The 141,082-nt window shown below is 41.5% G+C and overlaps 3 protein-coding genes across 14 annotated transcripts; 1 reads left to right on the top strand and 2 right to left on the bottom strand.

The window, feature by feature from the left end:
* Positions 1–43,412: 43,412 nt before the first annotated feature.
* On the bottom strand, positions 43,413–56,882 carry Rgcc (regulator of cell cycle). Of its 2 annotated transcripts, none has more exons than XM_042685855.1 (5): positions 56,700–56,882; positions 55,643–55,828; positions 47,556–47,672; positions 45,442–45,507; positions 43,413–43,808 (listed from the first exon to the last, which is right to left on the bottom strand). In XM_042685855.1, exons 1-5 carry the CDS (start codon positions 56,746–56,748, stop codon positions 43,801–43,803), a joined length of 426 nt encoding a protein of 141 aa, XP_042541789.1. In that variant the 5' UTR covers positions 56,749–56,882; the 3' UTR covers positions 43,413–43,800. The 2 variants fall into 2 exon arrangements, with proteins under 2 accessions (XP_042541789.1, XP_042541790.1); XM_042685856.1 differs by having other exon boundaries at positions 45,442–45,504; positions 47,562–47,672.
* Positions 56,883–76,130: 19,248 nt separating this feature from the next.
* Naa16 (N-alpha-acetyltransferase 16, NatA auxiliary subunit) lies at positions 76,131–140,263 on the bottom strand. 11 transcript variants are annotated; one of them, XR_006148256.1, is made up of 21 exons: positions 140,008–140,263; positions 135,434–135,518; positions 124,330–124,434; positions 121,948–122,105; positions 119,620–119,754; positions 118,930–119,083; positions 115,265–115,384; positions 113,445–113,540; positions 106,890–106,996; positions 98,753–98,825; positions 95,252–95,421; positions 94,782–94,934; positions 92,874–93,002; positions 86,526–86,739; positions 85,173–85,366; positions 82,646–82,754; positions 81,613–81,711; positions 80,667–80,810; positions 79,410–79,507; positions 77,667–77,937; positions 76,131–76,779 (listed from the first exon to the last, which is right to left on the bottom strand). XR_006148256.1 is itself a non-coding variant. In XM_042685681.1 (20 exons), the coding sequence occupies exons 1-20, from the start codon at positions 140,059–140,061 to the stop codon at positions 77,737–77,739; spliced, it is 2,598 nt and encodes an 865-aa protein (XP_042541615.1). In that variant the 5' UTR covers positions 140,062–140,263; the 3' UTR covers positions 77,201–77,736. The 11 variants fall into 11 exon arrangements, 6 of the variants coding, with proteins under 6 accessions (XP_042541615.1, XP_042541617.1, XP_042541616.1 ...); XM_042685681.1 differs by lacking the exon at positions 76,131–76,779 and having other exon boundaries at positions 77,201–77,937; XM_042685683.1 differs by lacking the exons at positions 76,131–76,779; positions 115,265–115,384 and having other exon boundaries at positions 77,201–77,937.
* Positions 98,150–98,521, top strand: LOC122112763 (60S ribosomal protein L39-like). Its single transcript, XM_042685687.1, has one exon. The coding sequence runs from the start codon at positions 98,198–98,200 to the stop codon at positions 98,351–98,353; it is 156 nt and encodes a 51-aa protein (XP_042541621.1). The 5' UTR covers positions 98,150–98,197; the 3' UTR covers positions 98,354–98,521.
* Positions 140,264–141,082: the final 819 nt, after the last annotated feature.

The raw sequence follows: 141,082 nt of genomic DNA, 5'->3' as shown, positions 1-141,082 counted from the left end.
AATGGTTTCCATACTTTCCTTCCTAATTGTGGGTAGGGGAGGACAAACACAGGAGCCAAGTGTGTTCATTGACTTTGGCCTGACCCTGAAAAAGTGGTAGATACGTTTTTGATGAATGAATAGCTATAGGATAAAGAGACACTCTGGTCCCAGGGGGCGGAACTTGGTCTGGCTCTAAAAAACAGACAAAATTTGGATGAACCAAGAGGATTGAGGGAATCTCCAGGGAAGGCAGCTGAGAGGGCAGGTTAAGCAAAAGTGTGATTTCAGCATATTCCCAGGGATCACAGAGCTGGCAGGCCTGACAGGACTTTTCTCTCCCTCCTCAGCTGCCACTGCTCAGGCAAGAATTTCTAAGCAGCCTTCTTCCCAGAGCCTGCTGATGCCATTCATTACTGGCAGGGGAGGGATGGGAGGCCTCCTGGCAGCCCAGGCCTGCCCAGAGCCCAAAGTAATAACAGTTCAACAGAGCAAGCCTCGTTGCATGGAGCAACTTCGTGATGTGGCTGTTTTGTTTTGCTTGCATTTTTTTTCCTCCTTGAAAATGAGCTGAAAACCTTCTTTCCCCAAGATTACAACTTAGCTTGGTGATGAAAGATCTATGCCCCACACAGGAGCATTCAGGAAGGAGCTCACATGCTTACAAGATGCTTTGTTGGAAATAGCTTGCTCTGAAAGAAAGAAAGAAAGAAAGAAAGAAAGAAAGAAAGAAAGAAAGAAAGAAAGAAAGAAAGAAAGAAAGAAAGAAAGAAAGAAAGAAAGAAAGAAAGAAAGAGAAAGAAAGAAAGAAAAAGAAAGAAAGAAAGAAAGAAAGAAAGAAAGAAAGAGAAAGAAAGAAAGAAAGAGAAAGAAAGAAAGAAAGAAAGAAAGAAAGAAAGAAAGAAAGAAAGAAAGAAAGAAAGAAAGAAAGAAAGAAAGGAAGGAAGGAAGGAAGGAAGGAATTAGCAGAGGATCAGAGTCATTCCATCTTTGTGGGGCTGCCTGAGATTGCCTATCTGGCCATCATGCTTGTCACAAGTTTCCACGCTCTGTAACCCCCCAGTTCAAGAATCACTAGAGGAAGTTTTATGGGGGAAAAAATTACTTGGCCCATTTTCCCCAACACAGGAAAAACTGCTTTTAGTAAGTGGCTTGAGAGCTTGGTGCAACACAGATTAGTAAAATGGAATGAATGATCAGGTGTCGATTGGAGGAATGGATGAATGGATAGATGGATGGATGGATGGATGGATGAGTTGGTGGATGGATACGTGGGTGGATGGATGAGTGAATAGGGAAGTAGAATGATAGATAACTGAATTGTGACTTCTCAGGATAGAAGGATTGAGGAAGAGTCTACTCTGTTTAGCATTCCCTTCTCAAACAAGAATTTCTAAGCAGCCTTCTTCTCAGAGCCTACAGGGCAGCTACCTAATCTGTCACCAGCTCTGACTACACATGGAGATGGAGGGGACAAGATGGTGAATTAGAAACATCCCCTGGAAGCCGGGCGCTGGTGGCTCACGCCTGTCATCCTAGCTACTCAGGAGGCTGAGATCTGAGGATCGCAGTTCAAAGCCAGCCCGGGCAGGAAAGTCTGTGAGACTCTTATCTCCAATAAACCACTAGAAAACCGGAAGTGGTGCTGTGGCTCAAGCGGTAGAGTGCTCGCCGTGAGCTGAAGAGCTGAGGGACAGCACCCATGTGCTGTTCAAGCCCCATGACAGACAAAAAGGAAAAGAAAAGAAAAAGAAACATCCCCTGGAGTAGAACACTTACTGCTGGTGGAAAAATAAATTAGTGCAGCTAATATGGACATAAGTATAGAGGTTCCTCAAGTAGCCAAAATTAGAACTACCACATGATACAACTATACTACTCCTCAGCACATATCTAAAGGAATGAAAGTTGCATACAACAGAGATACCTGTACACTCATGTCTCTAGAAACACTATTCATAATTACTACAGAAACTACTCATAAACAAACTAATAAATGAATAATGAAAACGTGGTATATATTCACAATGAAATGTTGTTCAGCCATAAAGACAACTGAATTTTATCATTTTCAGAAAAATGTATGAAACAAGTATTATCATGTTAAGGGAAATAAACAAGACTGAGAAATGCAAATATCATATGTTCTAATATGCAAAACCTGTGTATGGGGGAGAGAGAGAGAGAGAGGTGAGAGAGAACTATTGGGAACTATTGAAGGGCAAAAGTATGAGTGGAAAGGGTAAAAGAAGGGGTAATAGAACCATAATTATGATTAAAGTATTTTATATGCAAATATAAAAATAAAATACTGAAACCATTAAAAAGTTAAAAGGGGAACAAGAAAAGGGGTGTTTACTTTTTTGAATATGGTCTCAAATGTATGCTCAGGCTGCTTTGGACCTATTTACCTATTTACACTTCCCATGTAGTTAGGGTGACATGTGCCACCATACTTAGCTATTGACATGGACTCTCACATGCAGTCCCAGGCAGGCCAGGACCTGCAATCCTCCAGACTTCTGCCTCCAAGTATCTAGGATTACAAGCCTGAGCCACCTTCACCCAGGTGGAATTTATAAAATTGTTTTCTTCTTAATTTTATTTTCAAATTGCTTAATGTTCATGTGTAAAGAATTCTTTTTTTTTATAATGATCTTGTATCTTTAACCTTATTAAACTTGTTATTGTAAGTAGGGAGAGTTAAAGCACCATAAAGCTGGGGCTTGCCTTGCATGCCTGGGGCCTTGGGTTCAGTTCCTCAGCACCACATAAGCAAAAAGAAAAGAGCCAGAAGTGGCGCTGTGGCTCAAGTGGTAGAGTGCTAGCCTTGAGCTGAAGAGCTGAGGGACAGTGCCCAGGTCCAGAGTTCAGGCCCCACAACCGGACCCAAAAAAAACCCAAAACACCATAAAGCTCATAATTTTGACTGAAATTTGTCCATTTTCCTTTAATAAATGCCTCACAGATTTCTGAAAGTCTTTAGTTCAAGAATTTTGAAAAAAATTGTATGTGCTCACTTTGTCCCCTGTAGTCATTGTTCTATAGAATGTGGCATTTTTCAAGGTCTTCTTCCACCATTTTCAGTGATGTCTCCTTGCTATAAGGAAGCTTTATTTTTTTTTATTTTTTATTTATTTATTTTTTTGGGTCCAGTTGTGGGGCCTGAACTCTGGGCCTGGGCGCTGTCCCTCAGCTCTTCAGCTCAAGGCTAGCGCTCTACCACTTGAGCTACAGCGCCACTTCCGGCTTTTTTCTTTTTGCTTATGTGGTGCTGAAGAATCGAACCCAGGGCCTCAGGCTTGCAAGGCAAGCACTCTACCACTGAGCCACTTTCCCAGCCCGGAAGCTTTATATTAAATATATTTTTATTGTAAAGATACTGTACAGAGGGATTACAGTTACATGAGTAAGGTAGTGAATATATTTGCTATTGAGCATTGTTACCCCTTCCTTTATTTTTTCCCCTACCATCCCTTCCCTCCCCACCACCGAAGTTGTAAAGTTTGTTTTCAACATAGTATCTTATACATCTCATTGCTACAATGGATCAACCTGTATCCTTATTTAAGCATTTTATTTCCCTTCCCCTCCCCAAATTAGAAAAATGTATATACAAGATGCAGGCATCGGAATCAAATACAGTGAAAACAGCCGTTGTACCATGGGGGAAGAACATAAAAAAGAAACAAAAAATCACATAGTAGATAAGTACATTAAAAAACAACAGCAAGAAATATAAAACCTCTTTTGTTCCAAGCTTGGGGTTAATTTCCCTTAGCATCACCTTATGTGTTCAGATGTGCATAGCTTTTGACCTTTTCTGTTTGTCCTAGACATATAGTAGTTATTGCAAATAAGGGAAATCATGGAACCGATGTGTCTTTAGGTCTGGTTTACTTAATATTATTTTTTCCAAGATTTTCCATTTCCTAACAAATAGGGCGGTATTATTCTTTCTGGTGGAGGCATAGAATTCACTCACATACACACACACATCACATCACATCACATTTTATTGATCCATTCATCTACCGAGGGGCATCTGAGTTGGTTCCATATGGTAAATAATGCTGCAATAAACATAGTTGTGCTGGTAGCTTTAGTGTGGTCTTGTTTGTGATCATTTGGGTAAATGCCCAAAAGTGGGATTGCTGGGTCATAGGGGAGCTCTATGTGGAGTCTTTTGAGGAACCTCCATACTGCTTTCCAAAGTGACTGAACAAGTTTACACTCCCACCAACAATGCAGTAGGGTTCCCTTTTGGCCACATCCCCTCCAGCATCTGTTGTTATTAGATTTCTTGATTGTAGCCATTCTAACTGGGGTGAGGTAGAATCTCAATGTTGTTTTGATTTGCATTTCTTTTATGGCCAGAGAAGTTGAGTATTTCTCATGCATCTATTGGCCATTCTTATTTCCTCTTCAGAGAAGTTTCTCTTTAAGTCTTTAGTCCACTTATTAATTGGGCAGTTGTTTCTTTGAGGATTTGTTGTTGGAGGATTTAATTTTTTTTATTGTGAAAATACCGTACAGAGGGGCTACAATTACATGGGCAAGTTCTAAGTATATTTTAGATATGAGACCTTGTCTGTTGTATGGTTAGTGAAGATCTTCTCCCAATCCGTGGGCTTTCTACTGATCTTGCTACCTATGTCCTTTGCCAGGCAGAAGCTCTGCAATTTCATGCAATCCCATTTGTCCAACCTTTCTTTGACTTGTTGTGTTTCTGGGTCTTTATTAAGAAAATTTCAGCCTGTGCCAAGGAGCCCTAGAGTTTCTCCTATTTCTTCCTGTAGTGTTTTCAGGGTGTCTGCTTTGACTTCGAGAGTCTTTGATCCATTTGGAGTTGATTCTGGTTTAGGATGATATATACGGATCTTGCTTTAGTTTTCTTCGGGTGTTTAACCAATTTTGCCAGCACTATTTGTTGAAGAGGCTGCCTTTCTTCGATCCAATTTTTTGGCTCCCTTATCAAAGATTAGGTGGGTATAGGTCTGTGGGTTCATTTCTTGGTCTTCAGTTCTATTCCATTGGTTGTAAGGAAGCTTTATCTACCTCCAGTTTTTCAATGTAAAACGAATATCTTCCCATAAACCTTTTATATACCATTGAGAGGAAAATGTACAAAGCCTTTGAGCTTACTGGTAAGCGCTAAGGAGAACTATCACCAGATAAAAAGGAAGGAAGTAGCAATGGCTATGCAGGGGCTGCCTAACTTCAGTCATGAACCCACAGCAGTGCAATCTTCCAGAGACACAGCCCAGGCCCAGAGATCCAGCCAGCCCTAGGCCTCTGCAGCCAGCCCACCCCTGCCGGGTCTCCCTGTCAGAACTTGCCTTTCCCATATGCCAGTCACTTATGCCAGTTTTTAGGTGGTAATGTCTTCATTACAAATAGGTTGCCTCTGCTGGTAATGCTCATAAGCCTGAGCCACCTCTGGCCACAGCAGCCTCAGGGGGAAGCAGAAGAACCATTTCTCTCCAACCGCACCAGCTCGGTCCACCTTCGCTGGAAACCAGCCTTGGCTAGAAGTGTCGGTGTGGCTTAGAAGTGGTTCTTTGAAGACGAACCCCAGAGGCTACTGGTCTGTGGTGTCACAGGAGAGAGTAACTGAATCATCACAGCCTGGAAGCTGTCCGGAGCCTGGTCCCAGTGCTCCACCCAAGCCCCAGAATTCTGACTGACCTGACATTTCCTGTCAGCTCAGTGGGAGATGCCCAACTTCTCCACCCACATCTGCTCAAGTCTTTCAAGGCCAAGTTCATCTGAACTCCAGACATTAAACTTTCCCATGAATTTTTCTTTGCTACCACATCACAGCATCAAATCTATTCAGCTGTCCAACAAATAATTTGCTGAGCCCCTGCTAGGTTTCTAGGCCCTCTCTAGGACTTTAGTAATACACCAATGAACTTCTTCTTAAAGAATACACATGCTAGTGGCAAGAGTCAGTAAGTAAACAGGTAAACAGAAAACATGTAGGTCATGATAAACTGTGCAAATGAATAAAATGGCACTAAGGTTGGGCCGAGGACATTATTTTAAGGAGCGTAAAAAGCCGTGAAGCCTCTCTAAAAAAACCAAGGAAGAATTAAAAATATTCTGAGCCTGAAAGAAGTGAGAGAATGATGAGATAGATAAATATCAAGAACATTCTATAAAGGAACATCATGTGCAAAGACCCTGAAGGAGTATTTTTTACAAGCTTAGAGATCAGGAAAGAGACCATTGTGAGTGATTGGGATAAACAACAGGAACAGTATCAGACAATGAACTCAGTGCGGAAGCTAACTCCAGACCAGGCAGAGAGGTATACTTCAATGAGTTTTATACCATAGAAGTTTACTCTAAATTCCATTTAAAAGGATCTTTCTGGCTACTGTTGGTAATAGATCATGAAGGGTTAAGGACAGAATCAGGCACAGTAGGTAGGAGGTGGTCAATAATTTAACATAATAAGATGGTTGTGAAGAGAGTGGACAGGAGCCAGCATCAGGATATATTTTGAAAGTGAGGCCAAAAGGATTTGCTAACCAATTACATTGGAATGCAAAAGAGAAATGTAAGTCAAAGATTCACTCCAAGGATTTGGCCTGCAAAATTGAAAGCCTCGAGTTGTCATTTATGGCGCTAGGAAGCCCAGCGGGTAGAGGGGAAATGTGTGGCTTCCATCCCTACCTTGTGCCTCCAAAGGCTTGCTCCTCCTCCACAGCACAAAACCCCTTCAGTGGTGGTTTCTGGAATCATTTGCAGACATGTGCAAGTTTATCCTTTGCTTTCATGGCTGTGGACGAGGCCTCTTGGACATCTCCAACTAAGTTCTTCTTTGTCACGAGGTTCAAATGGACTGAGAACTAGCAGAGCGTGTCCAGGTCCCAATGACTGCAGCAAGCAGCATTCTGGACACCTCATTAGCAGACAGAGCTGAGTATGACAAGCTCAAAGGAGCAGGACTGGTAGAGGTGGGAGAGAGAGGACATCCACTCACGAGGCCTTGACCTTGTCAAGGACATTAGAACCACATAGGGAGTTTCTATCCAGAATGCACAGGAGTAGGAATGAGGCATCATGGTTTACAAAGTGTCCCTTAAACCGTGTTTCTGCAGTGCCTTCTGACATGTACACCTGTGCTCATCAAAGGGCTGGGTGCTGCAGGAAGACAGCAACGCCTTAACACTGTGAAGTAAGCTGAACCAGACAGGGGGACAGAGCATTCTTCTGCTCTGAATGAAAATTCTTCCCCTCAAATCGAAATGACCAAGCAAACATCGAGTCCACGTGGCCCCACTTCTTGCCGATCCACCTCTATCTGGCTTTGAAGCATTTTCTTTTTTCTTTTTTTGGGGAGAAGGGGGTCTGGTCGTGGGGCCTGAACTCTGGGCCTGGGCGCTGTCCCTCAGCTCTTCAGCTCAAGGCTAGCGCTCTACCACTTGAGCCATACCACCACTTCCAGCTTTTTTTTCTGCTTATGTGGTGCTGAGGAATCGAACCCAGGGCCTCATGCATGCAAGGCAAGCACTCTACCACTGAGCCACCTTCTCAGCCCCTTGAAGCATTTTCAAATAGCGTTTTTTGTGTAGAACCTGGCCACTCTCTACATCTCCCATAATCCCACTGGTGTCTGGACTGGACAGCAAGCTGAGAGACCGTGGAGCCAAAGCCGGGTTGGGTGGGTGGGGGGTGGGGGAGCGCAGGGTTGCCTTCCCCAGCCTGGGCATCTTTAGACTCCAACAACCAGAAACCAGAAAAGAAAGAGGAAGGGAGAAAGGGAGAAGGAGAGGGAAGGAGAGAGAGAAGGAAAGGAAAGGGGAGGTGGGTCTCCCAAGACAGGTCTGATTTCAGTTTCAAAATAAGGAGGCCAAGATGTTGGGGTCCTGCTCCCCTCCTTCATGCCCATCGGGCAGCCAGTACATCCAGCAGACAGACAATCGCCCATTGTTCAGAATCCCCCCAATCTTTCCATGGTCGTGACCCTTCCTTGGTCATCCAACTCCCCAGACACCTTTATGAACAGCAAGCCACATAACGCGAGCAAGGCGAGAAGGAAAGGAGAAAGGAGAGGAGCATGCTTCTGGAGTATTGTTAGCATGTGACGTGGCGCAGACCAGGGTGCGGGCTTTGTGTGACTGCGGAAAGGGGAACCCTCAGCCCCTGTTCCCTGTGGTCTGGGGACTGTGGTGAGGATTGTGGCCAGGCACGGTGTTGCTGTCAGGCCCACAGCTCCTGACTCCTTCTAGCCCATCCTCATAGCAACACAGGGGAGGGTCCAGCCTGGTGGGTCTCAGCTCTGCCGCATCTATGACACGGCCTCTCCTTGGTCTCCCAGGGAACTTTGATGGGCACAGGGAGGAAGATTTTTGTTTTTGTTTTTTCTTGCAGGGTGCTATCTTGTGGATAGGGACCGCAGAAAGTTTCCAAGGAACAGAAGTGCAAGCTTTTTAAGCCACCTTCTGCTGCCTCATAAACCTCTGCAAAATCAATGTCTTAAACCAGTAAGCGTGTATTCACTGTGCCAATACTGGGGTTTGAACTCTGTCCTTGAGTTTCTTATGCTCAAGTCTGGCACTCTACCACTTGAAGTATATAGGTTCACTTTTGGCTTTTTGGTGGTTAATTAGAAATAAAAGTCTTATGGACTTTCCTGCCCAGGCTAGTTTTGAACCACAATCTTTAGATTTTAGCCTCCTAAATAGCTAGATTTACAGACATGAGCTATTGGTGCCTGGCCTATTTATAGGTCACTTTTTTGTTCATTGTTTTTTATTCCTATGAGAATCCAAACATTTCTCCAGGTGCCCACCTTGCACTGGGAGCTGTAATACCTGCAGAATGAGTTGCATCTGGCCAAGCACACGGAGACTAAAAGGGTTTTGCATATCTCGTTCTTGCTCATGTTGCAGTTGATCCTGATTTTGCTCAACTCTCCAGTGGGAAGGTAAGATGTCCTCCTTGAAGCCATGGATTCTGGGACCCTAGGAAAGGTGTTCAGGTTAATGGTTCCGGAGGAAAGTAGTCCAACCTGAGTTGCTGTTGGAAATGGGCACCATGATGTTCTGCTCTTGGAGGTCATAATGGGACTACTGAGGCTACAGGGCCTGCTGAGGGGCTGGCCTACCCCTCCCCAGCTCCAACACCAATACCTCTACAAAGAAACTGTTACCCTAGCAAGTGAGGTGCAGAGCATTGAGCTGAGAACAGGCCAGGCAAAAGAAGAACAGCTCTCTCCACAGTCTATATAAGCATCTCTGACTGACCCAGTCAGCAGCAGATCTCCTTAAGATGAAGATGAAGATCTTAACCTTTTCTGCATCCTGAGCAGCACCGTGAGAAAAAAGCCATTGTGAAGGATGAGACTCCGGGATCGCTCTGTGTTCAGGGGAGGAGGTCTGCCCTTGACCAGGGTGTCCCAGGCAGGGGGTGAGGCACTGACCCTCTGCACAGGGAGGGCATTCAGGGCCCGGGTTCCCACAGGGCTAGTCCCATCGGGTTCCCCCTCTCCCACGATGGTGAACAAGGGTGGCTTGAGCTGAGCCAATAGACCACATGTTCCCCACCCAGCTCATTCCAGCGCCATCAGGAGGCCCTGGGGATGGAACAGAAGCCCATGTCTGCGAACAGAGGGGACATTGTTCTCTGAATTGGGCTGTGCTGTTTTCTTCTGTCCCTTCTCAGAGGGACAGGGCAACAGCTAAGGGGAGTTTATATTATTGTTATTTTCAGCTTGGCAAAAATGTAAATGTGAGAGTTCACACAGACTGGAAATAAATGGTGCTTTCTCTGTGCCTGTCTGTGGCCATCACCCACTGCTTAGGCCCTGGAAGAAAGCATCCCTCAGCAAGGCACAGGGGCGCGAAGCTGGGTATATTCTTCTTTCCATCCTCTGAGGAAAGCCAAGAAGCCCCCCCCCCACACACACACACGTCAGAAGTGAGGACTGAATAGTGAAGCAGCTCCCTCTTGCTTCTAGACATTTCTACAGCAGCACCTGAGCCCTCCTTCTGGATCCCAGCCTCAGACCTGGGCCTCCCACCCATCCCTGCACCTGCCCAGCTCCAACTGCCCACAGCTCTCTTCACACAAAGTCACTTGGTCTCTGGCTTTCACAATGTCCATTCATCTACATAACAATAAACCCATCATCCAGCTATCCAACAAGATTCTGCATGGCCAATCCCTAGAGTCACAGCAAGTAGATTGCACAGATAGGGACCTGGGAAAGACAGACGTGCATATAATTATAGAGGAAGAAGTGGTAACCACAAAAACAATAACAACTACTAATTAGCAACAGACATCCCTTTGTTACCAAAAGGCGTCAGACATCAATTTTTTGTGTGTGAAATGAGGTGAAAGTGACCATACACCTCAAAAAACCCCAACTATTCCAAGGGCAGAACTAAAACCCCAAATCCAATATATCAACCAAAGTCAACAGCTCTAAAAACTTTGGAAGTAGGAGAGCTGATGCTAACGCCCCACTCATTGCCCACACACCTTGGAAAGCCATGAGGACCTGCTTGGGCCCAGTGGCATAGGGTACAGCCCTGTCCATATTAAGATGAGACTAGCGTGGGTGAAATCTCAGTAATCAGGAGAGTTGTGAGTTCATTGATGTAGCTCAATGGTAGAATGCTTACTTAGCAAGCTCAAGGCCTGGGTTCCATCCCAACATTAAAGAGAGAAGCCAGGAGGGAGAGAGGACAGGAGGAGGGACTCAGGAAAGGGACCCGAGCCTAATATGCAATGGAAATGTTGGTGGACATTTTCCTGTGTCCCGTCATTTCCTCATTTGTTGACAGATGATCTAGACAGTTGCAATAGCAATTGCTCATTATTGAGCAATTGAAAGATTCTGGTGGGAAAATATCCCCAGAATCCAAACTGCTGTTAAGCAACCACTCTGGAGCAAGTAGAGGAAAAGTGAGCAGTGACGAGCCACTGCATGTGCCTGTGATATCAAAAACATGGGCTGGTCCATGTAAGGTTGTCAGTGGCGCTTCCAGCTTTCAGCCCTGTCACCTGACAGCCAATTCTGCCCTTGCAGATTCCTACTTCTTGCATCCCCGCCAGGGCAGCTGTCCTCGGTGACCCTTTGGTTCCAGAATGCATACACCAATAAGGAAAAGTCCCTATGGGGAGGACTGAGCCAGGAAAAAGGCCCATGCAAGCCCTGAAAACAGGTTTGGGCCTGCTGAATAGATGGCATTTCAGGGCCTCTACACGGGGAATGCAGCCTGGAAGAGCAAGCACAGTTTCCAATGAGCATTCTACTCCATTAGGTTAGGTAGGATAGAGGACAGGTAGAATAGCTTTCTTAAAAACTGGAACCACTCCCCAGTCAGGTATGGTAGCACATGCCTGTAATCCTGGCATTTGGAAGGCAGAAACAATAGACCAAAGAGTTCAAGAACAACCTGAGTTATATACCAACAAGTATTGTCCACACACACACAAAAAAATGTTTAAGCACAAAGAAAAACAGGATCAAAGCAAGAATCCTTATTATCTAACTAAAATAACAATGTCATATATATAGATTAGAGAGAGAGTGGAGAAAGAATTGCACTCTCTCTCTCTCTCTGTCTCTGTCTCTGTCTCTGTCTCTGTCTCTCTCTCACACACACACACACACACACACACACAAATTTGCCTAGAGACAAACCCCAATTAAGAAGACCTTTGTTTAACAAAAGCTATACTGTTACAGAATGAGTTTTGTGTCATTATTCAGTGTTTTCCTCTTAAGTCTTCCCTTGATGAGGAGGGGACTTACTGTCATCATTATTATTGCTATATGACACCCAAATTTTGGGCAAAAGGGTTCATATTCACAACAGAATTCATAGCCTGTCATACATATAATCATATATATATATATATATATATATATATATATATGTATTATAATGATGTAACCACCATCATCCTCTCAGGATGGGATGGGATTCTGTTGGACTGGGAAGAGGGGATCATGAATGGGTCACACAACAACTTGGGGCTGGAGAGAGACAGGATGACTCCAAAAGAGAACAGGTGTGGGCCCTAGGCACACAGTGAGAAATGTATTCAAACTCCCTGCCCTGTGTTCTTTCAGATGCTGGGCAGTGAGGCACGGCCGCAGAAGGGAGCCGGGAAAACACAGTTCGTTGTATTTCCTGGCCCCAGAGAGCCACAAGGCAGAGCTAGGTCTTATGGGAGACAGAAAGCAGGCGTGTGGCAAGAGCACTCTTAGGCCTTGGCATTGAGTCTCTTCAAGAGAGGCAAGGCAGTTTAAGATTGGCTTGTTTAATAATTCTGCAGGCATCCAGGCGCTGGTGGCTCACACCTGTAATCCTACCTTCTCGGGAGGCTGAGATCTGAGGATTGTGGTTTAAAGCCAGCCTTGGCAGGAAAGTCTGTGAGACTCTGATCTCCAATAAACCACCAGAAAACTGGAAGCGATGCTGTGGCTCAAGTGGTAGAGTGCTAACCTTGAACTGAAGAGCTCAGAGATAGCACCCAGGCCCAGAGTTCAAGCCCCACAACCAAGACACACACACACACACACACACACACACACACACACACACATACACACACACAAATTTTGCAGGCTTGGGGCTGTAGGGGTAGTGTTTAGTTGCCTAGTAATCTGGGTCTAGGGTGACTGAGTTTGATGAATATTGTTTCCTGGGGTGTACAACACTGAGAGGAGAAATGGCTCAGAACTGGTTAGTTTGCATCTCAAGGCAGGTCTGAACCTGATCCCTTTGTTATCCTTACCAGTTGGCTGGCCCCAGAAGGGCAGCCAGAAAAAGTTAAGATGCTAAACATCTACAAAGCTTAAATAGTGTAGGGCCTTTGATCCAAGTATGTTGGGAATTAGCTCCATACAAAGAATGGATTCTTTCTGGGATAAAACAGCCAGGTGCTATGAAGCTTTGGCAGATACCATGACCCCGGGCTGACTCTTCTGTATCACTGGCAGAACTCAACACTGAGCCAGCGTTACACCAAGACACGTGACTTAATACTCTCCCTCATACTTGCTCTTCAAGTTCACGTGCTGATGCTGTGTGAGGCATGCACGTACTCTGGATGGCATCAAGATTCCATTTCAGTAGCGGATATGATGGCTTCTCTCTTCCCATTTTGTCCCAGGAAGTCCTCAGCAGGTAGCCAAGATATCAACAACAGGGTTACTGCACCTCATGCTTCTTCAAGATGAATGGCAGCTTGAGGATTCTCTTTCCTAGCAGGCCACTGTAGAGTCTTTACCTATACTGCTGGCCTGTGGGGCCTGGGAGGGGAGCCAGCCCAGCTTAGCCCACAGCACCAATAATAACAATTCCAAAAACAAAAATCAAATAGCAAGGAAGCTAGCCACTTCACAATGGCAGAGCACCATGAGGAGGACTGGGAAACAAGATGTCTGTGGCAGATCTATTGTATTAGAACACTGGTCTCTTCACCACATAGGGAAAATCATTGTCAATATTAATGAAATGCAATGGATGATTGTGAGCAGCAAAACACAGAGGGACAAACAGGGGAGAATAATGGAAGGGGTGACATTGATCAAGATGCATTGAACTTACAACCAGATTTACAGAATTGTAACATCTTTGTACAACTAATTAATAAAAATTTAAAAAATAATGAGCAAGATTGAACTTATAATATTTTACAGTTGAGGAATAAATATCTTCATAATATGAATCCATAATCATTTATATTACAAGAGTTTTCCCAATTTGTTCTTTCACAATTAATGTTGTGTATAGTATGCAGTCAGTCTGTGGGTTTAGAAAGACATAATCCAGGGGCTGGGAAGGTGGCTCAGTGGTAGAGCGCTTGCCTTGCATGCATGAGGCCCTGGGTTCGATTCCTCAGCACCACATAAGCAAAAAGAAAAAAGCCGGAAGTGGCGCTGTGGCTCAAGTGGTAGAGTGCTAGCCTTGAGCTGAAGAGCTGAGGGACAGTGCCCAGGCCCAGAGTTCAGGCCCCACAACCGGACCCAAAAAAAAAAAGAAAGACATAATCCAAAGAAAATCCATTTCCATCCCTGACGCAGAAGTAAAAGCATCTACAAACTACAACTTGAGCAGAGCTGAGTATATTTGTGTGGAATTGAAAATCTGGAGATATTTATAAATTGGTTATATTTCCTTTTCTATGGATTATCTATTCTTTTGTCATTTTTCTTTTTGATGGCTGGTCTTCTTTTTAACTGATTTAAGAGAACACATTTTTATATTCATTCCTTTAATTTCTATTCCAAATATTTTCCCCTGTTGTTTGTATTTGGACTTTGTTTACAGTGGGTTTTTGTCTGATTACTATGCAGAATTAATTTATTTGTATTTTGTTGGATTTATTCATGTTTTCCATAGCTTCTGACTTTTGCATAATCTTAAGCCTTCCTTACTACTATTTTTTTAAGTTCTCTGAAATCTTGTACGCTTAAATTTAATCTCTACCTAGTATTTGTTCATATAAAAGTGAAATGGTGGGTATGGCCAGAAGGGAACCCTACTGCATTGTTGGTGGGAGTGTAAACTTGTTCACCACTTTGGAAAGTAGTATGGAGGTTCCTCAAAAGACTCCATATAGAGCTCCCCTATGACCCGGCAATCCCACTTTTAGGCATTTACCCAAATGATCACAAACAAGACCATACTAAAGCTACCAGCACAACTATGTTTATTGCAGCATTATTTACCATAGCTAAGAACCAACTCAGATGCCCCTTGGTAGATTAATGGATCAAGAAAATGTGATATATATATATTACATATATGTGTACATATATATATATATATATGGGAATTCTATGCCTCCATCAGAAAGAATGACATCGCCACATTTCTTAGGAAATGGAAAGACTTGGAAAAAATTATGTTAAGTGAAGTAAGCCAGGCCCAAAGAAACATAGGTCCCATGGTTTCCCTTATTTGCAATAACTAGTATATGTCTGGGACAAACAGAAAACATCAAATAAGATGATGTTAAGTGAAATGAACCCCAAGATAGGAACACAAGTGGTTTTTTATTTTCTTGCTATTGCTTCTAACGTATTTATAAGGTACCATATAATTTTTTTGTTGTTGTTGCTTTGTATGTCCCTCCCCCACGGTATAACCCCTGTTTTCACTGTATTTGATGTTGGTATAATTTGGAGAGGGGAAGGGGAAAAAATGTTTATATAAGGATACAGGTTGACCCATTGCAACAGTGAGATGTACAAGACACTATGTTGAAAAACAAACTTTATAATTTAGGCGGGGTGGGAGGGAGTGTAGTTGAGGAGGTGGGAGGGAAGGGATGGTAGAGAAAAAACAAAGGAGGAGACAACAATGCTTGACAAGAAATGTATTCATTACCTTGCTCATGTAACTGTGAAAGGTTGAAGTTTGAGGCAGTGACCACGTGTTGCTTGTTTCTATCTAACAAAACAACACGTGGTGGTAATTAAAACACCTGGTTGGTTGTGTGCCTATATAAGACCTGCAAATCCTTAGCTCAGGGCTCTCCTTCTAGGCTCTGCTGTGTCTGAGTGTAGGATGAGGCCTGAGCTGCAGCCCGTTTAAATAAAACAGCTGTAGAGTCTGACTCTCGGTGGTCTTCTTGTGGGGAGGGAGGGTCTTGTAACCTTGGCATAACAACTGTAACCCCTCTGCACAGTATTTTCACAATAAAAAAAAATTTTTTTAATGAAATGGTTAAGGGTATGGTTCAAGTGGTAAGAGTGTCTGCCTAGCAACTTCTAGGTCCTGAGTTCAGATTCTCATATGACAAAGTCAGGAGGGTACCAGTTTTTTTTCTCTTACTTTACATTGTTATAACAGACTACCCAACAACTGATACACAATTCTCACAGTTCTAGAGGCTGGGTCTACTGCAGAGCTGGTGTTTGGTAAAGACGTGTTCCTTGGGCATATAAACAGTCATCTTCTTTCTCTCTATCCTCCTTGGGAGGAGAGGGCAGAAAGGAGAGGAAGCACACTTTCTCCCACCTCTTTTTTTTTTTTTTTTAAGCGGCACTTTTTTTTTAAATTTTCTTGTTGGTCATGGGGCCTGAACTCTGGGCCTGGGCGCTGTCCCTCAGTTCTTCAGCTCAAGGCTAGCGCTTTACCACTTGAGCCACAGTGCTACTTCCAGCTTTTTCTGCTTATGTGGTGCTGAGGGCCTCATGCATGCAAGGCCAGCACTCTACCATTGAGCCACCTTCCCAGCCTCCCTCTCTTTTCATAAGGACACTAATCCCATTCATGAGGATTCATTACCTAGTCACTTCCTAAGGCCTATATCCCAACAACATCACATTGGGAATTAGGATTTCAGCATGCAAATTTAGGTAACCAAAACATTTCGTCCATAGTCCCTTCCCACACGGATATCCAGTGTATCAAGCTTTTTTTTTTTTTTAGCTATGGCTTTCCTATGTAGCCCAGGCTGGCCTCAAACTCACAATGGAGCCACCATGCACACAAATTTCATCTTTAATAATCTATCTTCCCTCATTGATATGCAATATGATCTTATATACGTGTATTTGTTTGTGTCTACTTCTTGACTATTCTTTTCAGTTTATCTATTTCTTCATGCTCCATTTTAATTACTGCAGCTTCAAAAGTATTTCCAAATCTGGTTGAGCTGCTGGTGTGCCTCACCCTCTCCCTACCCTCATTGTATTTCTCTCCTCTTCCATAAGTCTTGGGTATTCTTGCAATCTACTTTTCCATAGAATTTTAGTTCTAGAATTTTCCTTGACATTTTTACTAGGGTTGTGTTACACATATGGATTCGTTTATGGAGCTTTGCCATCTATGATAATCCCATCTAGGTGTATTTACATCTCTTCCAAACCTTCTTTTGTTTCTTTAGGGTTTTTTTTCCTCAATCACTTCTTTTTGTTATTGTCAAGGTGGCATACAGAGGGATTTCAATTACAGTATCTCACAAGAGCATTTGAAAGATTTGTTCATTTAGTTTTTCTATGTTTCATTATTTTGTTCTTGAATATTTTCCTTTTTGTTGTTGAAAATGAAATCTTCCATTATAATTGATTGTCATTTATCTATAGGAAAGCAAGTTATTTTGAATATTAATTTATATTCATCAGTTTATTGATAACTTTTATTATTAGGAATTACACTTTAGCATATTTTCTTGGGTTTACCATGTGTCTAATAATCCTACAATAATCAAAATGTCTTTTCCTTTTATAATTTATTTCTTTTGTCTATGCCTTTCACTTGCTACTCCCAGAACTATGTCAAGCAAAGAAAGAGTAGCAGCATCCTTGTATTATTCCTGACAATACTGGAGATTGTCTCATTTTCTCCTATAGGTTATATGACATCTTTGAAATATGTACATTCCTTTTATTTATGATGTTAAAATTATTTATCTGTTTTTTGTTTAAAAAACTCTTGGCCAACGATGGATATTATATACATATATTTTTATTTATTTATATTTATATAATAATATATAATGTTACCTATTACATTTATGTGTACACATAGACACACACAAGGAGAGAGCAAAAGTGGCAAAATGTTAGTATTAGGTGAATCTGGGTAAATAAGAAACAGTTGTTCTTTGTGAAATATTTGTTTTTTCAACCTTTCTATAAGTCTGAAGTTGTCTCCGTAAGTATGTAAGTCTGGAACTGTAAGAAGAGAACTGGACTGGAGGGAGAAATGTAGGAGCCCTCAGGACGCAGGCAATGTTGAGGGTCATGAGAATGGATGAGCTGCCTGGGGATGTTGGAGAGAAAGAGAAGGGACCACAGGCAAGAATAGTGATATCCAGGGATTTGGCAGAGAAAGAAGAGCCAGCCAACAAGCCAACACAGATGCCACCCGTGAGGTGAAGAAAACCAGAGGGGCAAGATGCCATGGAAACCAAGAAAAGACTATTTCAAGAAGTGGCTAAGACAAGGTTGCTAAAATGTAATAGGAGACAGAGGCAGATTTAGCAAGATGGAAGGCATGAGACAGTTGAAGAAGAACGATTTCATTAGAATCACGGTGAAAGAAGCCAAACGAATAGTTCCCAGAGTAAAAACACAGGACATGTGGCTATAAGAAGAAGAAAAAAAGGGAAAACTGGAGTCCACATCCCATACCACTCCAATACTAGCTACTGTGTTCCAGTAATTTCCTTCAGTTTTGGTGGAATGATGGCTTCTTTTCTTCCAGCACAGTTATGGAGCTACTTTTTAACAACTTTTTTTGTAATTTCAATGGGATTCTGAATGGAAGGAAACATACACCAACCCTCAGTTCACCATCTTGAATAAGAAATCCATGTTAGTTGTATCCCCTACATCACTAAGTCCTCACCATAATCTCGCAGGTGCCAAACCACAGGGATGTTGTGACTAATCAGTGATACAGTTTGCTTCCAATGTCGCTTTCTGCTCCCACTGTCCTAGTCAGAATACAAAATGGGATTGGTAATGAAAGGTTGAAATTTTCAAAATGCCTGTCCCTCATCAGGTGTGATGGCTCAGGCCTGTGATCCTAGCTATTTAGGAGGCAAACCTTGGTTGGAATCCTGGGTAAAATGTTAGTGATATGACAGCCAATAAGCCACGTGAGGTGGTCCACACCTGAAGGCTACTCAAGACGAGTAGAGGATTATGGTCGAAGGCCCGCAGCAGGCAGAAACATAAAAACTTATCTGAAAAATGACTAAAGCAAAGAAGGGCAAAGGGGTATGACTCATGCTTGCAAAGCAAGTATGAGGTCTTAAGTTCAAACCCCAGTATAGCCAAAATAAAACATAACCTATGCCTCATATAGTTGGCTGAATTTTACAATTTGTTTAATCTATTACCCTTAGTTTAATAAAATTCCTCTTGAAACTTGGTCCTCTGTGATTACACCTGTAATCCTAGCTACCCAGGCTAAGATCTGAAGATGGTGACACGAAGCCATCCTGGGCGGGAAAGTCCATGAGACCCTTATCTCCAGTTAACCACCAAAGAGCTGGAAGTGGAGTTGTGACTCAAGTGGTACAGTGTTAACTTGGAACACAAAAGCTAAAAGACAGAGTCTTTGCCCTAAGTTCGAGTCCCAGGACCAGCACAAAAAAAAATGACTAAGTAAATAAATTCCTCTCTAATATTTCAACTTGGTTCAGTTATTCTAAGAGGGGAAAAACTTAAAAGCAGGATTGCACTGTGGAAAGACTATAAGACCTGGGTTTAGGCCCCAGCCCTTACTTTAGAATCCAGAAGTGTCTGGCACTGGCTTTTCCAGCCCCCTTGGCAGAGTTGAGGTAAGTGGCTATCCTGGTAATGAGCAATCACAATCAGGGCAGTAGGTCCAGCTTCTGGAAAGGCTCTGTTTCCAGCAAGCACTCAGTGCCCACTATTGGAGTGTCATAGGGACCCTGAGGCAGAGCAAATATGCTTTCACCACATGGGTTCTATGGCAGGAGTTGAGGTCCTCTTCCAAATTGTTCCAGATCCAAACATGCTCAGGGTTCCGGGGGCAATGGACACTGCCCAATGTCTTGTTCAAGTTTCCGCTGCAGCATCACTGTCTGTTGCTTTTGCTTGCAACTATGAATCCTGACAGATAAAAGGATCTTACATTTTCTTGGTTAAAACAGGGATTTCTTTAGGCCTTTATATCCCAAATTCTACCTCTTCCAAGTATATCAAGTATCCAATGTCCATGGCCAATAGCCAGTATTACAGCATGGCTTTCTAGGGGTCACATTCTGGGCCCTGATAACTGATACCTGATACCTAATATCAGCTCCTTTCGGGTCTGAGACCAGCTGCCTCTCCAGCTTCCATGACTGAAATGTCCCACTGTGGATGCAGGCACTCCTACTCCCCACTTAATCTTGGCTCAGTGACGAACCAGCTATCCCTTTGCACCACCTTCTTTCTCCAAGGACTCAGAGGAGCCCATGGTTTTCTAGTTGCAGCTTTACTGAGCGTGATAAAGGAGATAAACATAAGTGAGCATGGTGTTGAACATTTCTCAAGCATCCAGTAGACTTGCCTCTTGTTTATGTTAATTGCTTTTGTCTAAAATCAGACCCAATCTGTCGTCATCTTGGGCAGCTTACAGCTCGGTGGAATCCTCAGTGGTCTCCCAGGCTGCCCTTGGCACAGACACTCAACACAGCTGACGAGCCCAGGAAGGATAGCCAACTGTGACGCTGACAAATGCCAAGACTATGCCTGAACGTCAGTGTTGAGTATCTTTGGTTTCAATACATTGTGTCTGAAAATCCCAGGGCCTTGGAGAGGCCACCCACACTAATCACACATGTGGTCTGTTCAGGACCCTACCACTGAGTGTGGAGGCTGGAATCAGTGAGCACCAGACAGCAGGAGATTCTGTACCGAACACGATCCTGTGAGCTTAAGGTTCGCAAGACACAGTCTCACTTTTCCCTAATTACATGCCTTTCCCAGTCATGTGCCACAGTTCCCTTGGAGTGGGAAAAGGGGTAGATTTTTGTAACCTTATGTAAAAGAAGAGGCCCACTGTGATAGGGTAATTTCACAAGAAGCCGGAATGACATTGGGTCAGGAATGTTCATACCAGCTCTAGGTCATGAGTGGAAGATGTCATCATCCACTCAGCTTAAACTACAGGGAAGGGCAGTCATTGTCTCCGTCCAATTTGTAGGCAGAGCACTGTTTGGAAGGGTGCCATTCTGTTCGTTTTTGAATATTTTTTGGGGGGGGTGGAGGTCCGGTCGTGGGGCCTGAACTCTGGGCCTGGGCACTCTCCCTCAGCTCTTCAGCTCAAGGTTAGCGCACTACCACTTGAGCCACAACACCACTTCTGGCTTTTTTTCTTTTTGCTTATGTGGTGCTGGGGAATAGAACGCAGGGCCTCATGCATGCAAGGCAACCACTCTACCACTGAGCCACCTTCCCAGCCCCCGAAGGGTGCCATTCTGTAGGGACGTACCAAGACTGAGAATGAGACATTATAATCATGAGAATCTAGATGAACAAAAGGATGGCCAGTTTTGCCCTCCCAGACAAAGCTGGTGTTGCTGTGTTCCTCATTGCCTGGGTCACAGAGCTGCCTCTCCTGGTAAGGCTGGAGCATCTCCCAGTCATGGCTTCTATAAAGGCTAAGGTCAAGCAGAAATGCATTCTGGGTTGCAATGTGGAAAGTACACTTGGGATCCACATATGAAGTTACTCAGCCCAGCATTTAGCATAAAGGAGAAGGAAAATGGCTGATCCAGCAGTTCTGAATTCTCTGCAACACAAATCTAGCCAAGTATCCAGAATGGATGAGAAACAGATCAGTGGCCGATTGGTTTTGGAATGTAACTCCAGCGTTCAACCATGTTAAGTCACCCAGGCACATGTTAGGGCTCTGACATCGACAAGGATCCTCAGAAGCAATGAGTTCCTGAGGAAAATCTGAACCCCATTTAAATCATCTGGTAGGTCTCTGGCAACAACATCATTTTTCAGCTCTCCTGCTATTAAGGACACCCAAGGCCTCCATTTCTCTAGACTTTGAAGCAGCTTCAGTTCATTCTTCAGGCACAGTCTCCATCTTTCTCTGGCCCTTGGCTCCTCTCTTCTTTGAGGAACAGACACTAGGCCCAAGCAATATCCATAACTGGTTGGTGGGAAATGCAAATGAGCTATATCCAGCTGAGACCCATGCACGCAATACCCTGTCAGATGCCACAAAGAACAGCAGCCTCCATGGAACAGGAGGGGGCTGTGTGTGTCACTTCTGGTCCGGAAGATACTAGATTGAATGGACTGTTATGATTTTGAGAGATTACATTGGATTGTCTGGTTGGGCCTAATGCAATCAATCACAGGGGTCCCCATAAGAGGGCAAAGGGTAGAGGCTTCGAGAAGGCAAGTAGGGCAGATAAAATGACTAAACGCTTCTAGAAGGACTTGTTGATGGCCCCGCCAACAATTGGATTTGTAACTTCCAATCTCCAGACTAGCAAGAAAATGAATGTGTTTTCTGTTTAAGCCACTGAAGAGTTTGGAAAATTGTTGCAATACCAACAGTAAACTAATACCTTTTTCAGAGAGGATTCAACAGGACTAGGACAGAAAGTTGAGAATGGATCCATGAAACACTCTAGAACTGATGAAACCACCTGGGTCTCAAGGGACTGTGCTGGGTTCCACCACCCCACTCCTGTTACTTGCAGCTGAACTGGGGAAGGGTGGAAATCCTCTGTCCTCAGAAAGTGGCTGTAGGTGCTGCAGGCCCATCAGTCTTCCTGGATTTCCCCTGAGCTCATCCTGCATCAGGTAAGGGTGGTCTGCTCTCAGCCCACCAGCCCTGAAGCAGCCTCATCCTGCTCATAAAAGAACCAAGAGTGGAGGAATTGGTGCAATCTGAATAGAAATCTCTTGAGTTTGCTCTTGTCTGGGAATTAATTTTTTAGCTTTGACAAATGGCCCTGGTTATACAGATACTAACATAAGGTGAAAAATGCTCTGTATCTACACTACATCTAGTAGAATCTGGACCACAATCCTCTTACCTATTACCTAAGCCTCAAGTGTAGCTGAGGTTACAAGTGTGTGCCACCACTGCCATATGCAGCATCCCCTCTCTGATAAGGTCCCAATAACATTTTTACTGGATATTCGTACCATCACCTGATCCAACACCACCACCATCTTGCTAGCCAGGACTTGCAGGGACTTGATGGCTTTGGTGGCTGTCACTGATCCTTGTCTTTGCATTTCCTTTTCCCCCACCTGTGGTTAGACTTGTTCTACTCCAAGGGCCCTGACTCCACCTGTCTGGGTACCTCCCTCACTGTGATCACTGTCCCCAGTTCCCTGGTGATTTTGAGCAGGGATAGCTCAAGAAGAACGAGGGGAGGAAGATAAGAATGGACAACTAGAAAGATTCCTGCAATGGACCAGAGGAAAGTGAAAAAAAGCAGAAAACCTGGTAGCCATCTGGCACCCAGACCTCAGTGCACTGACTCAGTCACCAGGAATTGTCATAGACATACCTGCTAAGTCTTTCTTATTTCCTGTCCTTCAAGAGACCCAGATGTTAACAGTGAGATATAGCTCAAATGCTCAAGCTCCTAAGGCTCATGAGTAGCCCTGGGGTGACACTACCCCAACAGAATGGGCCAGGCTGGTCCCATGTGAAGGCACTGATATTTACTTTGAGTTGAATTGAACTTGTGACATTTTCCCTTTCAATTCACAGCCTATCCCAGGGAGATAAACAATTCAAGTAAAACAGTAGCTGTTGGACAATCAACAAAGGAAATGGTATAATTCAAACAGTATGGGTTTTTGTTCCTGGGGAATCTCTTTTTAAATATAAGTAGTAACACATTTAATATTAAAACAAATGCTGGGGCTGGGAAGGTGGCTCAGTGGTAGAGCACTTGCCTTGCATGCATGAGGCCCTGGGTTCGATTCCTCAGCACCACATAAGCAAAAAGAAAAAAGCCGGAAGTGGCGCTGTGGCTCAAGTGGTAGAGCGCTAGCCTTGAGCTGAAGAGCTGAGGGACAGCACCCAGGCCCAGAGTTCAGGCCCCACGACCGGACCAAAAAAAAAAAAAACAAATGCATAGTGAATAACCAAACTGAAAATATGACATAATTGGACAGATTTTTTTGTTGCTGTTGGTCATGGGACCTGGGTGCTGGCCCTCAGATCTTCAGCTCAAGGCTAGCGCTCTACCACTTGAACCACAGTACCACATACGGCTTTTTCTGCTTATGTGGTACTGAGAAATGAAACCCAGGGCCTCATGCATGCAAGGCAAGCACTCTACCACTGAGCTACCTTCCCAGGCCATGGACATATTTGTAAAGCAACACCTTGATTTAAAAAAAAAAAACACATTAAACTCTAGGACTGCCACAACTTTGTGAGGAACCCTTAATCTCTAAGAAGTTTTATTCACATGTATGAAATCACTTCCACATGGCTGACCTAATAGCACCTATGGAAACAAAGGAGTCCCCATGCCCACAATGAACAGGTTCTTGCCTTAGGTTCCTGTCTGCCTCCTCCCACATCTTTGTTCATTCACATCATCGGGCATTCACTGGGCTCCTTTGCTGATCATTCTTTGTTACATTGTTTTGGCTTCCCCCAATGGCACTTGCCTCTATACCATCAGAAATCTTAAGTTCAAATCCTAGTCCTACTGCTACTTGAGGGGAACAATTTGGTTCCTACAAGATGATTACTCCTGCTCCAGACTGATCAGTGAAAGGTAATTGTTCCTTAGGGGTTGTTTCAGACCTTTGTCATAAAGATGTTACAGCTCAGTCCTGTCTTTTCTTGAACCCAATATGATTGGTTGCAAAGGGACTGTAGATAATGGCTTAGAGAGAGGACAAATGCAAACTGCCAACATTCCTACTTTTAATTCATGGAAAGATGCTACATTTTCTACTAAAAGTTCTATAGCTTTGCGGTTTTACCTTTAGATTTGTTCATATTTATCTTTGTTTCCAGCTTTTGACTTACCTTAGAAGCCCAACTAAAACCAAAAAAATTAAAACTCACCTTGAATTGGATGGCTGAGGTTTTTTGAATTCTAATATGCTGGTATATTAGCTGATTATTTTAAATCAGATTGGAAACTCAACCCTTAGCAGAGACAAGAAAATAACCTGTGTGAATTGAATGAATACTGTATGCCTAATGCTTTGTTTATGAGTGAATGAGTGAAGATATTCACAGAATGAGTAAAGCTTCTTTAAAGCTCCTTTATAGTCATCTTATTGGGCTAGTTCTATCCTAGATGAAGACTCAGCCTGAGAATTTTTTAATCTAGTGCTGGCTAATAGAAAACCTTCAGTAGGATATTAAAATGTTTGCACTAACAAAGACCTAACTTCATTTAAAGGCATTGATAGCACTCTCTCTTCATCCCCCACTTCAGGCTCATTGCGGGCAGGAAGACTGTAGAATAGAAAGAGTTTTCTCAGCCGGGCGCTGGTGGCTCACGCCTGTAATCCTAGCTACTCAGGAGGCTGAGATCTGAGGATCGCAGTTCAAAGCCAGCCCAGGCAGGAGAGACCCTTTGACTCCTATCTCCAATAAACCACCAGAAAACCGGAAGTGGCGCTGTAGCTCAAGTGGTAGAGCGCTCGCCTTGAGCTGAAGAGCTGAGGGACAGCGCCCAGGCCCAGAGTTCAAGCCCCACGACTGACAAAAAAAAAAAAGAAAAGAAAAGAAAGAGTTTTCTCATTGCTTTGTGCATTTCCAGTTTCATTGCTCTTATTCCCCTTCCTCATCTTGCTATCATTTCTGACCTTCCTGGGACAACAGAGGGAGGGAAAATAAGCCATCCAAGGAAGGAAAGTTCTTCCTGGTTGGGTATGCCATAGGTGGCCCTAATCTCTGGGACAAGATGGTATACAAAGCTGAGTCCTTCTCTCCTGGGGCAAGCAGAAGACCTTGGTAGATAATTCTGGTAGATAATTGAGGCCCTCTTTGTAATAACCTTAACAAGATCCTGGGCATCTATCATCTTGTTGGTGTTTATTGCTCTCTTCTGAAGTTTCTCTAAGATGGCCCTCTCTAGGACAGACCCTTGCAGGACCTGAAGGAAGGGGGAAGCTGGAGTCAATGAGATAGCTGAGGAAAGACACCCAGCACAGGGAAAAGTAATCTCCAAGGAGGTGAAGTGACGGCAAAGGCGTCAAGTGGGAGCACACTGCTGAGCAACAACACAACAATGTGGCTGCAAATGGTAGAAGTCAGGTAAGCAAGGGGGCCAGAGACTAACAGGGTGTGGGAGTATGTGGGGCCTTAAAAGCCCAAACTTCACTCTGTGGGAAGCTACAGGAGAGGCTTCACAAGAAGACTTACATGATCTGACTGTAAACAGATATGGAAGAAGCAAGTTTGGATAAGGAAGAGCTAGGAAAAGCTGATCACTTGAAGATTAGTTCAGATTCAGGTGAGAAAATACAGTGCTAGAAGTAGTCAGAGTTGGACTCGGTATATTTTGAAGGTAGAGTCAATAAGAACCCTTATGATCTGGGTCACGAGTATGAAAGACAAAAAAAAAAGAATCCAAACTAATGCCAAGGATTTGGGCCTTCACAAGTGGAAGGGAGAGTTAGCCTGAGGAAGATTGCATGTTTGGGACAGAAATGGAACTGTGAGTTTGTCTGGACATGTTATCTCGAGATCCTGTGAGAGGCCAGTTGGTAAATCAAAGAGGCAGTTTGGCACATAAGTCTGAAATTCAGGGCAAAGATCAGGCAGGAGATAAAATATTAGTTATTGGCACACAGATGACATTTAAAGTCATGAGACAGTTTATCTAAAGGGAATTATTGCAGGTAAAGGGGAGTAGATATCAAAGGGTTAAGTCAAAGGCCCCCAATCTTGAGGAAAACAGAGACTGATAAGGAACAACCAACAAGCAGAATAAAAGCCAACAATGTCCCAGAAGCTAAAATGAAGTAAGTACCAACTGTGTCAAATACTGCCAGAGGTCAAGAAAATACATTGACCACTAGTACTGTCACCATCATCGGTGACCTTGACAATTGCTGTCTGGCTGCAAAGATGATTAATTCGAGTGTGGTCCAGAGAGAATGGAAGAATTTGGTGTGGTAGTACATACCTGTAGTCCCAGCACTCAGGAGGCTGAAGAGTTAAGGACCAGCCTCAGCTGATGAGACACTTAAAAAATTACAACAACAACACAAGTCAGGCACTGGTGGCTCACACCTTAATTTTAGTTACTCAGAGGTCTGAGATCTGAAGATTGAGGTGAAAGTCCGTGAGACTCTCCCAAAAAAGAAAAAAGCTGGAAGTTAAAAGTTGTGGCTCAAATAGTAGAGGGCTAGTCTTGAGCAAAATAAACTCAGAGACAGTGGCCAGACCCTGAGTTCAAGGCCTGGGACCAGCACTAAAGGAAAAAGAAAAGAAAAAGAGAAAAAAGACAGGAAGGAAGAAGACAAATCTTTTGAGAAACTTTGCTTTAAAGAAGAAAGTAGGCAGTAGTTAGAAGACGGAATCATTAGTGGAGGGTTTTGATTGCCTTTTGCTTGTTTTAAATGGTTATGTAGCAGTCAGGTGTTGAAAAACCTGTAGATAGATACTCAAGAGACTGTAGCAGGAGGATCACTTGAGCCCACATGTTGGAAACCAGACTAAGCCACATAGAAAGACCCCCATCTCCCCAAATAAGATAAAACAAAGCCAAGGAAAAAGATGTATTAGATCATGTTCCAGGTGGAGAGAAAAGACATACACAGGAATGTTGACCAGTTCCTGACCACCTGGTCATAGAGTTTGGAGAAGAAGGGATAAATGGATCCTAATTCAAACCATCAATTGTAGAAGATTTTCATTTTCTTCTTTATTATTATCTGTATTTCCCAGAATGGATGGATTTTATCAGATAAATCAGTCATAGAACAAAAATATTCTGTCTAAAAATGGGGTCCTTTCTGGAAGCAGAAGTGCTTGATGACATCTGTCTGGGCTCTTTTAGTTCTGTGGTTTGTGTGGATCCTCCATAGACTCACACTTCAGCTTGTACAAATTCCAAGCACATTCAAAAGTTCCTGCCCAAGCAGTCTCTGTTTACCCCAGCAGAGTTGAGCACTTTCAAGGTTTATCCCAAAGATAGAATGGAGTTGATTGTGTTTCAACAACCTATTTATTCAATAAGAGATTCTTACTCCATAGTGACTAGCATCTAACTCCTTTCTTCTTTCTATACTTGCTGCAGCAATCCCCAGGATTTGGAGGTGGCATTCTGCTATTAGAAACATCTAGAATCAAGTACAGATTCTAAGCAAGGTTTGGGAAACTCTTTTACTTACAAATTCAATATACAGCCAAGTGCCTGTGGCTCACACCTGTAATTCTAGATACTAAGGAGGCTGAGATCTGAGGATCAGAGTTTGAAACCAGCCTGGACAGAAAAGAAAGTCTGTGAAACTCTCATCTCCAATTAACTATCAAAAAGGCCAGAAGCGCTGTGGCTCAAGTGGCAGAGCACTAGCCCTGACAAAAAAGCTCAGGGACCGTGCTCAGACCCTGATTTCAAGCCCCAGTACCTGCACAAAGAAAAAAATTAACAGAGAGAACATACATCAAAAAGAAATTGTAATATTCAATGTACATATGTAAAAATAGGACCAGGTAAATTGAGGGGATAAATGTGGTTGGAGATGGGGGAGAATATGAAAGGGAAAACACTGATCAAGATGCATTTGAACTGATGGGTGGAATTGAAACCCCCTTTGTACAGCTACTTAAGATAGTAAAATAAAAATTATAGGGCTGGGAATGTAACAGTGGTAGAGTGCTTACCTAGCATGAATGAAGCCCTGGGTTCAATTCCTCAGTACCAACATAAACAGAAAAAGCCAGAAGTGGCACTGTGGCTCAAATGGTAGCATGCTAGCCTTAAGCAAAAGAAGCTCAGGGACAGTTCCCTGGTCCTGAGTTCAAACACCAAAGCTGGCACTCACAAAAAAAATGTACTATCAGTCAGCTCTTATCACAGAACAGCTACAGAATCTCCTTGGTTTTCCATAATAAGCATGTTCACGTTTATTGGCTGGAGGCCATGTGCTACAGACTGAGTGTAACTGAGCAGCTCTGGGCTACAAATTACAATCTGAGCTGCTTGTGTCTCTCATCCTCCTTACAACAGTGGGCTGGGCAGGCGTGCCCCTCCCACCATGATGGCAAAAGCATGAAAAAGAAAAAAAGCCCAACCACACAGATACATGTCAAACTCCTGCTTGCACTACTGTTATGGCCCGTTAGCTAAAACAATTACAGGATTATGTCCAAAATCAAGGAACAAGTAAGAGAATTCTGCCTGTAGTGAGAGAGGAACTCAAAGTTATATGGGGAGAAAATGTATGAAAACAGGGAGGCGTGAAGACCCAGAGGGACTAAACGAGTGCACTTAACTAATAAAAACAGAAAAACAAATTAAAGGCAGACATAGAAAATGAAAATTGAATTACAAGAAACTGACTACTTAAACAGAGGCTAACTGGGGGCAGCTTTTATTTTCAGTTGCTTTCATAACACCTCTGTTGAAAACCAACTCCAAAAGCTTCAATACTCAATCCTGGAGCATTTTTCCTCCTCATGTCTCTAAAAGGAGGGCCACGAGCCAGACTCCATCTAGATTAGTGGGCAAGAAATGGTCATTATCCAGGGAGATAGACTCCTTGACCCTTCTCTAATCTAGAGTACCAGAGCTGAAGCCTTTTCCAGCCTTCTAAGCCAATATGGAAAGGCCCCAAGGTCATCTGTCTACCCTGCATCTTCAAGTCCTATCGTTGTGAAGAGGAAACAGTTCTGGAGCAGCATCGTTTCCCCAGTCTTTTGTAAAGGCTATAGCTTACATTATAGGCTTTTAGAGTCTTTCTAACTGAGATTCAGGCATTCTGAGATCACTACAAAGACTAGCATTCATCTAAACACACACACACACACACACACACATTCATTCATTCATTCATTCAATCATTCATGGCATCAGAATGTACTAAATGCAAGTTAATAACAACTCATCCTCTCCTTTTCTTCTCCCTAAACCCACTTGAAAAGCAGACCTGACCCAACAAGGTCTTGAACCAGTCAGGTGCTAGCAGCTCACACAATCCTAGCTACTCAGGGGGCTGAGATCTAAGCATCACAGTTCAAAGCCAGCCTGAGCAGGAAAATCCATGAGATGCTTATCTCTAACTAACCACTAAAAAGCCTGAAGTGGAGCTATGGCTCAAGTGGTAGAGGACTTTAAGAAAAAAAATCTGAGGTACAGCACATAGGCCCTGAGCTCAAGCCCCAGTACCAGGATGAAAAAGGAAGACAGAGGAAGAGGAAGAGGAGGGGGAGGAGGAGGAGGAAGAGGAGAAGGAGCAGGAGCAGGAGAAGCAGGAGGAGGAGGAGGAGAAGCAGAAGGAGGAGGAGGAGGAGGAGGACCCCACAGATAATGCAGAGTAGTATTTGCTTGTTTGTTTTTCAACATTACAGTGTCATTTGTCAAAGTGAAACATGGTAGCCACAAGAGTTGGATTTGGGAGTCTGACTGACCTGGATGGACACCTGTCTCCCATCTATTCCTTACCATGTAGTCTTGGGCAAATTACTTAACCTGCAGGCTCCTCTTGGGTAGAATGGGAGTAATGCAGCAGCTACTTCATAGAGCTACTGTGTGGATCTGTAAGATGAAATACAAAAGAGCTCAACACAGTACCTACAAAACATAAATATTCCATAATATTTGATGAGGAAACTAGTCTCCCGTTGGAAGATACCCAATCCTTATGAACTCAGACAAGCAGGAACCCTGGGCCACGTCAATTCATGTCTCTAGCACCAGAAACACTTGAAAGACTGGCTGCATTGTGGATGCATCTGGAAAGTATTTATACCAGTTTGGCCTTAACCACTTCTGGAAAGTCAAACGTTCTGACGGAGAATGTTGTAATACATATAAGGGTATGCAAGAGTGCAGGTGTCTGTGGTCAGACATGAATATGAAACAATGCTTGGCCAGCCACAAGCCAGGAATACTCACTGGTGTTTGTTAGACTCACCTCCAGGGGAAAACAGCCCTTTCCTGGGCATCACCTGGCAAGTCAACATCAACTCCTTCATGTCCTGGTAAAGATGATAGTTACCATGGAAATTTCACTTTCAAAATAACCCGTGTCTCCTTTCTGTTATTGTGATGTGTTTCCAAACTCCTTTGATTTGATAAAGATGTGTCAAGTTTTTATACTGGAACAGATGTTTTGACAACTTAAAGGCAGAAAGGGGCAGGTGGCTCATGCCTATAATCGTAGCTATTCAGGATTACAATTCAAAGCCAGGCTGGGAAGGAAAGTCCATGAGATTCTTATCTCCAATTAACTGACAAAAATCCAGAGACAGAGATGTGGCTCAATGGCTAGAGTGCTGGCCTTGAAAACAACAACTTAGGAATAGTGCCCAGGCCTTGAGTTCAAAGCCCAGAACAAGCACAAAAGTTTAAAAAAAAAAAAAAACAGAAAGGGAGAATATAGGCATGGTTTGAGTTTCTGGTAGGATAAACAACCTTATTTGGTTTATAATTGAACTGTTCTCCTTTATTTGAGGAGGGTACATCCAGAGAAAGGTCATTTATGTCACAGAGATTATGGGTAAGATGGGAAATACTGATGTTGCATATAAGAAAAAATGAATAAGACCCAGGACTCCAGGACTGGGGAGGCCATAGGACTCCCTAAAATGAACAGGTTGTGCCAAAGAGAGAGGAGAATGCAAAGAAAATAGCCCTCTAGGAAGAAAGAGAGGAAAAAGAGAGGGAAAAGGAGGAAAGAAAGAGAGAGAGAGAGAGGGAGGGAGGGAGGGAAGGAGGGAGGGAGGGAGGGAGGGAAGAGGAAAGGAAAAGAAGAGAAAAGAAAAGAAAAAAGAAAGATAGATTTGGGCCAAGAACAGATCTAGTTAAAGTGAGTAGTGGGAGCTTTGCTCTTGCAAGTGAGATGTAATTGTTTTCTGTGTTGTCCCGTGGAATTTTCATCATGTTTCCATGCTTAGTAAATTGATTGTGTGTGTGTGTGTGTGTGTGTGTGTGTCTGTGTGTGTGTGTGTGTGTGTGTGTGTGTAGAGTTAGGTTTGAGAGGAGGACATGTGCCCAGGGTGGTTGGCTAAACACTCACTTACCTCTCCTCTAGACAGTGTTTGGAAAATGTGCTTTGCCTGGTAACAGTTAAACAAGAGTTGTATGAGTTTGTGTAGGGATACTTGCCAAGTGGTAAGAGAAGTTTATTGATATAAAAGACAGATATCCCATCCTGCCCCATTCCCCAACAATCCATGTTTTTTCTCTATCAGTCAGCTTTGTTGAGCATGCTTTGGGGAATACTTCAAATGTCTGGCAAATGTTTTAGGATTGGCTTAGAGGACCCTTGCGTAAAAGGCAGCACAAGCAGCAGGCATTTATCAGTGTGCATTCCATTTTCTTCTGGAAACAGTAGATTGACAGTCAGATTTTTATTTGACTATAACTGATGGAAAATTTTCATTTGAGAAACACTAACTTCTTTAAGAAGTAAAGCTAGTATTTCAGTGCCTCAGACAATAGAAGTTACCATCTTCCTCCTCCTCAGCGCCACTCTAGTGCTCCTGAGTGTGGCTTTTTTCCACAGGGTGTTTCAGGGCCACAGGCACCTTCCATTTTGTGGACCTGTATCCCATATGACCTCAAACCCCTTACACCCAAACTGCAGAGGAAAGAAAGAGTGAGGAAAACCCCACCCACTTCTTAAAAGCCCCCTCCCAGAAGTGACATTGCCCTACTCACCTCCCACTACTAAGAGTTTCATCATAGGTCCTTTATCTGTATAGAAAGAAGTCTGAAAAAATGTAATCTTCATTCTAGTGGGACAGAAATAATTCCACATAGTGGCAAAAGAAGTATAGTTTTAGGAAATATCTAGTTGCACTGTTGTAATAGGCATATGTCTGATTGATAGTTTTATTTCTTTCCATCCATTTCTTCCTACTCTAACACAGACCCCAGAAAAGCAAGAATTCTGTTTTGTTCACTGAAGAGTCACCAGTTGGTGATGATGCCTGAACTGAGGTTTGAAGGAGTTTTCTCCATTCAGAAGTTACAGGGAAGTAAGCCATGTCACACCATGACTGTGGTTCACAACAGGAACCCAGGTATAGGCCCTGACCTCAAGGTAATGCTGAACCTAATCCTTCTATTCCATATAACCCAGAAATTCCACTCCTTGGTAGTCACAAAAAAAAAAGGAAACATGTGTCCACACAAAAACCTGCATGCAACAGCTCATATCATCACTACTCACAATCCTCAAAAGAGTAGAAACCACAAACATCTCTATATTTGGCCTTCAAAAGGATGAAAATCTAATAATACATGCTATACCACGAATAAACCTTGAAAATACAATGCTAGTAAAAAAAAAACAGACAGAAAGGGCTAAATGCTATATGATTTCATTCATATGAAATGTGCAGAATAGGCAAATCCATACAGGAAGAAGTAGCTTTAGTGGTTGTTACAGATAAAGAAAGAAGTAAGTGATGATGTACATGGATTTCTTTCCAGGGGTGATAGAAATGTTCTGGAATTAGAAAGTAGTGTTGGCTGCACAACTGTGTGAATGGCCACATTCTCTGTAAGGGTGAACGCTGTGGCAGGTGAGTTATATGTGATGAGGGTGTCCTTTAAGTCAGTCCTTAAGCCACAGTGGGCAGACTCATGCAAACACTTTAAAGAGGCAATGATGATATGGTCAGATATTACTCTGGTGGAGAGGTTGACAATGACCAGAGACCAGAGAGGACACTGGGGACCCAGTGAAACATACCAGAGACTGAATCAAGGCAGTGGAAGCTGGAATGGAGGGAAGGGTAGACTTGAGAGTTGAAGGAAGGTAAGGCAGGGGACCTGGAAATGATTGGGTGATGGCCCTTCACTGTGCAAGTGGGGTTAAGCTGAATTGGAAAGAGGCTAAAGAGAGTTCACACGGGCTCAAAGGATGGAAAACACTGGAGAAGGCACAGCACCAGTTTGGCAGCATGGCCTGGAACCATGCATCTACTGAGCTGCACAGACAAAATGCCCTGCATAGGACTTAAGAAGTGGGGCTGGGAAGGTGGCTCAGTGGTAGAGCGTTTGCCTTGCATGCCTGAGGCCCTGGGTTCGATTCCTCAGCACCACATAAGCAAAAAGAAAAAAGCCGGAAGTGGCGCTGTGGCTCAAGTGGTAGAGCGCTAGCCTTGAGCTGAAGAGCTGAGGGACAGCGTTCAGGCCCGGAGTTCAGGCCCCACGACCGGACCCAAAAAAAAAAAAAAAGAAGAAGTGGTGTGAGGGCTTCCAACCCAATTTCATGTCATTGCGTTGCTGCAAGACTTGTCATGCTGCTGGCACAAATATTCACCTCAGGGGAGTTTGTCTTTTCAACACAGAAATATGGAGTGAGTTCCCAAGGATTTTGCCTCGCCCTCCACAACAACAATGGCACCCCTGCCAATTTGGGGTTTGCAACGCTGACTGCTGGCATTGGGCCTCCCTGACTTTTGGTTGTTTTCCTTCTTACAATATTAATAAATAAATGCACAAGTTATAAAGCTATTTTTATGTCTTTGGAGTGTCTCCCACTGAAACAGAAGGTGATGTTTGTGAGTTAGTGGATTACTGACTCTGGCAATGAATTTAACACTTGCCAGATTTGATATCCTGTCCTATACCACTCCACAACTCAGTTCGTTTTCACTGTCACTTGCAATGTGCCAGAGATCTAGAGACACAGAATGAGTACAGTGTGGTCCATATCGTTCGGAAGCTCCTGGGCTGGTGGGAGAGAAGACTGTAAGGCACATGCGGGTGAGGTTATAGAAGTGCAGTGACAGAAGCAGGCACCGTGCAGCCAGTCTGGACGTACTCAACAGCAAGGGTCTACGGAGCCTTACAGCTATGGTATATATATATATTTTTTTATCTTTTTTGGGGGGGGTCCGGTCGTGGGGCCTGAATTCTGGGCCTGGGTGCTGTCCCTCAGCTCTTCAGCTCAAGGCTAGCGCTCTACCACTTGAGCCACAGCGCCACTTCCGGCTTTTTTTTTCTGCTTATGTGGTGCTGAGGAATCGAACCCAGGGCCTCAAGCATGCAAGGCAAGCACTCTACCACTGAGCCAACTTCCCAGCCCAGCTATGGCATATTTTTTGATACCAGGTCTCCTTTGGGGAAGGAGACTCCAGTAGGCCCCACAGAACTGAAAGGCAAGGAAGAAGCTGGCAGATCAAAGAAAACCCAAAGTCTTATTTTTCAGCTAACATCACCAGTGTAGAGAATGGAAGAGTCCAATCTAAAAAGCATTAGCTGCAAAGAACATCCTCCCCCAAGAGCTTTTTAAATATTACTAATAATATTCAAAAATCAGAACAAAATCCTAGGCCTGTTATGATCATTTGTTTTATACATTATAATTTTCTCCATATTATAAAAAGATCTCCACCTTGTATTTATTTTTTTGGGGGGGTCCGGTCATGGGGCCTGAACACTGTCCCTCAGCTCTTCAGCTCAAGGCTAGTGCTCTACCACTTGAGCCACAGCACCACTTCCAGCTTTCTTTCTTTTTGCTTATGTGGTGCTAAGGAATTGAACCCAGGGCCTCATGCATGCAAGGCAAGCACTCTACCACTGAGCCACCTTCCCAGCTCCCACCTTGTATTTCTTTAAGAGCTTTTTATCTTTTTATCTTTTGTTATTCCTTAGATTATTTATTTATTAAGATAAATAAATAATAAAACAAAACCAAAAGAAAAAGGACGGCATTGCCCGGCCTCATACCTGTAATCCTAGCAACTCAGCAGGATAAGATCTAAGGATTGCAATTCAAAGCCAGCCCAGGCAAGAAAGTCTGTGAGACTCTTAATTCCAGTTAATCACCCAGAAGTCTAGAAGTGGAGTTTTTGCTTGAGCCTTGAGCACAAAAGCTCAGGGACAGCACCCAGGCCCTGAGTTCAAGCCCTAGGAATGGCACAAAAGAGAAAGAAAGAGAGAGAGACAGAGACAGAGATAGAGAGAAAGAGACAGAGAGAAGGAGAGAAAGAGGGAGGGAGGGAGGAAGGACAGACCGACAACAATAAAAACCCTCAGGTATAAAGGGATTAAATACTTTGTCCCAAATCTCACAATTAAAAAGCAATAGAACCAGGATTGAAATCAGTTCATGTGTCTCTGGTTCCAGTTTTATTCTTATTATTCCAAGCTAGCTTTTTAAAATGGAGTACAGGGCTGGGATGTAGCTCAGTGGCAAAGTGCTTGCCTAGCAAGTGCAACGTCCTGGGTTCGATCCTCAGTACCAAAAAAGAAAAGACAAAAAAAAATACAGTTAAAATGGAGTACATGGTTTGGGTGGGGGTGGGGGGAGCTGTTGTTGTTGTTGATTTTATTACCAGTAGGGCTTTGAGTGCTTATGGTATAAACTCCTTTCACGGACTGGGAAGGTGGCTCAGTGGTAGAGTGCTTGCCTTGCATGCATGAGGCCCTGGGTTCGATTCCTCAGCACCACATAAGCAGAAAAAGCCAGAAGTGGCGCTGTGGCTCAAGTGGTAGAGTGCTAGCCTTGAGCTGAAGAGCTGAGGGACAGCGCCCAGGCCCAAAGCTCAGGCCCCATGACTGGCAAAAAAAAAAAAAAAAAGCGGCACTGTAGCTCAAGTGGTAGAGCGCTCGCCTTGAGTTGAAGAGCTGAGGGACAAGCCCCAGGCCCAGAGTTCAAGCCCCACGACTGACAAAAAAAAAAAAAAAAACTAAACTCCTTTCACTCAGGTTAGCTGGGCCTCTACCTACTGTAGGTACCTTCCAACAGCTCATGGTCTAGTGGAAGAGACAGTATATGCAAACCTGATCATGGAAGCAGAGTATGAAACAAAAAGAAGATATAAAAAGAAGGCATGTGAGACAGCCAGGGCTTCTGCTAGAATGTCTCATTGCTGTCAATGTACTCGCTGTACTGAGGACCCAACTGAATGGCTGCCACATAGTGTCTCTCCTGACTTCTAAAGAAGCTGTTTTATGTTTTTGTCCAGGTGATTCCTTTCTCCTGTTCTCTATACTCCTAGCCCCCACCAGGAGCACAGCCTGGAAAGCCAAGCAGAGCCTAAGTCTTATGGTAACCATGGCAACACTAAACCCTGATTGCTCCTGGGACTGTCAGGCATTGGGTAAATGATGAGAAACAAAACAAAACAAAAACACTGGTTTCAATAACAGGGACAAAGTCTATGAGACTTCGACCTAATCAAACTCCCAAAGAAGCCAACTCTGAGCCTCGAGACGCAGGTCAACCAAGCACATTTTTTGTGGGAGCCATCTGGTATGTTAGAAAGCCTGAACTTAACACAGATAAGCCTTGATGTGGGCCGGCTCTGCCGCTCTGCCCTGCCTTGACTGAAGCCTTCACTTCTTCCTCTGAACATGAGGAGTGACCATGCCTGCCTGGTCACTTTGAACAACCAACTAACAGCACCTACGTAAAAGTGCATGCGCATTTGTTCACCTTTTTTGTGCCCCACTTTTGCTCCCCCCCCCCCCAAAAAAAACAAAAAACAGAAATAACTACCCAGGAAGTACTGCTAATAATTGAAATTGTCTTCCCAATCATCAGGAGCCATTTCAAAGCATATCTCCCAAAGCTCTGCAGTAGATTCCCTTGATATCACCTTCGCTCAAACACCTCTCTTTAAGCAGGCCTCTGCAAACAATTCACTTCTAGATTGGTCTATGTAAATCCCAGAACAGCATGTCTCTGACCTTGGAAATCCCGGTGTGATTTCTAAGGCTTCAGTGCTACCTGGAAAGAACACACGTCTCTTGACAGTCACCTCCAACTCCTATGTGTGACAACGTGTAGCTAAGGCAGTGACTTTAGGTGCTCTGGGCTACATTGTCATTTTTAGCCTGCCCTGAAGGAACTAGATGCAGTTCCATTGTGGAGTAACATTTAGTTCTACAAAGTTTCACCATCTCAAGAAGTCCACTGTGGTGAATAAGGGCTGGGAGCAACAGCCCCAGGGCAGAAATAACCTTCCATGCAGTGTTTCCTTCTATTGGGGCAAATAATAATCCATCTTCTTCCAAGTGAAACACTACAGAAGACAACAAGCCTCATCCTTCCACATACTCCTCCACCAGGTAAATGTGTCCAACCAAAGATGTCTGGTGCTCTCACTCAACCTTGGATCGCTTGCTCCATCCTTAATGACATGGAAAGTAGGTGACATGGAGTAGCATTAAACTGCCACTGTTTTTTGTTCTGCAGACTAGGAAAAACTAGTCCTTTGAAAAGGAAACTTTATTTCCCAACCTGTCTGTCTCTGCTCAGTGTTTCCAGTCTCTCCTGGATTTTACTTCCAAAAGGAGAAGCAAAAGACAAATATACAGGCTCTGAGGAGAAAAAGAAGCCAGGTTTCCATCCTCTTGAGAAAAAGTAGTCATCATCTAGCATACTCTCAATTATCAGCAATCAAGTGTTAATCTGACCATCAGGACAATGTTAATGCATCTGTCTCTTTTTTCTCCTTGGGGATAAGCAGTTTGCCTTTAAAACCCAGGATGTGTAGGTTGGGCACTGGTGGCTCACACCTATAATTCTAGCTACATAGTAAGCTAAGATCTGAGGATCATGGTTCAAAGCTAGCCCAAGTAAGAAAGTCCGTGAGACTCTTATCTCCAATTAACCACTCAAAAACTGGAAATTGGCACTGTGGCTCGAGTGGTAGAGTGGTAGAGTGGCAGCCTTGAGCGAAAAAGCTCAGGGACAGTACCCTGGCCCTAAGGTCAAGTCCTGCACCAGAAAGAAAGAGAGAAAGAGAGAGATAGAGACAGAGAGAGAGGGCAGGAGGGAGGGAGAAGAAAAGAAAAGAAAAAGGAAGAAAAAGAAAAAGGAAAACAGGATGTGATGTATCTGAAAATAAATTCTGGACTTCAGGACAAGGCAGACGGAAAAGGCAGAATTCACAAGCAGGAAAGATTACTACTTCACTATCTCAGGATCACACATTATACAGCCGGCACCATCTGAGCTTAAAAATCAGCCTGCCGAGGACAAGTGATCTTTTCTTGTTCTCAACCAACATTAAAACATTTAAAAAGATCCAGATTTCATTTTCCCTTGAGACTTGGGAGCCATGGGCTGTGGTTGTGAACTGTTTCATAACCTCCCAGATTCTTAACATAGAGGACTTCCTGGGATCAAGGTGACCTCCCTCTCTAAATGTTTTTCTTGTCTGTGTGCTGACTGAGACATAACAACTTTACCTCGTGCCTTAAGCAACCCTCTTATCTGTGCCCTTCTGGACACAGCTAGTCTCTTTGTTGGGCCTAAACCACCCAAGACTGCAACAGTTAATTACATTTTCTGTTTGGGGAGCTTTTCTCCATGGTACATGTATGCCTCAGATTTCATCTTCTAGAAATTTACTTGTCTAAGAGTCAAGTGTTGCTTATGGAAAGCAACCAGGGTCAGGGCCAGGCCTCTGTTCTCTTGTCTCTATAAGTGAGGCAGCTTGAAAACATATATGTGTAAATTATGTATACATACATTTTTTGAGGAAATATCACCAGCAGATCTCAACAACTCTTGTGTTTAGAAAAGGTGCTCCAACCTCTTTCAGAATGAACCTGAGCTCCATTTTGCTTTTTAAAATCTGAGTTACTAGAATAAAATGGAGCTGCTTCAGTCAACCCTACTAGGAAAAAATAAAAGTAAATAATGACAGAGTTAATAAAGGAAGAATTGTCACACATGATTGCCTGACAGTGACTATCTCCAAAGACACTGCCAGATGTTAAACTAACACCAAGACACCAATCTTACACATAGGGTGTTTCTACAAGGATCTCTGCCCAACTGACACCATGCTTGTTACTAATAGTTGTGGCCAAGGATGGTTGTCTTGAAATAGCTGACCGGATCCTTACTTTTTGTCTTTAAAAATGTCCATCGTTGACTACAGCACGCATAAGTCCCTTTGCAATGTTCCACCACTCCCCAATAAATACCAGTATTCTTTGAAGAATCTCTCTCTGATTGCTTTTTAAGTTTTAAGTTGACAATGTCCTTTCCTCCAAGCCTCCTCACCTCCCAGTAGTGACACTGTGGAACTCACCCTATTTCCCAAATTCCTCTCTAGCGGCCCATGTTAGCCCAGGAAATTTCTCCACACTCACACTGCCTTAAGCAAGGGCAGGCCCTCACTGGAATCCCCCTGGGAATGGCTGGTGCCTGCTACGCCCTTCCACCCAGGGCTTCCAGGGCCTCCTTCCAGTCTCACCCTCCAGACACCTGTGCCAAGTGAGGGGGTCACATGCTGGTCCTGCCCCTCCCAGACCTGTTCTTGGCTGGGTGGGGGCTTCCTTTGGCTCAGGCTCCATTGCCAAGCCCTGACTCTTCTGGTTCTAGAACAGTCTTTGGCACTGGGCCTAGGACAGCAGGGTCACACACCTCGGAGGAGCATGTGGGAATGGACCCTTCCCATGTGATGCACAAAACTCAACATGAACATAATCCAGTTCTGTAAGGTTGGCAGGCAAAGGCAGGCCTGCGGGAGAGAGAGCAAGCCCAGCCTCAGAGACCTATGCTGCCACACTGTCACCATTCTAGCAGGTTAGAGCCTCATGGCCCAACCTTCTCCTCCATGTCTTCCAGATTAGGGCCTATATTTTGTCTCCTGTTCCTTATACTTCATAGTTCTCTCTCTCTCTCTCTCTCTCTCTCTCTCTCTCTCTCACACACACACACACACACACACACACACACACACACACACACACACACAGAGTGTGTTAGCACAAGGTTCTGTTTCCAGTGGGGCTGAGATGTTGCTGACTTTGGAGTCTCTGAGTGCCAGGAAGAAGTAGCGATTCTGTGATTTAGAATCAAGGCTGCCTCTTTCTCCACCACCACCATGAGGGCCATTCCTTTTGTCCCCAAAAGTCTCACAATCTTCCAAGGCTCCCTGTTCTCCTCATAAACTCTAAATCGCTTGAGAAGGGACTGTTTTGCACCTCAGCACCCATGGAAGCTCTAGATGAGTTTCTCATATTCCGTAGTAGGATGGGAAGGAGGCCCTGGAGAAGATAAAACAGTAAAGTACTGTGTATGGAGGGTGACACAAAGGGGCAAGCCCAGCAAGCAGCCCACTGACACTGTGCATACCTAGCCTGCCCAGGCTGTGGAAGAGATGAGAAGTTTCACTCATTCATTCAAAGGATAAGGGCCATGTTTACCTGAACCTGACGCCATGGTGGTGACCTGGGTCACACGGCTATAACACCCCAGAAGGAAGGCTTCTGCTCCTGTACAAGAGGAACAATCTGAGATTCAGTTGCAGGAAGCTAGGGAGACATTATCCAAAAAGTCAAACTAGTGAACATCTCATTGCAAACCAAGATGAGTAGCACTAAGAAAGACTCTACAAGAACATAGCACCAATGAGCTAACTCAGCCTAGGGGGCTGGAGGGCTTTCTAAAGAAGTGATATTTTAGTTAATCCCAAAGAAGTAGAACTAACTAGAAAAACAAGGCAGAAAGGACAATCCAGGCAGAGAACAGCTTGAGCAAAGACCCTCCTAATACTACCATTGTAGATAGACGTCATCCTTAACCTTCAGTAAACCTTGAACTTGAAGGAAAATGTTCCCTTCTAAAAATGTACTTCCTTTTCCTTTCCCCTTCCATTTACTCTACATTTAATAACCAGCCACCAAAGAGAAGGTAAGCCATGCAGGAGAAAGCCTTAAAAAAACAACACTTACAGACAGCAGCTATGACAGCCATTTCCTGTTTGGTGTCTCTTACCACAAACCTTCTTAGCCAAATAAATTAACACAGGGAAACATTTTGGACATGGGTGTGGAAGAAACACATACCAAGAGTGCCAGAAAATTCCTGTGTGTGTGTGTGTGTGTGTGTGTGTTTCAAGTTTGAGGTAGGAGTCAGACCCAAGGACTAGACATCCTGTGCTTTTCCTGAATCTGAAGCCCAGAGGGGAAGAGACCCAGTCAGTGGTAGGGCTGGAGAGTGACATTTGTTGTCTGGCCCTTTGTCCACTGTTTACCCTGCTTTACTCTGTCTGGTCCCATCAGATTAGATCCTACCTTATTCCATCACCCACACAACAATAGCATCAGAGGGCCCTCTGCAACCACAATAGAGGAAGCTTAATTTTTGCTTTGTGTACAAGAGCCCAAAGTCTCCTTGTGAGGAAATAAGGGCGGCTTTTCATATTCTGTGTTTGATTTTTTGCTTTTCATATTCTGTATTTGATTTTTCTCTAAGTGGGTCATCTCCTACCTAGCCAGGGTACAGGCTCAGGCCACCATGACCAGGTATTGACTGAGATTGCACTAACTTCTCTGCTTTATAAATGAAGAGGCTAGGTGGTTGATGGGTAGACAAGCTTTCCCAGTCACACAGCAACTACCTCTCTTCCGTATGGCCTTCTCATACTTGAAAGCAGTATAGCCCTCCTCTGTCACGATCACCAGGGAAGAAGAAGGTATCCATTGGTCCCGCTGCCCCATAGAGAGACTGGCTGGTGTATGTATACCGGGGCTGGTACTAGAGATTCTTACACATGAGGAGTGTATGTGGTATTTCTGTTTTGTTTTGTTTGCTTTGGCTGTTCTTTCTAGAAGTTACTACAGAGAATTCCCATTCAAAAAACACCAAGTTTGCCTGCATAATATCCAGTCTTGTTCTAGGGTAGGAGTTTGAGACTTCTATGTACACTCCATCTATCAGAACCTGCTAGCTCTACTGAATCTGCCTGGACACAGGTATCAATGACAGCAGCACCACACTTTCCTTTGTGCCCAGATCTTCTAAAACACACCAGCGTGTTTGGTACCTTTTTAGTGGTTTTCATGATGACACCTTCATACACGTGTATAACGTACTTTGATCATATTTACTTCGCACTATCCTCTCGTGTCCCCTCTACTCCCTCCCACTTGTTCTTCCTCCTTTCACTTTCATGTTTGTCTAATCTCGATTCCACATGAGAGAAAACAGGCCACATATGTCTGAGTTTTAACATGATAATCTCCAGTTCCCACTCATTTTCCTGTAAATGATACAGGTGTCTTTTTTTTTTTTTTTTTTTTTTTTTGGTTGCAGGGCTTGAACTCAGGGCCTGGGCGCTGTCCCTGAGCCTCTTTGCGCTCAAGGCTAGTGCTCTACAGCTTGAGGCACAGCGCCACTTCTGGATTGTGAGTGGTTAATGGGAGATAAGAGTCTCACAGGGACTTTTCTGCCTGGGCTGGCTTCAAACTATGAGCCTCAAATCTTGTTGTCTTTCTTTATGGCTGAATAAAATTCCACTATGTATATAGATCTCATTTTCTTTATTCATTCATCAGTCTATGCACCTAGATTGATTCCATAGCTCAGCTGTTGAAAATAGTAAAACATCATCATTTTTAAGTTCACTTTCCTTGTTGTCTAAGTCCTGAATTTGGAACACAACTGCTATTTCCCTTAATTCAAAGAAAAGAGTCCATGGCTCCTGCAAAGATGCCATGGAAAAAAACAAAAACAAAAACAAAAACCTCACTTCCAGAAATGGAAGTGGCAGAGTGCCAGACTTGAGCAAAAATGCCAAGTGAGAGTTCAAGTCCTTGAGTTCAAGCCCCAGTAGCAGCATACAAAAAAAAAAAAAAAAAAAAAAAAACCTCACTTAGATTAAAATGAATCCTCAAGTTCAGATTTTCCATTGGCCATCTGTCAGCATTCCCCTCAAAATCATAGAGAAAGAAGCTCACAGGGGATGATCTTCCCACACCCAGTGCAAGAACCTCCTTGCTAGGAGCCCTGAGGCCTGTTACTCCACCTTGAATCTTACTCAACTGAAAGCCAATGGGAGAAATAACAAAACAGAAACATACAAACAAACAAGGAGTCTTACAAAGCACAGACACCAGTCCAAATTTTATTTGCATACAAAAATATATTATAATGAGGACAGCATATTACTATACATATTACTATGTATAATTAATTACAAATATTTCCATAGAAGCACTTTAAATTACAAGAGAGCTATTTTTTAAGAGAAAAATATAACATTAGCATAGATCATCTGCTCTAATATGCTGCAATCAGGTAAACAAAGTTTCACTGTCTAAGTTGCCAAGAGACAGGCCCAAGGGCTTGGTGGCAAGGTGAGCCTGAGAATGGCCTGGCAGCAGGGGAGACTCCTCTCCATCTCCTCTGGCAGCAGATTCTAGTAGGTGAAATTGCCAGGCCCTTGGAGCTTTCTGGAGCTTCATCTGAAGATGCTCCCTGTTTTACATACCTGCAAAGAGGAGAAAGGGGAGGTTAGCCACTCCCAGAAGTTCACAATCCCTGCCCTTAACCACATCACACAGCCTCAGCTGTACATCAAAGCTCCCTGCTCCCCCACGCACTGTGTGTCCACCTATTAACTCTAACAACTGGCCTGCAATTCCATGAAGTAGGCAGGCTTGTTACATGGCACTAATACAAATCACGCTGCAATTATAATTAACTCTGTCAAAACAGGCCTAGGTCTTCTGTTGTGACCTGGTGCAGCTTTGGAAAAGGAGCAATAAAATCTTCAAGCAAGTAGAAAGGACACAAAGGTGTTCTACCTTAAGAAGTCTCTCTCTGAGAGACTCTTCTTAAGAAGAGGTGGGTTTTTTTTCTTTTGATTTCACTATGTAGCCCTAGCTAGACTCAAACTTGGAATCTTTCTGCCCCAGCCTTCCAAGGGCTGGAACTACAGAGAGCCACCCACCACCATGACATGCAAGAACACAGTTATTTTTAAATAAACATATGTATATGAGCAGGCAAGTGCATGTGCTGGTACTGGGGCTTGAACTCAGGGTCTGGGTTTTGTCCCTTAGCTTTTTTGCTCAAGGTTGGCACTCTACCACTAGGGCCACAGCTCTCCTTCTGGCCTTTTTCTGGTTTATTGGAGATAAGACTCTAATAAACTTTCTTTCCTAACTTGCTTCAAGCCACATTTTTCAGATCTCAGCCTCTTGAGTAGCTAGGATTACAGGCATGAGACCTTATTTTTAAGGGATCTAACTTTTGATTTTTACCTAGCCACTTAGAAAGAGATAGCCTAGAATACATCATATAGAAAATTAACACTTCCACTAAAAAGTTGAGAGACAGGACAGAATTCTGCAAAGCCCACTCTGTGATTCAACAGGACCCACCATCAGTAGGGTTTCTGAAACCTCTATCTCAGGGGGTCTCAGTTGGTCTGCATGGCTCTTGCAATCATATTCTTTGGGAGTACAGTATACAGTTAGATTGTGTGCAGTCTTCCCTTTACACCTCTATTGCAATTATGCCAGTATTGAGGCTTGAACCCAGGGCTACTCACTCTCGCTTAGCTTTTTCCACTTATGACTGGTGATCTATCACTTGAACTATACCTCCTATTCCTTATTGCAACTATGACCTCATGTCTTCAGTTCCCAACATTTGGGACCACACAGAATGGATTATTAGTTCAATTCCCTAGTGGGAAGCAAGTATTGCCCATTTAATCTTGGTTTCTGGGTGATAAGCTTCTCTTTTTGGCATTCAATTCTAAACTGGACCCTGGGCTAGAGTCCTCTGGCCTGAAGGTCAGTTGGCTCACTTCAGCTCTGAGAAATCTGGCATCTCCACTGCAAAGCACCAATCCTGCTCATTCTGCATTTGCCACACAGAACACCATTGTTTTCTGGTGACCTGTTCTCACAGTTGGGAAAGGAGCAACGTGTACTTCAATGCAAGCTTATCCTCTGAACTTCTTTCTGAGCCACCAGGGTCCTGTTTCTAAATGCAAAGCAGCCTTATGATGTAACTTCCTGCCTCACACAAGCTAAGACACATTATAGCACTTTCTCAGTGGTGTTGCTCGGTTTTCTGTAGGATTTTTTTTTTAATACCAGGCATATACTCACTTGCTAATGCTCTGTCCAGGTCAGCAATAAAGTCCTCTAGCTCCTTTGTGTCTCCCAATTTGGCTGCAAAAGAGGAGAGTTCAGTTTCCATATTAAAGACTGTTGATGACCCACTGAGTTTTCTAGGATTATGTAATTTCCAGGGTTATGGGATGGATTGTTTCCATTTTATATCTGTCATCTTCAGAGACTTTATTGAACTGTGTTCTGTGCCAGACCCTCAGTGATTCTTTCCCACTTATCACTGCCCATCCATAACTCCCCAAACTTTCTTGACCTCATCCTAACATGAAAACACTGTCTGAAAAGTTGGAGAAGGGGAAGGAGAAGGAAGGAGATATTAAAAAGATTTTATTTTTTGATTGGGTAGGATGTGAGTTAAAACATTCAGTAAGTATGGCACTGTGTGGAATAGAATCTGAGTTCTACTTATTCTAGTGTGTGTGCAGTGTGTGTGTGTGTGTGTGTGTGTGTCTGTCTGTCTGTCTGTCTGCCTGCCTGCCTGCCTGCCTGCCTGCCTGCCTGCCTGCCTGCCTGTCTGTTGGTACAGGGACTTGAAGTCAGGGCCTAGGTACTTTTTCTTAGCTATTTTTCCTTCAAGCCTGGAGCTCTACCACTTGATCTACAGCTCCACTTCTGGCTTTTTGCTAGTTAATTGGACTTAAGAGTCTCATGGACTTTCCTGACTAGGCTGGCTTTGAACTCAGACCTCAACCTCCTAAGTAGCTAGGATTATAGGCATGAGTGACTGGCACCCAGCAAAATCTAGGTTCTAACTCCTGCCACCCTTGCCTTCTTGTGATGAGTTTTACTTGTGCCTTGGCCCAGGGCAAGGCTATGACCCTCAAGTCCCTCCATCATGAATGAATGAATTATTCCCGCTCCATATCAAAGTGGAACAGAGAAGGTGATGTAAGACTGTTGGTTCCCAGCCAGCCTTGTCCTATCTAGGTGTCAGCACAGGCCGTGCTAGGTTTTGTTCTCTCTATAGCCTCAGATATATTTTCCTGCATATTTTACTTTCTTTGGTAGAGTTCATCATACCTGCGTTCCTTGAAATGCATGGCTGAATATTTTTATTCTTCCCTCTTTCTTGCCTTGATTGCTACAAATGGTGCATTGTTCTTAGCCTTTCAAGTCAATTTGCCAACTGGGGGCTTTTTCTTTTAAACCTTCTTCTTTAATTCCTACCCTCCAGAGGATCAGGTAGCAAATGCGGGCACTACTAAAGCCACTTTGTAGACGACTATCCTGAATTGCACAGATCCATTACAGGCAGAGGGCTGGACCCAGGCCATATCCCTATGGCTGCCAATGGTGCTGTGCTGCGAAGGGAATTTAAAAATTTCTCTTTAAAAAAAGAAAGGAGTTCTGTCTTAAAGCCAGATGGAGAAAAGTGATGGAATCTTCGTGTTTCTTTTTAAGGTTATTTTGTTTCTATTGTATTTTGTAGTTTTGGCATATATAACTTTCAGGGTGGGGAGGGATCTTTTTGGTTTTGAAAGAATGCTTGTCAAATCTAATGAGACATTCAGCTCTCTAGCTGGTGACCCTCTTCTAGTTCCAAGAAAAGAAGGAACAGCTCCTGCATCTTTAAAAACTTCTTAAGCCATTAATATCACAGAGACTGGCTAGAGCTGCTATTTTGAATCATATTAGATCACTGCTGCTTTCATCAGGACGACCCCACTTAATTGCTACATTAGTCACATGGAAACATTAGTTAGTGCAATTTTAAAAACTCCTCCTTTCTTCAAAAGATAACTGCAGTTTAAAATTTTCAAGCCAACTAGTTTTAGGAGAGACTTTGAGAAGCACTATCACTTAGCAGTCTTGTTGTTACCACATGGGAGAAAAAAGTAAAGCAAGCATGTGCAAATTTGTCTTGAATTTCCCTCATGAATTCAGATTTTCAGACACCCCTCCCCGCAAATTATGTGACTTTTTTACCCACACTTAACAAAATCCTGAGAAATAACAAATTCCACTTCACACTCTACTGTCCTTCCCCACTTGCATATCTGGGAAAGCTTACTTCAGGAGAAGAGGAAGTGGGGAATGGAGAAAAGGAAGAGAATAAAGAAGCAGGAAAACTCAGTCCAACTAGCAAGCTAGCTTACCCTTTCGAGGAGGAGTGGTCATGGGGGAGCGTAGAGCTGGAGTGGAATCTGTTGGAGAATTCAGTTTTTCATCACTGAAGCTGAAACTGCTCCTATAAAGTGAATCTGCACCTTTCAGGAAGAAACATACTCATTAGAGACAGTGTCTAGTACACAGTAGATTCATCTCTCTTTGAACTAGTGATAACCAGCAGTTTATCACCAAAAGAAGCAAAAGTTGCAAATTGATAGTGAAGAAGATAGATGCATTTCTAGATTTTAGATTTATTTCCCCCAAAGGATCTGAGACAGACAGGTGTGCATGTATCCCTGTGAGCATGTGTCTCCAGTCATGAACTTCCTTAAAACAGTCACTTCCAAAAAAAAATGGCTGGAAATGTGGCTTGGTGGTAAAGTGCTTGCCTAGTGTGCATAAGGTCCTGGGTTCAATTCCTCAATACCACATAAAAATAATAATAAATTAGATTAAAACACACACACACACACACACACACACACACACACACACACAAAACCAGACCTCTGCAGGTATATAGAAGCCTCCACCAGGGGTCACACCAAATGGCCAACCCAATCCTTGGACGCTGGTGGAGGGTAGTTGGTTTGAGATGTTAGCTATACAAACTTGTCCCTCATAAAAAATGTTCCACTGCCCTCTGAACCCCCCCAAAATACAACATAAAGTTAGTCCCGCCACTTAATAATCCTCTGCTCATGAGAATCTTCCTCACAGAAATCCCCAAGTTCCTACATTATTGGGACAAGCTAGAACCAAAGACAAAGCTTTCTGCTCCTGGTGGTGCATAGTAGCACAGACATGCAGAGATTCTCTAGATCCTTCTAGTCTCATACCCCCAGAACACAAAGTAACAGCAAGGCAAGGTCACAGAAACAGTGCTAGGCTATAAAAGGCCCAGAAGCAGCTCAGCTTCTATTTTGATGTCCTCAAGTGCCCTTGAACAAGAGATTATCTCCAAGCCTCAGTTTACCCAGTAATAAACTAGAAAGGTGGGCCAAATGATTCTTAAATTGCTAACAGCTCTGAAGCTTAGAGACTTGCATGAGTGTGTGCCTGCATGCATGCTTGCACATGCATGTGTGGATGTGTTGGTACTGAAGCTTAAACCCAGGGCTTGAGTGCTGTCCTTTAGCTTTTCAAAGGCTGGCACTCAACCACTTGAGCCACACTCCACTTCTGGCCTTTTTTTGCTAGTTAATGGGAGTTAAGAATCTCATAAACTTTCTTGCCTAGGTTGGCTTCAAACCATGATCCTCATACTTGTTTCCTGAGTAATTAGGATTAAAGGCGTGAGCCACTCATTAATTTTTTGACTTACAGGCATGAGCTACCAGTGCTGAGGTGCTAAGATTTTGAGATTCTATTTCCCCCAGACTTACTGAGGAGGAGGAAGCCAACTCACACCTGGCTAGCTGGGGGCTGGTGACTAGAAAAGGCAGCACTCAAAGGGTTCAAAGGCAGAGCAGGCAGCGGAAGCAGGATGTGGCCACGGAGCTTGCCTTCCTGGTTAAAACAGAATACAAAGCCAGCCAGGCTGTGGCAGAGAGGGCTCTGGAAAAGATCTTAGATGAGCAATGTCACCTTGCCCAACCTCCTTTCCTCCGTGGGGTTCTTGAACTTGAACTTAATTCCCTCCTGCTCAAGGGGAGGCAAAAAACATCCTGCTTTTGTTCCCCTAGCTCAAAATTAACTTGCCTCAGTTATAAATACATATACCGGTATAAAAAGAAATCAAAGTTCTAGAAAGAGGTTTCTAGTCTTGAGAGAATTACCTCATAACTATAAGGCTATTCGAGGCACCTCACCGGACCCCCTTTCTCCCTGCCTCACCTGACCAAACGGCCAGAGCTACTTTATTGTCTTCCTTCTTCTTGGCCATCTACTTTTCCAAACATGCCTATCAGATCCTCATAACCAATCCTTACCACCTTTCTTCCCTCAAGAGACCCATCCTAAATCACCTAAAAGGACAATTAGTTTCAGGGTTTTTGGAGATGAACATCTGCTAATCTGACACCTATATATTTTTTTTCCAAATGCATTCCCCAGAGTGCTGGTGCTATGGAATAAGAGCTGCACCATCATCAAAGGGGTAGACACCTGCCTCACCCTTGATGATTCCCACATCTGACCTTCCCAAGAAGATTGTGAAAAGCAATGGGTCTGGCGCTGTCTCCCAAGCACACTTGACACGGGACACTTCTGTGTGTGTGTGTGTGTGAGAGAGAGAGAGACAGACAGACAGACAGACAGACAGATAGACAGACCCTTAGTACTTCTCAGGACACTGGCACTCTGAAACCTGACTTTGGTGTGGAGGCTGAGCCCACCTCTTAAGGGAGGAACATTGCTGTTCATCACTGAACAGTCACCAGGGGAAACAACGTGAATGTAGCCTATAACTATGGGGAGGAGATCAGTTAAATTTTAGGGGCAAGACAATTACAGAAGAGTCCCAGGGAGTCAGTTCACCGGACAGAAGGAAGAAACATGAGGCCCTGGGCAACCTATTGTCTGCTCTGAAAGGCATCCAAAAGCATCACCTCCATTCCCTGCCTAGAGCTGTAACTGGGAGGTTGCCTGGCTCAGAGCTCAGGGCCTCCTTTCTGGTCTCTATCACCCAGAACAGCTGGCACTTAGTAGCTACTTTCTTCATGACTCTTCAAGTAGCCACACCTCATTCTTCTCTGCATGCACCGCAGGCTTTTTCCATGATTTTAGAGTTTATTTCTGCAATTTTACATAACACTCATGCTTCAGGGTAGGGGAAAGAAAGTCTCCCAACTTGCTCACCTTCAAGGCAAGTAGACCAAACACTACGGAGTACTCAAAGAAGGAACAACCCAATATGGAAAAGGCTATTGCCAAAGAGAATGGCAGGAAGAAAGGTATCCGGTAAGGATACAGAAGCTCCAGGCAACTCAGATGGCTGAGGGAAATTGTGGAGAGGAGCTACAGTCTTAGAAAATGGCCCTGGCTTGTGTTGGTAGCCCTCAGAACCTGGTCCATCTTCTAAGTGCATTTTCCACAAACTCAGAAAACAGTGATACAATTTTATTTTCACTTGACTGATAAACTCAGTGGCAAGTCAAGCTATTAAAATGATTAGAAGCTGCCTGTTATTGCTAATGAACTCATGTTACTTACACAATGGGGAGGAAGAGAAAAAAACACTTGTTACACATCTATTTATACAAACCCACACAGATAGGCTCTATCAGCATAGTATGTGCTCACTCCTTTCTCCCCCTACATACTACGCACATGCATGCACACGCGCATGCACAACCACACACACACACACATGCACACACACATGCACACACATACTAGCTCACTGCTACACACCACCATTCCACTCTTTCCATGTCTTTATACAGCCTAGGCCAACTCCAGGTTCTGGACATTATGGGACAATGAGCTCCCTGTACCCCTGACCAAATCTGGCCTATTCACTTGCACCCTGTGTTAGTAGCCTACACAGGTAATTCACAAAGCAAAAAAAAAAAAAAAGAGAGAGAGAGAGAGAGTAACCCTCAAGCACCCCAAAACCAGACCACAGGGAGAGGCTAGGAGAAAGGCAATAATAACGTAGGAGCTGCATGTGTAACCATGCCTGTGGTTACAATCATTTGATTCTCAAAGGTCCCAACAAAATGAACATCAGAAAACTCAGGAGAGAAAGGTTATCATCAAGAATAGAAGCAAGATCCAAGCCCTGGCGTCCTGCTCTTTTTTTCAGATAGCAGCAAAATTCTTAAGTTTCTCTTCAAAGGAACCCACCCAAGAACAAGCCCCAAACACAAAGTACCACAAACTCTAAAATTCCTTTCTACGGACCCTTATTAAAAACTGATATCAGAGGCTGGGAAGGTGGTAGAGCGCTTGCCTTGCATGCATGAGGCCCTGGGTTTGATTCCTCAGCACCACATAAGCAAAAAGAAAAAAGCTGGAAGTGGCGCTGTGGCTCAAGTGGTAGAGCACTAGCCTTGAGCTGGAATGCTGAGGGACAGCGCCCAGGCCCAGAGTTCAGGCCCCACGACCGGACCCAAAAAAAAAATTTTTTTTTAAACTGATATCAAAGAGAATCTCATACTAGGTAGATTACAATGTAAGGCCTGATTTTCTGCTCTTTTCATTGCCCTAGACCTCTTTCCTTGACAAATGACATCCAGTAAGTCTAATCAAATGAAAGCAATGTGTTGCTGGCTGATAGTATACTCATGTATTAGTGCCCCACCTGTGTGTCAGGTGCTGCTATTAATAGAGGTACAAGGAACTGAAAGCAGACAATTTGGGGCTATGTCAAGCCTTAAAGCATCTACATCAGTCATCTCTGAAGCCTCATCTCGAAGCATCCTAAGTCCCTAAGTCAGGATACCGAGTGGACCTGGAGAGGATGTTTCCTGAAGCTAGAACCTCAAATCGTGGGGCCATTTTCTAAGACACCATCAAACAAAACAACAGTCTGTTAAATAGACAATCTTCTTCCTTTTGTTATACTGACAGAACTTGAAGAACTTCGGAGTGGGGGAAAAAGGCCCACTTGAAAGTTAGGTATGTTTTCTGAGTTTGAGGGTTGGGAGGAAGGTAATTTAGGGTTCATACTGACATGTATTACTCCAGAGGAAAGTAAAGCCACAGACTGAACCTTGCCCAGAGCTCCTGTAAATATAGAACAATCTAACCCTTTTCCAGCAAGCAAACTATAGTAATTAACTGGGAAAAAGAAAGCTCTGGATCTGTTTCCCTTTTCCCATGGGGAATGGCAGAGATGAGGGGAGATTTCTCCTTCCACAAATCTGAGTTCTAACCATCTCACTAAAGAAGGACCTGATAAAGAAAAGCTCCTTCTAGGACTGCCCTGTTCTTCTAGACACCGTGCCAGGCATCTGAGTAAGATCTGTCACTCACTTGCAATCCTAACACATACCAGGGCATCCTGAAAACTCCTCCTTCGCCTATCCTGTCAGTTCAAGTTTTAGTCTTAGTGGCTCCTAAGCCACCTCAGCCACCATATGCTCCCTATCATTCTAATCGCTAGAGTCCATGGGGCTCCCTCTCCCAGGACCACATCAGAAAAGTCTAGACAAAAATAACAAATGTTTTAAGACTTGCTCCATGTTAAAGAAGCAAGTTCCTCCATCCCTGAAGTATCTAGAATAGCCTCAGACGCACATTAGAGCTCACACTTTTACTATAAAGTAGTCAAGCACCTCCTCCCTCAAAGGAAGAATATATGTGAAACCCCCAAACATCAAAGGCATGAGTTCATTCTATCCTTTAAACCTTAAATGAATATTACAACCTTCTATAAAAGCCACAATAGATCAGGGTGCCAGTGGCTCATTCCTATAATCCTAGCTACTCAGGAAGCTGGGATCTGAGGATCAAGGTTCAAAACTAGCTCAGGAAGAAAAGTTCATGAGAGGCATATCTTCAATTAATCATCAAAAAGCCAGAAGTAGAGCTGTGGCTCAAGTGATAGAAAGCACTACCTTGAGTAAAAATGCTCAGGGACAGCATCCAGGCCAGAAAAAAAAAAAAAAGGGCAACAAGCATAGATTAACATACTGGCTGACATTTGGAAAAGAATGAGCAAAATTTCCATTAAATACTTTGGGAAATTATTCTGTATTCTCATAATTTTGAAAATTGTATGTGCAAGTCCATCCCAAATATCTCCCCTAAACTGTTTCTATGCTTCTAGTGCATTCTCTTTGAGACCCCCTGCAAACCTTCCAGATCTGAAATTCCTCCCAGTGGAACTTGCCATCAGCCATGCATGGGTGTGGTTGGGCCATACTCTAGCGGAATGAGGCTGTGGCTTAGAAAGGAGCTATTCTTTGCCTTTGAGCATCAGTGACAAAATGTTCCAGCCTGCTTTCCACGGGGGAGAGAATGTGTATTTGATGAATAACTTGCTCCATGCCCTAGCAGGAGGAGATATATTTTAAGTTTAGCCACAGTTATTGAGACAATTTTTAAGTGCCCCAATTTGGGCTTGAACTCAGGCCCTGGGCACTATTCCTCTGCTTTTTTGTGTAAGGTTGATGCTCTACCACTTGAACCACAGCTCTACTTTCAGCTTTTTATTGGAGTTGAATCTCATGGACTTTCCTGCCTAGGCTGGCTTCGAACTACAATCTTCACATCTCAACCTCAGCTAGAATTACAGGTATGAGCCACCAGTGCCCAGCAGATATTTCAAAAAAATTTTAAGACTTCTCTTCAACAACAAAAATGAGCAGCCAGGTCACTAGCAACAAACGCCAAAAGCTCTAAGTAGAAATTTTACTCTCATCCATTCCCTTTCCATTACCTCAAAAGTGACAGCCTGATCTAACCCTGGGGTGGAGCTGCCAAGGACACTCAAACTGGAACTCAAGTTTCTGACTCAAATCCTAACCAGGGTGGCGGGTAGCGGGTGGCGAGGCCCTATATCCTCTGTCAAGTTCACATCTCACACTGCATCTCTGCCCAGCAACTAGGAAATGCTCCAGATTGCAAAACAAGAGAATCACAGGAAAAGACACTGCTTTTACTCCCAGAATTAGAGCAGCAAAGGTTGTGATGTTCATGCTTATAAAGGCTCAAGAATAAGTAGGCAATCTTAAAATTCACTTTGAAAATAGTCACTAAAGCCAGACATAGTGGCATAGGCCTGGAATCCTAGCACTTTGGAGACTCAAGTTTGAAGCCAGGCTGGGCTGCATGAGTTCTAAGTTACGAGTCTGAGGTACATTGCAAGATCCTGTCTCAAAAACACAAAGCAAAACAAAAACCTCAGTAAAATTAAAAAGCCACCATATTTATTGTTAACACCTAAACTCATATCCAATAATCATCCAGGATATTTGAGATCATGAATAAAACATGAATGCTCCCTCTCTCTACAAGGTTGTTTGTTTAGGACAAAGTGGGGTAGGGGGAGTTGGTGAAAATTGTCTCCATTGTAAGAAGATCACCAGAGCCGGGTCCTCACTGAGGAGGCTCACACCTGTAATCCTAGGAGGCTGAGATCTGAGGATCAAAGTTCCAATCCAGACACAGCTTGAACCAGCAATAAGCTGGAAGTAGGTCTTTGTCTCAGCAATGTCCTTGCTGAGACTCTTTCAAAACTGTATCCAGTGGAGCAAGAAAGTGTGGATCTCTCAGCTGAACCAAAACATAAGAAGTTATTTCAAAAATTCCAAGAACAGCAACTTATGAAATCTTTTCTGGTTTCACAAATATTTCAGTACCACACTCCTTTGTCCCCACACTGCCACCTCTCCCCTCCAGCCCCATTCCTGTGCCACTTGCTCCACATACTCTTAAAAAGTTATAGCTGCACCAGTGGCTTGTTTACACTTGTAATCCTAGCTACTCGGAAGGTTGAGATCTGAGGATCATGGTTCAAAGCCAACCTGGACTGGCTTGCCTCCAAGTAACCAGCAAAAAGTTGAAAGTAAAGCTATGACTCAAGTGATAGAGCATCAGCCTTGAGTGAAAAAGTTCAGTGACAGTGTCCAAGTCCTGAATTCAAGCCCCAGTACAGGCATAAAAAGGAAGAGAAGAGAGAGGAGGAGAAGGAAGAGGAGGGAGGGGGAAGGGGGAAGGGGGAAGAGGAGAAGAGAGTGGGAGGGGAAGAAGGAGGAGGAGAGGAAGGAGGAGGAGGAGGAGGAGGAGGAGGAGGAGGAGGAGGAGGAGGAGGAGGAGGAGGAGGAGGAGGAGGAGGAGGAGGAGGAGGAGGAGGAGGAGGAGGAGGAGGAGGAGGAGGAGGAGGAGAAGATGATGAAGTTGTTACAGCTGAGAGAGGAGAGAAGAGAGAGGGTAGAGTGCAGAAAGACCTGCAGGTGACAGGTAAACCACCCATCCCATGACAGCCACCTAGATTCGGTCCTGGGCCCTGATCACTGCTGGCTTCAGTCCCGGAGACCCCATTCTCCCTGCGTCCTGGAGAGGACGTGAAGCTTTAGATCTGATCCCAGGACTGGATTTACAGAGGAAGTAAACTGAGGCCCTGTGCAATGAGGGGCGGGGGGGGGGGCAGGGGCCGTGCTAGGAGGCCCTCGCTTACTCTCGGAGTCGCTGAAGCCGCTGCTGTCGCTGACGCTGGCGCTGCTGCGCCGCTTCATGCGCTCCAGGTGCTCCTCGTAGTGGAAGTGGCGCTCGTGGAAGGGCGACGCGAAGTCGGCCAGCACCGCGTCGAACTCGCACAGGGCGTCGGTCAGGTCTGCGGCGGCCGCGGAGTCCAAGGCTGGGGCTGGGGGAAAGGACCGTGGCTCAGTCGCTGGGCGCGCGGGGGGGGGGGGGGGGGGGGAGGGAAGATGTCACCTCTACCTGACGCCAGGAGGGCCCGCCATCACCCCAGGGAGTAATTAGTGTCAGCCTCGCAGCTATTTCTTTAGTCCTCTTCAAGAGGACCGCCTCTTATCCAGCCCACTGCGCAGACAAGAAACTGAGGCCCGGGAGCTGAAGTCGAAAGACCTGAGGCCATCCAATTACCTGTGCGCAGCTGGGTACTTGCCCCTCTGCTGGGTACTGGTCCCCTCTGCTGGGTACTGGTCCCCTCTGCTGGGTACTTGCCCCTCTGCTGGGTACTGGTCCCCTTTGCTGGGTACTTTCCCCCTCTGCTGGGTACTTGCCCCTCTGCTGGGTACTGGTCCCCTTTGCTGGGTACTTTCCCCCTCTGCTGGGTACTGGTCCCCTCTGCTGGGTACTGGTCCCCTCTGCTGGGTACTGGTCCCCTTTGCTGGGTACTTTCCCCCTCTGCTGGGTACTCTCCCCCTCCTGGGTACTTGTGTCCTCCATTGGGTACTCGCTCACCGGGGCGCCCCGCAAGCTTGGCGGCAGTGGGGAGACTGAGTCAGAATGCACCCCGTTAAGGGCCGCGCGCTCAGATCCCTAACCCGGCGTGGGGAGCCAGGCTGCGCGCGCCCCTCCCGGGCAGACGTGCGGGGGGACGCGGCGTGTGTATGTGGGGAGGGTAAAGGGAGCGCCCCCCGCCCGACCCTCTTCTCGCGTCCGCCATCGGGGGACGCCGTGGCTGGGGACATGTGCCCTGACGTGTGCACAATAAATGCATAAAGGGAGAGGGGAGAGAAATACGCGGGGACCCTGAGTCCGGCGCTCACCTGCGGCCGCGGCGGCGGCCGGGCTGCCCTGCGTGGCTGGCGGCTTCATGGGGCTGCTTGGGGTGGGCGCGGCGCGCGTGGCCCGGTGCTGCGATCCTGCGCCCCAGGCGCTGGCCGGGTGCGTGTGGTGCCTCTACCTCCCTCGGAGGCCGGGGTTGCTGCCGGGTGCTCCCCGCCTGCTCCCTCTCCGCCCCGCCGCCCGCCAGTCCCGCCGTCTTATAGCCGTGGGCGGGCGGGGTGGGGCGGGGCGGGGCGGGCGGGCGCCCGGGTCTGTCCCCACCGACCTCGGGGCCGCCCCTGGCCCCGCCCTCCTCGCCACGCGCCCGCCCGCCCGTCCGGGGAACCGCAGTGACGAATCGTCTCCGGAGCCCAGGTTACGGCCCCAAATATTTACCCGCCGCTTCCCCACGCACCCTGACAACCCGACCCACGGAAGCGGCCCGTCACCGAAGTGCCCAACTTGACTCTGCGGCTGGAGCGCCTCCCCGCCCCGCGGCTTCCGGCCTTCTGCCCCAACCTCCAGGAGCCTCAGTTCCCTCGATTGGGAAGACGCACAGGCTTTATGCAGCGTGAACGCGGGGCCTCGCGGTGTCCGCACTAGGGAGCTCTAGGCAAGGGACCGGTCAAGACGGAGAACGACCCTCTGGTCACTGCTGGCTGGTAGGGAAGGCGCTAGCTATATGGCACAGGTGGCAATACTCAGTGCTTGCCTTGCATGCCTGAGGCCCTGGGTTCGATTCCTCAGCACCACATAAGCAGAGAAAGCCGGAAGTGGTGCTGTGGTAGAGCACTAGCCTTGAGCCTTGGGACAGCGCCCAGGCCCAGAGTTCAAGTCCCACGACCGACAATGAATAAATACATAAATGCATAACTAAACAAACAAATAAATAAAAGCGAGGCCAGCGGTGGCTCACAGAAAGCTGAGATCTGAGGATCATGATTCAAAGCCAGCTCAGGCCAGAAAGTCCCTGAGGCTCTTATCTCCAATGAAGCACCAATAAATAAGTAAATAAGTGTGAAACACGGGGCTATGAATACACTTTGTGGTGGAGGGCTTGCCTATCATGTAAGCATGGGGATGATGATGATGGTGGTGGTGTAAAACAATTAAAATTGAATTTGAAGTACAACTGAATTCAGTTCAAACTGAATTAAATTGAATTTTCAATTGCTTACTTGCACTAGACACATTTCAAGGCTTGATAGCCATCATTCCATCATCTGTACAACAGAGCTGGGAATGTCTGGCCCACAGACAGGCATAAAAGGAAGTCAGGGACAGAGACATGGAGATGCTGGGCCTTCAAGATATCAGACTGGTAAGCAACAAATGCTGCCCACACAGCCACCCGCAGGGGTAGAATCACTACTGTGGTTTGCAGGCGAGAAAACTGAGATTCATGGGCTGCGAATGTGGCTTAGTGGTAGAGTGCTTGCCTAACATTCATGAAGCCCTGAGTTTGATTCCACATAGACAAAAAAAGCTGGAAATCACGACTATGTTTATTGCAGCATTATTTACCATAGCTAAGATATGGAACCAACCCAGATGCCCCTCAGTAGATGAATGGATCAAGAAAATGTGGTATATATACACAATGGAATTCTATGCCTCTATCAGAAAGAATGACATTGCCCCATTTGTTAGGAAATGGAAAGACTTGGAAAAAATTATATTAAGTGAAGTAAGCCAGACCCAAAGAAACATAGGTCCCATGGTTTCCCTTATTTGCAATATCTAGTATATGTCTGAGTCAAGCAGAAAAGGTCAGATAATGTGATGTTAGGAAAATGAACCCTAAGATATGTATTCAAATGTTTTTTTTTCTTTCATGCGATTGTTTCTAACACATTTATAAGATTATTTTTTTGTTGCTTTGTATGTCCCTCCCCAACAGTATAACCCCTGCTTTCACTGTATTTGATGTTGGTATAATTTGTGGAGGGGAAGGGGAAAAACAATTCGTTTAAATAGGGATACAGGTGGACTCATTGCAACAATGAGAAGTACAAGTCGTTAAGTCGAAAACAAACTTTACAACTTTGGTGGGGGGGGAGGGCGGAGAGGATTGGGGGGTTGGGGGGGAGGATGGGCAGGGATGGGAAGGGGAAACAAGGAGGAGGCTACAATGCTTGATAAGAAATGTACTCATTATCTTGCCAATGTAATTGTAACCCCTCTGTACAGTATTTTCACAATAAAAAGAAAAAGCTGGAAATGGTAGAGTGTTATCCTTGAGCAAAAGAAGCTCAGGGACAGTGCCCAGGCCCTGAGTTCAAGCCCCAGGACTAGCAAAAACAAACAAAAAAACCCACAACAGCAAAGTAGCTTGCCTGCTACTTGATGGTAGAAGGCTGCCTTTGTGTGTGTGTGTGTGTGTGTGTGTGTGTGTGTGTGTGTGTGTGTGTGCCAGTACTGGGTGTGTGTGTGTGTGCCAGTACTGGGGCTTGAACTCAAGGCCTTGTGTTATTTGGCTTTCCTGCTCAAGGCTAGAGCTCCACTACTTGAGCCACACCTCCACTTCCAGCTTTTTGCTGGTTAATTGGAGATAAGAGTCTCGAGGACTTTTCTGTCCAGGCTAGCTTCAAACTGCTATCCTCAAATCTCAGCCTTTTGGGTAGCTAGGTTCACAGAGGTGAGCCACAAGGGCCACTTTTGGTCTCACCACACCTGCTGTGCGTGCACTAGGAGGAGCTCTGAAGTGGTGGAGAATGGGGTAGTACACAGAGGAAAGCAGTAACCCAGCCCAGATTTCTTTCACTTCTTTTTCTTCTTTTCCCTACCCTTCTACAAATATTCTCCTTCAATCTCTCCACTGCCCCCCACTTCTCCTTCCCACCCTCCCTACTCCTTATCTCTCTTATTCTCACCGCCTTTTCCCCAGCACCCTCTAGTCAAACTCTCAGCCTGCAGAGCAGCAGCCAACCTGAAAGCTGAGGCCAAGGAATTGCCAACAGCCACTTAGAAATCCACCAAGTGACTACAGTACAATTTGTCCCCTCTCCAGTTGATGGTACTGGGTTGTTGCCAACCTTTATTATCAGCAACACTAGAGTACAACATAGTGCACTTCTGTGATCCTTAATTCCTTCCCTGCAACTAGACAAAAGCAAAGGTTTGAACCCTTAATCCCCTGAGCCTCTGACTGGCTTCCACTTCCTGTCCCAAGATTGCAAGATCTTGTGGCCCCCAGCCACCAGACTACAGAGGATCCATGACCTCATTGTTCAGCTGTGACTTTGTCCCTCCTTCAGGAGGAGGCGGGGAAGGGGGCTGTTCACAACCTGCTTACCGTGAGCTTTACCTCCAGTCCAAGTTTCAAAGGACACACAGGTAGAGCTGCTTCCAGACAGAGATTTGAGGTCACTTTTGATTTGAAATAGAACAAGCACTTCTTGGTTTTTGTTTTGTTTTTGTGTGTTTTTGTTCTGGTTCTGGGGCTTGAACTTAGAGCCTGGGCTCTTTGAGCTTTATTGCTTAAGACTAGCACTCTACTACTTGAGCCACAGCTCCACTTCCAGCTTTTGGGGTGGTTAATTGGAGATAAGAGTCTCACAGGCTTTCCTCCAGTGCTGGCTTTAAACTCCAGTCCTTAGATCTCCACCTTCTGTTTAGCTAGGATTACAGGTACTAACCAGAGGCACCTCGTGACATCCTATTATACAAGTCAGCTCTTTCTCTTAATTGGTATCTGTTTTAATCTACTTGTGCTGCTAGAACAACATAGCACAGATAGGGTAATTTATAAACAACAGAAACTTATTTCTCACTATTTTAAAGCTGGAAGTCCAAACTCAAGACTCAGGCAGTCAGTATGAAGGAATGGCAGAGAAGAACCCCATGCCCCCCCTCAAGCTTTTGTATAAGATTCCTAACTCAACAACCGAGGGCTATGCCTTCATAACTTAATTTACTCCTAAAAGCTCTTGGCACTATCACATTTTCAATTCATTTTCAACATCACAAAGTTCAATGTAAGGCCTGACATATTCAACTCATAGCAGCATCTCTTCCCCTATGCACAGCTGGCCTTTCCTTCCCTGACGCTTGTTCTGTGCAGCTTCTCTCTGCTGGTCTCATTTTCCTCCAGTCTTTGCTGCCATCTCTTCCTCCCTCCCCCAATTTCCCACTTACTCTTTCTTCTTCCCTCCTCTCTTCCTCTTTGTTTCCTGGTGGCACCAGAATTTGAACTCAGAGCCCTGTCCTTGCTAGGCAATGACATGCCATAGCCCCTTACTTTCTCCAGCCCATCTCATCCCCTCTCAAAAGTATAATGCTCATTGGTTTCCAATTATTTATTTATTTTTCTTTGTCGGTTGTGGGGCTTGAACTCTGGGCCTGAGTAATGTCCCTCAGCTCTTCAGCTCAAGGAGAGCACACTACCACTTTGAGCCACAGCGCCACGTCCGGTTTTCTGGTGGTTTATTGGAGATAAAGAGTCTCATGGACTTTTCCTGCCCGGGCTGGCTTTAAACCATGATCCTCAGGTCTCAGCCTCCTGAGTAGCTAGGATTACAGGTATGGCACTGGCGCCCAGCTAATGCTTTTTTTTAAATTTTCTTTTTGTTGGTCATGGGGCCTGAACTCTGGGCCTGAGTGCTAGCTCAAGGCTAGCGCTCTACCACTTGAGCCTCAGCAGCATTTCCGGCTTTTTCTGCTTATGAGGTGCCGAGGAATTGAACCCAGGGCCTCATGCATGCAAGTCAAGCGCTCTACCACTAAGCCACCTTCCTAGCCTAGTTTCCATTTTTTCTATCTCCAGACTTGGAGTAAAATTATTTTCACTTAACTATCTTATATCCAATTACCTGTGGGACTTCTGCATATGATATTCTTACAGATATTCTGTGGCAGAAAGTTCTATTTGTTCCCTGATATTAGATCTCCCCTTCCTAGTTTTAATAGAATAGGTGGACTCATGGGTTCTTGAAATAATGTATCCCAGCCTGCATGTCTTGAGTGAGGAGTGATGATGAAACTAAGTTTTGGACAATTCACTATAAGCAAAGATATTCTTTTTTATGGGACTTGAACTCAAGCCCTAGGCATTGTCCTTGAGCTTTTCTGCTCTATCATTTTGAGCCATGGCTCCACTTCCAACAAAGACAGTCTTTAGAACTTCTAGATGTTTTCGTTTTAACTTCTAGATATTCTTTTAGATACTGTCTGCCCCAGAGGGAGGATATAGGTTCCCTCACCCCTGCTGTCTCCTGATAGATGAGAGACAGACATGAAGCTGGAGTTTTCACCACTGTTAGTACGTTCTCTAGCATTTTGGGCTTGACAGTCTCCATCCTAGGCTCTCAGCACCTATCTCTAGCCCCCAGCTACATCAGCAGAATGCCCTCCGCCAAGACCTGAACTCCACCCTGCCTATGCACTATCTTCAGCATCCAGCTGCACATGCAGAATACTTCCCACCCATGACTATATAAAAATGCCCCTGAACAAAGACAGGTACCATTTTCTCCCTCTCCTGTGAGAGGAGAACTAGTCTTGTCAGCTACTGCTGACAATAAACTCCTTTTGCTGTATCTGACTGTGTTTGTGTGATCTTCTGGGATGGTTGCTTTCAACCACTTACCAGGATAACAAAACATAAAAGAAACTTGGATCTCTTATACCATGGAGCTGCTGTACCAAACCAATCCTGGATTGCCAACAACTACTTAAGAGAAAAATAAAATGTTCGGGGATGGTCATGTAACTCCATGGAGGAGCATGTGTGAGGCCCATGTTGTGGGAACTAACCAGGTTCCTCAAAGCTACATTCACCTCTTCCTAGGTTAGTGCCTCCATCGACCTACTCCTTCCCACTAAGCACCTCCTCCCAACTTTTCACTAGAGTCAAAATTCTAACAAATGATTCTTTCGGGACAACCACATCCAAACTATCTCAGGGCCCAATCTAACCACATGAGTCATCTAAAGAGAAGAAACGGGGGCTTGGAAGGTGGCTCAGTGGTAGAGTGCTTGCCTTGCATGCATGAGGCCCTGAGTTCGATTCCTCAGCACCACATAAGCAAAAAGAAAAAAGCCTGAAGTGGCGCTGTGGCTCAAGTGGTAGAGTGCTAGCCTTGAGCTGAAGAGCTGAGGGACAGTGCCCAGGCCCAGAGTTCAAGCCCCACAACCGACCAAAAAAAAAAAAAGAGAGAGAGAGAGAGACATGTCTGATGCCTGGTGGCTCACAACTGTATCCTAGCTACTCAGGAGGCTAAGCTATCAGGATCATGGTTCAAAGCAAGCCGGAGCAGACAAAATCTCAAGATTCCTGTCTTGATTTAGGTAATGGGTACATGGAAGTACTGCCCACTTTACTGTGTTAAAATATGCATCTTCTTCTTCATCTTCATCATCACCATCATTTTTAAAGGCAAGAGCAAAAAAAGAAAGAATCAGGAGCAGCTATATAGTTTGCCTTCCCTTACTATCAGTCCTCAGTTAATGAACTTCACTGTTCCCCTTTTCAAGTACACACCCTTTCAAAAACTCCAGATCCCCAAAAATCTGCCTACTCTATTATCCACCCACTAAGTTGCACAAAATCCTGAGACCTTTGTGCCAAGTAGACGCCCCTGCACAGGCTGTAGGAGGGAAGAGAAACAACTCCACACACTTGAGATTCCTCTTCCTGTGTCCTTGTGATAACCACAAAGTTGGTATCAAGATTTCAGTTTTACAACTATGAAAAGTGAAGCCAGGCACCAATAGTTCATGCCTGGAATCCTAGCTCCTTAAAAGGCTGGAGGACCAAGGTTCAGAATCTAGCTGAGCAGCAAAGTCTATCGTATTCTGTCTCCAAAATAACCAACAAAAGGTCAGGCTAGAGGCATGGCTCAAGTCTTAGTGCACCAACCAAGCAAGAAAAGCCAAGCAAGCATAAGGACCTGAGTCCAAATCCCAATACTGACAAAAGAAATAAAAAAGAAAGCATATGACTTCTTGATATGACCCAGATACTCAGTCAGTACTTTGCTCCACATCTGGCTGACTCTGCAGCAGACCCCTTCCTGTGATCCCAGGAGCCTCCATCCTACTCTGATTGCCTGAATCCTGGCACTGCATCTGCCTCCTGGCAGGAACCATCAGTGACTTACAGTAAACAAGGGAAGGATGTATGAAGACTATTCCACACCTGCTGCCCCCCCCACCCTTGGCTAAGCATGCCAAAGAAAGCAAGAGACTTTCCAAAGATGGAAACATACCTCTATTGTGTGCATACATGGGAGTGTGTGTGTGTGTGTGTGTGTGTGTGTGTGTGTGTGTGTGTGTGTGTGTGTGTGTTTTACTGGTTTCTTTCAATGTAACAACAAACTGCAAAAATTTAGAATGTAAAAAAAATCTATTACATCTTAGGATATATATTCACAAGATGGTGAACATAGCCACCTCAAAGGAGACGTAACACCCTTCCTACTCCTTCTTGCCCCGTCGCTCTCCCAGACCACCAGTGGAGAGAGGACTGGAAAGGTGGACCAGGCAATACACTTTTGCCATTATTGATTAGTTGTGTTTTCTAGAATGTTATATTAGTGGGATTATGCATATATATCTTCCTTCTATAATTATTTTGAGGTTTATCCATGTTGCTATGCAGTTTATGATTTAATAGAACACTGGTTTTTATTGCTAATATTTCGCTGTATGGATATACCATAATTTGTTTATTCATTTGTTAATGGGCATTGGTTTTTTTCTAGTTTGGGTTATTATAAATCAATCTAAATATTAAAGTGTGGGCAAAGGATTCTGTTTCTCTTGAGCAATAGGGGTAAAAAGGCTGGATCATACACTAGGTAATCTTTTTCCCTCTTGGGTTAGATATATATGCACATATACATACACACATACATACATGTATACATATACATATGTGCATATAAGCTATATGTATATATACATGTATATTTTATTACATACATATAAGATATATAGATATATAGATATATGACTGTAAGATTATCTTCTAAGTAACCTTATATTGTAGAATCCCTGGGTAAGGAAAACATCAAGATGACCACAATACAATGAAATTAAACAATATGTTTTCAATAATAATAAAAAGCCAGACTAACTGCAGGGGGCTTCCAAGGCTGTGGAAGAAACACTCCTCATGACCCCTCTGACCTTCACATTCTGAGTGGGAGAGAATTTCCAATCTCCCTTCCTTTCCCTACATGATGCTTTCATCCACTTGACATGCTCTTCAGAAGGGTGACTTTTAGAGGAAATATAATAATTTAGTAACTTTTTAAACATGTTTAACAGTTTCCCTGGGGGGGGGGGGGGGGAAACAGTGAAACTAAGCTCTATGTGACTGGCATAGAAGATTTTAGTGTTCAACAAAACCTCCTATTAAAAAGAAAGTAGAGAAAACCCAGAAATGAACCTACAGACCTATAGCCATCTAATCTTCGATAAGGGAGCTAAAACAATAGAATGGAAGACAGACAGCCTCTTCAGTAAATGGTGCTGGCAAAACTGGTTAACTACATGTAGAAAACTAAAGCTAGATCCTTATATATCACCCTGCACCAGAATCAACTCCAAATGGATCAAAGACCTTGAAGTCAAAGCAGATACTCTGAAAACATTACAGGATGGAATAGGAGAAACCCTGGGTCTCCTTGGCTCAGGCCGAAATTTTCTGAATAGAGACCCGGAAACACAACAAATCAAAGAAAGGCTGGACAAATGGGATTGTATAAGGTTGCAGAGCTTCTGCAGGGCAAATGACATAGCTAGCAAGATCAATAGAAAGCCCACGGACTGGGAGAAGATCTTTACTAGCCATACAACGGACAAGGGTCTCATATCTAAAATATACTTGGAACTCAAAAAATTAAACCACCCAACAACAAATCCTCAAAGAAACAACTGCCCAATAAGTAAGTGGGCGAAAGACTTAAAGAGAAGCTTCTCTGAAGAAGAAAGAAGGATGGCCAATAGACACATGAAGAAATGTTCAACATCCCTAGCCATAAAAGAAATGCAAATCAAAACAACATTGAGATATCACCTCACTCCAGTTAGAACGGCAAAAATCAAGAACTCTAACAAGAACAGATGCTGGAGGGGATGTGCACAGAAAGGAACCTTACTTCATTGTTGGTGGGAATGTAAACTTGTTCAACCACTTTGGAAAGCAGTATGGAGGTTCCTCAAAAGACTCCACATAGAGCTCCCCAATGACCCAGCAATCCCACTTTTGGGCATTTACCCAAATGATCACAAACAAGGCCACACTAAAGCTACCAGCACAATTATGTTTATTGCAGCATTATTTACCATAGCTAAGACATGGAACCAACCCAGATGCCCCTCAGTAGATGAATGGATCAAGAAGTTGTGGTATATATACACAATGGAATTCTATGCCTCCATCAGAAAGAATGACATTTCCCCATTTGTTAGGAAATGGAAAGGCTTGGAAAAAATTATATTAAGTGAAGTAAGCCAGGCCCAAAGAAACATAGGTCCCATGGTTTCCCTTATTTGCAATATCTAGTATAGGTATGAGTCAAGCGGAAAAAGTCAGATAATGTGATGTTAGGAAAACGAACCCTCAAATATGTATTTTAATGTTTTTGTTTCTTTCATGCATGTGTTTCTAACGCATTTATAAGATTATTTCTTTGTTGCTTTGTATGTCCCTCCCCCACAGTGTAACCCCCGCTTTCACTATATTTGATGTCAGTATAACATGTGGAGGAGATGGGGACAAACAAGTCGTTTAAGGATTCAGGTGGACCTGTTGCAACAATGAGAAGTACAAAATGTCATGTCAAAACCAGCTTTACAATGTCGGGGGGGGGGGTGTATGATTGGGTGGGAGGGAGGGGGGAGGCTGGGAAGGGAGGTGAAGGGTAAACAAAGGAGGAGGCTGCAATGCTTGGTAAGAAATGTATGCATTATCCTGCCCATGTAATTGTAACCCCTCTGTACAGTATGTTCTCAAATAAAATAAAATTAAATTAAAAAAAAAAAAAAAGAAAAGAAAAAGAAAGTAGAAGGGAGGGAGGGAGGGGATGGTAGGGGAAAAACAATGGAGGGGGTAACAATGTTCAAGAGAAAGTATACTCATTACCTCACTCATGTAACTGTAACCCTCTGTATAGTAGCTTTACAATAAAAAAAAAAAAAAGAAAGTAGACAGAGTACAATAACTTACATCAAATGTATGTATAGAAACTTTACGCTCTCTAATTATCCATGGATCCCTTGTTGGGATCATCTCCCATCCATATGACCATCACTAACACTAAGGTTTCTAAGTTCAGAGTTCTCCTTGGAGAACTGCACTAACTGAAGGAAAAATATATCACTTTGAATCTGGAATACCTTAAATTTCCCAGAATAAGGGAAACACTGGAGTAGAACAACTCAAGGTGGGCTTCCACTGGCCTTGCAATAGCAATGTAATTACCAACATCTTCACGAACAGGGTAAATGAATAGAAAACCTGGAGCTTTTGAAAGATGCCTTACCAGGCCCATTTCCAGAGTTGCTGATTTAGCAGATCTGAATTGAGGCTCAAGCATCTGCATTTCTAGTACATTCCCAGGAGAAGGTACTGCTGGCTCAGAGACCACAGTTTGGGAAACATTGGCATAAATCATCTTAACTGAATGAGTCTGTGAGCAAATTAAAAAAAGATATTCAAAAAAGAAAAGTAAATATAAAGTGTGCAGAAAGGAAGTTTGAAAGATATATTTTTTTTTAATATGTGGAGGTTTAGAACCAGGGATTGGTGGCTCACACCTGGAATCCTAGCTTCTCAGGAAGCTAAGAGCTGAGAACAATTCAAAGTCAGCCTGAGTAAGAAAGTCAGTGAGACTCTTATTTCTAATTAAGCACTGAAAAGTCAGAAGCAGAGCTGTGGCTCAAATGGTAGAGCACTAGCCTTGATCAAAATAAGTTCAGGGAAGGAGCCTAGGCCCCCAAACTGGAGTGTGTACACACACACACACACACACACACACACACACACACACACACACACACACACACACACACACACACACACACACACACACACACACACACACACACAGAGGTTTACATTTTAAGTATAAGTTGGCTTACAAAGCATATACATGTAACTGATAAATGTACATACAAAAAATTGCACAAGTTGATGAAACAGGTTCAGAGAAGATAGGAACTGCCCCCAAAGTGGATAAAAGTAATTATCACCAGCTGTACAGTAAATAGCGCAGTAGGAAGGGGTTCAGGTGCCAAATACCAGTGTTGCACCATTACCAAAGCCTTTGTGCTTTGTGTTCCAAAATGATAAATTAGCCAAATGACCAAAAGGAAGGGGGAAAAAATGCAGTTCCTCATCCCCTAGAAAACCCCTAAAGGTTTCATTGTAAGAAAATAATCATAAAGCAGCAATATGTTTCCAATTAAAATATCAAGCCAGGTTAATATATATATTGGCAGGACAATGAGTTTGATCATACCAGCCAGGTGAAATACAAACTGACATAATTTCCAAGGAAGACATAAAATTTCAACAAAACTAAAATCTATGAGCAAGTCATAAACTTAAAATTCCTATTGATAAAACAAGATACAACTTAAGTATAAAAAGCACTTAGTCGGGGCTGAGAAGTTGGCTCAGTGGTAGAGCGCTTGCCTTCCATCCTGAGGCTCTGGGTTCGATTCCTCAGCACCACATAAGAAAAAAGCCGGAAGTAGTGCTGTAGCTCAAGTGGTAGAGTGAAGAGCTGAGGGACAGCGCCCAGGCCCAGAGTTCAGGCCCCACGACCGGACCCCCCGCCCAAAAAAAAAAAAGCACTTAGTGCCAGTGGCTCATGACTATAATTCTAGCTACTGAGGAGACTGAGACCTGAGGATCACAGTTCAAAGCCAGCCCAGGCAGGAAAGTCCATGAGACTACTATCTCCAATTAATCACCAGAAAACTGGAAGTGACACTGCTCAAGTGGTAGAACACTAGCCTTGAGCTGAAGAGCTCAAGGAAAACGCCCAGGCCCAGAGTTCAAACCCCATGACCCAGGGGAAAAAAGAAAAAAAAGGCACTCAATAATGTCTCAAGTTTGTACGACCATGATTATAAAATCAAATTGACCTTTTGATCAAGAGCCAGTCCGTTGACAACACAGGTCTTGAAACCACAAATCTGATTTGCTTTGTTTTGCTTTCCCTGGTGCTAATACTGGGGCTTGAACTCAGGGAGGGCCTAGCACTCTCCCTTAGCTTTTTCACTCAAGGCTAGTGCTCTCCTCTTGAGCCACAGATCCAGTTTTGCTGGTTAATTGGAGATAAGAGTCTCATAAACTTTCCTGCTTGGGCTGGCTTTGGACTGTGATCCTGAGACACCAGCCTCCTGAGTAATTAAGATTACAGGCATGATCTACCAGCACCTAGCTTAATTTTATTTTTAGAATTTGATAAGACTGCTGCAACTTTAAGGGAAAAATAAAAATTTAAGTCACACTTCTTTTTTATGGTGGGTCTTCTCTGTGACCAATGGTAAGATTTTATCTCCCTACCTCAAATCTAAAAACATTTGTCTAAAGTCTCCTCTGAAAATTGAAGTGTTGGGCTGGGAATGTGGCTTAGTGGTAGAGTGCTTGCCTAGCATGCATGAAGCCCTAGGTTTGATCCCTCAGTACCACATAAACAGAGATGGTGCTGTGGGCCAAGTGTAGAGTGCTATCCTTGAGCAAAAGAAGCTCAGGGACAGTGCCCAGGCCCTGAGTTCAAGCCCCAGGATCAGCAAAAAAAATAAATAAATAAATTGAAGTGTTGAGTCCTTAATCCATGTGGAATTGATTTGTATGTCTGCTATAAGATAAAAATCTGATTTACTATCCATATGGATAATTATTTCCAAATCCATGTACTGAATTCCTCATAAGTAATCCAGGAAATGCACATCAATATCCTAGAAAAGAATCAATTTATATCCATTTGCTTAAAAATTAAGTCTGAAACCAAGGGTTATAGGTGATGTACACCTTTAATCTCAGCACTAGGGAGGCTGAGGCAGGAGGATCAAGAATTCAATGTTAGCCTGAACTACACAGGGAGATCCTGTGTCAAAAATAAAGAACCGGCACTGGTGGTTCTACACCTGTAAACCTAGCTACTCAGGAAGCTGAGATCTGAGGATAACGGTTCAAAGCTGGCCTGGGCAGGAAAGTCCCAGAGACTCTTATCTCCAATAAAACCACCAGAAAACCCAAAGTGATGCTGTGGCTCAAGTAGTAAAACACTAGCCTTGAGCTTGAAGAGCTCAGGGACAGGGCCCAGGCCCAGGGTTCAAGCCCCATGACAGAGAAAAACTAATTAATTAATTAAGAAGTCTTGCAACAGCAAATGACAATAAGAGTAGATGAATACGACAACCTGTACAATGCTCAGAAGAATATAAATTGGTACTCCTGCTTTATGAAATCAGTCTGGCATTATTTACAGAACTGAAAATTCACACACCCTACAACAAACCCAACATTCCATTCCTGAGTAAAAACAAAAGTAAGACCTTGATAGGCAAGAACCAAGAAAGAGCCAGAAAAGAAAATGGCAACTTTAGCACCATTCACTACAACAAGACACATGCAAACTTAGTGTCCAGGAGACCATAGTAACAAATTATGGTGTATTAACACAACAAAATACTGTACAACAATGACAATGGATGCGTTACAAATACTTACACTATGACTCTCAGTAATAGAAAATCAAGTGGAGAAAACCCCTAGATAGACTGTGTTCCCCCAAACTCATATTCAAACCTTCATACTAAATTAGTGGTGTTCACTTTTGTGCAGTACAGGAGTGTGAACCTACATGTTAGGCAAGCAATTTACCACTTTTTCAATAGGGCCTCAGAGTTTTGCTCGAGACCATTCTCATACCTGTCTAACAGATGTGTGTGTGTATATACATATATATATTATATATATATGTATATATATATACATATATATATATACATATATATATATACATATACGTATATATATATATACATATACGTATATATATATATATACATATATATATATATAATATCCAGCCTATTGGTGATAAGGCTGAAATAGCTTTTTGTCAAGGCTGGCCTTGAACTTCAAGCCTTACAATCTTTGCCTTCCAAGTAGCTAGAATTATAGTTGTGAGCCACTACGCCAGCTTAATGACTGAATATGATCATTTGAAAAGATACATTTTTGAGAGTAGACTGTGACACAAAAAATAATATGCAGGCACTAACTCTCCAACTCATCTCTGAGGCTAACTGACCAATACTGAAAAAGCCAGCCACGTGCCTACTGCACTGCCTCTGGCTCTGGGCAGACAGGAAGCAGGTCAGCCCTTCGTTCACGATGAAAACACCCAGAGCACCAAGTGTCCTATAAACACTTATCATGACATCAGTTTCCTCTTTCATTCCAAGCAGTTGGTCCAATGCGTGTTTTAGATCTCTTTTTTTACATGCACCAGCATCTCTACCTCTTACTTCAGAAGCCAGCCTATATTCTGCATTTGTATTTTAATCAGATTGAGTAATGAAATGACTGGGTTAGACCAAAATTAGTTTGATTAGGTTGTGACCATGAGTAAAGTAGCAGAAAATATAAAGAAAGCATGTGCAGACAGTTTGTCTCCAGAGAGGTACATGAGGTTCCCTGAACGTCAGTCAAGTTCCAATTCAGTTACCTGGCATTTCAGATATTTCTGTAGGGTGCTTACTTAGCATGTACCAGAGTCTAGGTTTATTCCTGAGCAGAAAAGGGGTGGGGAATACTTTGAGAACTGCTTTTTTAAACACTTTATAGAGCCTGAGGGTTCCAATTCCTCCACAGCTGTGCCAAGGACACTTATCTGTCAACACTTATCAAAGCCATCTCCCTGGATGGGAAGGGCCATCTCACTATAGTTCTAATTCCCATTTTCCTCTCATAAGAAATATCTTTTCATGTGCTTTTTTGTTGCTGTTTTGGTAGTGAGGCTTGAACCCAGGGCCTGGGTGCTGTCCCTTAGCTTTTTCACTCAAGGCTGGTACTTTGCCATCTGAACCTCAACTTCACTTTCAGCTTTTTGGTGATTAAATTGAAGATAAGAGTCTCATGGATTTCTTCTGCTTTAACTGAGATCCATAGATCTCAGTTACCAGAGTAGGTAGGATTACAGAATCACCAGCACCTGGCTTAAGTGCTTCTCCTTGAAAAGCCTTTAGTATTTTCTTGAGATAAATGTCTATTTATATCCTTTGCCCATTATGTCTCTTCATTACAGAGCTGCGCTCTTTATGTATTTAAGATACATGTGCCATTTTAGATACACAATTTTCAAAATTTTTCTCCTACTTTGTCTTTTTTTCTTGGTAGTACTCAAGTTTAAACTCAAGGCCTCAAGTAGATGCTCTACCACTTGAGCCACACTCCCCCAACCTTTTTATATCTTAGAATTTTTGGTTGCTACTGCTTTAAGTTTTAATAAGAATTTATTTTAGGGGGGCTGGGAAGGTGGCTCAGTGGTAGTGTGCTTGCCTTGCATGCATGAGGCCCTGGGTTCGATTCCTCACCACCACATAAGCAAAAAGAAAAAAGCCTGAAGTGGCGCTGTGGCTCAAGCGGTAGAGTGCTAGCCTTGAGCTGAAGAGCTGAGGGACAGCGCCCAGGCCCAGAGTTCAGGCCCCACGACCGGACCCCCCCCCAAAAAAAAAGAATTTATTTTAGGGTAACAAGGTTAAAGTAAGAAGAAATAGGAAATATTTTCTTTCCCAAGAAGGAAATGGGAGTTAAAGACTCTCATCTTAGTTACTTTTCAGATAAGGTCTAGAGTTTTTGCCCTTGGCCTCAAGTAGGGATCCTCCTATCTCTGGCTCCCACCTAGCTGGCCTGGAGGCAGCCTGCCTCCCCCTCATCTTTCGTTCAGCAAATGATGCAAACAGAATGGGGAAGAGGGGGTGACTCCAATAAGGGCCTGGTCTTCAGGCTACTAACTGCAGATCCCTCCCTCTGGAAAACATCTCTTTATCACCTGTTAAAAAACAAAACAAAACAAAAAAAAACCTGGGGGCTGGGAAGGTGGCTTAGTGGTAGAGCGCTTGCCTTGCATGCATGAGGCTCTGGGTTCGATTCTTCAGCACCACATAAGCAGAAAAAGCCAGAAGTGGCGCTGTGGCTCACGTAGTAGAGCGCTAGCCTTGAGCTGAAGAGCTGAGGGACAGCGCCCAGGCCCAAAGTTCAGGCCCCACGACAAACAAAAAAATAAAACACACAACCATGGGAAAGACAGTACTTCAGCCCACTCCACCATCTAGAGCCATCTTTATTACAGAGCTTGGTCTAGGGTTAAAACAGTAGAATTGAATGATTTTCTGGTTAGTGTTTTCTGTAAGGTTGTAAAGCCAAAGATTTACTATCCTGATTCTTATTTCCTCATTCTTTTGTCCTTACTTCCTCATTCTTTTGTAGCCCCTTGCTCCTAAATCATTGTCAGGCACTTATCAGCTCACCCTGTCATCTGCAAGTTCTATATGCCATAATCTCCTGAACGGCTGTTTTTCCACTAATATGTATTTCCAAAACGAGGCTGGAGGACTTGGTACTTCAGTCTACCTGCAAGAAGAGATTCCCTAAATTAACTGAGTCCATTGCACAGTTTGAGAACTGCTTAGGGTAAGTATAGTGTGACTAGAGGAAAGAAAGGCTAGAAGAAGAAATGGCTGGGATTTCCTTTTCAATGCTCCATATAAGAGAAGGGGGATGGGAAAATAAGGAAACAGATGAACCAAAATGACCATCCTCAGTCCTGCCCCAATCCATTTCACAGACACACACACACACACACACACACACACACACACACACACACACACACACACACACACACACACACACACACACACACACCACAGAGTCCATAATGGAGAATGTTTTAATGCTTAATTCATTATTATATAGCTGGATGTACCAACCTATTTAAAATATATTTAAAGAGACATTTGATACTCCTAAAGTGAGTCTCAATTATTTTATCCAGTAGAAAACTTTTAAAACTTTGTATCTTTATCTTCTCTCAGCCAAAGAAATATTAATGTTTCCTAGCAAATTCCTTGTCTAAAGGCAGTTGAGGGATCTCATTTTGACAAACTCCTTGGAGCAGGGAACCACATTCCAGCTTTTTTGCTAATTAGAGATAAGAGTCTTAGAGACATTTTCTGCCCAAGCTGGCTTTGAACCTTGATCCTCAGATTTCTGAGTAGATAAGATTAGTCTTGAGCCACTGGCACCTGGCTACAGCCTAAAATATTTGACAGTAGGAGTAGTTTTAAGCATAATGGTAAGTTCATTAATAGAATTTTATCATCGTTAAAATTCCAGTTATGAAGCTTTAAAATCCTAATGTGATAACTTTTTTCTGCTTCTGGTAAACTTAATCTAAATGAGTCAAAAACCTAATGAGTCAGCCTGACTTCCCAAACTTTTTGCCCAAACTTTCTTAATCTATATCACCTCCACAAGCCTCCATGTGATTCCCTTCAGCTCAAATGACGAGAGATGACTTTGAACAAAAAAGCTAAGGGCCCAAGCTCTGAGTTCAAACCTCAGTACTAGCACACATGCACGCACGCTCGCAAGCACACATGCGCGTGCACACACACACACACAAATTGTCTTCAGGTTTGATTTTTTAATTTCTTTTGGGGGGGTCCGGTTGTGGGGCCTGAACTCTGGGCCTGGGCGCTGTCCCTCGGCTCTTCAGCTCAAGGCTAGCACTCTACCACTTGAGCCACAGCGTCACTTCCGGCTTTTTTCTTTTTGCTTATGTGGTGCTGAGGAATTGAACCCAGTGCCTCATGCATGCAAGGCAAGCGCTCTACCACTGAGCCACCTTCCCAACCCAGGTTTGATTTTTTTAGAGGCAGGCAATCAGATCAAATCTCACTGCAGTCCAAGCTGCAAAACCACCCAACCGGAAGAGCAGACCAACTGGTCCACACTGTTCTCAGATCATTTGCTAGGAGGATGTATCCTTAGGAACAGAGCAGTTTTCCTTAATCTTTGTGTTAAATTCCACACAACACTGACACACACACAGTCCCCAGCTCTGAACAAGTGGCACTTTCAAAAGTTGTCCAACAGTGTAGAGGGGAACAGCAACATTTAGCAACAGAAACATTTAAGGATATTCTAGCAACTGCCCTGATTAACTATGAAAGCTTGGAACTGGGCAACACGAATAGAGCAGGGAGGTGGGACAACCAGTCAGTGGTGGCAGGCATGAAAAGGGAAGCCAAAATGCCATGACTATCAGGTTTGTGGTGGGCTGGTGACATTGGCTGGCTTTCAGAATTTCAGTTTCATTCATGTGATATTTGATGATGTCATTAAGTTGAACCTATGATTATGAAATTCAGGAAGTAAGTCTTGCTAAAAATAGAGATCCTGATTTAAGAAACAATTCTCACCACAAAGGATAAGAATAGGTATGTCCAGGAAAGTGACAGGTAGGGAAAACCTATGTAGAAGTACTGAAAGAGATTAACAAGCATTGTTGTCTGCTTTTTTAAATGGTTGCCTGACTGGAGTGAACACCTATTGTTAACCTAGCTATGGTCCTTATGCACAGAGCCTGGGAATCTGAGGCAAGAAAGAGCTGGACATGTCCCACCTGACACTCACCCACACCCTGGTGCAGACTGAGGTACAAATGGGGACACACACGGGACTCTTGGCTGCAACTCCGCAGATCCAAAGATCCTGAGACCCAATGGGCACCAGCCTGCAAGCTTCCAAGACCAACAGCACCAACATGATCTCAAGAGGTATCTGGAACTTCCTAAGAAAGAAACTTTTGTTCTCATGTCTTAAGTCTATACCTTTAACTCCAATCATAATGCTGAGAATCTGTTGTAATTGAATTTTTTTTAAAGTGAAGGGCTTTCTTCTCACATCTCTTATTTAGAATCTCACATTTTGTATCTCTTTTTCTGTGTGCTAGTAATGGGGCTTGCTAACTCAGGGCCTCAAGCTCTCATTTGGCTTCTTCACTCAAGACTATCTCTCTACCACTTGAGCCACAGCTCCACTTCTAGCTTTTTGCTGGTGAATTGAAGACAAGAGTCTCACAGACTTTCCTACCCTGACTGAATTCAAACGACAATCCTCAGCTAAGTCACTTGTCTAGGCCACCAGGGCCACCTTTTTTTTTTTTTTTTGCTTTGAGCACAAAAGCTAAGGGAGAGTGCCCAGGCCCCAAGTTCAGGTCCTAGTACTGTCATAACAAACAAACAAACAACAAGCTGCTATTACACCAAAACATATTTGGTAGTTAGTAATTGAGAACTCCTTGTTCTATAAACTTGAAAAGATGAATAAGTTTGTCCTCAAAGAACATTTTACAAAACTATTTTGGCCATATAATAAAAGCACAAATACACAAAAGTAACTGTGTACAAAATAATTTATTATAGCATTATCTAAGCAGGTATTATTTTACAGTGAGTTTTAACTCCTCCTCCCCCTTAGTAATTATAAATCTGAAAGCTTTAGAGTCAAAGAACATTATTTTAATTAAATTATTTGTCTTAATCTCCCTTTTTGAGTTTACATTTGCTTGAAAGGAAGCAGTAATATTACAGTCATATTTACACAGCTCTGAGACATACTGAATGATTCCATTACTGTTTCCTGCACAAGACATGACAAAAAGCTCTCTCTCCAAAAAGGTATCTCCCCCAAAACACCACAATTCTGTTCTTCTAATGGGAGTAAATTCTCGTTTCACTTAGAGATTTAAAAATACATTTAATAGTCACTGTACAGCTAGAAGAAGTGGTTTATTTATTTCTATTCAGGCCCATTAAGCTCTTCCAAAACGCATTACTTCTTAGGGTAAATTACTTGTGAACTCCCTAAGCAACTCAGTTAAAACAGCACAACTCTAGCATGTGGGTCATTAAGACTAGCATAGATAGGCAATGAATTTACCAATAAATTTACATGATTAGAAGGCAAATCTATTTCACATTCAGAATATTTTACATAAAACTGGAGTACCTTTGTTCAACCAGAAAGTATCATTTCCTTAGATACTGCAAAAGAAAGGCAAATAATGAAAAATTGAGAAAAAAAAGGCAAATTAAAATAAATTTTAAAATAAACCTTAATATATGGCCTAAGTAATTCTCTATTCACATACGGTTAATACTTTAAAAGAAATAAAAGCAAGCAAATAAGCAAACCAATAAAACAGGGATCAAAATACAGATACTGAAAGATTCTGAAAGAATCTTCTGAAAGATCTAAGAAAAATAATTCAAAAGGACAATATATAATTTTACTTAATCAGAAATTATCTAATTATTATTATATTTTTATTTTTGTCAGTTCTGGGGCTTAAACTCAGGGCCCAGGCATTGAGCTTTTTTGCTCAATGCTAGCACTCAGTCACTTGAGCCACAGCACCACTTCTGGCTTTTCTGTTTATGTGGTACTGAGGAATCAAACTCAGGGCTTCATGGATGCTAGTCAAGCACTCTACCACTAAGCCACATTCCCAGCCCTCTTTTTTATTTTTGTGCTTGTAACTGGGGATTTGACTCAAGGCCGTATCACTGTACCTTAACTTTTTTCACTCAAGGCTAGCATGCTACACAGCTCTACTTTGAGCCTGTTGTTAGTTAGACTTTCCTGCCTGATCTGGCTTTGAAGAGGGATGCTCAGCTCTCAGCCTCCTGAGTGCCTACAATTAGAGCCACGAGTGCAGACAATCAGGAATTCTTAAGTTATGACAGGCCAGCAAGAGCAGCTACCACAGTGCTGCTGATAATGAGAAAAACTATGCAAGTATTTTTACTTTTACAAACTAAAGAAGTAATTTTAGCAGATGTTTGTGTAGTCAGGGAATAAAATAAGATTTCAAAATACTCCATTTAAAAACTATCTAAATATTTCATTTCACATCTATATTAAATTGCACCTTGGGGGAGAAAAAAACCCTTGATGTAAATTCAGCTGTGAGTCTGCAGGAGTCAGCTTCTTACAAGATTTCAGATTTCATTTGTTAAGACATCACAGTTATCAGCTGTACAGTTCAGTGCTTCACTGGTACTGTGGACTTCATTCAGAGTAGGCAGGAAAGCAGATGTATAAGGAAACAAGTTATGACAGGCCATTCTATATTCTTCATACTGGGAGCTACAGTTCCCAAAGCTGCCATCAAGCAGTGCCTCAGAAACCTTTATTAAAGTCTAATGAAACAAATGGGAAATACAAATTAGTTAAATAAAAAGCTTACTTACAACAACTTTAATCAAAAGAAGCAATTTGTTATTTAAGCCAAGATAAAGATGGCAAAGCCTCAGTATAAAATAATATTTTCCTATCTATAGTAATCATCTAAAATAAAATATTTAAAAAAAAAATTAATAACCAATTCTGTCAGCCCATAATCTTAGCTACTTGTGAAGTGGAGATGGTTGGAGAGTCTCAATGTTCAACCGTTCAGGCATAAAATTTCATGACTCTAGTACCCAATGGCCAGGCAAGAGGTACATTTCACTTATCCCACTACAGGGTAAAAGCAATGCCTAGGCACAGCAGTGCACACGTCATCCCCAGCCACATAGAGAACCACAAATAGAAAGATCAAAACCCAGGCCACCCAAGGCATAAAGCAAGCCCTACCTTGAAAATTACAAAAAGGTGCTGGAGGAAAAGGTCAAGTAGTAGAGCCTTAAACACCTGCCTTGCAAGTGTGAGGCCTTAGTTCAGTCACCCATACTTCCTGGGGGGATTAGGGGAGAAGGACCCAGCATCACCACAGAAACAAAACACTTCTGAAGCACACTTTGTGGTAGATGCCTAGAAACTAAACATTCAGGAGGCTGAAGCAAGAGTTCTAGGCCAGTGTGAGCTAACAGAACTCTTATCTCAAAAACAAAACAAAAAACAACTTTGCAAACCCTTTAAAAATAAATAAAATCCAATAGTTGAAAAAACTTTAAAATTGTGATCAGCAAGGAAAGTGTCTTTTATATAACAACATCTCCCACTTGAGTGAGTGCATGGTCATGCACAAAGCATTTTGTACTTAGTCTGTTCAGGTCACTAATGCACTTACTCCATGAGAGGCATGGTGCTTTCATCTTCCTCTTCAATAAGCAGAAAAAAGGTAACTTGCCTGAAGTCACTCAGCTAATAATTGGTAGAACTGTCATTTACACTCAGGAAGAAAACTCTAGACATTCACACAGTGAGGTCAAAGGAGGATGTTCTTAGGAGAGGATCACAAAGATGATCATATAAAATGATGTTTATTGAAATGGAAACAAGAGAATTTTTTTCTCTCCTTTGTTGCTCTTTTTGTTTTCTGTACCTTTTATCTTGTTTGTAAGTTTATCTGTTTGGGGAGGCTAAGAGAGGAGCACAGAAATGGTGGGACAAAGGGTGAACAAACGCAGCAGTGGTACTCACTAGACACTATGTTGAAAATTAGCTATACAACTTGCGGAAGGGGGGGGCAGATGGGAGGGGAAAACTGGGAGAGAAGAAAGAAAAGAGGTGACGCTGTTAAAAAAGAAAACTACTCATTACTGGACTTATGTAACCATAACCCCTCTGTATATCACCTTTACAATAAAAAAAAAAAGAATTATGTTTTAGAAGCACATGCTTTGCTAGCTTGCTCAGTATCCATAAATCAGTCTGTAAAAAACCTTACCTTTACATTTTTATCTTTTACAGTCTCATCCAACCTAGTGGCTATAGTAATTGCTTTCTCTTGCCTTGATTTGTCCAGAAAATACATCATTTTAGCACCTGAAATTAAACAAAATTTTAACACAGTGGAAAATATATGTTCAATATATTCCACATGTGCTATAAAATTATTTGCTACTGTTATTACAAATGCTGTATCACTTTAAATACTAGTATCTTATTCCATCAATTTAACAGTGCTCTCCTATTATTGACTATGTATATATTTGTTCCTATTCTTTACTCAATATTTACACAAAGTATCTAAGTAGTTATTCTACACTTAAAGATGTTTACTTTGAATTAATTTTTTTGTTTGCTTTGTTTTTGTGGGGATAGAATCTAAATATGTAGCCCAAGGTAGCTTCAAATTCTTTTTTATTTTTTTTTTTTGGTCAGTCATGGGGCCTGAACTCTAGGCCTAGGCATTGTTCCTCAGGTCTTCAGCTCAAGGCTAGCGCTCTACCACTTGAGCCACAGCACCACTTCTTGCTTTTTCCTGCTTAAGTGGTGCCGAGGAATTGAATCCAGGGCTTCATGCATGCATAGCAAGCACTCAACCACTGAGCCAACTTCCCAGCCCATGGCTTCAAATTCTTGAACCTCCTATTTCAGCCTCCAAATGCTGGGATCACAAATATACATCATGTTTGGTGCTAGATTAATGCTTAAAATTATTTATAAAACTTTGACTACAGAACCAAAAAACACAAGTTATTTTCTGCTCTTGAGAAAAGTGACAAGTTGCTTTCGTAAGAGGCTGGGCCAATTTACACTGAAACCAATGAAGTATACTTGCTTGTCACATCCCTAACACTACTCTTCTTTAAAGCAAGAACAAAACCTCTGCTCATTTGAAAGAAATAAATGGTATTGTGTTCATTTTTTCTCTCATAACTAGTGAAGTTCTTTTTTTTTGAGGGGGGGGAGGAGGGATCCGGTCATGGGGCCTGAACTCTGGGCCTGAGCGCTGTCCCTCAGCTCTTCAGCTCAAGGCTAGTGTTCTACCACTTGAGCCACAGCGCCACTTCCGGCTTTTTTCTTTTTTGCTTATGTGGTGCTGAGGAATCGAACCCAGGGCCTCATGCATGCAAGGCAAGCGCTCTACCAGTGAGCCACCTTCCCAGCCCTAGTGAAGCATTTTTGAATGTTTGTTTCTCACCATATTCTAACATAAATGTTTACATAAACATTTTAACCATCATAGCTAAACACAAACCTGAAAGCAGATGTTGAAGAGAGGTAGTGTTATACTTGAGAAAATCCTCATTAAAACTTTCCAAATCTTTGTTGACAAATATTTTCTGCATTTCTTGAGATAGTACCTGACCCACAACATCAGGAAGATTACTCTGACTGGATACTACAAAACCAAAAACATTTGGATATTTTCGTTTTTCATGCCTTTTGAAAAAAACATCAACTGACAACCTTTGTATTTAGTATAAGCTTTCTGTATGCACAGTACAAATACTAGTACTCCTTTGGAATATAAGTATATTCTAGCTTAAAGAATGCACTAATTCCTACTTAACTAACATGTTTAGTTTACTTTGGTATTTTCAGTTAAATATTATAAGCATTACCTTGTATTATGTTTCTTTAATGTCTATCAAAAAAAAAAAAAAAAAGCAAAGCAGCTCCTATTTGCTTCTATACTTGCTTTTTCATAAACATTGCCTTTTTTTGAGGGGGAGGGAGGAGTTCTGGGGCTTGAACTCTTAGCCTGGGCACTGTCCCTGAGCTCTTCAGCTCAAGGCAAGCACTCTACCACTTAAGCCACAGCACCACTTCTGGTTTTCTGGTGGTTAATTGGAGGTAAGAGTCTCACGGGGAATTTCCTGCCCGGGCTGGCCTTTAACCGTGATCCTCAGCTCTCTGCCTCTGGTGTAGCTAGTATTACAGGAGTGAGCCACCAGCGCCTGTTAACATTGTCTTTTTTTTGGGGGTCCAGTCGTGGGGCCTGAACTCTGGGCCTGGGCGCTGTCCCTCAGCTCTTCAGCTCAAGGTTAGCGTTCTACCACTTGAGCCACAGCGCCACTTCAGGCTTTTTTCTTTTTGCTTATGTGGTGCTGAGGAATCAAACCCAGGGCCTCAGGCATGCAAGGCAAATGCTCTACCACTAAGCCACCTTCCCAGCCCAACATTGTCTTTTTTATACTTACCAGATTTAGAAAACTTAACTAAGCATTCATGTAACCATGGGTTATTACTGTTGATGGCAAAAGCTCGTTTGACAGATTGTAGCATTAATAGAAACTTCCCTATGTGAAAAAAAAATGCAAGAATCATAGCATTATTATTTGTACCTTATTTGCTTCATCTTTAGCATCACTTAAAAAAAATAACAAAATGTTGTTTTTACTATAACATTCATAAGCAAAATGTAAAACTGACTTACATTATCAAAGCCAATTTTGCTTTCCAAAAAAAGCTTGCAAATTCATGAAAAACTGCTTTGGTAAACAGTCTGACTGGTCAAACTGTTCTTAAACTAGATTTGCATGTAATATTTTAATGGGATTAGTAGCCTTTTGTGGACTGCTGAAATAAAGTTCTTAGATAAAAAGAGCTCTCACAGAGATTAAACTGAACAGTCATCAACATAATTAAAGATTAAAAAGTAAACTCAAGGGTGAACAAATGCAGCAATATTACTCACTGGACACTATGTTTTAAATGAACTACAACCAAAAAAACTGAACTATACAACTTGTGGGTGGGAATGGGAGGGAAAGAAACTTGTTAGCAAGCGAAGAAGTGATATTGTCTAGAAAGAAATGTACTCTTGGGAGTTGGGAATGTGGCTTAGTGGTAGAGTGCTTGCCTAACATGTATGAAGCCCTGGGTTTGGTTCCTCAGCATCACATAAAAAAACAGAAGAGCCAGAAGTGATGCTGTGGCTCAAGTGGTTGAGTGCTAGCATGAGCAAAATAAAGCTCAGGACAGTGCCCAGGCCTTGAATTCAAGCCCCAGGACTCCCCGCCCCCCCCACAAAAGTACTCTTTACCTACTTTATATAACCATAACCACCCCCCCCCCCACTTTGTACATCGGCTTTAAAATAACAACGAAAAGTTTAAAAAACAAACTCAAGGCTAGGGATGTAGCTCAGTTGTAAAGTATTTGCCCTAGCACATGTTTAACTCCCTCATACTGCAAAACTATTTTTTTAAACTAATTCAAACTTTTTATTACCTTTTCTAAAATATATTTCAAATGCCAGGAGATGAGTTTCAATGTTATCAGCAACAAGGTTTTTAAGAGGAATAAGGAACTTGATAGCTTCTTCTAATGGATTCTCTACCTATTTGAAGCAGGAAGGAAAAAAAATTTATATTTAAAAATCAGCTATATAAACACAATCTCCTAAAAATCTTAACGTATCTATGTAGTTTGGGTAGTTTCTCTTTTTTCATGCTGGTATTCGGGCTTAAATGCTTAAATTCAGGGAATTGTCCCTTAGCATTTTTTACTCAAGCCTAATGCTCTTCGGCTGAGCTACATCTCTACTTGTTGCTTGCTAATTAGAGAGAAGAGTCTCATTCTTGGGCTGGGAAGGTGGCTCAGTGGTAGAGTGCTTGCCTTGCATGCATGAGGCCCTGGGTTCGATTCCTCAGCACCACATAAGCAAAAAGCAAAAAGCCGGAAGTGGCGCTGTGGCTCAAGTGGTAGAGCGCTAGCCTTGAGCTGAAGAACTGAGGGACAGCGCCCAGGCCCAGATTTTAGGCCCCACGCCAGACCAAAAAAAAAAGGTTAAATTGTTCTACAGACTATAAAAAGACCATGTACTTTATGAAAAAATATATCGTGTTCCTTAGATATTACCAACACCTAAATCTAGTGACAAATGAATATAACAGCGTTCTATAATTTGAAAAAAAATGATAAATTTTAAGTACACTCAATTTAATAAACCAGAAAGCTACATATTTTCCTCTATCTGCTTCAAAATAATTTTATTAAGCCTTTAAGGAAATCCTAGAGACAAAGTGTAGCATCTGTGCAGCTAAATCATTATCTCTAGTTAAACATATAAAGTCATTAATTCCATATTTTGCCAGGCACTAGTGATTCATGCCTGCAATCTTAGCTACTCAGGAGGCTGAGAACTAAGGATTACAGTTCAAAGCTAGCCCTCGCAGAAAGTCTATGAAACTCTTATCTCCAATTAACCAGCTCAAAATGGAGCTGTGCCTTGCCTCAATAGCAGGGCTCTAGCCTTAACTGAAAAAGCAAAGGGAGAGGGCTCTGGCCCTGAGTTCAAGCCCCAATATCAGCACAAAATAAAGAAAAAAGAAAGTTCCATTACTTCATAAGACATCTGTATAACAAATTTCTTATCTTGCAGTGCCGTAGATTTTAAGTGCCCACCTGTCTGCTTTACTGGGCTCAAAATCCAGGGGTCAACAGGACTGCATTTCCTTTGGGGGCTCTAAGAGAAAATTCATTTCCATTATTTTTTCTGTTTCTGAAGGCGACTACATTCCTTGGATTATGGCCCTCTCCCATTTCTTTAAACGTACCAACAGGCTAAGTCAATCCTTCAGTCACATTGTAAAACGGAATTCGGAAATCCTTACCCAAAAGACCATCAGAGACCGTCACCAATGTAAAAGCAAGGAGTCTATTGCAAGCTCGAGCTTGGTCCTCCGCGTACCAGGTAACTGGTGACGCTAAGAGGCCCCGAGCCCAGGGTTATAGTACTTTTTATACACTCTTTAGGGAAGGCAGGGACTTTGTATACATCATAGCACCTTACAACAAATTATTACACATCGAGGGAAAATCATAGTACAATTCTATAGTATGATTGGCACACTACAAAGCAGAAACAGGTTGTTGGTTAGATCAGAGGGCTGACGTCCTTTAAACAGGTTGGCTTGCACCACAGGGAGTCACCAGGGGATACCTGCTAAACTGCAGGGTTCCTTTCTTAAACAAACACCACCTTCGGCCTGACTGCAGGGGTAACCACGCCCTCCAGCACCTGCTTGCCCGAGAGATTTTCTCAAGGATTGTTGATGTTTCTAGTTGCCAGAGAATTGCTTCTTCTGTTCATTCCCAGGCTGGGCTCATGGTCATTCCCAGGCTGGGCTCATGGTCAGCTGCATAACTCATACTTCGGAAGATGACAGCTAGCTCAAGATGGAGTCACTCAGGCCTCAGACTCTTCAACATCACCCCAATCTCTTCTGCTTTCCGCTGTTTGCACAACTCTATCTGATCGCATTGGGTAATCTGGATAAATCCAGGAGAATCACAACCTTAAATTCCATCTGCTACCTAATTCACTTTTGCCTTTTCAGATCACACATTTATAGGCTCTGGAGATTGACATTACTCTAGGACATAACAATTCTGTGCATACTTCACAGTAGAAAAATTCTGCATATTGTCACTCAACAATACCTGATGACTATTGCAAATGGCTTTTTTTTTTTTTAAACTCGGTGCCTGGCCACTGTCCCTGAGCCTCTTTTGCTCAAGGCTAGCATTCTACCACTTGAGCCACAGTGCCACTTCTGGCCTTTTCTGTTTATGTGGCGCTGAGGAATCGAACCCAGGGCTTCATGCATGCTAGGCAAGCACTCTACCACTAAGCCACATTCCTGGCCCACAAATAACTTCTGATTTATACATCTAAGTAAGTTGTGTTTGTGTCCAGAAAAGAACCAAAGAGAATAAATTTGATCAAGTAACAATATCAGTACATTCATCTCACCCTTTCCAATTTTTCAGGTGTAAGTTCTTCCTTAAGACTACTGGCTGTTTCTTCTTCATCATCTCTTTTCTTCTTTTGACTTTTCTGTTGACGTTCCCTTTCCACATGTTTTCTCGCTTCTTCTAATTTAGCCTTTTTCTGAGCTCTTCTTTGCTTGCTAAGTAATTTCTTTAATTCTTTGGCCGACAGGCTTTCTACATATATTCAGATGAAGAAATGTTACTGATCAATGTTTACACTATTAATATAACCATATGTATGTGTGTATAAATATGCCATCTACATCAAAGGTTTTGGAAAATGTATTCCTATAACTGGCAAAAAAACCTGACCCACAACAGGCATCCAGGCCAGGCACTGGTGGCTCACACTTGTAATCCTTGCTACTCAGGAGGATGAGATCTGAGGATTTCGGTTCAAAGCCAGCCCAGGCAGAAAAGTCCATAAGACTTTTATCCTCCAATAAACTACTCAGAAAAAGCCAAAAGTGGCGCTGTGGCTCAAGTTGTAAAGAACTAGCCTGGAACACAAAGAGACCTGGGGACAGTGCCTAGGCCCCGAGTTCAAGCCCTAGGACTTGCCAAAAAAAAAAAAAGGTATACAGTCAGTACCAATCACATTAACTATAATGAATCAATTCTAGCACAATTCTGCCTTCTATACAATATAAGTAATTTCATGCAAATTTCATGCAAGTCACTCTATTCCGTTTAAGTCTCAAAGGGGCTAATACCACCAATTAGCATTTTATTTTTAATAAAGTAGACATTGTACCATTTAAGAATTCCCTTAAGAAGATCAAAGCTATTTTCAGTTATAACCTAAAGAAACAAAACAAAACATGGCTATTTCTATTTTTCCTAAACTGATCTTACTAAACCAGTTGGCTGAAGCAGAAACAGCCTGAGGCTGGCACAGCGAGACTGTGTCTCAAAAAAGAAAATGAAGAAAATAAAAATTAAGAAACCCATTCCCAAGTGGCGCTGTACCTCAAGTGGTAGAGCACTCGCCTTGAGTTGAAGAGCTGAGGGACAACGCCCAGGCCGAGTTCAAGCCCCACGACCGACAAAAAAAAAAAAAAAAAAGAAACCCATTCCCTTAGAGTGATTAAGACTCATCAATCCTTTGACTTTTTTTAGCTATATTAATTATCTAATATTGTCTTTGAATCCTTTTGATAATACCCTTTATTTTTATTGTCATTTATTATAAAAATGTATGGGGACAGTAAGATAATTCAATATATGTATACAATGTACAAATCATCTCCTTAAACACTTAATTATCTGCTTTTCTATACAAAGTTAATAACATTCTGAAATTTGGTGCTCTTTACAAATCTTTTTTAGTTACCTGAATTTATTTCTTGTTGTTTGCTTTCACTGGTTAAGGGATTATCATATAATTTCAAGTATATTTCAATTGCTGATCTAGCAGCCTTGAAATAAACGGCATGTCTTCTGAGAGTATCTTCTAGCCTCAAGAGGTCAACATAGGCACGAAGGGTCATCTTTCTCATGCAGTATGTATGGAAGTCAAATTGATCATCGGTTATCTCAAAAAAATGCTTAAAAACAAAACCACAAAATTACCCCTTACATTTTTATCAATACTGCCCACCTTTTGAAAGAACACCATAAAAAGCCTCAGAACAATTTAAAGTTACAATTCCATTGAGTTGTTTCCTTCCACTTTAACACTACAAAGGATATCAAGTTGTCAGCATTCAACTTGAAGCATCTTTTCCATAATCCATACCTGTCCCCTATAAATCATGCCTTGTGATGACACTCAACTTCTATGCTGAAAATTAAAAGATCAGGTTACATATTGGTATTTTAGTCTTAAAATTTTTTCTTCTCTGTATTCAAGAGAAAAATGAGTAAAACTCTGGAGACTACACACATGTAGGTTTATACAAAATGTTCATAAATCTCACTCAGCTCTTAAGAGGGTGCCCTGTCACTTCCGCCCACTTTCCTCACACAGAGCCTAACACATACCAGACATTCTGTCAGCACAGATCTGCCAATTAGGCACGTGAACCTGAATAGTCTTTTAATTTCTCAGAGCTTTAATTTAATCGAAGAATTTAAAAAAATCAGCCAGTTTCTTTCTTTATTAATATTTGCTAGTCCTGGAGCTTGACTCAGGACCTGAGAGCTGTCCCTGAGCATTTTTGCTCAAGGTGTATTCTGTACCACTTGAGCCATAGCTCCACTTCCCTCTTTTTGGTAGTTAATTGGAGGTAAGAACCTTATGGACTACCCTGATTGGCTTCAAACTGTGATCTTCAGATCTCAGCCTCCCAGCTACTATAGCTAGGATTACAGGTTTGAGCCACTGTTGCCTGGCTGAAATAAACCAGATTCTTAAGGTGCTTAAAGGATCAAATGAGAAGATACTTTTAAGTTCATTCTCAACAGTAAACTGCAATACAAAGGCAACAAAGGCAGTTTTCTCTTATTCAACAAAGTCATAAGTTTCTTAACCTGACCCTGACCCCCTAATTCATGAATACATGACCCCCTAAAATAATCTGTTCCATGGAAAGAAGAAAACCCCACAGTTTTGTAATTTTATGTTCTCCTCAATATAAATTTCTACTTCTGATTCTCTTTTCCCCTAATTTGACTTCTTTAAAAAGATAGAAAAAAAATGAGTAAGATTCAATACACCAATGTAAATAAAACTTTTCTATATTCATGCTGCCTCTGTCCTGGGGATAAAGTCCTAATAACTCACTATATGGAAGATACAGTAACTAACCCAATAATCACTTGCTAATTTTAGTCATCTCAGTAATATGAAACATGCTATATACAAAGAAGTTAACTACTTAAGACTTCAATAGAAGATTTCTAAGAAAAGTACAGTGTAGACAAGAAATAGAAAATAAACATTTCATATTAATTCATATTACTAAAAATATACTGTATTTGAAAACTTCATTCTCCCCACTAATAAGACAATTCATTAATAAAAACATGAACTTTGTTTTTTATATCATAGTACTACATTATTCCATAAAATTGTTGGTGGTTTTCCTTGATTTAAGTTCTATCTGGCACCATTATAATAGGTTAAAATTTAAGATACTTGACCAAGGAAAAATGACAATGCTAAAAGTCATGGAACACATATGTGATGAAACATCTAAAAGACTACAGGGCATTTATTAGACTAAGAATTTGCAAAAAGGCAGACAACCAGTTAAAAGAGGTATTTCTAGCAGCATTTGTAAACAGAGATTTTAAATTAGTCTCAGAAGACGTTGTAAGGAACCGAATCACCTGAGCTGCCTCTTAATCAGTAACAGCCCACAGGCTGCCTCTCTCCAGTTAATGTCTTCCATCAACAGGGTGACCAGCTTATCCCAGTTTGCCAAAAGCTTTCCCAGTTTTCTTGTGAAAGCACTATGTCTAAGAATGACTGTTGCTCACTTTATTATTATAAACTAATAATGGAGGTACAAAGAATATAGCTAGATCAGTACAATACTCAGCCACGGCTTATTAATATTTTTGCTTTGGAAGAAAAGAGTGTATTGCAGAATACAACATCAACAACTAAATAATCTTAAACACTTGTTCTCTACGTCTGTCTCTCAGTGATGAGGTAGGGAGCTGGCAGACTGGTGGTGCTCCCAAAATCAGGCTTGAGTCAAATTAAAACAAATGAGCAAAGAATTAAAAAATGCCACTCAGCTTCAGAATGTGACTGTCTTTAAAATTCTGTTAGACCCTCTCTTTTGACTCAGATTCTCCTGTCCATCGTGTCTCAAGAGTTTTTAGATGAGACAACTAAATCTTACAAATAGAAAAGCAACAAAAACCCTGGACATTAAAATAGTACCTAGATCAACTAGGGGAATAAGCAACTTGATTTCTTTTCTACAGAATCTGCAATTATAAAACACATCAATCAAAGAAATACTAAGATGAAACCGGTTTTAATCTATCAGAAATCCTAGAACTAATCAGTTAGAAATATATGTATTACTGCCTCATAACAAATATAAATGAGATTCAATTAAATGAGATGCCAATTATTTTAAAGAGGAAAACTCAAAATTCTTGAGCTAAAGTCATTTAGAATCTTTTTTTATTGGGGTTTTTTTTGTTCCCTAAAAAAATATTTTTATTATCTTTAAGTAGTTGTACAAAGGAGCTGCCACTCAACAATGCAATTTATGATTACAATGTGTCTTGAACACAAGTTTATAACCAATATTTTAGAAGTTTTTTTTTTTTTTTTTGCTTATATGGTGCTGAGGAATCAAACCCAGGGCCTCATGCATGCAAGGGAAGTGCTCTACCACTGAGCCACCTTCTCAGCCCTATTTTAGAAGTTTTAATAAAACTTTTTGTAGCATTTAAACTCAAGGTCTTGAGCCTGCTTGGCTTTCTTGCTCACAGCTGGCCCTCTATGACTTGAGCCACAGCACTAGTCCAGCTTTTTACTTGTTATTTTGGAATAAGAGTCTTAGGGACTTTTCTGCCCAAACCTTTATTCTCTGGATCTCAGCCCCCTGAGTAGCCAGAACTACAGATGTGAGTCAAAGGTATCTGGAAATTTTCAAGAAACAAATTTCAATTTTCAAGCATCAGACTGGGCTGGGCTACATAACATCTGCACCTCATCTTAAAATCCTACTTGAAGAAGCAAGACGAAGACAGAAAAGGTATGTGGAACACTGGAATTTTAACATTTCAAATCCAGTTTCTAAGACCTCACAACAGTAATGGATCCTAGTAGAAACTGCCTTCAATGAAAGAAAAAATTTAAATGTTTTTTTGAGATGTGCTTTCAGGATATAGCCTAGGCTGGCCTCAAACTCATGATCCTCCTGCCTCTGCTTCCTAAGGGCGGGCATTACAGATATGCACCCTCCATAGCTAGCTTGAAAGAATTCTTGAAGGCAAAAGCAAGACCTAGCACTTACTTGACCTTGTTTCCCAACTTGATTCCTATTTTAAGGTGAAGAATAAAGTTCTTACATATGAAAGGTATTTATTTTCTTATTAAAATATTTGAAATCGAAATCTAAAGTAACTCATGCGGTTACTTACTATAATACTTAAATTTTATAATTACTCTCAAATTCTTTCAATGACACTAGATATTTTCTTTTAGATCGTATTGATTAATTCAATAAATATCTGATAATTCTATTTGTACTAAACATATTTTAACATAAAACCATATGTGTATAATACTTATATTAATCATGAATAAGGTTTTATTTTAGTATAGATACACTCATTATTGAAAGGATTAGTTTTCAAGTAGCATAAAAGGAGGCTCTTACTTGATTTTAGTTCTTCCTATCAACAAATGACAATAGCAAACTCTTTAGACAAACTTTCTAGCAATAATAATTATCTAATATGGTGTTATATCACAATGTTTTCTGCTATGTTTTAATCACTGATAAAAAATGACTTCTTGCAACATTTTTCTTCAAAAATGCTTTTTACCAATTAAATCATTTCTTGAATTAGAAGTAGTTAACTTACATTATAGAATCCATGCTACTCAGTCAAAAATCGCTATAAATTTAAGAGAAAAACCTAAATGAAACTTAGTAATGAAAGACCTACTTACCATATTCTACCAATTCTCAAATAAAATATTAGACCTAGCTACAGGAGAGGCAGAGATGGGAAGATCTCAGTTTGAGGCCAGCATGGGCCAAAAATTCAGCAAAATCCCCATACTTTAAAAAAAAAAAACAGTATAGTATCACATGTCTCTAATCTCAGCTATAAGGAAGGCAGAGAGGTAGTAGGATTACAATCTGAAGCTGGATTTAGGCAAGAATGAAACACTTTCTGAAGCAAAAACTAATGCAGAAAAAAGAAGAGCTGAAGGCATGGTTCAAGTGGTAGAATGCTTGTCCAGCAAGTACAAGGCCCTGATTTCAAATACCGGTACCACCAAAAAATTAGAAAGAATATTAAGGGTAGAAAGAATAGGGCTTAAGTTTACAATAAATAATTCTAGAAATAATCAAAGTTCAGCTGGGCATCCCGGTTCACACTTCTAATCCTAGCTACTCAGGAGGCTGAGATATGAGGATCACAGTTTAAAGCCAGTCTGAGCAGAAAAGTCTGTGAGATTCCAATTAACTAGCAAAAAACTGGAAGTGATGTGGCTCAAGTGGTAGAATACCACTAGCCTTAGTAAAAAAGCAATGGAACAATGCCAATGCCTTGAGTTCAAGCCTCAGTACTGACACCAAAAACAAAAATAGAAGTTATCAAATTTAACTTAAACAGAAAATTTGGTAAGTTCTAGTTATAGTCTTATAGAAACTACTTAATTCAGAAACTAATTTACTTTTCACTAAGGATGTCCTATTAATAAAAATGTTCCTTTCCTTCATAAACAGAATGGGGTTATTTGGTTGACTGTTTTCACACTTCTTACACAAGCACTCTGCCACTTGAGCCATACCCTAGCCCAAGTAGAATATTTTTAAGTGACATCACATAGGGAGTGTTAGCACGAACTAGTAATCCACAGAGGTTCTTAGTTTTTCTGAGACAAGACCTCACTTACTATATAGATCAGGCTGGCCTCATTCACAATCCTACTGCCTCTACTTCTCAAGTGCTGGGATTATAAATGTGCCCCAATTCCTACTCTGATCTACAGCCCATCACAGAAATAATGGTTTGATTTAAACTAGAATGTTTGGATATTTCACATACCTATCATCCAAGCGCTTTATAATTTTCAAGAAGAAAATGAGAAGGTTTTTCTCTACAGATACAGCCATCAAGGCTTAAAAGGGCGAAAGGAAAAAAAAAAGTAAAACTTAGGTTATTTCTATAAAGACTTTCATATAATCCTAGCTCCAGTTCCCATCAAAAGCCACCCGCTAACATACAGCCTTCCTTTTGGGTAACCTCAGAAGTTTGACATGGGAAGAAGGCCAAAGTGACTGACTGCCATGGTGCAGACATCAGGCTCACCTGGCTACGATGCCTGTGGTTTTATACTGCGTCAGCAGGGGAACAGTGGTGCCGAGTGCCCCCACAACTGAGGGCTGCTGAGGACTGCCTCAGGAGTGCATTTGTGGCTCTTTTCCTCCTGTGGTCCATGTGGAAGGAGAGTGCTTCAGAGATGACAAAGAACAGGAAAACAAAAATTCACACAAAGAAAAAGAAAAGTCCCCTCGCTAAGGCAATCACACACAATTCTAAAAGCAAGTAATAAGCCAGCAATCTGGCCATCAATTGCTGCACAGAGTCCTGAATGTGAGAACAAGCATCCTGAGAAGACGAACTGGAGAGAGGCTGACTGAGGACCAGATCCTGACATTCGGATGTGGAAAGAGGTTGCCATCAGCTATGTGTCCTCCTAGGCTAGTGATGAAATTCAAGTAATGGCCTCTTCAGGGAATAGATACTTTGAGTTTTTCTGTCAATAGTTCCAATAGTGGTTTAATAAACTAAAATTTTTTTCCTTTTTAATTCAAATAAAAATATACAGACATGTCAAAAGCACAACCATTTAAGGTCAACAAGAGCAATCATTTATTCACATTTCTTAAGTTTGAAATATTGTAAAGATCAAGAATTTTTTTAAGAGGAAGCAAAGTATTTAAACAAGGCAGAAGATCCTGTATAGAAATCTACCTGCTGTCTTGTCAACTTATTCAAGAAAACTGAAGTCAGAATTCTAACAACTTACCCTTTCTATTTCATGGCATATTTTCAAGGCATCCCCAAATCTCCCAAGTCGCTGATAAGCTGAAATGCATTCTGTCTGAAACCACATACACTGCATTTCATTTAGATTTTCCATGGCAGATATTCCTTCCTGAAATAGAAGCAGTCTTAAATGCAGGAAGCAAGTAGCAAAATGAGTAATAAAAATCCCATGTTTTTTTCAGTTGTGTAATTTCCAACATCAGAAAAAAAATTGCTTTCTTTTATAGCTATTTATGGCTATATTATAACAGTAATAACTAATAATAACAAATAAATATATTGATGTGCTTCCAAAGGCTCCTACTGATTTTCCTTTTTTTTTTTTTGTTTTTTTTTTTTGGTACTGTCTTAGGGCTTGAACTCAGGGCCTGGGCGTTATTCCTTTTCTTTTTTTGCTCAAGGCTAGCCGGAGACCACTTGAGCTACAGCTCAAATGAGGCTTTTTGGTAATTAAAAATGAAAGTCTCATGGTCTTTAATGCCCAGGTTGGCTTTGAACCATGATCCTCAGATCTTAGCCTCCTGAGTAGCTAGAGTTACAGGTGTGAGCCACCAGCAACCAAGGTGTTTCTGCACTTTTTATACTATTTGTCTTCTAATATTTTTAATCACAAACATGAATTACTTTCATGATAGAAAATAGTCTATATGGAAAAGGATATGAAAAGATGGTAAAGAAGAGAACAAAAAGAATACTAGGCTCCAATATTCCAGTGAACTTAATCTCCAGAATGTCAAGAGACTAGCACAGTTCTGAAGGTTACATAAAGGAGAATTAAAAAGTAGCCATATATTACTAGGGAAACATAACTTGGGATATAAACCAAATTTTACACATAAGAATTTTGGTTTTGGTAGGTCATAGAGCTTGAACTCAGGGCCTGGGCACTGTTCCTGAGCTTCTTTTGCTCAAGTCTAGCATTCTAACACTTTCCTGCTTTTTCTATTATGTGGTACTGAGGAACTGAACCCAGGGCTTCATACACAATCAGCAAGCACTCAACCACTAAGCCACATTCCTAGCCCACATAAGAATTTTATACATAAGCTGGGAAGGTGGCTCAGTGGTAGAGCGCTTGCCTTGCATGCCTGAAGCCCTGGGTTCAATTCCCCAGCACCACATAATCAAAAAGAAAAAAGCTGGAAGTGGCGCTATGGTTCAAGTAGTAGAGCGCTAGCCTTGAGCTGAAGAGCTGTTAGACAGCGCCCAGGCCCAGAGTTCAGGCTCCACGACTGGACCCCCCCCCCCCCCAAAAAAAGAATTTTATACATAAACAAGTATACAAATTGGTAATATACCTACATCAAGAAATTTTGTTCCTGTTACTGATTTTTGACCATCCTCTGCCACAAATACAAGAGATACACATACAACCAAGTACAATCATACTTGGCATGTAGGCTAAATGTTATTTTTTTAATGAATTTTTTTTTTTTTTTGGTCGGTCATGGGGCTTGAACTCTGGGCCGGGGCACTGGCCCTCAGCTCTTCAGCTCAAGGCTAGCACTCTACCACTTGAGCCACAGCGCCACTTCTGGTTTTCTGAGTGGTTTTTTGGACATAGAGTCTCATGACCTTTCCTATCCAGGCTGACTTTGAATCATGATCCTCAGATCTCAGCCTCCTGAGTAGCTAGGATGACAGGCATGAGCCACCAGTGCCTGGCTGAATTCTTGCAATCTTCAGTGTTGAGGCTAAAGGTGTGGCTCAGGTGGTAGGGTACCTGCCAATGAGCAGTAAGTGTCAGATACTGAGTTCGAATCCCAGTCTTGGACAAAAGAGAGAGTAAAAAAAGAAATAGACTAAAATAATATTTAGAGGCCACTTTCACAATTTAAGTTAATTTTACTAATTCAGAAAATTACAAGCTATGTGTGGTTTTTCCTACCCTTGTGAACTTAGAGCACATTTCCTCTGCTTCTTTTATCATATTTGCTCGAAGCATGTATTTTGCACATTTGGAATTAATGAATCTATCAGCTGTATCCAAAGACTGAGCTTCATCCATCCACTTTGCAGCTTCTCTGAGATTACCCATATGCTATAAGAGATGAAAGCATTAACCATCAAGAGTCTACGATCAAAAGAACCTTAATGAATGTAAGTTTAAAAAATAAGAAATTTGACATGATGCCTGCCAAAGTTACTAGAAATCTAGATAATAACAATTCCTGTTTACTAAGAATTTAATCAAGTGACTAACACTGATTACACAACTGTGTAGCATAAAAGTTCTTAGGATTATCAGAGTATTAGAGAAAGACTACTATAGGTGCTAGAAGTTACTGTTACAATTCTAAGGGTTATTAAAACAATTGAATTCTTCAACTAGTCAAAAAACATGATTAAGATTTTTACCTTGTAAATTTTTGCTTTCATATAGAATAATTCTATTAGAGTTGGAGTACTAGTTATTGCAACGTTAATATAATCCAAAGCCAAAGAATATTGTCCAAGTTTATCAAAGTGCTGGGCCAGGAAATACTGAACCCAAAGTAGAGTTGTTGGAGGTTCCTTCTCCCCATTCTCTGAAATTAAACAAGTATTAAATTCTTATAGGAAAGAATGCTAAGTAAAACAGACCACATACTTTATCCTATCATACTGCAATTAGTAGCTATTACAGTTTTAAAAAAAAAACAGCAAAAAATGATTCATTTCATCAGAAAGAAGTCTGACTTCATACCCCAAAGTTCAAAAGGTAATAGCAAAGCAGAGAGAATTAAAATCCTAGTTTGGCTGACTTCTAACACCAAACTCCCTCCAAAGAAAACAGTGGTGGGGGAAAAACATAAAATCAATCCAATTCTGTGAACTCTCAAGCTAAAAGAAAATATAAAGAGCCTACATGGAAAAAAAAAAAAAATCAAAGAATGTAATTTTAGCAGAAATAAGAATTGGCACACTGCCAGCATAGAGCCCTTTCTAGGCCTCAACACTATGTTAGAGAAAGCCAAAGCTGAAGGGTATGGCTCAAAGGAAGAGGATACACCCTTCACAAAAGACACATTTCTACCATGAAACTCTTGAAAGCATAGCCAAAGCTTCTAATAAAGATGGATATATATAGGCTGGGAAGGTGGCTCAGTGGTAGAGCACTTGCCTTGCATGCATGAGGCCCTGGGTTCGATTCCTCAGCACCACATAAGCAGAAAAAAACCGGAAGTGGCACTGTGACTCCAGTGGTAGAGCGCTAGCCTTGAGCTGAAGAGCTGAGGGACAGCGCCCAGGCCCAGAGTTCAGGCATCCACGACCCACAAAAAAAAAAAAAAAAAAGATGGATATAAACACAGATAGCTCTATGCTGCCTCTCCTGCACCAGCAAGCAATAGAAAAGTAGAAATAAACTTTCAAAATGGATTTCAGAAAAAAAGACACTAAAACCAAAATAAATTGGAAAAGAGTAAACTTATTACAACAAAACCAACAGGTTTCCTCTTACAGCTAACTAAATGACAAGACAATAAATGATGCGAACATATCACTGCATAAATTAGAACATTATAATGTGAGCAAATTCTTTAAAGGAAGAATTCCATGGCTAGGCATATAGCTCAGTCACAAGTTAAGTTCCTGGCTTTAACCCACATTATCACTACAAAAAAAAAAAAACTCTAATAAATGTTGAAACGTATACATTTAATAAATATAGCTAATATAGAAAATGAAGATTAAGAAATGAAAAAAAATGAAATGAGTACTGAAGTCCTTAGGTCAGCAGTCCATGATAAACCTTTTAATAGACTCATCAATCTAACATCAAATAAGAGCATCAGAATGCCTTCTGCCTCCTGATGTGATACACATCAAGCACAATGTACAGCCTGTAAAGTACTCAGCCAGCTTCTATCTACATTCCAAAAAAATATGATATATAATAAGAATGACATATAGTAAACTGATACCATGAGAAAGCAATCAGACAAATCTAAAATATGAAATGCTCTACAAAACAAATGATCTTTAAAAAAGATATTTTTAAAAAGAAGGGCTGATTATTGCCCTACATTAAATGAAAATAAAACCTCAATGCAAAAAGTAGCCTTAACTAGATTTAGATCGAAATATGTCCATTAAGCAAGAATGTATTATTCTGAATAATGAAGGAAACCTCAATGTAGACTGGGTACTAAATATTATGATACAGGATAATATGTATATATTAACTGGAAGTGCATACTTCCAGTGTTTTATTTGAAACATCGTATCTGAAATTTGCTTTAAAAATATTCAAAGGGCTGTGTACTGGTCCTGTAATCCTAGCGGCTTAGGAGGCTAAGATCTGAGGATCTCAGATTAAAGCCAGCCAGCGTAGGCAGGAAAATCCATGAGACTTTTTTTCCATGAGACTCTTATCTCCAATTAACCACCAAAGACTGGAAGTGGAACTGGGGCTCAAAGTGGTAGAATGCTAGCCCTGAGCAAAAAAGAGCTCAGGCACAGCGCCCAGGCCCTGAGTTCAAGCCCCACAACCAACAAGAAAAAAAGTACATAGATATAGATAGATAAAATACTTATGTAATGTATAAATGGTACATATATTCAAAGTATAATGATATGAAAAAGACAAATGAAAACCCTAGATATTATCTGCATGGCTGATAACAATCTAGTGAGTTTTCAATTAAGCTGTCTTGATTTATACATGCCCCCATAAATATGGAAACACATGACTAAATCACGCAGGATTAACAGTTTAAAAAAAAACACACAAAAACAAAAAACAGTAGAAAATGCAGAGAATTAAGGAATTCGGGAAAAATAGGTTCCAAATAAACTAACTGCTTGATGTTCAGCAAGCCACTCAACCTCTCAGGTCTGTTTACTTGTGTTAAAATAGGTCTAACTCCTACTCTGAAAGATTATGGAAATTTTAAGCCAAGTGCTGGTGGCTTATGCCTATTATCCTACCTACTCGGAAGCAGCCAGCCCAGGCAGAAAAGTCCGTGAAACTCTTATCTCCAAAAAACTACTCAGAAAAAGCCAGAAGTGGCACTGTGGCTCACTAACCTTGAGCACAAAGAGGCTCAGGGACAGCCTTGAATTCAAGCCCCAGAAGCAGAAAAACAAAAACAGGAATTTAAAAAAAAAAAAAGGGCTGGGAATGTGGCTTAGTGGTAGAGTGCTTGCCTAGCTAGCATGCATGAAGCCCTGGGTTCGATTCCTCAGTACCACATAAAAAGAAAAAGGCAGAAGTAGTGCTGGGCTCAAGTGGTAGAGTGCTAGCCTTGAGCAAAAAGCTTAGGGACACTTTTCAGCTTTTGTTCACCATCGTGGTTACTGTGCCTTCCAGAGCTTCCCATCATGTCTTCTCACAAGACTTTCAGAATCAAGCGGTTTCTGGCCAAGAAACAAAAGGAAAATCGCCCCATTCCCCAGTGGATTCGGATGAAAACTGGTAACAAAATCAGGTACAACTCCAAGAGAAGACACTGGAGAAGAATCAAGCTGGGTCTGTAAGGAATTGCTTCAGATGCTCACATATTTATGCTCTACCATGAACCAGTCAAGCTATAACGTCAATACTGCCTGGACTGACAGTTGGGCATTTTTTAAATTGATTTTTCTTTGGTTATTTTAATAATGGGCACAGTAATAAACATGTAACAAACATTACATTTGAATCATTTAAAAAAAAAAAAAGCTTAGGGACAGTACCCAGGCCCTCAGTTCAAGCCCAAGGACTAGTAAAAAAAAAAAAAAAAGACTGAAAGTGCTCTCATTTCATGAACTAGTTCAAAAGCTATTTAATAAGTAGCTAGCATGTAGCACACATATAATAAACAAAATAGTATTCCTGTGATTAAAAATAAATTGAAATGAGTAATCAAATTCCAATTCAATCTAAATTGAACTTACCATGGGGGCTAAAAAAGTCACACCTTTTAAGAGAGGCTTCATAATTTGTAACAAGTTCTTGGATTATAGAAACCTGTCAAAGAAACATTTAAATTTTTTAAGTTTACTAAAGGTATTTTAATTACTAATTAAATTAGATCTGAAAAACAGTTTATTTCAGGACATTGAACTACTAAGAGTATCACTATTAGGGCGTCTGCTTTGTTCCACCTGCCTATTTCAGGCAGGAGGTAAGAAAAAAGAACCTATACACTGCTGTTTTTATATACTGTTTGTTTGTTTTCCCGATTATGGGGCCTGAACTCTGGGCCTGGCCACTGTCCCTCAGCTCTTCAGCTCAAGGCTAGCACTCTACCACTTGAGCCACAGCACCACTTCCAGCTTTTTCTGCTTATGTGATGCTGAGGAATTGAACCCAGGACCTCATGCATGCAAGGCAAGCACTCTACCACTGAGCTACCTTCCCAGCCCCTTTATAAACAATTTTTTTTGGGGGGGAGGGGGACGGGGGGCCCGGTCGTGGGGCCTGAACTCTGGGCCTGGGCGCTGTCCCTCAGCTCTTCAGCTCAAGACTAGCACTCTACCACTTGAACCACAGCACCACGTCTGGCTTTTTTTTTCCCTGCTTATGTGGTGCTGAAGAATCGAACCTAGGGCCTCATGCAAGGCAAGCGCTCTACCACTGAGCCACCTTCCCAGCCCTAGAAACAATTTTTAAGAATAGTAATTTCTCATCTCAATAAGCATGTATAAGGTTTTGAAGGCAAATTATTATTACAAGCCAGGCACTGGTAGCTCATGCCTACAAGCCTAGCTACTCAGAAGGCTGAGATCTAAGGACTGTAGTTCAATGCTCACCCAGGCAGTAAAGTTCATGAGACTTTTATCTCCAACTAACTACAAAAGAAAACCAGAAGTGGTGCTGTGGCTCACTTGCTTGAGCAAAAGAGCTGATGGACAGCACCCAGACCCCCAGTTCAAGTCCAACAACAACAACAACAACAAAAAGTATTATTACAATACCTATTTTTTTTTTTTTTGGGTCCGGTCGTGGGGCCTGATGGGCCTGGGCGCTGTCCCTCAGCTCTTCAGCTCAAGGCTAGCGCTCTACCACTTGAGCCACAGCACCACTTCCAGCTTTTTTTCTTTTTGCTTATGTGGTGCTGAGAAATCGAACCCAGGGCCTCATGCATGTAAGGCAAGCGCTCTACCACTGAGTCACCTTCCCAGCCCCTACAATACCTATTTTTAAAATAAATACACCATGTATTTATTAACAGCAATCTTTTGGCCTTTTATTCCCATTTGGTGAAGCTATAAGACATATAAATATTCAGATTTCCAAAACTGCTACTCCTTATTAAAAAGTCAAGTAAAAAGATTCTAGGGTTGAGAGGTAAACATGAAATTTTAAATGACTATATTTTGCCTATTATTGCTAGTAACTCTGGCAAAGGGAAGAAAGTTAAACCTACACTTAATTACAGGTTTTCTGCCCAATTTTAAAACAAGTTCTGAAATTTTACTTACTATTTATTTGGTGAAAATTAGAGCTTTAGTTATTTTTATTTTCAGAAGAAAAAAAGCCATTTCCTTCTTTCTCAGGTCTCTTTACCAATTAATCAAAATTTATTATGGCTTCCCACCAATAGAATTAAGACAGGCAGTAAGGAAATAAAATGGAACCACATTAACAATCAGGAAAATGGGAAACAGAAAAAAAAGATGTCAAGAAAATTTACATGCAATGATTTCACTAACACATTCAGAGAAATACACTCAGTGAAAGTATGAGTCGATTACAGTGGTCAAAAATGGGTATATTATTTTTGTTTTAAATAATGAAATGTATGGTTTTTTAATATAGTGGTTCCACTGGGCATGGTGGCATGTTTTTGTAATCCTCACATGAGAGGCTGAAGTAGAAATATCCTGTGTTTAAGTCCAGCATAGTCTATCTTGTGAGGCAAGCAAAACAGAAGAGGGGAGAGGAAAGGAGGAGAAGGAAAGAGAGGGTGGCTTTTGTTCATATCAAAAAACTGTTTTCTCTGTAAAAAGAAATCTCTGCATACATTTCATTTACAGAGTAAAACAGTGGTCATCAAAGGCTAGGAAAAGAGGGGAACAAAGAAAAAGTGGGCAATGGATAGAGAGATACAGTTGGATAGGAAGATTAAGTTCTAATGCTCCATAGCAAAGCAGGGTAACAATAGCTCTTAACAATTTTTTTTTGTATTTCATAAAAACTGTTAAGAGAGGAGCTGAAGATTCCCAGTCAAAGAAATGATATAGATTGAAGAAATGTTAATTCCTCTACTTGATCATTATATACTACACATATTTTGAATTATTACACTGTATCCCATAACATGCATTTATATCAATATTGTACACATTTTGAATTATTACACTGTACCCCATAAACATGCATTTTATATCAATAAAATAAATGCCAAATTATAATTTTATCATTATTTGTTTTTACCAAAGTTTGATTATTTTGGTTTTAGGAAGAATAGTACTGAAAGTATGATCCTCAGATCATTAACATCATCAAGATTCAGTACCACCCAGTAACTTGTTAGAGACACATACTTTTGGACAGCACCCCAGACAGAAAGAATCAACATTTCTGATTCAACACTATCTGTTTAACAAGTCCGCTAGTTAAGTCTGATACACAAGTAAGAGATTGAGAACTACTAATACTACAAAACAAAGTTAAAGATAATGGATATCTTGAATCTATCATGACCACCAATTTCACTTAGACTACCAATAACTAAAAATGTATTTTTTCTAGGCTTAAATTTTTAGTACTCAAATTGCATAGGCAATTTTTTTCATGAACTTAAAATGCCATCTACTGGCAGTCTGGAAAAACTGCAACTAGGGTATTTTTAAATAGGGTGTGTACTTTAGTTACTGGAGAATAAAATGCTGAGTAAATTGTAATAATAATTATAGGTAACTAAACAAATAACAAAAAAATTAGTAAGAAAAAAAGTATAAGACATATACCAAACAGAAATATAAACATGGGTTGGATGACTGGCTCAAATAGTAAGTAGAGTATCTGCCCAGCAAACACATGACCCTGAGTTCAAGTAGAGTATCTGCCCAGCAAACACATGACCCTGAGTTCAAACCCAAGGAACACACACACCCAAAATATAAACACCTATATATTTGGGGCGGGGGGGGGGGGGGGCGGATGAGTTGGGGGAGTACTGGTCTTGGCGCTTGAACTCATCCTGGATACTATCCCTGAGCTTTACTGCTCAAGGCTAAAGCTCTACCACTTGAGCCACAGCTCCACTTAAGGCTTTTCTGTTGTTTTTGAGTAGTTTATTGGCAATAGAGACTCATAGACTTCCCTGCCCAGGCTGGTTTCAAACCATGATCCTTAGATCTCAGCCTCTTGAGTAATTAAGATTACAGGCATGAGTATCTGGTATCCAACTTAGATATATGCATACACATGCACACACAATGTGTGTGTGCATGTATATACAGCATAAGGCCCTGAGTTCAAGCCCCAGTACTGGTATACACAAAAAAGCTAGTCATGGGGCTGGGAAGGTGGCTCAGTGGTAGAGCGCTTGCCTTGCATGCATGAGGCCCTGGGTTCGATTCCCCAGCACCACATAAGCAAAAAGAAAAAAGCCGGAAGTGGTGCTGTGGCTCAAGTGGTAGAGCGCTAGCCTTGAGCCGAAGAGCTGAGGGACAGTGCCCAGGCCCAGAGTTCAGGCCCCACAACTGGACCCAAAAAAAAAAAGAGAGAGAGAACTATAGACCCATTTCTTTGATGACCATCGATGCAAAACTTCTCACAAAATTCTGACCAATCAACTTCAATAATTCACACACACAAAAAAATCATACACAATGATCAAAAAGGATTCATTCCAGGGATGCAAAGCTGGTTCGATATACGCAAGTCAATATACGTAATTCATCACATCAAAAGGAACAAAGACAACAACCACATCTCAATAGATGCAGAAAAAGTATTTCACAAGAACCATACCCCTTTATGATGAAAGCTCTGGAGAAACTAGGAATCCATGGAACATTCTTCAATATAATAAAGGCTATGTATGACCAACCTACAGCCAGCATTATACTTAATGGCGAAAAGCTAAAGCCATTTTCTCTGAATTCAGGAATGAGACAAGGATGTCCACTCTCTCCACTTCTCTTCAATTTAGTATTAGAATGCCTAGCTACAGCAATAAGGCAAGACGCAAACATAAAGGGAAACCAGATAGGGAAAAATAAAGTAAAACTTTCCCTCTTTGCAGAGAACTTGAGTCTATACTATATTTAAAGAATCTTATACACTCCACTCCCAAGTTACTCAAGCTGATCCAAAACTTTGGCAAAGTAGCAAGGCATAAATAAAATCAACTCTCAAAAATCAATGGCTAGCTGAGCATTGGAGGCTCACACCTATAACCCTGCTACTCAGGAGGCTGAGATCTGAGGATCACAGTTCAAAGCCAGCCCAGGCAGGAACGTCTTGAGACTCTTATCTCCAATTAACCACCAGAAAACTCGAAGTGGCGCTGTGGCTAAAGTGGTAGAGCATCAAGGCTCAGAGTTCAAGCCCCATGACCAAAAAAAAACAAAAACAAAAAAAGGCTTCTCTAAATGCAATAATGATAAGAGTATGGCTGAAATCAGGAAAGCTCCTCCTTTTCTAATAGCTCCCCAAAATAAAATACCTAGGAATTCATTTAACCAAAGAAGTGAAGGATCTCTATGACGAAAACTTTTAAAACCTGAAAAAGTAAATTAAAGCAGAACTAAGGAAGTGGAAAAACTTCCCAGGCTCCTGGATTAGGAAGATTGTGAAATTAAACCAGAACTGAAGAAGTAGAAAAACCTCCCAGGCTTCTGGATTAGGAGGATTGTGAAAATGGCAATACTTGTAAAGGCTATCTACAAATTCAATGTAATACCCATCAATTTCCTAACATCATTCTTTAATGAAATAGAGGAAGCAATCCAAAAATCCATATGAAATAACAAAAGACCCTGAATAGCAAAAGCAATCCTTAGCGGAAAGAACAGTCCTGGAAGAATATCAATACCAAACTTCAAACTCTATTACAAAGCTATAGTAATAAAAATAGCTTGGAACTGGCACAAGAACAGACCTCAGGACCAATGGAATAGAACTGAAGACCCAGAAATGAACCTGCAAACCTATGGCCACTTAATCTTTGGTAAAGAAGCCAAAAAAATAGGGTGGAAGAAAGACAGCCTCTTCAGTGCTGGCAAAATTGGTTAAACTTTAACCTGTAGAAAACTAGTTAGATCCTTATATATCACCCTGCACCAGAATCAATTCCAAATAGATCAAAGACCTCAAAATAAAAGCAGACATCCAAAAACATTACAGGAAGGTATAGGAGAAACTCTAGGGCTCCTTGGCACAAGCTGAAATTTTCTTAATAAAGACCCAGAAACACAACAAATCAAATAAAGGTTGAACAAGTAGGATTGCAATTAGACTGTAGAGCTTCTGCATGGCAAAGGACATAGCTAGCAAGATCAGTAGAAAGCCCACAGATTGTGAGACCTTCACTAACTATACAACAGACAAGGGCCTTGTATCTAAAATATACTTAGAACTCAAAAATTAAATCCCCCAAAAACAAATCCTCAAAGAAGCAACCACCCGATTAATAAGTGGGCTAAAGATTTAAAAAGACTTCTCTGAAGAGGAAATAAGAATGGCCAAGAAATGATTAACTTCTCTGGCCATAAAAGAAATGCAAATCAAAACAACATTGAGATTCCACCTCACCTCAGTTAGAATGACTATAATCAAGAAATCTAATAATAGATGCTGGAGGGGATGTGGCCAAAAGGGAACCCTACTACACTGTTGGTGGAAGTGTAAATTTATTCAACCACTCTGGAAAGCATTATAGAGGTTCCTCAAAAGACTCCACATAGAGCTCCCCTATGACCCAGCAATCCCACTTCTGGGCATTTACCCAAATGACAGCAAACAAGGCTACACTAAATCTACCAGCACAACTATGTTTATTGCAGCATTATTTACCAAGATATGGAATCAACCCAGATGCCCCTCAGTTGATGAATGGATCATGGATCGAGAAAATGTGGTGTGTGTGTGTGTGTGTGTGTGTGTGTGTGTGTGTGTATACACACACACAAGAAAATGTGGTATGTATGTGTGTAAACACACACATACACACAAATAGAATTCTATACACCCATCAGAAAGAATGACACTGCCCTATTTGTAAGGAAATAGAAGGACTTGGAAAAAAAATCATACTGAGTGAAGGAAGCCAAACCCAAAGAAACACAAGTCCCATTGTCTCCCTTATTTGTAGTAATTAGTATATACCTAGGATAACCTTAGCAGATGAGGAGAATAGCTCAATAGCTATGTACATGTGACCATATAAGATAATGCTAAGCGAAATGAACTCCATGACATGGACACAAAAGGTTTTTATTGGGGCTGGGAAGGTGGCTCAGTGGTAGAGCGCTTGCCTTGTATGCATGAGGCCCTGGGTTCGATTCCTCAGCACCACATAAAGCAAAAAGAAAAAAGCCGGAAGTGGCGCTGTGGCTCAAGTGGAAGAGTGCTAGCCTTGAGCCGAAGAGCTGAGGGACAGCGCCCAGGCCCAGGGTTCAGGCCCCACAGCCGGACCCAAAAAAAAAAAGTTTTTATTTGTTGTTGTTTTTTTAATATACTCTTGTGACTCTTTTGTTTCTTTTGTATGTTCTTCCCCCTATGGTATATCCCCTGTTGTCACTGTATTTGATTTTGGGATCCTGGTATTATATATACATTTATTTGAATCAGGCAAGAGAAGGGGAACAACAGAATGGTGAGACACAGGATGGGGGTGGGGGAACCAATGTAACAGCCATATACACAAGACAGTATGTTTGAAATTATCTGTACAACTTGGGAGGGGGGAGGTGGGAGGGAGAGAAAGAGGGAGAAAAAAATGAGGGAAGGGGTAACAAGTTAGACAAGAAATGTAATCACTACCTTACTTATGTAACTGTAACCCCTCTGAACATCACCTTGACAATAAAAATTTTTAAAAATATTAATATTTTCAAAGGTTTTGGGTTTTTTAAATTAACATATGTTAGTTGTACAAGCAAGATTTGTTGTGACTTTTTGTTCACCAGTACTGGGGCTCCCACTCAGGGCCTCATGCTCTCCCTTAACTTTTTTGCCAAGGCTGGTGATCTACCCCTTGAGCCACAGTTTCACTTCCAGCTTTTTGGTGATTAATTGGAGATATGCGTCTCATATGCTTTACTGCCCTTATTGGCTTCATAATCCTAAAATCTCAGCCTGAGTAACTAGGCCAACTCATTGTGATATTCCCATACAAGCCTACAATGTACTCTATAAACCTCACACCTTCTATCACTCTCCGTTATCATTCTCCCCTCTTCTGAAAATAATTTCAGCAATTTTCTATTTTTATCCATGCATATAGGTGTGTCAATCATATTATCCCTCGTTTGCCCTCTCCATTAACCGTCTCTCCTAATACCACTCCCCACTCTGCTGTCATCTTTTTTTTTTTTTTTGGGGGGGGGGGGGGTGTGTGGTCCGGTCATGGGGCCTGAACTCTGGGCCTAGGCACTGTCCCTCAGCCCTTCAGCTCAAGGCTAGCTCTCTACCACTTGAGCCACAGTGCCACTTCCGGCTTTTTTTCTTCTGCTTATGTGGTGCTAAGGAATTGAACCCAGGGCTTTATGCATGCACGGCAAGCACTCTACCACTGAGCCACCTTCCCAGATCTGTCATCTTCTTTTTTAGTATATATTAATTATACAAAAGGATTTCCCTATGGTATTTTGTACATGTATATATTGTATTTTCTTTACTACCTCTCTAAAAATAATCTTATAATCATCTCAAAGTTTTTGCTTTCTGTAAATTTCATAGATTGATTTTCCTCAGATATTATTTATATCAACTATATATAGTTTTAGTTATCTGTTATTAGACTTAATTACTAAGGTAAACAACATTAATAGAGAAATGAGATTAATTCATAGCATATATTACTTGGAAATCTTTCTATAAGAATAGTAAAACTGAATAAATACCAAATTTTACCTTTTCTGTATTGTAATATAAAGATTTCAAAGTAGTGAACAAGGGTGGGCACCCTTTACTGAAGTTTGCTCTCAGGAACTTATCCACTGGTTCTCTAAATTTTTCACCTAGAAACAAAAGCACATTCTGTTATGTTTGATTGATATAAGTAATTCTTAAATGATTTTGCAAATAAAAACAAAGGTCCCTCATAAATAATTATGCCCTACTCAACATTTTTTTTAACATTTTAGCAAGGATTATTTTAATAAAACAGGATTAAAGTAAAGTGATAGAAAAACAGTTCCTACTCCCCATGCAGGGAATGGGAGTTAAAGACTCACCCTATTCAACTTACTTTTTTTTGCCAGTCCTCGGGCTTGAACTCAAGGCCTGGGCACTGTCCCTGAGCTTCTTTTGCTCAAGGCTAGCACTCTATCACTTGAGCCACAGCGCTACTTCTGCCTTTTTCTGTTTGTGTAGTACTGAGGAATCAAACCTAGGTCTTCACACATGCTTGGCAAGCACTCTACCACTAAGCCATATTCCCAGCCAGCCCCCTATTCAACTTTTAAGCCCCCCAAAATTAAGCACCAAAACTTCAATTGGCTACTCTATACTATATGTCCCCTGGAAGTAGGTTAAAAATATCTTCAAAGAATATTTTTTAAATAGGTAAGCAAAAGGATTGGGCAGTTTAAAAGAATAAACATAACCCACTAATCATCCTAAACATAGCCAACACCAAGCATTTGCTTGACCTCTCACTCACTAGTATAGACCAAGTCTTATCTACAACTCAAACCCTATAGACAACTCATAAAGCACTCTGAAGACTCCTATAGCCGGCAGTATAATCAAGGACTAGTCGAATTATCTTTTTAAACACAATCATCACTGAAAAATAAAAGATTTTATTGTCTTGTCAGAAGCTACTCTAAATTCCTTTTCTCAGTCACCTTTGTCTAATTCAGATTATACTGAAGATTTTATTTAAAAGATAAATTATCCAACTCACAATTATTCATAATACTGAAAGCAATTACTAGATTATCTGAGACCATACAGATATGAGAAAGAATGAAAATGCTTTTCATGCACTGAAAAAGGACAGATCTCTGAACAGTGAAAAGGAAGTCCAGATGCACAACAGTTCATTTTTGTTAAGACAGAAGAAAAAGAAAGCTGTACACAAACTTCTCACACATTTTTCTTGTCTTTGCATAATTTATTTCTAGAAAAATACACCAACTAGTAACAACGGTTGTCTAGAAGTAAACTCAGCCAGTGAGAAAGGCAAATTACTTCACTCATCATCCTTTTTATATCCCTTTAATTTGAAATTAGATGGACTAGTTTTATAAGAAGCTTGCATAGTCACAAACCATATTCCAAAATTACTACTTATCTCATTGTTTTTTCTTTTGTATTATTATTCTTTGGGGGAAGGGGGGGGTCCGGTCACGGGGCCTGAACTCTGGGCCTGGGTGCTGTCCCTCAGCTCTTCAGCTCAAGGCTAGCACTCTACCACTTGAGCCATAGCACCACTTCTGGCTTTGTTTTTTCTTTAGATATAAGAAAAACCTTTCACCAGGAGTAGTGGCTGCCACTTATAATCCCAATAATCCCAGTGACTCAAGAAGTAAAAATTGGGAGGATAGGCTGGGAAGGTGGCTCACTGGTAGGCAGAGCGCTTATCTTGCATGCATGAGGCCCTGGGTTCAAATCCTCAGCACCACATAAACAAAAAGAAAAAAGCTGGAAGTGGCACTGTGGCTCGAGTAGTAGAGCGCTAGCCTTGAGCTGAAGAGCTGAGGGACAGTGCCCAGGCCCAGAGTTCAGGCCCCATGACCAGACCCCCCCCCCCAAAAAAAAAAATCGGAAGGATACAGTTTGAGATCACCCAGCAAAAAACCAGTGTGATCCCATCTCAAACAGCCAGGAGTGGTGGTACATGTCTGTCATCCCACATACACAGGAAGCAGAAATATTTGTATCACAGTCCAGGCCTACCCAGGCAAAAACATGAGCCCCTATCCCAAAAACGAATAAAGCAAAGCAGAAAGAGCTGGAAGTACAGTTCAAGTATAGAGATCTCCTAGCATGAACATGGTTTATTTTTTTTTTTTTTGGGGGGGGGGGGGTCTGGTCATGGGGTCTGAACTCTGGGCCTGAGCGCTGTCCCTCAGCTCTTCAGCTCAAGGCTAGCGCTCTACCACTTGAGCCACAGCGCCACTTCCAGCTTTTTTCTTTTTGCTTATGTGGTGCTGAGGAATCGAACCCAGGGCCTCAGGCATGCAAGGCAAGCGCTCTACCACTGAGCCACTTCCCAGCCCAGAACAAGGTTTTTTAATAAAAGATATACCTTGAGACTGATTTTAAAAAAAGAACTGAAAAAAAAATTTCAAAAAGCTACTTATGGCATGATTCCATGTATATAAATGTCAGAACAGTCAAATCTACACACACACAAAAGGAGTGCCAGAAAGTGAGGTTAACAGTAGCTCCTAGTGGTTAAGAGATTTCTGGTGGGGGGTGGGGGTGGGGGGGAAGATGGGATAGGAAGGGGAAAGAAAGGAGGAAGCAACAACGCTTGATAAGCAATGTACTCATTATCTTGCCCATGTAATTGTAACCCCTCTGTACTGTATTTTCACAATAAAAAAAGACTTCTGTTTAGAGTAATGAAACTTTCTGAAACCACATAGTAATAATCCATCATCCAGTGAATATACTAAAATACTGAGTGACACCTGAAAAGAGTGGGTTCTATATTTTAATTATCTTTCAACAAATATTTTTAAAAAGAGACACAAGATTAGGCAGTAGCTCATGCCTGTAATCCTAGCTACTCAGGAGGCAGAAATCTGAGGATCATGATTTGAAGCTAGCACTGGCAAGAAAAGTCTATGAGATTCTAATTTCTAACCACACACACAAAAAAACAACAACAAAAAAAACTTAAATGGAGCTGTGGCTCAAGTGGTACAATAGTAGAGAACTCGTCTTGAGCAAAAGAAGCTTGGACCCTGAGTTCAAGCCCAGAACCAACAGGAAGGGAAGGGAAAGGAGGAGAGGAAGAACAGGGAGGGGAGGGGAGGGAAGGGGAGGAGAGGAGGAAAGAAACGAAAGAAAAGAAGAAAAAGAGAAAGAAAAATATGAGCTTAAGCATCTTCCATAGAACATTCATTTGGTAAATGCTCCTCCTTGCACAGTATTTTCCCATCTCAGAAAGTCACATACAGATAACAACTCTAAGCAGCCCTGTAAGAACACTGTTGATGTGTTTCACCCAGTTTCCCAACCCACTCGAATAAGAATATCCCAGCATTCCAGAATCTGCCCCACCGAGCCCAATAATACTCCCTAAACTCAATGTTCTGGTTTCAGAATTTTATCAAATAAAAAATAAACAGGGAGGATCAAAATAGCAATATTCCCATCTGCTGAACTAAAATGTGTTGATGAGAAATTACCTTTTTTAATAAATTCTACTACCTAATCCAATAGATTGCTAAGAAATATTTCAGATTTTTTGAGTGAACTATTTAATTTTCATGAAAACTTTCATAAAAACAAAATTATAATATCATTACTTAAGCACATATTTCAACTATAAATGAGAATTCATTAAAAAAAATATACTCTAATCCATTCCATATACCCAGAATAAATTTGTAAAAGTCTAGACTCTGCTTTCTACCAAAGTGCCTAAAGTCTTTAGAATTCATAACCTTCTAGCACTTACAAGTAAAAATAAGAGTTTAGCCAGATGCCAGTGGCTCAAGCCTGTAATTCCAACTACTTAGAAGGCTGAGAAGAAGAGGATCATGGTTCAAGGCCAGAATGGGCAGAAAAATTCATCAGACCTCTACTCAACCAATAGCTAGGTGCAATGGCATATACCTGTCATCCTAACTACATTGGAGGCTAAGATGGGTAAGACAGCAGGTCAAGCCAGACTGAGCAGAAAAGTACCCATGACTTCATCTCAACAAAAACTGGGCATGGTAACATGTCATCCCAGATTTTCAATGCAAAGCCTAAAATAGGTAAATCAAAGGGAAGGAATCAAGACCTGATCTCAAAAATAACCAGTGCAAAAGAAAGGGATGGAGATGTGACTCAGCAGTCGCCTGTCTGCCTATCAAGTTCATGCTTGGCCCTGAGTTCAAACCTCAGCACCAGCCAATGATGATAGCACAAAATAAATCGAGTTCTATAAATAAAACAAATGGCAAAATTCTGGAATGTAATTAACTCTGGTGAGAGATAGTATTATAATTTAGATATGAAATTTCCCTCAAGAAAGCTCATAAAGCCGGGCGCCGGTGGCTCACACCTGTAATCCTAGCTACTCAGGAGGCTGAGATCTGAGGATCTCGGTTCAAAGCCAGCCCAGGCAGGAGAGACCATGTGACTCCTATCTCCAATAAACCAGAAAACCAGAAGTGGCGCTGTAGCTCAAGTGGTAGAGCATTCGCCTTGAGCTGAAGAGCTGAGGGATAGTGCCCAGGCCCAGTTCAAGCCCCACGACCGACAAAAGAAAAAAAAAAAAAGAAAAAAGAAAGCTGATAAAGGTGGCTCAGTGATAGAGTGCTTGCCTCGCAAGCATGAGGCCTTGGGTTCGATTCTTCAGCAACACATAAGCAGAAAAAGCCAGAAGTGGCTCTGTGGCTATAGTGGTAGGACACTAGCCTTTTGCTAAGGAGCTGAAGAACAGTGTACTGGCCCCACGACCTACAAAAAAAAAAGGAAAAAAGAAAGAAAGCTCATGTGTTAAGGCTCAGTTACAAGCTGATGAGAGGCTTATTGTATTGAAATGTGACATCATGAGGGTGCTAACCTCACTAATGGATTGTGCTCCATTCACTGATGAGTTCAGGCCTGAATGGACCATTAAGATAGTAGGACCTTACTGAAGGAAGCAGGTCACTAGGGGCATGCTTTTGAAGGGTATATCTTTTCTGTGTTCTAATTGCAGGCTTCTACAGGATAAACAGTTCTACTCTACTATGCCTTCTCACCAAAGGCCCAGAAACCAATGGAACCAAACTACTATGGATTGAAACCTCTGAAACCATGAACCAATGTAAACCTTTTCTCCTTTAGGATGTTTATCTTAGGTACATTATCACAGAGACAAAAAGCTAACACAATGCTTCAAACATCTTAAACACTGCAGCCTACCCAGTGGCTCACGCCTATAATCCTGGCTACTCAGGAGGCTGAGATCTGAGGACAACAGTTCAAAGCCAGCCCCGGCAGGAAAGTACATGAGACTCTTATCTCCTATTAACCACCAGAAAACTGGAAGTGTCGCTGTGGCTCAAACACTAGGCTTGAGCTGAAAAACTCAGAGGCAGTGCCCAGACCCAGAGTTCAAAACCCATGACTGATAGAAAAAAAAACCCAAAACAAAAAAACACTGCAGTGGGCAGTTCACAACTCTTCCTTTGAATATATACCTAAAGATAAAAACTAGAAAACTTTAAAACTTAAATCATTTCTCATATATAATTCATCATCAATTATTCTAAGAACTTCATTCACATGTTAAATGTGTTTTTTGTTTTGTTTTGTTTGCTTTTTTGCCAGTCCTGGGCACAGTCCCTGTGCTTCTTTTGCTCAAGACTAGCACTCTACCACTAAGCCACAGAACCACTTCCGGCCTTTTCTGTTTATATGGTACTGAGGAATCGAACCCACGGCTTCATGCATGCTAGCCAAGCATTCTACCACTAAAGCCACCTTATCAGGCCATTAAATGTGTTTTTTAAAAAGTTACATAAGAAGCTGCGGGCCAGTGGCTCATGTCTGTAATCCTAGCTACTCAGGATGCTGAGATCTGAGAATCATAGTTGGAAGTCAGCCCAGGCAGGAAAGTCCATGTGACTTTTTCTTGTGCAATTTTTTAATTTTTTTAAATGCTGATTCTGGGGCTTGAACTCAGGACCTACACACTGTCCCTGAGCAATTTTACTCAAAGTTAGCAAACCCATGTGAGCCACAGCTCTACTTGCAGCTTTTAGAAGTAAACGATTCATAGTCTTTCTTGTCGGGGCTGGCTTCAACCCACAATCCTCAGATCTCAGCTTCCTGAGTAGCTAGGATTAAAAATATAAGTGAGCTACCAGTATCTGGGAAGAAAAATTTTTATATAGCCAAATTATGATACTTAAAAAAGAATATTCAGGGGCTGGGAAGTTGGCTCAGTGGTAGAGCGCTTGCCTTGCATGCCTGAGGCCCTGAGTTCGATTCCTCAGCACCACATAAGCAAAAAGAAAAAAGCCGGAAGTGGTGCTGTGGCTCAAGTGGTAGAGCGCTAGCCTTGAGCTGAAGAGCTGAGGGACAGCACCCAGGCCCAGAGTTCAGGCCCCACGACCGGACCCAAAAAAAAAAAAAGAATATTCAGTTACACATTGAATTGTAGTACTGTCCTTAAACATATGTATAATGAAACTCAAAACTGATAACTATTACTCCGTAAGATTAGTACTAAAACTAAGTTTTTAAAGTATGAATGGTATTAATTTTGTCAAGTAATTTTAAGTTACAAAGATATCCTAGTATTACCTGTGACAAGATTCAAAGGTAATCTTCTAGGTACAATTGCTCTGGGATGCTGCTGACTAATTTCTTCATAAATCTGAAGCCTCTCTTCTAAAGTACCTATTATGGGTAAATATGTATAAAATTCATAGTATTATAATTTCATCTGTGAATAAAACACTAGCACTTTAAAATGTCATAAGACTGGCATTATCAATATTAAAGTTGCTCTCAATTGACAAGAATGACATTTACAACTCTGTAGCAGTAAAATACAATAATCACTAAATCATCATTTTAAATGCAATTTCCAGAGATATCCAATTCTTATTTCATCACATTAGACACAACATCCAATTCCAATCATATCCACCCAAGTCATATAGAGACATGCTGTATTTCTCTTACATTCTGAGCACTTATCCTCTTATAATACATCCTTATGTCTAAATCAATGAGGTCTACACATATTCCTCCATAGTCTAATACACCTATTGATTGGGCTTAAAGAAGGAAATGTTTTTAGGACCACATTGCAAATGTTTTATAGCTTAAAAGATTAATATCTATGGTTGCTTTGACACAAAATCTTTACTGAAATTCCATTACAAAAGGAACCTCTAGATTCTTTAAAGTGGTAACCATCTCTGCCAAATGACGTATATATACTTCTAACAGAAGTATATCTTCATTCCCAAAACTACCTACTTTTCTAGTACTACACAAAGAATCTGCATGTAAACTATAAATTATTTGCAACATCAATAAAAAGAACATATTTGAATATGTAGTTCATTATTCTAAAATATCCTACATACATGTATACAAGGGAAGACTATGTTGCATAATCTATAAGACAAGTTACAGTAGAATCTTCAAAGCAAAAACATACCTCTTTTGAACTTATTGTCTAAACGGATTTTAATTCAGAACACAAAAATATAATAATTCTTGGTGCTAGCAAACAAGGTATTTTCATAATAAATTTAGTTTAGTGTCAGTATTATAAAAACACTGCACTTCAAGAAATGTTTGACTTTGTGTACACACAGTCTCTCCCCCAGTAATCTGTTTTAGAGCTCCAATGTGCTTGGATTTTTTTAAAGTGGGAAATATAAAAAATAATGTTTCACATTCTATAACCACTTGGGGACTTCTAATAAGGACCCTTACATTAAAATTTATAATGAAGCCTACTAAGTATTTTTAAGTAGTAGTGCTTATATTGACTTCTAATAGAGAACAACAAGCTGTAAATATGATTAAAGGATTTCTCAAAGATTTCTAGAGATGTAAAAAGTCTCACAAATATAGTTAAATTACCATTAAGATAAATGATGCATTTCAATGCCCTACTACAAGTCACAAGTTGGAGCTCCAGAACTTACTACCATGGAGGAGAAAATATCTTAAGGAACCTAAAAAAATGCAGTTAGTTTTTTGGTCAACATAGTTTATAGTAACCAGGGATGATACACTTATTTTAATAAAACATTTAAATACTTTTACTAGTTTTTTTTTAGATCAGTAATCAATGGTTCAGGAAAAAAACAGTCATTTCATATTTCCCAACTTCAGACTTAAAATCAAAATCATCTTGTCTCAGCCTCCTACTGCTGGGATTACAAGATTTTTAAATGGGTGAAAAACTACAATTACCGATAAAAATTACCATTTAAGTGTCATTTTTTAAATTTATCTTCACCACTACATTCAATCTATAATGTTATTACAAGGAAAAACAAGTATAACACTAAAAGTATTAGTTCTCAAGGATTATTACAATTTTACACTTTATATACTTCAAACACTAGTTAAGGTAGAAAAGAGAAATCTTTACATACTAAGTTGTAGAGCTTTTTCCAAGCCTTCATAATAACACCAGTTTTCTGCATTCCGATCAATCAAGTTTTTGAATACTTCACTGGCTTCTTTTAATCTTCCCAATCTCAACAATATTTCCCCTAAAATTGTTTTAAATCATATATTCATTTTACTTTAACAATATGTTTCTAGCCCAGAGATTTCACTAGGCAACATTAGTGAGCAGGTGTTTATGAAAAAGAGAACGTTGTTTCCCTCTGATACATGCTGCTTCAGTTTGTGCAACTAAACACAGGCTCCTTCATAGCTTACTTCAGAAATGACCTTCATTTAAGCATTCTACCTTACTAATATTCATTTATGGCTCTCTCCCACCTACTAAATATAGTATGTATGACACTAATTTTTGGTTGTTGTTTCTGTTGGTTGTGGGGCTTCAACTTTGAGCCTGGGCACTGTCCCTCAGCTCTTCAGCTCAAGACTAGTGCTCTACCACTTGAGTCACAGCACCACTTACAACATTATAATTTTTTAGAAAAATATCCTTGCATTACTTTTATCTACTCTTTAAGTTAACTAAGGACTCCTCTACACAGCCAAATTAGTTTGGCAAGAAATTCTAATGAAATATGCCTATCTACTTCCAAAAAGATGTAAATGTATCTTTCCTGAGAAAGGGTCTCATTGTTCAGTTAAGATTGGGCTTGAAATCAAAATCACCCTGTCTTTGCCCCCTAGAGCTAGCATTCTAGGCAAATGCTCAAATATTAAGTAATTCCCCACTAAATTCTACAGGTCACTAAAATTAGAGAAATTAACTTAGCAAAATTATAAAACCCAACATTACTTCATACTAAAAACTCACGCAAACCATGTCCATGGCAAGTCAGTAAGTCAGTCACTTTCATTTTGGTAAAGTGAAAGTGGGTGTTGAGAATGAGGAACTAAACCCTTAATATAGTGATAATCATATGTAATCCAAGATTTAAAAAAAAAAACTCTTAATATTGAACATAGCAAACTGGGTACCAATGGCTGGTACCATAACCCAACAACTCAGAAGGCTAGGATCTGAGGATCACGATCACAGTTCTAAGCCAGTCTAGGCAGGAAAGTCCATGGGACTCTTATCAATTAACCACCAAAAAAAAAAATCAAAAATGGAAGTGGAGCTGTGGCCCAAGTAGTAGACTCTTAGTCTTTTTTTTTTTTTTTGGGTCCGGTCATGGGGCCTGAACTCTCGGTCTGGGCACTGTCCCTCAGCTCTTCAGTTCAAGGCTAGCGCTCTACCAGTTGAGCCACAGAGCCACTTCCGGCTTTTTTTCTTTTTGCTTATGTGGTGCTGAGGAATCGAACCCAGGGCCTCTGGCATGCAAGGCAAGCGCTCTACCACTGAGCCACCTTCCCAGCTCCTAGACTCTTAGTCTTGAGCAAAACCAGAAGTGGAGCTGTGGCTCAAGTGGTACAGTGCTAGTCTTGAACAAAAAAGTTCAGGGATAGCACCCAGGCCCTGAGTTCAAGTCCCTAGACCAACACACACACACACACACACACACACACACACACACACACACACTCTCTCTCTCTCTCTCTCTCTCTCTCTTTCTATCTCTCTCCCCCTTTCTCTCTCTCTTTCCCCCTTTCTCCCTCTCTCTCTCTGAACAAATCTCAGATTCCTGTCACCAACATTTTCCATTCTCTAAAGGATCTATTTCAAACATATAAAACCTTTTAAATAGCTAAGTGCTGGTGGCTCATGCCCGTAATCCTAACAACTCAGGAGGCTGAGATATGAGGATCATGGTTCAAAGCTAGCCCAGGCAGGAAAGTCCATGAAACGATTTATCTCCAATAAACCACCAAAAACCGGAAGTGGCACTGTGGCTCAAGTGGTAGAGCACTAGCCTTGAGCTGAAGAGCTGACGGACAGCGCCCAGGCCCAGAGTTCAAGCCCCACAACCAAACAAAAAAAAAACAACTTTTAAATGTCTCTAGTAATACTAACAACACATTAGAAGAGGCAGCTTATATTCTTTTTCTATTTTTATATATGTTGAAATTATTTTGGGAGGTGGAGAAGAAAAAAGAGTGATATAGGGGTTGGAATAGATTGGAATATATTGTAAACATGTGGACATAGTGACAATGAAATCTCCCCCATCATATAATAGTGTCAGCTCATAAAAGCTAATAATTACAAAATACATGAATTAGAGGTTTAATTGGGCCTATAAAGTTCACTAAAAGTATAAAAAATAATAATACCAGAAGAGAGGATGGGTAAGCAAATATAGCCATTATATTCAATGTACATTATATAAAAACTGAACTATGTAACGTGAGAGTAGGGACAGGAGTAGAGCAATGGGGGAGAACAAAGGAAGGGATGACACTGATCAAAAAGTACTGTACTCATAGAATTATGGAATTGTTATCACGTTGTGCAACTACTTAATAATAATAAAATAGAAAGTAAAAGAGAGAAGAAAATTAGGATACAAACATGTTATAGAGGTATAGCTAGATGAGAACAAAGCCATCTCCAAGGCCAAGAGGGACCCAAGGTGAAAATAACTGTGAGAACTCCTCCATTCAGATTTCTAGCCCTCCAGGATTGAAATCAAATTTTATCATGAAAATGTCAGCTATGTAAGCCAAGTAGTAATAGTAATAATGATAACCATATATAATACCATAACCTATCACAGCAATCTACATGCAGAACTAGCTATAAAATCAAGATTAATGGCCCAAATTTATCCTTACTAACAATAACAATATATGGATGAACATACCTCTGAAGCCATTTGCAGATTTTTTTTTAACTAGAATTGATCCTACCATATTACTTTTTTATTTTTATCTTATCAGTTGTGAGGCTTGAACTCAGGGTCTGGGTGCTGTCCCTAAGCTTTTTCACTCAAGGCTGGAACTCTACCACTTTGAACCACAGTGCCACTTCTGGTTTTCTGGTGGTTAATTGGAGATAAGAGTCTTACAGACTTTCCTGCCCAGGCTGGCTTTGAATCGTGATCCTCAGATCTCAGCCTTCTGAGTAGCTAGGATTACAGGCATGAGCTGTGCCTGGCAATATTACTTACTTTTTGAAAATGAATTCCCTGTTTATGCTACAGGATATTAGCTTTCATCAATTACAGATAGTTGAAGAAGACACAAGAACATCTATTTAAATCTACAGTTCATTAAAAGGCTAAAAACAGTATTATCATCAATATTCATATTAAGCACAATAAAGACCAAATTAGTGCTGTACATAAGTAAGAGTAATAGCAGTTCAAAGAGCTAATGTTCCATAGTCTCCCTCATCTCCAAAATATATATTACAATTTCATGCATTGATATGAGGATTAAATTAAAATGGCACTGACTACCAGTGGCTCACTCCTGAGGATCATGGTTCGAAGCCAGCCCAGGCAGAAAAGTTCATGAGACTCTTATCTCCAATAAACTACTCAGAAAAAGCTGGAGTGACACTGTGGCTCACGAGGCTCAGGACAGTCCCCAGGTCCAGAGTTCAAGCCCAGGATCAGCAAATAATAATAATAATAATAATGGTTCGAATATCAACTGATACTAGCAAGTGTCATTTATTAGAAAAGGACAGAACATATAATTTTTATTCTTTTCCTTATGGGTACTATTAAATAAGAAAAAAATCACTTACCCTTAATTTCTCCCACCAAAAGTTTATCACAAATTTGTTTCTCATATGTTTGTATGTGTTCTAAAGATTCTTGAAAGAGATCTGCCTCTCTCATCACTTGATTCTGATATAGTATCAGTTCACTATATTCATAGTCTAGTTTGTTGACAGGAACCTAAAAGAAAACCAAATTAGGTTATCTGTGTAATTATATAAAGTAGTTACAGATCTTAATTTTTTTGTCTCAGAAGACATTTGCAGACTTAAAAAAGCAACTCACAAGCAGTTTCAAATATGAGTGATTACCACCAGCACAGCATATTAATACATTCATTACAATAAATAAAGGTATAGGGTTTCTACCCATGGCTAAGTGAAAAGGTCAGGAAATCCTGTACCCAAATATAAAAATGGTTGAACTTCTCAGAGTGATCAGGAGATTTTGAAATGATAAAGGGAAGAATGAGACACCGGTTTTCTGTGGATTTCTGACACTATGTGATCTAACTTCCACAGCATCTCCAACTCAGCAGCCAAACCCATACAGAATATGTTCTGTAAAGCTGCATGCCAGTGGCTCATGCTTGCAATTCTAGCTTACAAGCTGATCCACAGATTTTAAAGACTAATTCAGATTTGGAAAAGGGAAATTTAGAAGTTAACTATTTTATTCTATGAAGATAAAAGAAAATATCAGAATGACGTTCTTACTTGCTGTGTTTGCCTAAATTCTTCCAATAGCTTTAGTGCCATGTCATAATCTTTCAGCAAATGATATGCAATGGCATATCCAATCCAGGAAGCACGTTGTGTTGGACGTAACTGAAGAAGCTGGTATCTTGTCTCCTTTAAAAAAAATTACTTTATATTTTTAATTTTTTAACCTTCTTAAAAATGTCTTTAGTTCATCAGCATTTTAGCATAGTAATTTATATTTAACACATTTCTAGTGAATTCAGCCAATAAACATCAATCTCAAAAAATTGATAAATACTTGTTTTTCATCTAAATTATTCAATATATTATTAATTATATATTAATGCAATTAATTGTAAGGCATTATAGGTACTATAAGACTATCATTGAATACTTGTCTTTGAGGCCCATGAATTTGGGCTGTTTCATAAATTAACCTCATAATGAAATGTCTTCAGATAAAATTTAAACATTTTCCAAGAAAGACTGTGAGAGCTTTTTATATAACAGATTTTTTTAACTGCTGCATGAAATTTCAATGTTTTTACACTGTCATAATTGGCCCCAAACAGAGTCAGGGGAAACATTCAAACATGGATTGGACTTTTGTAGGAGAAACATCTCCCATATCACTGTGAAGTGACTGTCTTATATACTAAGGACAAAATGCTAGAAATTTCATCATGGCTGCTTCAGGAGAATTAAGATATTTCTAGCAGAAAATCGGACCCCCATATAGATATATAGATATGAATCCACCTCTGCTAACTCATTTCTTTCTCCATGTTTTAAGCAAGTGCAACTCATTAGAAAAATAGGGTCTCATGAAGAACATTAACTGCAAGAGAGTCTAGAAGATGTAGTCTTTAATTTCCATTATTCTGTTGTTAGATGATTGGAATAAGTGCCAAGTAAGTCCGTCCACCACAGAATTCTTCTTGGATCCATTGTGGAAACCATAACTGACAAAATTACTTTTTCTCTACCCTTATGTGCTTGGTTCCTTTTAGCATATGACATTAAGCTATATCACCCTCTATGTTCATTGCTATTATCTGTTACCACAACTGCCTCATTAAATCATTAAAGTCTGGGTCAATTAAATCCTTCCATCATCCTAGCAAAATACAACAATGATGTGGACCACCCATCTAAAAATCTGCCTTGCTCCAAAACTTCCTCATCTTCTCCCTATCTCCTAGGTATCCAATCATACAACCATACCCAAGACCTTTATACCACCCCAAAATCACAAATTCAGATAAAAAATACACACCTTTGAAGAATGATGCCATTATGAAGTTCAGCAGAGCCTTTGAACTCACTAAATGTAGGAAGAAGGCAGAAAGAAACAAAGAAAAAAAGGAAAGAAGGAAAAGAGAAAGAAAGGAAGGGGGAGAGGGAAGGAAGAACTCAAGGAGAATTGGTGGCTCATTTACATAAGAAATTGAGAGACTTCCATTCTGGACATGGTGATTCTCTAATATGACAGAGAATAAACAGGCACATGGAGATGTCTAGCAGAGAACTGAAAATGCAAGTATGAACTGCAGGAAGCCTGATTTATGGCAATTCTTGTAACATTTTATATTTCCTAGTCTATAGTAAAAATTATTTAATCTTTAGCTTTCAGTTATAAGAGATGAATGTCAAACCTAAATTTTATTTACCAAGATTGTAAATTATAAACCCACAAAGAATCCAGAATAGCATTTTCATATAAAAGATAATCAAGTTGTTTTAAAAGTATAAACAGCTGGACACCAGTGGTTCATACCTGTAATCCTAGCTATTCAGGAGGCTGAGATATGAGGATGACAGTTAAAAGCAGCCCAGGCAGGAAAGTCCATGAGACCTCTAAATAACTACTCAAAAGAAACCAAAAGGGGAACTGTGGCTCAAGTGGTAGAGTGATAGCCTCAAGCAGTGCCATTATGAAGTATGTAAATAAACCACCAGCTCTCCTTGAGCACCCCTCCCCTTCCTTCCTTTTTTCCTTCTTTCCTTTTTCTCTTTATTTCTTTCTGCCTTCTTCCTACATTTAGTGAGTTCAAAGGCTCTGCTGAACTTCAAAATGGCACTATTCTTCAAGTTTAAGCCCCAGGACCAGCACAACATACACAAAAAAGTACTAAATGACTGGTTCTTATTTGATGCTCAAGTATAAAGTCCTATAATTATTATCATGGAAAGATATCAAGTGAATTTTTCTACAAATTCTGAGTCAAATCTACATGAACCTGGTATTTGACCACTTTGCTTTTTAAAAAATTCACATATTTTTAAAAAATGTAATCTCTTGTTTAAAAAAATAGTATGTACATTTAAGACTAAAGTACGTACTCGGTAACCTTCAAGGTCTCTCATTTGAATCTGCAACAAAGACAGGTCTCTCAAGATTTGCAGATTATCTCTGTCTAACTTGAGAGCATTTCGGTAACACTTAATAGCTTCATCATATTTCTTCTCAGACCGCTGCAGGAGTCCATATACATGCCAACCTATTAAGTTAAGGAAAAAGAGACATTCACAGACACTAGACTATACTTTAATTTATCCAAAAGCACCTTAACAAAAATAGCATTTTATCTGAGATTTGTTTCAGAATAGTCTGTGGTAAACAGGAAGGGACTGTGAAGGGTAAAGACAAAAATAAACAACCTAGGGCTCGGAAGGTGGCTCAGTGGTAAAGTGCTTGCCTTGCATGCATGAGGCCCTGGATTCGATTCCTCAGCACCACATAAGCAGAAAAACCCAGAAGTAGCACTGTGGCTCAAGTGGTAGAGTGCTGCAGGGACAGTGCCGAGGCCCAAAGTTCAGGCCCCATGACTGACTAAAAAAAAAAAAAAAAAAAAACTAAACAAGCTGTGATAACAGCTGTTAAATTGTTGAAACTGGAGTAAGCACATGGAGGTTCACTATTCAGTTCTCTCCATTTTTGTACCATGTTTGAAATAGTTCATAGCATTTTTATGCAACCTCAGAAGTCTATGCAAAAATTCTTCATATTACTCTATACTTTATTTTTCCTCTCATTTTTTTACCTCATCAACCTCAACATTCACTTATATAAAATCTTCTTGTAAAATTAAATCCACATTCAAACAATTCTTAAAAAAAAAATGTAATCACTAGCGATAAGAAAGACCAAAAAAATTCAGTTTTATCATAAAGACTGAGCACATCTTGGAACTAGAACCAAAAAAAACTTAAAAAAAAAAACCCCAAAACTATCATACTTACATGCCCTCTCTCTTCACTCTGGGGTAAGTAAGCACTGGGATAAGAAAATAGTATTTAGTACTAAAAGAACCATGCACTAAATATGTGGTATCACTACTAACGCTGTTCATGTTTAATATTAGTCATTTAAGACTAGTCATTTGCTAATTAAATATTTAAAAAAGAAAACTCTACCAGAGCTCTATGTAAAAAGATCAGGCTTAAACATATACATGGATAAAATGAATTAAAGGCAATTTCAATGATACATTAAAAATGTTTTATTTACATATCGGAACATCAGTCAGAAAAATAAAGACTGAGTAAAATAACAGCTATGTCCTTGTGTTAACAGAATCCAAACTTGGGAGCCAGTATCTTTTTTTTTTTTTTTTTTTTTGGGGGGGGGGGGGGAGTCAGTATCTTAATACTAAACAAAACTTGTTTTTTGTTTGGCAAAAGTAAACAATCAGACTTAGGGCCTTGGGCACTCAGGCAGGAGCTTAGTATTATGCTACCAAATCAGTTTTGAAACAAGCCAAAAATCCTACTACGCCTATAACCGTATCTACTCAGGAGGCCGAGATCTGAGACCAAGAGTTCAGAGCCAGCCCAGTCAGATATACTCTTCTCTACAACTAACAGAAGTGGAAGTGTGGCTCAAGTGGCAGACAATCAGCCATCAGCTGAAAAAGAACTGGAGCTTGAGGCCCATAGTTCAATCCCAATACTGTCACAAACACATACACGTGCGCGCACACACACACACACACACACACACACACACACACACACACACACACACAAAAACTAGCTGGGCACCAGTGGCTCATGCCTACAATCCTAGCTACTCAGGAGGCAGAGATCTGAGCATCCTGGTTCAAAGCCAGTCTGGGCAGAAAAGTCCGTGAGACTCTGATCTCCAATAAACCACTAGAAAACCGGAAATGTCGCTGTGGCTCAAAAGGTGGAGTGCTCACTTTGAGCTGAAGAGTGCAGGGACAGTGCCCAGGCCCAGAGTTCAAGCCTCATGACCAACAACAACAAAAAAAACTTTAAAAAAAAAAAAATCAAACCTGTTGTAAAATAAATTCTGTTTAAAATCTTTTTTCTAGAATTTTTTCTTCAAAAATTTCTAAAACAAATTTTAAGGAATAATAAAGTTACTAAAAATTCTTTTTAAAAGTTACTAAAAAATAAGTAACTAAAAATTATTATCTGCAATAAGACTAATATCATTTCACTTTTTTTTTGGAAAAAAATCTAGTCACTTGTAATTACCAGTTTTCTTTTTTCCAACCCTAAGGACAACTGAAGTAGACATATATACACATACTTCATAGGGATTCTTCTTAAAAATACTCCAAGAAACAAAGGGAGGGAGCAAATGAAACTCTACACAATACTGATAATTATAAAATTATAAACAAATTTTCTAAGCTGTTTTTTAACTTACTTAAAACTGGCAAATGAAATTAAACCATAATTACTATAAAAGGATACAAACATGACTCTTGACATCACTCCGAAGACCTTTACGAACAAATTCATATGCTTCTTCTTTTTTTCCTAAACAGTTCAATATTAATCCTTTCATAGCCAAAGTCTCTGGAAAATAATGTTAACCTCTATTTACACAAGAAAGATTTACTCTCTAGTACTTCACTAATATTTGAGACCTGAAGTATCACCAGTGTTCTAATGTTTATATTATTTATCTTTTTAATTTCAGAGCCTCTCTCCACCCAAGCTCAGTGCTACACACCTGTAACCTCCGCATTCAGGATGCTGAAGCAAGAGGATAGATGTGATGCACAGCAAGTATGAGAGTAACCTAGGTTTGGAGATTGTTTGGGTTGTGGAGCTTGAACTCAGGGCTTGGACACTGTCCCTGAGCTCTTTTGCTCAAGGTGAGTGCTCTACCACTTCAAGTGAAGCCCACTTCTGGTTTTCTGGTGGTCAACTGGAGATACGAGTCTCACAGACTTTCCTAGCTTTGAACCACAATCCTCAGATCATAGTCTCCTGAGTAACTAGGATTACAGGCGTGAGCCACCAGTGCCTAGGTTTTATAGTTAGATCCTGTCTCAAAAAATAACCACAAATCCTCTCCCCATACAAAAGGAAAACTACATCTGTCTCTAAAAATTCCTAGGCTATCCAGGTACCAATAGCTCAAGAGTATACTTGTAGCCACTCAGAAAGTTGAGATGCAGAAGATTATGGTTGGACGCTAACCCAAGCATTAGTCTGAGTGACTCTAGCTCCAAAATAACGAACAAAAAATGGATTGGGAATGTGGTTTAAGTAGTACAGAACTAGCAGAACAAGTACTAAACAAACATAGTACTGAATTCAAACTCAAGTACTAACCAAAAAAATAAATAAATAACCTCCTTGGGCTACAATAGAGTTGCTAAAATGCTTTTGCTGAAAGGCATAAAGTATTCTAAAAGAATACCATAAAGTAGGTAAATATCTTACTAGAGAAAAATTAACAGTAAGGGTATCTGAGAATTGTTGAATGAAATCCAGTAGAACAGTTCTAGTTTTCCAGAGATCAGTTCTAATCAATCATCAATTAATTTATACCTCACAAAACCAATGAATCTACCTTAATGAAGACATAGCTTTAAAACAACTTTATTCAAAAGGCTGAAATACTTAAAAAATAATAATTATTCACATTGGAACATATTTCATTTTGGCAGCAAATTTATTTCAACCAATTCTACTTAAGCTAATTAACATCTGTTTGCATTTCAAGAGTACTACACTGAACTATGGGAATGACAAGAAAATGTTAAAAAGCTAATGAACAATGAAGATGTTTTAGAATGAATTAGCTAAATAATCTACAAAAGGGGAATCAAGTAGGAACAACAGTCAAACACTGATCTCTATAGCCTAGTAAAAATGGTGATCCAGGCAGCCCAGGCCCTGATTATCAATATCTTTCATCTCTTTTAAATTTTGAGCTTTTTAATAGCCTCCAATCAGATAAAATCTCCATAGCTATAAAAAACAAACCTTAAATGTCTAAAATTCCATTAAATGAAGGCTCCTTTTTATTTTCTTAAATCAATCTTTCCAATGTGTTTAGAAAAGGGAGCAGGGTCAGACTACTCCCAAAAAATGGTCTCAAGTTACCCAGTCTGATTCTCAGAGACCCCAAAGAACTGTTTCTAAACTGTAAGAGGATAATTTGTATTCTAGTCTGATACTTTTTAACAAACTTAGCTATCAATAAAGGGGGTGAAAAAAAACTATAAACATAATTAACAAGTGTTAGATAATAATATACATAATCTACTGATAGATCAATGGTACTCTATTCATACAAAAAGGTAAGCAGATATATAGAAAGGGTAGTTATATTCTTTACCAAATGATAAAACGAATGTTGCTGTATCTTCACACAATTTCTTTTTTTTTAATTAATGACTGTGTTCTTTCACCCCTTCAGTATTCCCTCACGCTATTTCGGTATTGCAACTATTGTTCTAATTTTATACATAGGAAACTAAGGTTATAAACTTAAAAGTCTACTCAAAGTAATAGAGAAAATCAAGTCTATAAAAACAGGTTGATACATAAGCAAAAAGAAAAAAGCCGGAAGTGGTACTGTGGCTCAAGTGGTAGAGCACTAACCTTGAGCTGAAGAGCTGAGGGACAGCTCCCAGGCCCAGAGTTCAGGCCCCAAGACCGGACTCAAAAAAAAAAAAAAAAGGTTGATAGGCTGGGAATGTGGCTTAGTGGTAGAGTGCTTGCCTAGAATCCATGAGGCCCTGGGTTCAATTCCTCAGTACCACATAAACAAAAACAAAAAACAAAAGAAAAAAAAAACACAGGTTGAATGTATCTATCCAAATATCAAAAATCTAAAATTCTCCAAGATCCAAAACTTTCTGAGCACAAAAAGGCTCAATGGCTTAGCTCCGAAGATGGCGACGGGACAGTAGGGAAACGCCACAGCTCTCTCCAACCAAAAAGAGAGTTCGAGTTCCAACCTTTAATCTCCCCAAGAGACCGACAACAACAAAAAGACGAACACTCAGAGAAAAACCAGAGGTGGAAAATAACAAAAAAAGAAAGAGAGGAAAAGAAGAATTTCAGAACAGAGAAGAGCGAAGACCCCTCCCCCAACCTTTACTGGCCGCGCGGCAGTGCGCCAAGCCGCCGGCCAGCCGGCCCGGCGGGGGCTGCCGGAGCCACAGAGACACAGGGGGCTGCTTGCAGATCACCAGGTACCGGATTGCAGAACAGCGGATCGCCAGGAACAGAGAAACCTACCAGCCGGGAGTCTCCAGGAGGATCCCACCCCACCCATCACTCTCCACCGGAGCGGAGAGGCTCCATCCCGCCAAAGCCGCCCGGCACCAGCAGCGCCACAAAGGGACCTGTCCGCAGACCACCCGCCCAATCGCGATCGCAACGACCCGCGGCGGGGGGCCGCCCAACCCAGCCCGCAACCACCCCAACTGAACTCGGACTGCAACAACTGACGGACTGCAACAACAACTGACGACCTACAGGGTGAGTACCCATCAGGGGACAGGGAATCCATCAAGGGAGACCAGAGCTGGAGGGAATCCCCAGACCCTGACCTAGACTCCCTACCCCAACACCCGGACCACAGGACCCACTAAAACTGGGAACTGTTCGAGAGCTCCACCAGCCGGTGGAGCACACTCTGCTGGCCAGGCCAGAGCAAGAGCGCCCCTGGAAGGGAGCTTAAATGCTCAAGCCAGGAACAGTGCCCCTGGGTCAAGACTACCAACAGTAGAAGAAATTTGAACTGTGTCCTCCAGGCTGCATAACCAAGGTGGTATACACATTAGCACAGGCCTAACGAGCGCGCTCCAGGCTGGGGCCGGAACCAGGCCAGGGGACCGGCGCCTGAACAAAGCAAAAAGGGTCAGAAGTGGGGCTGTGGCTCAAATGGTAGGGTGCCAGCCCTGAGCTGAAGAGCTGAGGGACAGCACCCAAACCTAGAGTTCAAGCCCACAACCAGCCCAAAACAAACAAACAAAAACACATCAGGAGCCCATAGCAGACTCCAGTATTTGGGAGAGTGCATCCAGAGCATCTGATCTTCCCAAGAGCACCCGCAGGAGCAAACACAAGCAGTCTAGGCTGCTCAACCCTTCCAAAGGCGGGAATTGCTACAGCAGAGAGCTGAGAATCCTAAGTGAATAGCAGCTGGAAATAGGCTCCCAACAGAATCCAGATCAGGCACAGACTCTCTCTACCAATAGAGAATCAGCAACCAAGCAAAGACAGACACACCAAAACAAGATTGAAGAGCAGTCTCCTGAACCCCCATGCGAAAATCACAGAGAAAAATCACAAGGTTTACCACTACCCAGGACAGCAAGCTCACCTCAAAAGCCAGCAGCCACGCAGGGGAGAGCCCCAGTGGGAGCAAAGCAGGAATGGAAGACAAAAACTACATCCAAGGGTTGCTGGAGGCAATGACTCAAGAAATAAAGCAAGAAATGGATCAGAAATTGAAAGAGCACAAGGATGAACTATCAAAAGATATACAGGATATCAAACAAAAATTGGATGCAAAAATAGAAGCTGCACAAACCTCAGTAAGAAGTGAGATAAACGCCAAATTAGAGGTAATGCATACTGATATCACCTCATTGAGAGGTGAGATCAGTACTCTGAGAACCAACATTGAATCCATAAAGGGATCCATTTCCACCATGCAAACCACAATAGAAGCCACGGTCAACAGAGTGAATGAAATGGAAGGTAGAGTGTCAGATACAGAAGACAGAATACACCAACTGGACCAAAAAGTGACAGATATGGAAAAATCACTCAAATTAAACCAAAGGGAAATTCAAGAGCAAGCAGATAATGCTAAAAAATTTAACCTTCGCATAAGGTGGACGAAGGTGAGGAATTCCAGAGCAAGGGAATGCAACACCTATTTAACAAGATAGTCAATGAAAATTTTCCCCACCTCAAAAACGACCATCTTAACTACATCACAAAAGCTTATCGAACACCCAACAAGCAAGATCCCAGGAGAAACACTTCTAGGCACATAATAGTAACAATGATGGATCTGAATAATAAGGAAACAATCCTGCATGCAGCAAAAATGAAGAAGGAGCTATACTACAACGGGAAAAAAATTAGAATCACTGCAGATCTCTCCACACAAACAATGAATGCAAGAAAAGCCTGGGAAAGCACCATACGAGCCCTGAGAGCCAATAACTGCCAACCCAGACTGATATACCCGGCAAAGCTAGCATTCACATTCGATGGAGAACTGAAAACTTTTAATAGCAAAGAAAAACTAAATGAATACATAAACATTAAGCCAGCATTACAAAGAATTCTAAGAGGGGGGACACAACCTGAAGAAAGCAACCAGGAACTGGGACCTGCCCCAAACAGGCATTACTCAAAGTCTAACTGAGCAAGCACAGGAGGAAAGGAAAGAAGAAAAACTTAGGAAAACGGAATGGCAGGGACAACAATGCATCTCTCTATACTTTCTCTTAATATAAATGGGCTGAATTCGCCAATTAAAAGAAAACGAACTGAGGACTGGATCAGAAAACAAGACCCATCCATCTGTTGCCTTCAGGAGACCCACCTCTCAGCCAAACATACAAACAAACTCAGAGTGAAGGGGTGGAAAAGGATCTACCAATCAAATTCCCCCAATAAGAAAGCAGGTGTAGCTATCCTGATATCTGACAAAATAAACTTTTCATTAAAATCAGTACAGAAAGACAAGGACGGACACTACATATTAATAAAGGGAACAATCCAAGAGGAGGATATAACCATCATCAACTTATATGCCCCAAATATCGGTGCACCCAGATATGTTAAACAAATGCTCTCAAACTTACAGAATAAAATAGATCCCAATACGATAATACTAGGAGACTTTAACACGCCACTCTCACCAAAGGACAGGTCTACCAACCAGAGGATTGGCAAAGAAGCTACCGAATTAAGTGAGGCCATACTTCAAGCGGAATTAACTGACATCTACCGAGTATTTCACCCTAAAACAACACAGTACACATTCTTCTCAGCAGCTCATGGAACTTTCTCCAAAATAGACCATATCATAGTTCATGCAAGGAACTTAAGCAAATACAAAGGGATCGACATAATCCCCTGTATCCTATCTGACCACAGTGGAATCAAGCTAGCTCTCAATAACAAAGCATACCGCAGAAATTTCTCTAATACATGGAAATTGAACAGCACACTCCTTAACAAGGCCTGGGTAACAGAAGAGATCAGAGAAGAAATAAAGCATTTCCTAGAACTCAATGAAAATGAAAACACCTCACAAAGAAACTTGTGGGACACAGCAAAAGCAGTCCTGAGGGGCAAATTTATTGCCCTCAGTGCCCACATCAAGAGAATGGAGACAGACCAAGTAAATAATCTCATGTTGCAACTAAAACAGCTAGAAAAACAAGAAAAAATGGGACCTAAAGCTACTAGACGAAGCCAGATAACCAAATTGAGAGCAGAGATTAACCAATTAGAAAATCAAAAAACCATAACCAAAATAAACCAAACAAAAAGCTGGTTCTTTGAAAAAATAAACAAAATTGATGGCCCGTTGGCAAGATTAATTAAAAAAAGAAGAGAGGAAACCCATATTAATAGGATTAGGGATGCCACGGGAAACATCACAACACGTACCCAAGATATCCAAACAATTCTAACAGACTACTTTCAAAAGCTATACTCTCTAAAGGAAGAAAATCTGGCGGAAATGGATGCATTTTTAGAGAAATACAAGTTACCCAAACTGAGCAAAGAAGAAGTTAACCAATTAAATAAGCCAATATCCTATAATGAGATACAGGAAGCTATCAAAAGTCTTCCAACAAAAAAAAGCCCAGGACCAGATGGATTCACAGCAGAATTCTATAAGACCTTTAAAGAAGAACTAATACCCATACTCCTCAAGCTCTTCAGAGAAACAGAGAAGGAGGGAGCTATCCCAAACTCATTCTACGAAGCCAATATCACACTCATCCCCAAACCAGGCAAAGACCCAACCAAAAAGGAGAATTACAGGCCAATCTCCTTGATGAACACAGATGCAAAGATCCTTAACAAGATTCTAGCTAACAGAATCCAGAAACACATAAAAAAAATAATACACTATGATCAGGTAGGCTTCATCCCAGAGACACAGGGATGGTTTAACATACGTAAGTCAATAAATGTAATCCAGCATATCAACAGAGCCAAGGTCAAGAATCACATGATTATCGCCACAGATGCAGAAAAGGCCTTTGATAAAATTCAACATTCATTCATGCTAAAAGCTCTGGAGAAAATAGGAATAGAAGGAACATTTCTAAAAACAATAAAAGCCATTTATGACAGACCAATAGCCAATATTATACTTAATGGGGAAAAGCTACAACCAATCCTCCTAAAAACAGGAACAAGGCAAGGATGTCCACTGTCTCCACTCCTCTTCAACATAGTCCTAGAACCCTTAGCCAGGGCAATAAGGCAAGAAAAAGACATTAAAGGGATCCGCATAGGGAAAGAAGAAGTGAAACTATCCCTTTTTGCAGACGACATGATACTATACCTCCACGATCCCAAAAACTCCATCCCCAAACTTTTAGAAATCATAAGTCACTTCGGCAAAATAGCAGGATACAAAATAAACCCACAAAAATCAGTTGCCTTCCTATACACTGATAACGCACAGGAAGAGAGGGAAATAAAGGGAGCAACCCCATTCACAATAACCTCCCAAAAAATAAAATATTTAGGAATTAACCTAACCAAAGATGTAAAAGAACTATTTAATGAGAACTATAAAAAGTTAAAGAAAGAAATTGCAGAAGACACTAGGAAATGGAAAGACCTCCCATGCTCCTGGATAGGCCGACTTAATATAGTAAAGATGGTGATACTTCCAAAATTAATATACAAATTCAATGCAATTCCTATTAAAATCCCAATGACGTACATCACTGAAATACAGAAAACAGTCCAAAAATTTATATGGAACAACAAAAGACCTAGAATAGCCAAAACAATTCTAGGGGATAAAGACAATATGGGAGGGCTATCCATGCCGAACTTCAAACTCTACTACAGAGCTATAATCACAAAGACAGCATGGTACTGGCACAAAAACAGACCCGAAGACCAATGGAACAGAATAGAAGATCCAGATATAAATCCACAGGCCTACAGCCAGCTGATATTCGACAAAGGAGCCAAAGACATACAATGGAAGAAACACAGCCTCTTCAACCGCTGGTGCTGGGAAAACTGGGCAGCCACATGCAGAAAACTAAAAGTGGACCCCAGCCTATCACCATGCACCAACATCAACTCAAAATGGATTAAAGACCTTAACATTAAACCTGAATCTCTGAAACTACTGCAGGACAGAGTAGGAGAGACACTTGAACTAATAGGCACAGGAAGGAACTTCCTGAACAGAGTCCCAGGGTCACAACAAGTTGGAGAGAGACTTGACAAATGGGACTACCTTAAAATAAAAAGCTTCTGCACAGCTAAATCTATCGCAACTAAGCTAGAAAGACAACCAACTAATTGGGAAAAAATATTTACCAGCAATATATCAGACAAGGGGTTAACATCCTGTATATACAGGGAACTCAAGAAACTAATCCCTCCCAAACCTAACAAACCAATTACTAAATGGGCAAGGGAACTAAAGAGGGACTTCTCAAATGAAGAAATAAAAATGGCAAAGAAACACATGAGGAAATGTTCATCATCCCTGGTGGTGAAGGAAATGCAAATAAAGACAACCCTGAGATACCACCTTACCCCAGTCAGAATGTCCCACATCCACAAATCAGCCAACGACAAATGCTGGAGGGGATGTGGAGAAAGAGGAACCCTATTACACTGCTGGTGGGAATGTACACTTATACAACCACTTTGGAAAGCAGTCTGGAGGGTCCTTAGAAAGCTAAAGATTGACCTCCCTTACGACCCAGTCATACCACTTCTAGGCATCTACCCTGAACAACAGGAACCAATATACAAGGACACGTGCACCTCCATGTTTATTGCAGCACTGTTCGCAATAGCTAGGATATGGAAACAACCCAGATGCCCCACCACAGATGAATGGATCCAAAAATTGTGGTATCTATACACAATGGAATATTATGCAGCCATTAGAAATGACAAAATAATGGCATTTGCAGGGAAATGGATGGAGCTAGAAGGAATCATGTTGAGCGAGGTAAGCCAAGAACGAAGAGACAAACGGTACATGGTCTCCCTCATAAGTGGATGCTAAATCCAAAAGGTTAGTGATACGACAAAACTAACAGGACTTAAGAAACAAAGAACTCCCGCTCATCTGGTTGAACCACTACTAAATATCCTCATGCTGCTGATCACAAATATGGTATATAACATGTGAACACTGTTATATATTACAGACTGTGGTAGACAATTTGCTCCAGGGAAGTTAGAATGAACTTGTGACTTTGAAATTATGTAATCATTTAATCACAATCAAAAAAAAAAAAAAAAAGAACCTCGGGGAAGGGAGGGAGGGAGGGGATGGTAGGGGGAAAACAATGGAGGGGGTAACAATGTTCAAGAGGAAGTGTACTCATAACCTCACTCATGTAACTGTAACCCTCTGTATAGTAGCTTTACAATAAAAAAATAAAATAAAATAAAAAAAAAAAAAAAAAAAAGAGAAACTTCTCTGAAGAAGAAAGAAGGATGGCCAATAGACACATGAAGATTTAAATGCTCAACCTCTCTAGCCATAAAAGAAATGCAAATCAAAACAACATTGAGATTCCACCTCACCCCAGTTAGAATGGCTATAATCAAGAACTCTAATAACTACAGATGCTGGAGGGGATGTGGCGGAAGGGGGATACTACTGCATTGTTGGTGGGAGTGTAAACTTGTTCAACCACTTTGGAAAGCAGTATGGAGGTTCCTCAAAAAACTCCACATTGGGCTGGGAAGGTGGCTCAGTGGTAGAGCACTTGCCTTGCATGCTCGAGGCCCTGGGTTCGATTCCTCAGCACCACATAAGAAAAAAGCCGGAAGTGGCGCTGTGGCTCAAGTGGTAGAGTGCTAGCCTTGAGCTGAAGACCTGAGGGACAGCACCCAGGCCCACAGTTCAGGCCCCACGACCGGACCCAAAAAAAAAAAAAAAAAAAAAAAAAAAAAAAAACTCCACATTGAGCTCCTCTATGACCCAGCAATCCCAGTTTTGGTTGTTTACCCAAATGATCACAAAGAAGACCATACTACAGCTACCAGCACACCTATGTTTATTGCAGCATTATTTACCATAGTTAAGATATGGAACCAACCCAGATGCCCCTTAGTAGATGAATGATCGAGAAAATGTGGTATATATATATATATATACACAATGGAATTCTATGCCTCCATCAGAAAGAATGACATTTCCCCATTTGTTAGGAAATGGAAAGACTTAGAAAAAATTATATTAAATGAAGTAAGCCAGGCCCAAAGAACCAGAGGTCCCATGGTTTCTCTTATTTACAATAACTAGTATATGTCTGGGACAGAAAAGGTCAGATAAGATGATGTTAAGCGAAATGAACCCCAAGATAGGGACACAAGTGGTTTTTCTTCCTTACTATTGTTTCTAATATATTTGTGAGGTACCATGTGATTTTTTTGTTGTTGCTTTGTATTTCCCTTCCCCATGGTATAACCCTTGTTTTCACTGTATTTGATGTTGGTATAATTTAGGGAGCGGAAGGGAAAAAACAAATTGTTTAAATAGGGATACAGGTTCACCCATTGCAACAATGAGATGTATAAGACACTATGTTCAAAAATGAACTTTACAATTTAGGCAGGGGGGGAGGAGTGTAGTTGAGGAAGTGGGAGGGAAGGGATGGTAGGGGAAACAAAGGAGGAGGCAACAATGCTTGATAAGAAATGTACGCATTACCTTGCTCATGTAACTGTAACCCCTCTGTACAGTATTTTCACAATAAAAATATTTTTTAAAAATAAAAAAAAAAAAAAAAAAAAAAAAGGCTCAATGGCGATGGGAAGGTGGCTCAGTGGTAGAGTGCTCGCCTAGCAGGCATGAAGCCCTGGGTTCAATTCCTCAGCACCACAGACACAGAAAGCCACTGGAAGTGGTCCTGTGGCTCAAGTAGTAGAGTGCTAGCCTTGAGCAAAAGAAGCTCAGGGACAGTGCCCAGGCCCTGACTGGCCAAAAAAAAAAAAAAAAGGCTCAATGAGTGTTTGAAAGTTTTCAGATTTGAGATCTTTAGACTATCAATGTTCAACTGGAAAAACTATGAAATCTAAAACAGTTTCCAAACATTCCAGTAAGGGCTTTTCCATCTATGTATTACCTCATCCAATTTTCCCCTAAATGGTCGACTTTCTCATGTAAGGACATAATGAAGTCTGGGAAAGACTCATATGAAGCATAAATCAAAATGTTGACTATTTATACACTCCATAGAGAGCTGCAAGGGTTTGGAATCCAAGGCATATTTTCTCACTATTAAATTCCTGTTAGACTTGGAATTAGATTTCCCCAAAGTAAACTCTGAAACAGATGCTGTAATACCTCCATGTTCAGCAAATTTTGAGTTCAAAAGAATCATCTTGCAAAACTTGAGGCCATTTTTGTACTGCTTCTGCTCATAACATTTCTGTAAAGAAATATAAAAAATAGTTCTTTAATAAAAGCAACTTTTTATTCAATCAAAAATTCTACATTCAAAATCTAAAGTTGGAGCACAGTGCTAGTGGCTCGCACCTGTAATTCAAGCTACTCAGGAGATTGAGATCTGAGGATCATGGTTCAAAGCCAGACCAGGCAGGAATGTCTATGAGACTCTTACCTCTAATTAATCACCAGAAAACCAGAAGTGGCGCTGTGGCTCAAATGGTAGAACACTGGCCTTGAGCTGAAACACTGATGGACAGTGCCCAGACCCATAGTTCAAGCCCCACAACCGACAAAAAAAGAAAATCTAAACATGGGTCTAAAAGAGTGGATAGTGCACTTAATAGTTTTATCAGGTTAGGAATGTGGCTCACTGGTAGAGTGCTTGGCTAGCATACATGAAGCTCTGGGTTCAATTCCTCAATACCACATAAACAGAGTGGCACTGTGGCTCAAGCAATAGAGTACAAGTCTTGAGCAAAAGCAGCTCAGGGACAGTGCCCAGGCCCTCAGTTCAAGTCCCAAAACTAGCAATTAAAAAAAAAAAAAAAAAGAGCTTTGTCAATTTATACCACTTTAACATGAAGTGTTCTTTGTTTTACTGCTAACAAAACTATTCTAGAATCTGAACATTTTCACTGTAATTTAAGACGAAGAAAAATATTTAATAAACAAAAAATTTCATTGTAAACCAATACTGACAAAGAAATGACCCAAAGTAAAAGCATACATAGTAGCAGAAAACATTAGAAACTCTTTTAAAAAGCCTTTTGCTGCTGAAATAATGAAACCAAGTGCACTGCACAGATGTACTGATATTTATTGAATAGCTACTAACATGTCTGTACAAAATCTGTCATCTCTTTTTAAATTTCTCTTTACAGTGATAAATAAAAACAAAGTCAAGGGTCAGTGGTTCATGCCTATAATCCTAGCTACTCAGGAAGTTAAAATCTGAGGATCAATATTTGAAGCCAACCAAGGCAGAAAAATCCTCAAGATTATCTCCAATTAGCCAGAAAAAGACCAGACTGGAGGTGTGGCTTCAGTGAAGAGTATAAGCTGTGTACAAAAAAAGTCAAGTTTGAGGACTTGCATTCAAGTCAGAGTAGTAGAGCTGGATTTGAACTACAATCCTCAGATCTTAGCCTCCTGAATAGCTAGGATTAACAGGTGCCACTGGTGCCTGGCAGAAAAGTCCTTGAGATTCTTATCTCCAATTAACCAACAACACCAAAAAAAAAACAGAAGAGGCTATGGCTCCACTTTTTTGCTCCTGAGCAAATGAGCAAAAAAAAAGCTCAGGAATAGCACCCACACCCTGAGTTCATACTCCAGGATCAGCAAAAAACAAACAAAAAACAAAAAAGAAAACACAATGTAGTATTTTGATACATGTTTGTGTGTGTGTTTGTGTGTGTGTTTGTGTATAACAGAATGTTTAAATTAAATATATTTAGCTTTTCCAACACTATTTCCTTATGTAAAAAATTCCAAATCCCTTCTAGCTTTTTGAAATGTACGTTTATATTATTTTTATCTATTGGTAACTAAGTATTCACTGAAGAGTTTTCCCCTATTCCCTGCCCCTGCCACTCTCACTCACCTTTCTTTGGTAATTGCCATTCTACTCAATGTTATTATCAACTTTTTGTTTAAGTATGCTTTTTGTTTATTTATTTATTTTTTGTCAGTCATGGGGCCTGAACTCTGGGCCTGGGCACTGTTCCTCAGCTCAAGGTTAGTGCTCTACCACTTGAGCCACAGTGCCACTTACAGCTTTTTCTGCTTATGTGGTGCTGAGGAATCGAACCCAGCGCCTCATGCATGCAAGGCAAGCATTGTACCACTGAGCCACCTTCCTAGCCCTGCTTCTTATTTTTATGCCAATATTGGAGCTTGAGATCGGGGACTCTTCTCATTTGGCTTTTTTCACAAGGCTGGTGCACTACCATTTGAGACATACCTCCATTTCTGTTTTTTTGCTGGTTAATTGGAGACTCACAGATTGTTCTGCTCTGCCAAGTTTTGAACTAGGATCCTCAAATCTCAGCCTACTTAGTAGTTAGATTTAAAGGGATAGCCACTAGTTCCCAGCTTCATTCCTTTTTTTATGGTAGATTATTATTCCACTAAGAATATACACCATATTTTCTTTATGCATTTGAGACAGATCAGAGGGCCCTATCTTCCCCTAGTGAACTGGGGCAGAAATTAAATACTGATAAATCTTGCTAAATACTATAGGTACTATTATTAAATGTCATTACAATTGTTATGTGTTGAGCTTTCATTGGATTTTTATTGTAAAATACCCTTTTAGTACTTTTTGTGAATGATTAAAACTGTGGAAGGTAGGCCATTAACAGGCACTAAAGCCATAAGCCTGACAGCTTTGACAAGGGATCTGTTAGAGAAGCAGCCCTCCTTTACTAGGAACCAGCTGGACACTTTACACACTACTGATATTCTAGCAGTTGCAGAGGACTGCAACTACAGACAAGTCATGCTTCAGTCATGACCACCCCAGCGAGACTTCACTGGTCTTGGAGATCATCTAAGCAAGAACAGTCTTAAAGAAAGAAAAAAAAGCCTTGGTGAACTTTTAAAACAATCTTGCTTCTCCTGCAGCTACTATCATTTAAGCTAGAGGGAGGAGCACTTCCTCCAGTGGCCCAATAGAAGGCCTATGATGCAAACTTACCCTTCATCTGCATGAAAGTCTTCGCTGTGATTGGTATCAACAGTCCTTTATTTGTATGCAGGATGTGCTGTAATTGGCACACACTAGCCACACACCATCCTCTAAGCTATTTGGTTCACTTCCAAATCAATGTTGAGATTTCTTCCTCTTCACCCCATGGGCCCAATAAAAGGCTTCACTCCTATAGTCTCTACTTTGTCTACTTTTAATCTTTACCTTATCTTTCTTTTTAGTAGTGCAAACTGACCTGGTAATATAGAGACAGCAGGGCTGGGAAGGTGGCTCAGTGGTAGAGTGCTTACCTTGCATGCCTGAGGCCCTGGGCTCTATTCCTCAGCACCACATAAGCAAAAAGAAAAAAGCTGGAAGTGGCGCTGTGGCTCAAGTGGTAGAGCACTAGCCTTGAGCTGAAGAGCTGAGGACAGTGCCCAGGCCCAGAGTTCAGGCCTCACGACCGGACCAAAAAAATTTTTTTTAAATAAACAAATAAATAAATAAATAAAATAAAAAATAGAGAAGCAAGGTAGTATCTTTAAACTTTTGTGTAATCTGAGAATAAATCATGCAACTGTTTTTTTTTTTCTTTTTTTTTTTTTTTGGGGGGGGGGGGTCCGGTCGTGGGGCCTGAACTCTGGGCCTGGGCGCTGTCCCTCAGCTCTTCAGCTCAAGGCTAGCGCTTTACCACTTGAGCCACAGTGCCACTTGGAACCCAGGGCCTCGAGCACGCAAGTGCTCTACCACTGAGTCACCCTCCCAGCCCCTCATGCAACTGTTTTATGCTGCAGATGCACAGGATGAACTAGCAAACAGAAATGTTTTTATCTAATTATTTACAGATGATCTCCCGTGCATGTTTCAGACTCTAAGCAAAAACAAAACAAAACACCCTAGCTGGACACAGGTAGCTCATGCCTATAATCCTAGCTACTCAAGAACCGGAGATCTGAGGATTGGGGTTCAAGGCCAGCCTGGCCTCTTTTCTCTAATTAGCCACAAGTGGAGACCATGAGTTCAAGCCCCAGGACACACACACACGGACACACACACACACACTCAGGCAAGCACGCAAGCAAGCATGCATACATGCATGCACACATGCATGCACGAACGCACGCACACAAGCACTGCCTTTTCTAGTAAGTTTAAAATCTTTGGTGCCCGTATACACTGAAGCAATGACACGTCGCCTCTCCCCCTTGAAGAGATGCAAACCCAGGGACGCTGGTGCACAACCCAGATTAATCTCCTTGTCGGTTTCCTTGTGGTCAGCGTTACCCCGGCATTACTTGGTTGTGCCAGGAAACAAAGTTAAACGTTCTCAAGCGCAGCCCCGTTAAAAAGCCGACTGAGTGAAGCCCGAAACCGCAGTTCCCATCGCTTCCCAAACGGGGAGCGCCCCACGCTGCAAAGCCCCCTCCCGAAGGAAGGGGCGCCACGCGGGCTTCCCAGGACGAACTCACACCCGGCGGCGGGTACGCCTCGCTCCGGCTGGGCCCGGGCCTGGGGGCTGCGCGGGGGCCGCGGCCAACGTCCGAGGGCAGAGACCGGCTAGCAGAGGCGACCCCCGGAACACCGGGACGCCCCGCAGGGCTCACGAGAGCCTGTCCGGCGGCCACGGCTTCACCAGGGCACTTCTGGAAGTTTCTGGAAAGCGCGCGGCCGCGGGTGTTGAGAGGAGCTCGGCGGAGCCGCCACCCGGGCCTCGGGCTGCCAGGCACACGCGGGGCGGGGCGGGGCGGAGGCACACGCGGGGGCCCGCGGCACTCACCAGGACCCGTTTGAAGAGGTTGCTCTCCTTGGGCGGCAGCGGCACGCCGGGCATCGCGGGGGCCGGGGGTCCCGCGCTCGGGCTCCGGCGGTGGGCGCCGAGACGGGCCGCGGGGGACGGCTTACTTCATCGGCCGAGACCTCGCTAGCCAGGCAGCGAGGACAGAACTGGCGAGGGAACGAGATGCAGCGGGGACGGCACACGCCGTCGTTTGTGAGGGACCTTTTTGACGAGCGACCGCCGCGACTCCCCGGAGTCCCGCGCGCGGAGCAAGATGGCAGCAAGCCCCGCCTCTCCCGGGTCTGCACCCGGCGCGTGCGCGGGAGCCCGCCAGTGGTTGGTGAGGAAGGGGAAATGGGGCGGGACCAGGTTGTGTTGCGATAAAGACAAGTGATTTACGAGGCAGGGTTTGCTTTGTTTTTGTTTTTTAACTTTTTATTGTTGTTACAAAGGTGATGTTCGTAGGGGCTACAGTTACCTGTCAGGTATAGAGTACATTTCTTTTTTGACAGAGTCACCCCTTCCTTCACACTCTCCCAGTTTCTTCCCTCCCATCCCCACCAAGGTGGTTTTTGTTTGCACGTCTCCTCCTCCTGCCACAAAATAGATTCTGCATGTAGGACTAACTTGCCTTCTTTCCGTTTCCCCGCTGGGTTTAGATTCTAAAAACTTATGTTTTCATTGCAGACCAAGGAAGTGTTCACTACCTACTTGAGGGTAGGGGCAGGGCTTCAAGTAAGCTACCTGATGTAAAAACTCATTTGAAAAGTCAGGAAAAGAACCTAACGTTTTCAGCAGGAATTACTGTCGTTTCTTGGAACTGCTGGTCTTCCAAGTCTATCTCCACTTTCTCCTGAGATGGTCTCCCTTCATTCAAGTCATAATAATGGCAGAAACAGGATGCAAGCCCAAGATGATACGCATCTGGGGCACATCCTACAGTAATATAATAGGCAGCATCGCAGCTGGGGTTGATTGTTCACCCACAGAGGCCGAGGAGGTTGAGATCTGAGAATTACAGTTCAAAGCCAGCTCCAAGCCACTCCATGAGACTCTTTTTTTAAAATATATTTTT

Source organism: Dipodomys spectabilis, unplaced genomic scaffold, assembly GCF_019054845.1.
Source record: "Dipodomys spectabilis isolate Male_0828 unplaced genomic scaffold, ASM1905484v1 ptg000095l, whole genome shotgun sequence".
Taxonomy (NCBI): domain Eukaryota; kingdom Metazoa; phylum Chordata; class Mammalia; order Rodentia; family Heteromyidae; genus Dipodomys; species Dipodomys spectabilis.
This window is presented reverse-complemented; position numbering and strand designations above follow the sequence as displayed.

What these genes read in the sequence shown, in the direction of transcription:
- Rgcc (XM_042685855.1), bottom strand. Translation starts at nt 56,748, where the DNA reads ATGAAGCCGCCAGCCACGCAGGGCAGCCCGGCCGCCGCCGCGGCCGCA. An exon ending in GGCCGCCGCCGCGGCCGCAG is followed by an intron (nt 55,829 to 56,699) that starts GTGAGCGCCGGA and finishes CCTTTCCCCCAG; the next exon opens with CCCCAGCCTTGGACTCCGCG. An exon ending in TCCTCCTCGAAAGGGTAAGC is followed by an intron (nt 45,508 to 47,555) that starts TAGCTTGCTAGT and finishes TCTCCTCTTTTG; the next exon opens with CAGCCAAATTGGGAGACACA.
- LOC122112763 (XM_042685687.1), top strand. Translation starts at nt 98,198, where the DNA reads ATGTCTTCTCACAAGACTTTCAGAATCAAGCGGTTTCTGGCCAAGAAA.
- Naa16 (XM_042685681.1), bottom strand. Translation starts at nt 140,061, where the DNA reads ATGCCCGGCGTGCCGCTGCCGCCCAAGGAGAGCAACCTCTTCAAACGG. An exon ending in TGACTTTTTTAGCCCCCATG is followed by an intron (nt 95,422 to 98,752) that starts GTAAGTTCAATT and finishes GTTTAATTTCAG; the next exon opens with AGAATGGGGAGAAGGAACCT. An exon ending in TGAAAGCAAAAATTTACAAG is followed by an intron (nt 94,935 to 95,251) that starts GTAAAAATCTTA and finishes CATCTCTTATAG; the next exon opens with CATATGGGTAATCTCAGAGA.